Source organism: Scyliorhinus torazame, chromosome 1 (assembly GCF_047496885.1).
Source record: "Scyliorhinus torazame isolate Kashiwa2021f chromosome 1, sScyTor2.1, whole genome shotgun sequence".
NCBI lineage: Eukaryota > Metazoa > Chordata > Chondrichthyes > Carcharhiniformes > Scyliorhinidae > Scyliorhinus > Scyliorhinus torazame.
The window spans coordinates 392,430,823-392,575,001 of record NC_092707.1 but is presented as its reverse complement, the minus strand read 5'-3'; positions in this window follow the sequence as shown (position 1 = coordinate 392,575,001).

The following is a 144,179-nucleotide window of genomic DNA, read 5'->3' as shown; positions in this document are numbered from 1 at the left end:
CAGTGCGTGTACTCACTTTACTGTCGATACAGCGCGTGTACTCACTTTACTGGCGATACACTGAGTGTACTCACTTTACTGTCGATACAGTGCGTGTACTCAGTTTACGGTCGATACAGTGCGTGTACTCACTTTCCTGTCGATTCAGTGAGTTTACTCACTTTACTGTCGATACAGTGAGTGTACTCACTTTACTGTTGATACAGTGAGTGTGCTCACTTTACTATCGATACAATGCGTGTAGTCACTATACTGTCGATACAGTGCGTGTACTCACTTTACTGTCGATACAGCACGTGTACTCACTTTACTGTCGATACAGTGCGTGAACTCACTTTACTGTCGATACAGTGCGTGTACTCACTTTATTGTTGATACAGTGAGAGTACTCACTTTACTGTCGATACAGTGCGTGTACTAACATTACTGTCGATACACTGCATGCACTCACGTTACTGTCGATACAGTGCATGTACTCACTTTACTGTCGATACAGTACATGTACTCCCTTTACTGTCGATAAAGTGCGTGTACTCACTTTACTGTCGATACAGTGCGTGTACTCACTTTACTGTCGATACTGCGCGTGTATTCACTTTACTGTCGATACAGCGCGTGTACTCAGTTTACTGTCGATACAGTGCGTGTACTCACTTTTCTGTCGATACAGTGCGTGTACTCACTTTACTGTCGATGCAGTGAGTGTACACAGTTTCCTGTCGATACAGTGCGTGTACTCACTTTACTGTCCATACAGTGCGTGTACTCACATTACTGTCGATACAGTGCGTGTACTCACTTTACTGTTGACGCAGTGAGTGTACTCACTTTACTGTCGATACAGTGAGTGTACTCACTTTACTGTCGATACAGTGTGTGTACTCAGTTTTCTGTCGATACACTGCGTGTACTCATATTACTGTCGATACACTGCGTGTACTCACTTTACCGTCGATACAATGCGTGTACTCACTTTACTGTCGATACAGTGCGTGTACTCCCTTTACTGTCAATACAGTGCGTGTACTCACTTTACTGTCGATACAGTGCCTGTACTCACATTACTGTCGATACACTGGGTGTACTCATTTTACTGTCGATACCGTGTGTGTACTCACTTTACTGTCGATACAGTGCATGTATTCACTTTACTGTCGATACACTGCGTGTACTCATTTTACTGTAGATACACTGCGTGTACTCACTTTACTGTCGATACAGTGCGTGTACTCACTTTACTGTCGTTACAGTGCGTGTACTCACTTTACTGCCGATACAGTGAGTGTTCTCACTTTACTGTCGATACAGTGCGTGTACTCACTGTACTGCCGATACAGTGAGTGTACTCACTTTACTGTCGATACAGTGCGTGTACTCACTGTACTGACGATAGTGAGTGTACTCACTTTACTGTCGATACAGTGCGTGTACTCAGTGTACTGTCAATACAGTGAGTGTACTCACTTTACTGTCGATACATTGCGTGTACTCACTGTACTGCCGATACAGTGAGTGGACTCACTTTACTGTCGATAAAGTGCGTGTACTCACTGTACTGGCGATACAGTGAGTGTACTCACTTTACTGTCGATACAGTGCGGGTACTCACTGTACTGTTGATACAGTGAGTGTACTCACTTTACTGTCGATACAGTGCGTGTACTCACTGTACTGATGATACAGTGAGTGTACTCATTTACTGTCGATACAGTGCGTGTACTCAGTGTACTGTCGATACAGTGAGTGTACTCACTTTACTGTCGATACTGTGCGTGTACTCACCGTACTGTCGATATAGTGAGTGTACTCACTTTACTGTCGATACAGTGAGTGTACTCACTTTACTGTCGATACAGTGCGTTTAGTCACTTTACTGTCGATACAGCGCGTGTACTCACTTTACTGTCGATGCAGTGGGTGTACTCACTTTACTGTTGATACTGTGAGTTTACTCACTTTATTGTCGATAGAGTGCGTTTACTCACTTTACTGTCGATGCAGTGAGTGTACTCAGTTTCCTGTCGATACAGTGCGTGTACTCACTGTACTGTTGATGCAGTGAGTGTACTCACTCTACTGTCGATACAGTGAGTGTACTCACATTACTGTCGATACAGTGCGTGTACTCACTTTACTGTCGATACAGTGCGTGGACTCACATTACTGTCGATACACTGCGTGTACTCATTTTACTGTCGATACAGTGTGTTTACTCACTTTACTGTCGATACAGTGCGTGTACTCACTTTACTGTCCATACACTGCGTGTACTCATTTTAATGTCGATACACTGCGTGTACTCACTTTACTGTCGATACAGTGCGTGTACTCACTTTACTGTCGATACTCTGCGTGTACTCACTTTACTGTTGATACAATGCGTGTACTCACTTCACTGTTGATACAGTGCGTGTACTCACTTTACTGTCGATACAGTGCGTGTACTCACTTTACTGTCGATACAGTGCGTGTACTCACTTTACTGTCGATACAGTGAGTGTACTCACTTTACTGTCGTTACAGTGCGTGTACTCACTTTACTGCCGATACAGTGAGTGTTCTCACTTTACTGTCGATACAGTGCGTGTACTCACTGTACTGCCGATACAGTGAGTGTACTCACTTTACTGTCGATACAGTGCGTGTACTCACTGTACTGGCGATACAGTGAGTGTACTCACTTTACTGTCGATACAGTGCGTGTACTCACTGTACTGTCGATACAGTGAGTGTACTCACTTTACTGTCGATACAGTGCGTGTACTCACTGTACTGACGATACAGTGAGTGTACTCATTTACTGTCGATACAGTGCGTGTACTCAGTGTACTGTCGATACAGTGAGTGTTCTCACTTTACTGTCGATACAGTGCGTGTACTCACCGTACTGTCGATACAGTGAGTGTACTCACTTTACTGTCGATACAGTGAGTGTACTCACTTTACTGTCGATACAGTGAGTTTAGTCACTTTACTGTCGATACAGCGCGTGTACTCACTTTACTGTCGATGCATTGGGTGTACTCACTTTACTGTTGATACTGTGAGTTTACTCACTTTATTGTCGATACAGTGCGTTCACTCACTTTACTGTCGATGCAGTGAGTGTACTCAGTTTTCTGTCGATACAGTGCGTGTACTCACTTTACTGTTGATGCAGTGAGTGTACTCACTCTACTGTCGATACAGTGAGTGTACTCACATTACTGTCGATACAGTGCGTGTACTCACTTTACTGTCGATACAGTGCGTGGACTCACATTACTGTCGATACACTGCGTGTACTCATTTTACTGTTGATACAGTGTGTGTACTCACTTTACTGTCGATACAGTGCGTGTACTCACTTTACTGTCCATACACTGCGTGTACTCATTTTAATGTCGATACACTGCGTGTACTCACTTTACTGTCGATACAGTGCGTGTACTCACTTTACTGTCGATACACTGCGTGTACTCACTGTACTGTTGATACAATGCGTGTACTCACTTCACTGTTGATACAGTGCGTGTACTCACTTTACTGTCGATACAGTGCGTGTACTCACTTTACTGTCGATACAGTGCGTGTACTCACTTTACTGTCGATACACTGCGTGTACTCACTTTACTGTCAATACAGTGCGTGTACTCACTTTACTGTCGATACAATGCATGTATTGACTTTACTGTCGATACAGTGCGTGTACTCACTTTACTGTTGCAACAGTGCGGGTACTCACTTTAATGTCGATTCAGTGCATGTACTCACTTTACTGTTGATACAGTCCGTGTACTCACTTTACTGTCGATACAATGCGTGTACTCACTTTACTGTCGATACAGTGAGTGTACTCACTTTACTGTCAATACAGTGCGTGTACCGACATTACTGTCAATACAGTGCGTGTACTCACTTTACTGTCAATACAGCACGTGTACTCACTTTACTGTCGATACACTGCGTGTACTCACTTTACTGTCGATACAGTGCGTGTACTCACTTTACTGTCCATACACTGCGTGTACTCATTTTAATGTCGATACACTGCGTGTACTCACTTTACTGTCGATACAGTGCGTGTACTCACTTTACTGTCGATACTCTGCGTGTACTCACTTTACTGTTGATACAATGCGTGTACTCACTTCACTGTTGATACAGTGCGTGTACTCACTTTACTGTCGATACAGTGCGTGTACTCACTTTACTGTCGATACAGTGCGTGTACTCACTTTACTGTCGATACACTGCGTGTACTCACTTTACTGTCAATACAGTGCGTGTACTCACTTTACTGTCGATACAGTGCCTGTACTCACATTACTGTCGATACACTCGGTGTACTCATTTTACTGTCGATACCGTGTGTGTACTCACTTTACTGTCGATACAGTGCATGTATTCACTTTACTGTCGATACACTGCGTGTACTCATTTTACTGTCGATACACTGCGTGTACTCTCTTTACTGTCGATACAGTGCGTGTACTCACTTTACTGTCGTTACAGTGCGTGTACTCACTTTACTGCCGATACAGTGAGTGTTCTCACTTTACTGTCGATACAGTGCGTGTACTCACTGTACTGCCGATACAGTGAGTGTACTCACTTTACTGTCGATACAGTGCGTGTACTCACTGTACTGGCGATACAGTGAGTGTACTCACTGTACTGTCGATACAGTGCGTGTACTCACTGTACTGTCGATACAGTGAGTGTACTCACTTTACTGTCGATACAGTGCGTGTACTCACTGTACTGACGATACAGTGAGTGTACTCACTTTACTGTCGATACAGTGCGTGTACTCAGTGTACTGTCGATACAGTGAGTGTACTCACTTTACTGTCGATACAGTGCGTGTACTCACTGTACTGTCGATACAGTGAGTGTACTCACTTTACTGTCGATACAGTGAGTGTACTCACTTTACTGTCGTTACAGTGCGTGTACTCACTTTACTGCCGATACAGTGAGTGTTCTCACTTTACTGTCGATACAGTGCGTATACTCACTGTACTGCCGATACAGTGAGTGTACTGACTTTACTGTCGATACAGTGCGTGTACTCACTGTACTGTCGATACAGTGAGTGTACTCACTTTACTGTCGATACAGTGCGTGTACTCACTGTACTGACGATACAGTGCGTGTACTCATTTACTGTCGATACAGTGCGTGTACTCAGTGTACTGTCGATACAGTGAGTGTTCTCACTTTACTGTCGATACAGTGCGTGTACTCACCGTACTGTCGATACAGTGAGTGTACTCACTTTACTGTCGATACAGTGAGTTTAGTCACTTTACTGTCGATACAGCGCGTGTACTCACTTTACTGTCGATGCAGTGGGTGTACTCACTTTACTGTTGATACTGTGAGTTTACTCACTTTATTGTCGATACAGTGCGTTCACTCACTTTACTGTCGATGCAGTGAGTTTACTCAGTTTTCTGTCGATACAGTGCGTGTACTCACTTTACTGTTGATGCAGTGAGTGTACTCACTCTACTGTCGATACAGTGAGTGTACTCACATTACTGTCGATACAGTGCGTGTACTCACTTTACTGTCGATACAGTGCTTGGACTCACATTACTGTCGATACACTGCGTGTACTCATTTTACTGTCGATACAGTGAGTGTACTCACTTTACTGTCGATACAGTGCGTGTACTCACTGTACTGTCGATACAGTGAGTGTACTCACTTTACTGTCGATACAGTGAGTGTACTCACTTTACTGTCGTTACAGTGCGTGTACTCACTTTACTGCCGATACAGTGAGTGTTCTCACTTTACTGTCGATACAGTGCGTATACTCACTGTACTGCCGATACAGTGAGTGTACTCACTTTACTGTCGATACAGTGCGTGTACTCACTGTACTGGCGATACAGTGAGTGTACTCACTTTACTGTCGATACAGTGCGTGTACTCACTGTACTGTCGATACAGTGAGTGTACTCACTTTACTGTCGATACAGTGCGTGTACTCACTGTACTGACGATACAGTGAGTGTACTCATTTACTGTCGATACAGTGCGTGTACTCAGTGTACTGTCGATACAGTGAGTGTTCTCACTTTACTGTCGATACAGTGCGTGTACTCACCGTACTTTCGATACAGTGAGTGTACTCACTTTACTGTCGATACAGTGAGTTTAGTCACTTTACTGTCGATACAGCGCGTGTACTCACTTTACTGTCGATGCAGTGGGTGTACTCACTTTACTGTTGATACTGTGAGTTTACTCACTTTATTGTCGATACAGTGCGTTCACTCACTTTACTGTCGATGCAGTGAGTTTACTCAGTTTTCTGTCGATACAGTGCGTGTACTCACTTTACTGTTGATGCAGTGAGTGTACTCACTCTACTGTCGATACAGTGAGTGTACTCACATTACTGTCGATACAGTGCGTGTACTCACTTTACTGTCGATACAGTGCTTGGACTCACATTACTGTCGATACACTGCGTGTACTCATTTTACTGTCGATACAGTGTGTGTACTCACTTTACTGTCGATACAGTGCGTGTACTCACTTTACTGTCCATACACTGCGTGTACTCATTTTAATGTCGATACACTGCGTGTACTCACTTTACTGTCGATACAGTGCGTGTACTCACTTTACTGTCGATACACTGCGTGTACTCACTTTACTGTTGATACAATGCGTGTACTCACTTCACTGTTGATACAGTGCGTGTACTCACTTTACTGTCGATACAGTGCGTGTACTCACTTTACTGTCGATACAGTGCGTGTACTCACTTTACTGTCGATACACTGCGTGTACTCACTTTACTGTCCATACAGTGCGTGTACTCACTTTACTGTCGATACAGTGAGTGTACTCACTTTACTGTCGATACAGTGAGTGTACTCACTTTACTGTCAATACAGTGCGTGTACCGACATTACTGTCGATACAGTGCGTGTACTCACTTTACTGTTGCAACAGTGCGGGTACTCACTTTAATGTCGATTCAGTGCATGTACTCACTTTACTGTCGATACAGTGCGTGTACTCACTTTACTGTCGATACAATGCGTGTACTCACTTTACTGTCGATACAGTGAGTGTACTCACTTTACTGTCAATACAGTGCGTGTACCGACATTACTGTCAATACAGTGCGTGTACTCACTTTACTGTCAATACAGCGCGTGTACTCACTTTACTGTCAATACAGTGCGTGTACCGACATTACTGTCAATACAGTGCGTGTACTCACTTTACTGTCAATACAGTGCGTGTACTCACTTTACTGTAGATACAGTGCGTGTACTCACTTTACTGTCGTTACACTGCGTATACTCACTTTACTGTCGATACAGAGAGTGTACTCATTTTACTGTCGATGCAGTGCGTGTACTCACATTACTGTCGATACAGTGCGTGTACTCACTTTACTGTCGTTACACTGCGTATACTCACTTTACTGTCGATACAGAGAGTGTACTCATTTTACTGTCGATGCAGTGCGTGTACTCACATTACTGTCGATACAGCGAGTGTACTCACTTTACTGTTGATAAAGTGCGTGTACACACTTTACTGTCGATACAGTGAGTGTACTGACTTTACTGTCAATACAGTGCGTGTACTCACTTTACTGTCGTTACAGTGCGTGTACTGACTTTACTGTCGTTACAGTGCGTGTACTCACTTTACTGTCGATACAGTGCGTGTTCTCACTTTACTGTCGATGCAGTGCGTGTACTCACTTTACTGTCGATACAGCGAGTGTACTCACTTTACTGTCAATACAGTGAGTGTACTCACTTTACTGTCGATACAGTGTGTCTACCCACTTTACTGTCGACACAGTGCATGTACTCACTTTACTGTCGATACACCGTGTACTCACTGCACTGTCGATACAGCGCGTGTATTCCCTTTACTGTTAATACAGTGCTTGTACTCACTTTAGTGTCGATACAGTGCGTGTACTCATTTTACTGTTGATACAGCGCGTGTATTCAATTTACTGTCGATACAGCGCGTGTACTCACTTTACTGTCGATACACTGCGTGTACTCACTTTACTGTCAAAACAGTGCGTGTACTCACTTCACTGTCGAGACAGTGTGTGTACACCCTTTACTGTCGATACAGTGCGTGTACTCACTGTACTGTCGATATAGTGCGTGTACTCACTTTACTGTCGATACAGCCGTGTACTCAGTTTACTGTCGATACAGAACGTGTACTCAGTTTACTGTCGAGACAGTGCATGTACTCACTTTACTGTCGAGACAGTGAGTGTACTCACTTTACTGTTGATACAGTGAGTGTACTCACTTTACTGTCGATACAGTGCGTGTACTCACTTTACTGTCGATACAGTGCGTGTACTCACTTTACTGTCGATACAGTGCGTGTACTCACTTTACTGTCAATACAGCGCGTGTACTCACTTTACTGTCGTTACAGTGCGTGTACTGACTTTACTGTCGATACAGTGCGTGTACTCACTTTACTGTCAATACAGTGCGTGTACTCACTTTACTGTCGATACAGTGAGTTTACTCACTTTACTGTCGTTACAGTGCGTGTACTCACTTTACTGTCGATACAGTGCGAGTACTCACTTTACTGTCGATACAGTGCGTGTACTCACTTTACTGTCGTTACAGTGCGAGTACTCACTTTACTGTCGATACAGTGCGTGTTCTCACTTTACTGTCGATACAGTGCGTGTTCTCACTTTACTGTCGTTACAGTGCGTGTACTCACTTTACTGTCGATACAGTGCGTGTTCTCACTTTACTGTCGATACAGTGCGTGTTCTCACTTTACTGTCGTTACAGTGCGTGTACTCACTTTACTGTCGATACAGTGCGTGTACTCACTTTACTGTCGTTACAGTGCGTGTACTCACTTTACTGTCGATACAGTGCGTGTACTCACTTTACTGTCGTTACAGTGCGTGTACTCACTTTACTGTCGTTACAGTGCGTGTACTCACTTTACTGTCGTTACAGTGCGTGTACTCACTTTACTGTCGATACAGTGCGTGTACTCACTTTACTGTCGATACAGTGCGTGTTCTCACTTTACTGTCGATACAGTGCGTGTTCTCACTTTACTGTCGATACAGTGCGTGTTCTCACTTTACTGTTGATACAGTGCGTGTACTCACTTTACTGTTGATACAGTGCGTGTACTCACTTTACTGTCGATACAGTGCATTTACTCTCTTTACTGTTGATACAGTGCGTGTACTCACTTTACTGTCAATACAGTGCGTGTACTCACTTTACTGTCGTTACAGTGTGTGTACTCACTTTACTGTCGATACAGTGCGTGTACTCACTTTACTGTCAATACAGTGCGTGTACTCACTTTACTGTCAATACAGTGCGTGTACTCACTTTACTGTCGATACAGTGCGTGTACTCACTTTACTGTCAATACAGTGCGTGTACTCACTTTACTGTCGTTACAGTGCGTGTTCTCACTTTACTGTCGATACAGTGCGTGTACTCACTTTACTGTCGATACAGTGCGTGTACTCACTTTACTGTTGATACAGTGCGTGTACTCACTTTACTGTCAATACAGTGCGTGTACTCACTTTACTGTCAATACAGTGCATGTACTCACTTTACCGTCGATACAGTGAGTGTACTCACTGTACTGTCGATACAGTGCGTAGACACACCTTACCGTCGTTATTGTGCGTGTACTCACTTTACTGTTGATACAGTGTGTGTACTCACTTTCCTGTCGATACCCTGCTTGTACTCACTTTACTGTCAATACAGTGCGTGTACTCACTTTACTGTCGATACAGTGCGTGTACTCACTTTACTGTCGATACAGCGCGTGTACTCACTTTACTGTCGATACACTGAGTGTACTCACTTTACTGTCGATACAGTGCGTGTACTCAGTTTACTGTCGATACAGTGCGTGTACTCACTTTACTGTCGATACAGTGAGTTTACTCACTTTACTGTCGATACAGTGAGTGTACTCACTTTACTGTTGATACAGTGCGTGTACTCAGTGTACTGTCAATACAGTGCGTGTACTCACTTTACTGTTGATACAGTGAGTGTGCTCACTTTACTGTCGATACAATGCGTGTAGTCACTATACTGTCGATACAGTGCGTGTACTCACTTTACTGTCGATACAGCACGTGTACTCACTTTACTGTCGATACAGTGCGTGAACTCACTTTACTGTCGATACAGTGCGTGTACTCACTTTATTGTTGATACAGTGAGAATACTCACTTTACTATCGATACAGTGCGTGTACTCACTTTACTGTTGATACAGTGAGTGTACTCACTTTACTGTCGATACAGCGCGTGTACTAACATTACTGTCGATACAGTGCATGTACTCCCTTTACTGTCGATACAGTGCATGTACTCACTTTACTGTCGATACAGTACATGTACTCCCATTACTGTCGATACAGTGCATGTACTCCCTTTACTGTCGATACAGTGAGTGTACTCACTTTACTGTCGATACAGCGCGTGTACTAACATTACTGTCGATACAGTGCATGTACTCCCTTTACTGTCGATACAGTGCATGTACTAACATTACTGTCGATACAGTGCATGTACTCCCTTTTCTGTCGGTACAGTGCGTGTACTCACTTTACTGTCGATACAGTGCGTGTACTCACTTTACTGTCGATACAGTGCGTGTACTCACTTTACTGTCGATACAGTGCATGTACTCACTTTACTGTCGATACAGTACATGTACTCCCATTACTGTCGATACAGTGCGTGTACTCACTTTACTGTCGATACAGTGCGTGTACTCACTTTACTGTCGATACAATGTGTGTACTGACTTTACTGTCGTTACAGTGCGTTTACTCACTTTACTGTCGATACAGTGCGTGTACTGACTTTACTGTCGATACAGTGCGTTTACTCACTTTACTGTCGATACAGTGCGTGTACTGACTTTACTGTCGATACAGTACATGTACTCACTTTACTGTCGATACAATGTGTGTACTGACTTTACTGTCGTTACAGTGCGTTTACTCACTTTACTGTCGATACAGTGCGTGTACTGACTTTACTGTCGATACAGTGCATGTACTCACTTTACTGTCGATACAGTACATGTACTCCCATTACTGTCGATACAGTGCGTGTACTCACTTTACTGTCGATACAGTGCGTGTACTCACTTTACTGTCGATACAGTGCGTTTACTCACTTTACTGTCGATACAGTGCGTGTACTGACTTTACTGTCGATACAGTACATGTACTCACTTTACTGTCGATACAATGTGTGTACTGACTTTACTGTCGTTACAGTGCGTTTACTCACTTTACTGTCGATACAGTGCGTGTACTGACTTTACTGTCGATACAGTACATGTACTCACTTTACTGTCGATACAATGTGTGTACTGACTTTACTGTCGTTACAGTGCGTTTACTCACTTTACTGTCGATACAATGTGTGTACTCACTTTACTGTCGATACAATGTGTGTACTGACTTTACTGTCGATACAGTGCGTGTACTCACTTTACTGTCGATACAGTGCGTTTACTCACTTTACTGTCGTTACAGTGCGTGTACTCACTTTACTGTCGATACAATGTGTGTACTGACTTTACTGTCGATACAGTGCATGTACTCACTTTACTGTCGATACAGTACATGTACTCCCATTACTGTCGATACAGTGCGTGTACTCACTTTACTGTCGATACAGTGCGTGTACTCACTTTACTGTCGATACAGTGCGTTTACTCACTTTACTGTCGATACAGTGCGTGTACTGACTTTACTGTCGATACAATGTGTGTACTGACTTTACTGTCGTTACAGTGCGTTTACTCACTTTACTGTCGATACAGTGCGTGTACTGACTTTACTGTCGATACAGTACATGTACTCACTTTACTGTCGATACAGTGCGTGTACTGACTTTACTGTCAATACAGCGCGAGTACTCACTTTACTGTTGATACAGTGCGTGTTCTCACTTTACTGTCAATACAGTGCGTGTACTCACTTTACTGTCGTTACAGTGCGAGTACTCACTTTACTGTCGTTACAGTGCGAGTACTCACTTTACTGTCAATACAGTGCATGTACTCACTTTACTGTCGTTACAGTGCGTGTACTCACTTTACTGTCGATACAGTGCGTGTACTCACTTTACTGTTGATACAGTGCGTGTACTCACTTTACTGTCGATACAGTGCGTGTACTCACTTTACTGTCGATATAGTGCGTGTACTCGCTTTACTGTTGATACAGTGCGTGTACTGACTTTACTGTCAATACAGTGCGTGTACTCACTTTACTGTCGTTACAGTGCGAGTACTCACTTTACTGTCGTTACAGTGCGAGTACTCACTTTACTGTCAATACAGTGCGTGTACTCACTTTACTGTTGATACAGTGCGTGTACTCACTTTACTGTTGATACAGTGCATGTACTCACTTTACTGTCGATACAGTGCGTGTACTCACTTTACTGTCAATACAGTGCATGTACTCACTTTACTGTCGTTACAGTGCATGTACTCACTTTACTGTCGATACAGTGCGTGTTCTCACTTTACTGTTGATACAGTGCGTGTACTCACTTTACTGTTGATACAGTGCATGTACTCACTTTACTGTCGATACAGTGCGTGTTCTCACTTTACTGTCGATACAGTGCGTTTACTCACTTTACTGTTGATACAGTGCATGTACTCACTTTACTGTCAATACAGTGCGTGTACTCACTTTACTGTCGTTACAGTGCGTGTACTCACTTTACTGTCGTTACAGTGCGTGTACTCACTTTACTGTCGATACAGTGCGTGTACTCACTTTACTGTCGATACAGTGCGTCTACTCACTTGACTGTCGACACAGTGCATGTACTCACTTTACTGTCGATACACCGTGTACTCACTTTACTGTCGATACTGCGCGTGTATTCACTTTACTGTCGATACAGCGCGAGTACTCACTTTACTGTCGATACAGCGCGAGTACTCACTTTACTGTCGATACAGTGCGTGTACTCACTTTACTGTCGATACAGTGCGTGTAATCACTTTTCTGTCGATACAGTGCGTGTACTCACTTTACTGTCGATGCAGTGAGTGTACACAGTTTCCTGTCGATACAGTGCGTGTACTCACTTTACTGTCGATACAGTGCGTGGACTCACTTTACTGTCGATACAGTGCGTGTACTCACTTTACTGTTGACGCAGTGAGTGTACTCACTTTACTGTCGATACAGTGAGTGTACTCACTTTACTGTCGATACAGTGTGTGTACTCAGTTTTCTGTCGATACACTGCGTGTACTCATATTACTGTCGATACACTGCGTGTACTCACTTTACCGTCGATACAATGCGTGTACTCACTTTACTGTCAATACAGTGCGTGTACTCCCTTTACTGTCAATACAGTGCGTGTACTCACTTTACTGTCGATACAGTGCCTGTACTCACATTACTGTCGATACACTGAGTGTACTCATTTTACTGTCGATACCGTGTGTGTACTCACTTTACTGTCGATACAGTGCATGTATTCACTTTACTGTCGATACACTGCGTGTACTCATTTTACTGTTGATACACTGCGTGTACTCACTTTACTGTCGATACAGTGCGTGTACTCACTTTACTGTCGTTACAGTGCATGTACTCACTTTACTGCCGATACAGTGGGTGTTCTCACTTTACTCTCGATACAGTGCGTGTACTCACTGTACTGCCGATACAGTGAGTGTACTCACTTTACTGTGAATACAGTGCGTGTACTCACTGTACTGGCGATACAGTGAGTGTACTCACTTTACTGTCGATACAGTGCGTGTACTCACTGTACTGTCGATACAGTGAGTGTACTCACTTTACTGTCGATAAAGTGCGTGTACACACTGTACGTTCGATACAGTGAGTGTACTCACTTTACTGTCGATACAGTGCGTGTACTCACTGTACTGTCGATACAGTGAGTGTACTCACTTTACTGTCGATACAGTGCGTGTACTCACTGTACTGTCGATACAGTGAGTGTACACACTTTACTGTCGATACAGCGAGTGTACTCACTTTACTGTCGATACAGTGTGTCTACCGACTTTACTGTCGACACAGTGCATGTACTCACTTTACTGTCGATACACCGTGTACTCACTTTACTGTCGATACAGCGCGTGTATTCCCTTTACTGTTAATACAGTGCTTGTACTCACTTTAGTGTCGATACAGTGCGTGTACTCATTTTACTGTTGATACAGCGCGTGTATTCAATTTACTGTCGATACAGCGCGTGTACTCACTTTACTGTCTATACACTGCGTGTACTCACTTTACTGTCAAAACAGTGCGTGTACTCACTTTACTGTCGATACACTGCGTGTACTCACTTTCCTGTCGAGACAGTGCGTGTACACCCTTTACTGTCGATACAGTGCGTGTACTCTGTACTGTCGATATAGTGCGTGTCCTCACTTTACTGTCGATACAGCACGTGTACTCAGTTTACTGTCGATACAGAGCGTGTACTCAGTTTACTGTCGAGACAGTGCATGTACTCACTTTACTGTCGATACAGTGCATGTACTCACTTTACTGTCGATACAGGCATGTACTCACTTTACTGTCGTTACAGTGCATGTACTCACTTTACTGTCGATACAGTGCATGTACTCACTTTACTGTCGATACAGTGCATGTACTCACTTTACTGTCGATACAGTGCGTGTACTCAGTTTACTTTCGATACACTGCGTGTACTCACTTTACTGTCGATACTCTGCGTGTACTCACTTTACTGTCGATACAGTGCGTGTACACACTTTACTGTCGATACAGTGCGTGTACTCACTTTACTGTCGATACAGTGCGTGTACTCACTTTACTGTCGATGCAGTGCTTGCACTCACTTTACTGATGATAAAGTGCGTGTACTCACTTTACTGTCGATACAGCACGTGTACTCAGATTACTGTCGATACAGTGCATGTACTCCATTTACTGTCGATACAGTGCATGTACTCACTTTACTGTCGATAGAGTGCGTTTACTCACTTTACTGTCGATGCAGTGAGTGTACTCAGTTTCCTGTCGATACAGTGCGTGTACTCACTTTACTGTTGATGCAGTGAGCGTACTCACTCTACTGTCGATACAGTGAGTGTACTCACATTACTGTCGATACAGTGCGTGTACTCACTTTACTGTCGATACAGTGCGTGGACTCACATTACTGTCGATACACTGCGTGTACTCATTTTACTGTCGATACAGTGTGTGTACTCACTTTACTGTCGATACAGTGCGTGTACTCACTTTACTGTCCATACACTGCGTGTACTCATTTTAATGTCGATACACTGCGTGTACTCACTTTACTGTCGATACAGTGCGTGTACTCACTTTACTGTCGATACTCTGCGTGTACTCACTTTACTGTTGATACAATGCGTGTACTCACTTCACTGTTGATACAGTGCGTGTACTCACTTTACTGTCGATACAGTGCGTGTACTCACTTTACTGCCGATACAGTGAGTGTTCTCACTTTACTGTCGATACAGTGCGTGTACTCACTGTACTGCCGATACAGTGAGTGTACTCACTTTACTGTCGATACAGTGCGTGTACTCACTGTACTGGCGATACAGTGAGTGTACTCACTTTACTGTCGATACAGTGCGTGTACTCACTGTATTGTCGATACAGTGAGTGTACTCACTTTACTGTCGATACAGTGCGTGTACTCACTGTACTGACGATACAGTGAGTGTACTCATTTACTGTCGATACAGTGCGTGTACTCAGTGTACTGTCGATACAGTGAGTGTTCTCACTTTACTGTCGATACAGTGCGTGTACTCACCGTACTGTCGATACAGTGAGTGTACTCACTTTACTGTCGATACAGTGAGTGTACTCACTTTACTGTCGATACAGTGAGTTTAGTCACTTTACTGTCGATACAGCGCGTGTACTCACTTTACTGTCGATGCATTGGGTGTACTCACTTTACTGTTGATACTGTGAGTTTACTCACTTTATTGTCGATACAGTGCGTTCACTCACTTTACTGTCGATGCAGTGACTGTACTCAGTTTTCTGTCGATACAGTGCGTGTACTCACTTTACTGTTGATGCAGTGAGTGTACTCACTCTACTGTCGATACAGTGAGTGTACTCACATTACTGTCGATACAGTGCGTGTACTCACTTTACTGTCGATACAGTGCGTGGACTCACATTACTGTCGATACACTGCGTGTACTCATTTTACTGTTGATACAGTGTGTGTACTCACTTTACTGTCGATACAGTGCGTGTACTCACTTTACTGTCCATACACTGCGTGTACTCATTTTAATGTCGATACACTGCGTGTACTCACTTTACTGTCGATACAGTGCGTGTACTCACTTTACTGTCGATACACTGCGTGTACTCACTTTACTGTTGATACAATGCGTGTACTCACTTCACTGTTGATACAGTGCGTGTACTCACTTTACTGTCGATACAGTGCGTGTACTCACTTTACTGTCGATACAGTGCGTGTACTCACTTTACTGTCGATACACTGCGTGTACTCACTTTACTGTCAATACAGTGCGTGTACTCACTTTACTGTCGATACAATGCATGTATTCACTTTACTGTCGATACAGTGCGTGTACTCACTTTACTGTTGCAACAGTGCGGGTACTCACTTTAATGTCGATTCAGTGCATGTACTCACTTTACTGTTGATACAGTCCGTGTACTCACTTTACTGTCGATACAATGCGTGTACTCACTTTACTGTCGATACAGTGAGTGTACTCACTTTACTGTCAATACAGTGCGTGTACCGACATTACTGTCAATACAGTGCGTGTACTCACTTTACTGTCAATACAGCACGTGTACTCACTTTACTGTCGATACACTGCGTGTACTCACTTTACTGTCGATACAGTGCGTGTACTCACTTTACTGTCCATACACTGCGTGTACTCATTTTAATGTCGATACACTGCGTGTACTCACTTTACTGTCGATACAGTGCGTGTACTCACTTTACTGTCGATACTCTGCGTGTACTCACTTTACTGTTGATACAATGCGTGTACTCACTTCACTGTTGATACAGTGCGTGTACTCACTTTACTGTCGATACAGTGCGTGTACTCACTTTACTGTCGATACAGTGCGTGTACTCACTTTACTGTCGATACACTGCGTGTACTCACTTTACTGTCAATACAGTGCGTGTACTCACTTTACTGTCGATACAGTGCCTGTACTCACATTACTGTCGATACACTGGGTGTACTCATTTTACTGTCGATACCGTGTGTGTACTCACTTTACTGTCGATACAGTGCATGTATTCACTTTACTGTCGATACACTGCGTGTACTCATTTTACTGTCGATACACTGCGTGTACTCACTTTACTGTCGATACAGTGCGTGTACTCACTTTACTGTCGTTACAGTGCGTGTACTCACTTTACTGCCGATACAGTGAGTGTTCTCACTTTACTGTCGATACAGTGCGTGTACTCACTGTACTGCCGATACAGTGAGTGTACTCACTTTACTGTCGATACAGTGCGTGTACTCACTGTACTGGCGATACAGTGAGTGTACTCACTGTACTGTCGATACAGTGCGTGTACTCACTGTACTGTCGATACAGTGAGTGTACTCACTTTACTGTCGATACAGTGCGTGTACTCACTGTACTGACGATACAGTGAGTGTACTCACTTTACTGTCGATACAGTGCGTGTACTCAGTGTACTGTCGATACAGTGAGTGTACTCACTTTACTGTCGATACAGTGCGTGTACTCACTGTACTGTCGATACAGTGAGTGTACTCACTTTACTGTCGATACAGTGAGTGTACTCACTTTACTGTCGTTACAGTGCGTGTACTCACTTTACTGCCGATACAGTGAGTGTTCTCACTTTACTGTCGATACAGTGCGTATACTCACTGTACTGCCGATACAGTGAGTGTACTCACTTTACTGTCGATACAGTGCGTGTACTCACTGTACTGGCGATACAGTGAGTGTACTCACTTTACTGTCGATACAGTGCGTGTACTCACTGTACTGTCGATACAGTGAGTGTACTCATTTTACTGTCGATACAGTGCGTGTACTCACTGTACTGACGATACAGTGAGTGTACTCATTTACTGTCGATACAGTGCGTGTACTCAGTGTACTGTCGATACAGTGAGTGTTCTCACTTTACTGTCGATACAGTGCGTGTACTCACCGTACTGTCGATACAGTGAGTGTACTCACTTTACTGTCGATACAGTGAGTGTACTCACTTTACTGTCGATACAGTGAGTTTAGTCACTTTACTGTCGATACAGCGCGTGTACTCACTTTACTGTCGATGCAGTGGGTGTACTCACTTTACTGTTGATACTGTGAGTTTACTCACTTTATTGTCGATACAGTGCGTTCACTCACTTTACTGTCGATGCAGTGAGTTTACTCAGTTTTCTGTCGATACAGTGCGTGCACTCACTTTACTGTTGATGCAGTGAGTGTACTCACTCTACTGTCGATACAGTGAGTGTACTCACATTACTGTCGATACAGTGCGTGTACTCACTTTACTGTCGATACAGTGCTTGGACTCACATTACTGTCGATACACTGCGTGTACTCATTTTACTGTCGATACAGTGTGTGTACTCACTTTACTGTCGATACAGTGCGTGTACTCACTTTACTGTCCATACACTGCGTGTACTCATTTTAATGTCGATACACTGCGTGTACTCACTTTACTGTCGATACAGTGCGTGTACTCACTTTACTGTCGATACACTGCGTGTACTCACTTTACTGTTGATACAATGCGTGTACTCACTTCACTGTTGATACAGTGCGTGTACTCACTTTACTGTCGATACAGTGCGTGTACTCACTTTACTGTCGATACAGTGCGTGTACTCACTTTACTGTCAATACAGTGCATGTACTCACTTTACCGTCGATACAGTGAGTGTACTTACTGTACTGTCGATACAGTGCGTAGACACACCTTACCGTCGTTATTGTGCGTGTACTCACTTTACTGTTGATACAGTGTGTGTACTCACTTTCCTGTCGATACCCTGCGTGTACTCACTTTACTGTCAATACAGTGCGTGTACTCACTTTACTGTCGATACAGTGCGTGTACTCACTTTACTGTCGATACAGCGCGTGTACTCACTTTACTGTCGATACACTGAGTGTACTCACTTTACTGTCGATACAGTGCGTGTACTCAGTTTACTGTCGATACAGTGCGTGTACTCACTTTACTGTCGATACAGTGAGTTTACTCACTTTACTGTCGATACAGTGAGTGTACTCACTTTACTGTTGATACAGTGCGTGTACTCACTTTACTGTCGATACAGTGCATGTACTCACTTTACTGTCGATACAATGCGTGTAGTCACTATACTGTCGATACAGTGCGTGTACTCACTTTACTGTCGATACAATGCGTGTAGTCACTATACTGTCGATACAGTGCGTGTACTCACTTTACTGTCGATACAGCACGTGTACTCACTTTACTGTCGATACAGTGCGTGAAGTCACTTTACTGTCGATACAGTGCGTGTACTCACTTTATTGTTGATACAGTGAGAGTACTCACTTTACTGTCGATACAGTGCGTGTACTCACTTTACTGTTGATACAGTGAGTGTACTCACTTTACTGTTGATGCACTGCGTGTACTCACTTTACTGTCGATACAGCGCGTGTACTAACATTACTGTCGATACAGTGCATGTACTCACGTTACTGTCGATACAGTGCATGTACTCACTTTACTGTCGATACAGTACATGTACTCCCATTACTGTCGATACAGTGCGTGTACTCACTTTACTGTCGATACAGTGCGTGTACTCACTTTACTGTCGATATAGTGCGTGTACTCGCTTTACTGTTGATACAGTGCGTGTACTGACTTTACTGTCAATACAGTGCGTGTACTCACTTTACTGTCGTTACAGTGCGTGTACTGACTTTACTGTCGTTACAGTGCGTGTACTCACTTTACTGTCGATACAGTGAGTGTACTCACTTTACTGTCGATACAGTGCGTGTACTCACTTTACTGTCGATACAGTGCGTTTACTCACTTTACTGTTGATACAGTGCGTGTAGTCACTATACTGTCGTTACAGTGCGTGTTCTCACTTTACTGTTGATACAGTGCGTGTACTCACTTTACTGTTGATACAGTGCATGTACTCACTTTACTGTCGATACAGTGCGTTTACTCACTTTACTGTTGATACAGTGCATGTACTCACTTTACTGTCAATACAGTGCGTGTACTCACTTTACTGTCGTTACAGTGCGTGTACTCACTTTACTGTCGATACAGTGCGTGTACTCACTTTACTGTCGATACAGTGCGTCTACTCACTTGACTGTCGACACAGTGCATGTACTCACTTTACTGTCGATACACCGTGTACTCACTTTACTGTCGATACTGCGCGTGTATTCACTTTACTGTCGATACAGCGCGAGTACTCACTTTACTGTCGATACAGTGCGTGTAATCACTTTTCTGTCGATACAGTGCGTGTACTCACTTTACTGTCGATGCAGTGAGTGTACACAGTTTCCTGTCGATACAGTGCGTGTACTCACTTTACTGTCGATACAGTGAGTGTACTCACTTTACTGTCGATACAGTGCGTGTACTCACTTTACTGTTGACGCAGTGAGTGTACTCACTTTACTGTCGATACATTGAGTGTACTCACTTTACTGTCGATACACTGCGTGTACTCACTTTACCGTCGATACAATGCGTGTACTCACTTTACTGTCGATACAGTGCGTGTACTCCCTTTACTGTCAATACAGTGCGTGTACTCACTTTACTGTCGATACAGTGCCTGTACTCACATTACTGTCGATACACTGAGTGTACTCATTTTACTGTCGATACCGTGTGTGTACTCACTTTACTGTCGATACAGTGCATGTATTCACTTTACTGTCGATACACTGCGTGTACTCATTTTACTGTTGATACACTGCGTGTACTCACTTTACTGTCGATACAGTGCGTGTACTCACTTTACTGTCGTTACAGTGCATGTACTCACTTTACTGCCGATACAGTGGGTGTTCTCACTTTACTCTCGATACAGTGCGTGTACTCACTGTACTGCCGATACAGTGAGTGTACTCACTTTACTGTGAATACAGTGCGTGTACTCACTGTACTGGCGATACAGTGAGTGTACTCACTTTACTGTCGATACAGTGCGTGTACTCACTGTACTGTCGATACAGTGAGTGTACTCACTTTACTGTCGATAAAGTGCGTGTACACACTGTACGTTCGATACAGTGAGTGTACTCACTTTACTGTCGATACAGTGCGTGTACTCACTGTACTGTCGATACAGTGAGTGTACTCACTTTACTGTCGATACAGTGCGTGTACTCACTGTACTGTCGATACAGTGAGTGTACACACTTTACTGTCGATACAGCGAGTGTACTCACTTTACTGTCGATACAGTGTGTCTACCGACTTTACTGTCGACACAGTGCATGTACTCACTTTACTGTCGATACACCGTGTACTCACTTTACTGTCGATACAGCGCGTGTATTCCCTTTACTGTTAATACAGTGCTTGTACTCACTTTAGTGTCGATACAGTGCGTGTACTCATTTTACTGTTGATACAGCGCGTGTATTCAATTTACTGTCGATACAGCGCGTGTACTCACTTTACTGTCTATACACTGCGTGTACTCACTTTACTGTCAAAACAGTGCGTGTACTCACTTTACTGTCGATACACTGCGTGTACTCACTTTACTGTCGAGACAGTGCGTGTACACCCTTTACTGTCGATACAGTGCGTGGACTCTGTACTGTCGATATAGTGCGTGTACTCACTTTACTGTCGATACAGCACGTGTACTCAGTTTACTGTCGATACAGAGCGTGTACTCAGTTTACTGTCGAGACAATGCATGTACTCACTTTACTGTCGATACAGTGCATGTACTCACTTTACTGTCGATACAGGCATGTACTCACTTTACTGTCGTTACAGTGCATGTACTCACTTTACTGTCGATACAGTGCGTGTACTCAGTTTACTTTCGATACACTGCGTGTACTCACTTTACTGTTGATACAGTGCGTGTACTCACTTTACTGTCGATACAGTGCGTGTACTCACTTTACTGTCGATACAGTGCGTGTACTCACTTTACTGTCGATACAGTGCATGTACTCACTTTACTGTCGATACAGTGCGTGTACTCAGTTTACTTTCGATACACTGCGTGTACTCACTTTACTGTCGATACTCTGCGTGTACTCACTTTACTGTCGATACAGTGCGTGTACACACTTTACTGTCGATACAGTGCGTGTACTCACTTTACTGTCGATACAGTGCGTGTAATCACTTTACTGTCGATGCAGTGCTTGCACTCACTTTACTGATGATAAAGTGCGTGTACTCAGTTTACTTTCGATACACTGCGTGTACTCACTTTACTGTCGATACTCTGCGTGTACTCACTTTACTGTCGATACAGTGCGTGTACACACTTTACTGTCGATACAGTGCGTGTACTCACTTTACTGTCGATACAGTGCGTGTAATCACTTTACTGTCGATGCAGTGCTTGCACTCACTTTACTGATGATAAAGTGCGTGTACTCACTTTACTGTCGATACAGCACGTGTACTCAGATTACTGTCGATACAGTGCATGTACTCCATTTACTGTCGATACAGTGCATGTACTCACTTTACTGTCGATAGAGTGAGTGTACTCAGTTTCCTGTCGATACAGTGCGTGTACTCACTTTACTGTTGATGCAGTGAGCGTACTCACTCTACTGTCGATACAGTGAGTGTACTCACATTACTGTCGATACAGTGCGTGTACTCACTTTACTGTCGATACAGTGCGTGGACTCACATTACTGTCGATACACTGCGTGTACTCATTTTACTGTCGATACAGTGTGTGTACTCACTTTACTGTCGATACAGTGCGTGTACTCACTTTACTGTCCATACACTGCGTGTACTCATTTTAATGTCGATACACTGCGTGTACTCACTTTACTGTCGATACAGTGCGTGTACTCACTTTACTGTCGATACTCTGCGTGTACTCACTTTACTGTTGATACAATGCGTGTACTCACTTCACTGTTGATACAGTGCGTGTACTCACTTTACTGTCGATACAGTGCGTGTACTCACTTTACTGCCGATACAGTGAGTGTTCTCACTTTACTGTCGATACAGTGCGTGTACTCACTGTACTGCCGATACAGTGAGTGTACTCACTTTACTGTCGATACAGTGCGTGTACTCACTGTACTGGCGATACAGTGAGTGTACTCACTTTACTGTCGATACAGTGCGTGTACTCACTGTATTGTCGATACAGTGAGTGTACTCACTTTACTGTCGATACAGTGCGTGTACTCACTGTACTGACGATACAGTGAGTGTACTCATTTACTGTCGATACAGTGCGTGTACTCAGTGTACTGTCGATACAGTGAGTGTTCTCACTTTACTGTCGATACAGTGCGTGTACTCACCGTACTGTCGATACAGTGAGTGTACTCACTTTACTGTCGATACAGTGAGTGTACTCACTTTACTGTCGATACAGTGAGTTTAGTCACTTTACTGTCGATACAGCGCGTGTACTCACTTTACTGTCGATGCATTGGGTGTACTCACTTTACTGTTGATACTGTGAGTTTACTCACTTTATTGTCGATACAGTGCGTTCACTCACTTTACTGTCGATGCAGTGAGTGTACTCAGTTTTCTGTCGATACAGTGCGTGTACTCACTTTACTGTTGATGCAGTGAGTGTACTCACTCTACTGTCGATACAGTGAGTGTACTCACATTACTGTCGATACAGTGCGTGTACTCACTTTACTGTCGATACAGTGCGTGGACTCACATTACTGTCGATACACTGCGTGTACTCATTTTACTGTTGATACAGTGTGTGTACTCACTTTACTGTCGATACAGTGCGTGTACTCACTTTACTGTCCATACACTGCGTGTACTCATTTTAATGTCGATACACTGCGTGTACTCACTTTACTGTCGATACAGTGCGTGTACTCACTTTACTGTCGATACACTGCGTGTACTCACTTTACTGTTGATACAATGCGTGTACTCACTTCACTGTTGATACAGTGCGTGTACTCACTTTACTGTCGATACAGTGCGTGTACTCACTTTACTGTCGATACAGTGCGTGTACTCACTTTACTGTCGATACACTGCGTGTACTCACTTTACTGTCAATACAGTGCGTGTACTCACTTTACTGTCGATACAATGCATGTATTCACTTTACTGTCGATACAGTGCGTGTACTCACTTTACTGTTGCAACAGTGCGGGTACTCACTTTAATGTCGATTCAGTGCATGTACTCACTTTACTGTTGATACAGTCCGTGTACTCACTTTACTGTCGATACAATGCGTGTACTCACTTTACTGTCGATACAGTGAGTGTACTCACTTTACTGTCAATACAGTGCGTGTACCGACATTACTGTCAATACAGTGCGTGTACTCACTTTACTGTCAATACAGCACGTGTACTCACTTTACTGTCGATACACTGCGTGTACTCACTTTACTGTCGATACAGTGCGTGTACTCACTTTACTGTCCATACACTGCGTGTACTCATTTTAATGTCGATACACTGCGTGTACTCACTTTACTGTCGATACAGTGCGTGTACTCACTTTACTGTCGATACTCTGCGTGTACTCACTTTACTGTTGATACAATGCGTGTACTCACTTCACTGTTGATACAGTGCGTGTACTCACTTTACTGTCGATACAGTGCGTGTACTCACTTTACTGTCGATACAGTGCGTGTACTCACTTTACTGTCGATACACTGCGTGTACTCACTTTACTGTCAATACAGTGCGTGTACTCACTTTACTGTCGATACAGTGCCTGTACTCACATTACTGTCGATACACTGGGTGTACTCATTTTACTGTCGATACCGTGTGTGTACTCACTTTACTGTCGATACAGTGCATGTATTCACTTTACTGTCGATACACTGCGTGTACTCATTTTACTGTCGATACACTGCGTGTACTCACTTTACTGTCGATACAGTGCGTGTACTCACTTTACTGTCGTTACAGTGCGTGTACTCACTTTACTGCCGATACAGTGAGTGTTCTCACTTTACTGTCGATACAGTGCGTGTACTCACTGTACTGCCGATACAGTGAGTGTACTCACTTTACTGTCGATACAGTGCGTGTACTCACTGTACTGGCGATACAGTGAGTGTACTCACTGTACTGTCGATACAGTGCGTGTACTCACTGTACTGTCGATACAGTGAGTGTACTCACTTTACTGTCGATACAGTGAGTTTAGTCACTTTACTGTCGATACAGCGCGTGTACTCACTTTACTGTCGATGCAGTGGGTGTACTCACTTTACTGTTGATACTGTGAGTTTACTCACTTTATTGTCGATACAGTGCGTTCACTCACTTTACTGTCGATGCAGTGAGTTTACTCAGTTTTCTGTCGATACAGTGCGTGTACTCACTTTACTGTTGATGCAGTGAGTGTACTCACTCTACTGTCGATACAGTGAGTGTACTCACATTACTGTCGATACAGTGCGTGTACTCACTTTACTGTCGATACAGTGCTTGGACTCACATTACTGTCGATACACTGCGTGTACTCATTTTACTGTCGATACAGTGTGTGTACTCACTTTACTGTCGATACAGTGCGTGTACTCACTTTACTGTCCATACACTGCGTGTACTCATTTTAATGTCGATACACTGCGTGTACTCACTTTACTGTCGATACAGTGCGTGTACTCACTTTACTGTCGATACACTGCGTGTACTCACTTTACTGTTGATACAATGCGTGTACTCACTTCACTGTTGATACAGTGCGTGTACTCACTTTACTGTCGATACAGTGCGTGTACTCACTTTACTGTCGATACAGTGCGTGTACTCACTTTACTGTCGATACACTGCGTGTACTCACTTTACTGTCCATACAGTGCGTGTACTCACTTTACTGTCGATACAATGCATGTATTCACTTTACTGTCGATACAGTGCGTGTACTCACTTTACTGTTGCAACAGTGCGGGTACTCACTTTAATGTCGATTCAGTGCATGTACTCACTTTACTGTTGATACAGTCCGTGTACTCACTTTACAGTCGATACAATGCGTGTACTCACTTTACTGTCGATACAGTGAGTGTACTCACTTTACTGTCAATACAGTGCGTGTACCGACATTACTGTCAATACAGTGCGTGTACTCACTTTACTGTCAATACAGCACGTGTACTCACTTTACTGTAGATACACTGCGTGTACTCACTTTACTGTCGATACACTGCGTATACTCACTTTACTGTCGATACAGAGAGTGTACTCATTTTACTGTCGATGCAGTGCGTGTACTCACATTACTGTCGATACAGCGAGTGTACTCACTTTACTGTTGATAAAGTGCGTGTACACACTTTACTGTCGATACAGCGAGTGTACTCACTTTACTGTCAATACAGTGCGTGTACTCACTTTACTGTCGATACAGTGTGTCTACCCACTTTACTGTCGACACAGTGCATGTACTCACTTTACTGTCGATACACCGTGTACTCACTTTACTGTCGATACAGCGCGTGTATTCCCTTTACTGTTAATACAGTGCTTGTACTCACTTTAGTGTCGATACAGTGCGTGTACTCATTTTACTGTTGATACAGCGCGTGTATTCAATTTACTGTCGATACAGCGCGTGTACTCACTTTACTGTCGATACACTGCGTGTACTCACTTTACTGTCAAAACAGTGCGTGTACTCACTTCACTGTCGAGACAGTGCGTGTACACCCTTTACTGTCGATACAGTGCGTGTACTCACTGTACTGTCGATATAGTGCGTGTACTCACTTTACTGTCGATACAGCACGTGTACTCAGTTTACTGTCGATACAGAACGTGTACTCAGTTTACTGTCGAGACAGTGCGTGTACTCACTTTACTGTCGATACACCGTGTACTCACTTTACTGTCAATACAGCGCGTGTACTCACTTTACTGTCGTTACAGTGCGTGTACTGACTTTACTGTCGTTACAGTGCGTGTACTCACTTTACTGTCGATACAGTGCGTGTTCTCACTTTACTGTTGATACAGTGCGTGTACTCACTTTACTGTCGTTACAGTGCGTGTACTCACTTTACTGTCGATACAGTGCGAGTACTCACTTTACTGTCGATACAGTGCGTGTACTGACTTTACTGTCGTTACAGTGCGTGTACTCACTTTACTGTCGATACAGTGCGAGTACTCACTTTACTGTCGATACAGTGCGAGTACTCACTTTACTGTCGATACAGTGCGTGTACTCACTTTACTGTCGATACAGTGCGAGTACTCACTTTACTGTCGATACAGTGCGAGTACTCACTTTACTGTCGATACAGTGCGTGTACTCACTTTACTGTCGATACAGTGCGAGTACTCACTTTACTGTCGATACAGTGCGTGTACTCACTTTACTGTCGATACAGTGCGAGTACTCACTTTACTGTCGATACAGTGCGTGTACTCACTTTACTGTCGTTACAGTGCGTGTACTCACTTTAGTGTCGATACAGTGCGTGTACTCACTTTACTGTTGATACAGTGCGTGTACTCACTTTACTGTCGTTACAGTGCGTGTACTCACTTTACTGTCGATACAGTGCGTGTACTCACTTTACTGTTGATACAGTGCGTGTACTCACTTTACTGTCGTTACAGTGCGTGTACTCACTTTACTGTCGATACAGTGCGTGTACTCACTTTACTGTTGATACAGTGCGTGTACTCACTTTACTGTCGTTACTGTGCGTGTACTCACTTTAGTGTCGATACAGTGCGTGTACTCACTTTACTGTTGATACAGTGCGTGTACTCACTTTACTGTCGTTACAGTGCGTGTACTCACTTTACTGTCGATACAGTGCGTGTACTCACTTTACTGTTGATACAGTGCGTGTACTCACTTTACTGTCGTTACAGTGCGTGTACTCACTTTACTGTCGATACAGCGCGTGTACTCACTTTACTGTCGATACAGTGCGTGTTCTCACTTTACTGTCGATACAGTGAGAGTACTCACTTTACTGTCGATACAGTGCGTGTACTCACTTTACTGTCGATACAGTGCGTGTTCTCACTTTACTGTCGATACAGCGCGTGTACTCACTTTACTGTCGATACAGTGCGTGTACTCACTTTACTGTCGATACAGTGCGTGTTCTCACTTTACTGTTGATACAGTGAGTGTACTCACTTTACTGTTGATACAGTGCGTGTAGTCACTATACTGTCGTTACAGTGCGTGTACTGACTTTACTGTCGATACAGTGCGTGTTCTCACTTTACTGTCGATACAGTGCGTGTTCTCACTTTACTGTCGATACAGTGCGTGTTCTCACTTTACTGTTGATACAGTGCGTGTAGTCACTATACTGTCGTTACAGTGCGTGTACTGACTTTACTGTCGATACAGTGCGTGTTCTCACTTTACTGTCGATACAGTGCGTGTTCTCACTTTACTGTCGATACAGTGCGTGTACTCACTTTACTGTCGTTACAGTGCGTGTACTGACTTTACTGTCGATACAGTGCGTGTACTCACTTTACTGTCGATACAGTGCGTGTTCTCACTTTACTGTTGATACAGTGCGTGTACTGACTTTACTGTCAATACAGTGCGTGTACTCACTTTACTGTCGATACAGTGCGTGTTCTCACTTTACTGTCGATACAGTGAGTGTACTCACTTTACTGTCGATACAATGCGTGTACTCACTTTACTGTCGATACAGCGCGTGTACTCACTTTACTGTCGATACAGTGCGTGTACTCACTTTACTGTCGATACAGTGCGTGTACTCACTTTACTGTCGATACAGTGCGTGTACTCACTTTACTGTCGATACAGTGCGTGTACTCACTTTACTGTCGATACAGTGAGTGTACTCACTTTACTGTCGATACAATGCGTGTACTCACTTTACTGTCGATACAGTGCGTGTACTCACTTTACTGTCGATACAGTGCGTGTACTCACTTTACTGTCGATACAGTGCGTGTACTCACTTTACTGTCGATACAGTGCGTGTACTCACTTTACTGTCGATACAGTGCGTGTACTCACTTTACTGTCGATACAGTGAGTGTACTCACTTTACTGTCGATACAATGCGTGTACTCACTTTACTGTCGATACAATGCGTGTACTCACTTTACTGTCGATACAGCGCGTGTACTCACTTTACTGTCGATACAGTGCGTGTTCTCACTTTACTGTCGATACAGTGCGTGTTCTCACTTTACTGTTGATACAGTGCGTATACTCACTTTACTGTCGATACAGTGCGTGTACTCACTTTACTGTTGATACAGTGCGTGTTCTCACTTTACTGTCGATACAGTGCGTTTACTCTCTTTACTGTTGATACAGTGCGTGTACTCACTTTACTGTCAATACAGTGCGTGTACTCACTTTACTGTCGTCACAGTGCGTGTACTCACTTTACTGTCGTTACAGTGCGTGTACTCACTTTACTGTCGATACAGTGCGTGTACTCACTTTACTGTTGATACAGTGCGTGTACTCACTTTACTGTCAATACAGTGCGTGTACTCACTTTACTGTCAATACAGTGCATGTACTCACTTTACCGTCGATACAGTGAGTGTACTCACTGTACTGTCGATACAGTGCGTAGACACACTTTACCGTCGTTATAGTGCGTGTACTCACTTTACTGTTGATACAGTGTGTGTACTCACTTTCCTGTCGATACCCTGCGTGTACTCACTTTACTGTCAATACAGTGTGTGTACTCACTTTACTGTCGATACAGTGCGTGTACTCACTTTACTGTCGATACAGCGCGTGTACTCACTTTACTGTCGATACACTGAGTGTACTCACTTTACTGTCGATACAGTGCGTGTACTCAGTTTACTGTCGATACAGTGCGTGTACTCACTTTACTGTCGATACAGTGAGTTTACTCACTTTACTGTCGATACAGTGAGTGTACTCACTTTACTGTTGATACAGTGAGTGTGCTCACTTTACTGTCGATACAATGCGTGTAGTCACTATACTGTCGATACAGCACGTGTACTCACTTTACTGTCGATACAGTGCGTGAACTCACTTTACTGTCGATACAGTGCGTGTACTCCCTTTACTGTCGATACAGTGCGTGTACTCACTTTACTGTCGATACAGCACGTGTACTCACTTTACTGTCGATACAGTGCGTGAACTCACTTTACTGTCGATACAGTGCGTGTACTCACTTTATTGTTGATACAGTGAGAGTACTCACTTTACTGTCGATACAGTGCGTGTACTCACTTTACTGTCGATACAGTGCGTGTACTCACTTTACTGTCGATACAGTGCGTGTACTCACTTTACTGTCGATACAGTGCGTGTACTCACTTTACTGTCGATACAGTGCGTGTACTCACTTTACTGTCGATACAGTGAGTGTACTCACTTTACTGTCGATACAATGCGTGTACTCACTTTACTGTCGATACAATGCGTGTACTCACTTTACTGTCGATACAGCGCGTGTACTCACTTTACTGTCGATACAGTGCGTGTTCTCACTTTACTGTCGATACAGTGCGTGTTCTCACTTTACTGTTGATACAGTGCGTATACTCACTTTACTGTCGATACAGTGCGTGTACTCACTTTACTGTTGATACAGTGCGTGTTCTCACTTTACTGTCGATACAGTGCGTTTACTCTCTTTACTGTTGATACAGTGCGTGTACTCACTTTACTGTCAATACAGTGCGTGTACTCACTTTACTGTCGTCACAGTGCGTGTACTCACTTTACTGTCGTTACAGTGCGTGTACTCACTTTACTGTCGATACAGTGCGTGTACTCACTTTACTGTTGATACAGTGCGTGTACTCACTTTACTGTCAATACAGTGCGTGTACTCACTTTACTGTCAATACAGTGCATGTACTCACTTTACCGTCGATACAGTGAGTGTACTCACTGTACTGTCGATACAGTGCGTAGACACACTTTACCGTCGTTATAGTGCGTGTACTCACTTTACTGTTGATACAGTGTGTGTACTCACTTTCCTGTCGATACCCTGCGTGTACTCACTTTACTGTCAATACAGTGTGTGTACTCACTTTACTGTCGATACAGTGCGTGTACTCACTTTACTGTCGATACAGCGCGTGTACTCACTTTACTGTCGATACACTGAGTGTACTCACTTTACTGTCGATACAGTGCGTGTACTCAGTTTACTGTCGATACAGTGCGTGTACTCACTTTACTGTCGATACAGTGAGTTTACTCACTTTACTGTCGATACAGTGAGTGTACTCACTTTACTGTTGATACAGTGAGTGTGCTCACTTTACTGTCGATACAATGCGTGTAGTCACTATACTGTCGATACAGCACGTGTACTCACTTTACTGTCGATACAGTGCGTGAACTCACTTTACTGTCGATACAGTGCGTGTACTCCCTTTACTGTCGATACAGTGCGTGTACTCACTTTACTGTCGATACAGCACGTGTACTCACTTTACTGTCGATACAGTGCGTGAACTCACTTTACTGTCGATACAGTGCGTGTACTCACTTTATTGTTGATACAGTGAGAGTACTCACTTTACTGTCGATACAGTGCGTGTACTCACTTTACTGTTGATACAGTGAGTGTACTCACTTTACTGTCGATACAGCGCGTGTACTAATATTACTGTCGATACAGTGCATGTACTCACGTTACTGTCGATACAGTGCATGTACTCACTTTACTGTCGATACAGTACATGTACTCCCATTACTGTCGATACAGTGCGTGTACTCACTTTACTGTCGATACAGTGCGTGTACTCACTTTACTGTCGATACAGTGCGTGTACTCGCTTTACTGTTGATACAGTGCGTGTACTGACTTTACTGTCGTTACAGTGCGTGTACTCACTTTACTGTCGATACAGTGCGTGTTCTCACTTTACTGTTGATACAGTGCGTGTACTCACTTTACTGTTGATACAGTGCGTGTACTCACTTTACTGTCGATACAGTGCGTTTACTCACTTTACTGTTGATACAGTGCGTGTACTCACTTTACTGTCAATACAGTGCGTGTACTCACTTTACTGTCGTTACAGTGCGTGTACTCACTTTACTGTCGATACAGTGCGTGTACTCACTTTACTGTCGATACAGTGCGTCTACTCACTTTACTGTCGACACAGTGCATGTACTCACTTTACTGTCGATCCACCGTGTACTCACTTTACTGTCGATACTGCGCGTGTATTCACTTTACTGTCGATACAGCGCGAGTACTCACTTTACTGTCGATACAGTGCGTGTAATCACTTTTCTGTCGATACAGTGCGTGTACTCGCTTTACTGTCGATGCAGTGAGTGTACACAGTTTCCTGTCGATACAGTGCGTGTACTCACTTTACTGTCGATACAGTGCGTGTACTCACTTTACTGTCGATACAGTGCGTGTACTCACTTTACTGTTGACGCAGTGAGTGTACTCACTTTACTGTCGATACAGTGAGTGTACTCACTTTACTGTCGATACAGTGTGTGTACTCAGTTTTCTGTCGATACACTGCGTGTACTCATATTACTGTCGATACACTGCGTGTACTCACTTTACTGTCGATACAGTGCCTGTACTCACATTACTGTCGATACACTGAGTGTACTCATTTTACTGTCGATACCGTGTGTGTACTCACTTTACTGTCGATACAGTGCATGTATTCACTTTACTGTCGATACACTGCGTGTACTCATTTTACTGTTGATACACTGCGTGTACTCACTTTACTGTCGATACAGTGCGTGTACTCACTTTACTGTCGTTACAGTGCGTGTACTCACTTTACTGCCGATACAGTGAGTGTTCTCACTTTACTCTCGATACAGTGCGTGTACTCACTGTACTGCCGATACAGTGAGTGTACTCACTTTACTGTGAATACAGTGCGTGTACTCACTGTACTGGCGATACAGTGAGTGTACTCACTTTACTGTCGATACAGTGCGTGTACTCACTGTACTGTCGATACAGTGAGTGTACTCACTTTACTGTCGATAAAGTGCGTGTACACACTGTACGTTCGATACAGTGAGTGTACTCACTTTACTGTCGATACAGTGCGTGTACTCACTGTACTGTCGATACAGTGAGTGTACTCACTTTACTGTCGATACAGTGCGTGTACTCACTGTACTGTCGATACAGTGAGTGTACACACTTTACTGTCGATACAGCGAGTGTACTCACTTTACTGTCGATACAGTGTGTCTACTCACTTTACTGTCGACACAGTGCATGTACTCACTTTACTGTCGATAGACCGTGTACTCACTTTACTGTCGATACAGCGCGTGTATTCCCTTTACTGTTAATACAGTGCTTGTACTCACTTTAGTGTCGATACAGTGCGTGTACTCATTTTACTGTTCATACAGCGCGTGTATTCAATTTACTGTCGATACAGCGCGTGTACTCACTTTACTGTCTATACACTGCGTGTACTCACTTTACTGTCAAAACAGTGCGTGTACTCACTTTACTGTCGATACACTGCGTGTACTCACTTTACTGTCGAGACAGTGCGTGTACACCCTTTACTGTCGATACAGTGCGTGTACTCTGTACTGTCGATATAGTGCGTGTACTCACATTACTGTCGATACAGCACGTGTACTCAGTTTACTGTCGATACAGAGCGTGTACTCAGTTTACTGTCGAGACAGTGCATGTACTCACTTTACTGTCGATACAGTGCATGTACTCACTTTACTGTCGATACAGGCATGTACTCACTTTTCTGTCGTTACAGTGCATGTACTCACTTTACTGTCGATACAGTGCATGTACTCACTTTACTGTCGATACAGTGCGTGTACTCAGTTTACTTTCGATACACTGCGTGTACTCACTTTACTGTCGATACTCTGCGTGTACTCACTTTACTGTCGATACAGTGCGTGTACACACTTTACTGTCGATACAGTGCGTGTACTCACTTTACTGTCGATACAGTGCGTGTACTCACTTTACTGTCGATGCAGTGCTTGCACTCACTTTACTGATGATAAAGTGCGTGTACTCACTTTACTGTCGATACAGCACGTGTACTCACATTACTGTCGATACAGTGCATGTACTCCCTTTACTGTCGATACAGTGCATGTACTCACTTTACTGTCGATACAGTGCATTTACTCACTTTACTGTCGATAAAGTGCGTGTACTCAGTTTACTTTCGATACACTGCGTGTACTCACTTTACTGTCGATACACTGCGTGTATTCACTTTACTGTCGATACAGTGCGTGTACGCACTTTATTGTCGATACAGTGCGTGTACTCACATTACTGTCGATACAGTGCGTGTACTCACTTTACTGTCGATACAGTGCGTGTACTCACTTTACTGTCTATACAGTGCGTGTACTCACTTCACTGTCGATGCAGTGCGTGCACTCACTTTACTGTCGATAAAGTGCTTGTACCTACTTTACTGTCGATGCAGTGCGTGTACTCACTTTACTGTCGATGCAGTGCGTGTACTCACTTTACTGTTGATGCAGTGCGTGTACTCACTTTACTGTCGATGCAGTGCATGTACTCACTTTACTGTCGATACAGTGCGTGTACTCACTTTACTGTCGATGCAGTACGTGTACTCACTTTACTGTCGATACTGCGTGTGTACTCACTTTACTGTCGATGCAGTGCCTGTACTCACTTTACTGTCGATGCAGTGCATGCACTCACTTTACTGTTGATACAGTCCGTGTACTCACTTTACTGTCGATACAATGCGTGTACTCACTTTACTGTCGATACAGTGAGTGTACTCACTTTACTGTCAATACAGTGCGTGTACCGACATTACTGTCAATACAGTGCGTGTACTCACTTTACTGTCAATACAGCACGTGTACTCACTTTACTGTAGATACACTGCGTGTACTCACTTTACTGTCGATACACTGCGTATACTCACTTTACTGTCGATACAGAGAGTGTACTCATTTTACTGTCGATGCAGTGCGTGTACTCACATTACTGTCGATACAGCGAGTGTACTCACTTTACTGTTGATAAAGTGCGTGTACACACTTTACTGTCGATACAGCGAGTGTACTCACTTTACTGTCAATACAGTGCGTGTACTCACTTTACTGTCGATACAGTGTGTCTACCCACTTTACTGTCGACACAGTGCATGTACTCACTTTACTGTCGATACACCGTGTACTCACTTTACTGTCGATACAGCGCGTGTATTCCCTTTACTGTTAATACAGTGCTTGTACTCACTTTAGTGTCGATACAGTGCGTGTACTCATTTTACTGTTGATACAGCGCGTGTATTCAATTTACTGTCGATACAGCGCGTGTACTCACTTTACTGTCGATACACTGCGTGTACTCACTTTACTGTCAAAACAGTGCGTGTACTCACTTCACTGTCGAGACAGTGCGTGTACACCCTTTACTGTCGATACAGTGCGTGTACTCACTGTACTGTCGATATAGTGCGTGTACTCACTTTACTGTCGATACAGCACGTGTACTCAGTTTACTGTCGATACAGAACGTGTACTCAGTTTACTGTCGAGACAGTGCGTGTACTCACTTTACTGTCGATACACCGTGTACTCACTTTACTGTCAATACAGCGCGTGTACTCACTTTACTGTCGTTACAGTGCGTGTACTGACTTTACTGTCGTTACAGTGCGTGTACTCACTTTACTGTCGATACAGTGCGTGTTCTCACTTTACTGTTGATACAGTGCGTGTACTCACTTTACTGTCGATACAGTGCGAGTACTCACTTTACTGTCGATACAGTGCGTGTACTGACTTTACTGTCGTTACAGTGCGTGTACTCACTTTACTGTCGATACAGTGCGAGTACTCACTTTACTGTCGATACAGTGCGAGTACTCACTTTACTGTCGATACAGTGCGTGTACTCACTTTACTGTCGATACAGTGCGAGTACTCACTTTACTGTCGATACAGTGCGAGTACTCACTTTACTGTCGATACAGTGCGTGTACTCACTTTACTGTCGATACAGTGCGAGTACTCACTTTACTGTCGATACAGTGCGTGTACTCACTTTACTGTCGATACAGTGCGAGTACTCACTTTACTGTCGATACAGTGCGTGTACTCACTTTACTGTCGTTACAGTGCGTGTACTCACTTTACTGTTGATACAGTGCGTGTACTCACTTTACTGTCGTTACAGTGCGTGTACTCACTTTAGTGTCGATACAGTGCGTGTACTCACTTTACTGTTGATACAGTGCGTGTACTCACTTTACTGTTGATACAGTGCGTGTACTCACTTTACTGTCGATACAGTGCGTGTACTCACTTTACTGTTGATACAGTGCGTGTACTCACTTTACTGTCGTTACAGTGCGTGTACTCACTTTACTGTCGATACAGTGCGTGTACTCACTTTACTGTTGATACAGTGCGTGTACTCACTTTACTGTCGTTACAGTGCGTGTACTCACTTTAGTGTCGATACAGTGCGTGTACTCACTTTACTGTTGATACAGTGCGTGTACTCACTTTACTGTCGTTACAGTGCGTGTACTCACTTTACTGTCGATACAGTGCGTGTAGTCACTATACTGTCGTTACAGTGCGTGTACTGACTTTACTGTCGATACAGTGCGTGTACTCACTTTACTGTCGATACAGTGCGTGTTCTCACTTTACTGTCGATACAGTGCGTGTACTCACTTTACTGTCGATACAGTGCGTGTACTCACTTTACTGTCGTTACAGTGCGTGTACTGACTTTACTGTCGTTACAGTGCGTGTACTCACTTTACTGTCGATACAGTGCGTGTAGTCACTATACTGTCGTTACAGTGCGTGTACTGACTTTACTGTCGATACAGTGCGTGTACTCACTTTACTGTCGATACAGTGCGTGTTCTCACTTTACTGTCGATACAGTGCGTGTACTCACTTTACTGTCGATACAGTGCGTGTACTCACTTTACTGTCGTTACAGTGCGTGTACTGACTTTACTGTCGATACAGCGCGTGTTCTCACTTTACTGTCGATACAGTGCGTGTTCTCACTTTACTGTTGATACAGTGCGTGTACTCACTTTACTGTCGTTACAGTGCGTGTACTCACTTTACTGTTGATACAGTGCGTGTACTCACTTTACTGTTGATACAGTGCGTGTACTCACTTTACTGTTGATACAGTGCGTGTACTCACTTTACTGTCGATACAGTGCGTGTACTCACTTTACTGTCGATACAGTGCGTGTACTCACTTTACTGTCGATACAGTGCGTGTACTCACTTTACTGTCGATACAGTGCGTGTTCTCACTTTACTGTTGATACAGTGCGTGTACTCACTTTACTGTCGATACAGTGCGTGTTCTCACTTTACTGTCGATACAGTGCGTGTACTCACTTTACTGTCGTTACAGTGCGTGTTCTCACTTTACTGTCGATACAGTGCGTGTATTCACTTTACTGTTGATACAGTGCGTGTACTCACTTTACTGTCGATACAGTGCGTGTACTCACTTTACTGTCGTTACAGTGCGTGTACTGACTTTACTGTCGTTACAGTGCGTGTTCTCACTTTACTGTTGATACAGTGCGTGTACTCACTTTACTGTCGATACAGTGCGTGTACTCACTTTACTGTCGATACAGTGCGTGTACTGACTTTACTGTCGATACAGCGCGTGTTCTCACTTTACTGTCGATACAGTGCGTGTTCTCACTTTACTGTTGATACAGTGCGTGTTCTCACTTTACTGTTGATACAGTGCGTGTTCTCACTTTACTGTCGTTACAGTGCGTGTACTGACTTTACTGTCGATACAATGTGTGTCCTCACTTTACTGTCGATACAGTGCGTGTACTCACTTTACTGTCGATACAGTGCGTGTACTGACTTTACTGTCGATACAGCGCGTGTTCTCACTTTACTGTTGATACAGTGCGTGTTCTCACTTTACTGTTGATACAGTGCGTGTTCTCACTTTACTGTTGATACAGTGCGTTTTCTCACTTTACTGTCGATACAGTGCGTGTACTCACTTTACTGTCGATACAGTGCGTGTACTCACTTTACTGTCGATACAGTGCGTGTACTGACTTTACTGTCGATACAGCGCGTGTTCTCACTTTACTGTCGATACAGTGCGTTTTCTCACTTTACTGTCGATACAGTGCGTGTACTCACTTTACTGTCGATACAGTGCGTGTGCTCACTTTACTGTCGTTACAGTGCGTGTACTCACTTTACTGTCGATACAGTGCGTGTACTCACTTTACTGTTGATACAGAGCGTGTTCTCACTTTACTGTCGATACAGTGCGTGTACTCACTTTACTGTCGATACAGTGCGTGTGCTCACTTTACTGTCGATACAGTGAGTGTACTCACTCTACTGTCGATACAGTGCGTGTACTCACTTTACTGTTGATACAGAGCGTGTTCTCACTTTCCTGTCGATACAGTGCGTGTACTCACTTTACTGTCGTTACAGTGCGTGTGCTCACTTTACTGTCGATACAGTGCGTGTACTCACTTTACTGTCGATACAGTGCGTGTTCTCACTTTACTGTCGTTACAGTGCGTGTACTCACTTTACTGTCGTTACAGTGCGTGTGCTCACTTTACTGTCGATACAGTGCGTGTACTCACTTTACTGTCGTTACAGTGCGTGTTCTCACTTTACTGTCGTTACAGTGCGTGTACTCACTTTACTGTCGTTACAGTGCGTGTACTCACTTTACTGTCGTTACAGTGCGTGTGCTCACTTTACTGTCGATACAGTGCGTGTACTCACTTTACTGTCGTTACAGTGCGTGTTCTCACTTTACTGTCGTTACAGTGCGTGTACTCACTTTACTGTCGTTACAGTGCGTGTACTCACTTTACTGTCGATACAGTGCGTGTACTCACTTTACTGTCGATACAGTGCGTGTACTCACTTTACTGTCGTTACAGTGCGTGTACTGACTTTACTGTCGATACAGTGCGTGTACTCACTTTACTGTCGATACAGTGCGTGTACTCACTTTACTGTCGATACAGTGCGTGTTCTCACTTTACTGTCGATACAGTGCGTGTACTCACTTTACTGTCAATACAGTGCGTGTTCTCACTTTACTGTCGATACAGTGCGTGTTCTCACTTTACTGTTGATACAGTGCGTGTACTCACTTTACTGTCGATACAGTGCGTGTTCTCACTTTACTGTCGATACAGTGCGTGTTCTCACTTTACTGTTGATACAGTGCGTGTACTCACTTTACTGTTGATACAGTGGGTGTACTCACTTTACTGTCGATACAGTGCCTGTACTCACTTTACTGTCGTTACAGTGCGAGTACTCACTTTACTGTCGTTACAGTGCGTGTTCTCACTTTACTGTTGATACAGTGCGTGTACTCACTTTACTGTTGATACAGTGCGTGTACTCACTTTACTGTCGATACAGTGCCTGTACTCACTTTACTGTCGTTACAGTGCGAGTACTCACTTTACTGTTGATACAGTGCGTGTACTCACTTTACTGTCGATACAGTGCGTGTACTCACTTTACTGTCGTCACAGTGCGTGTACTCACTTTACTGTCGTTACAGTGCGTGTACTCACTTTACTGTCGATACAGTGCGTGTACTCACTTTACTGTCGATACAGTGAGTGTACTCACTTTACTGTCGTTACAGTGCGTGTACTCACTTTACTGTCGATACAGTGCGTGTACTCACTTTACTGTCGATACAGTGCGTGTACTCACTTTACTGTTGATACAGTGCGTGTACTCACTTTACTGTCGATACAGTGCGTTTACTCTCTTTACTGTTGATACAGTGCGTGTACTCACTTTACTGTCAATACAGTGCGTGTACTCACTTTACTGTCGTCACAGTGCGTGTACTCACTTTACTGTCGTTACAGTGCGTGTACTCACTTTACTGTCGATACAGTGCGTGTACTCACTTTACTGTCGATACAGTGCGTGTACTCACTTTACTGTTGATACAGTGCGTGTACTCACTTTACTGTCAATACAGTGCGTGTACTCACTTTACTGTCAATACAGTGCATGTACTCACTTTACCGTCGATACAGTGAGTGTACACACTTTACTGTTGATACAGTGCGTGTACTCACTGTACTGTCGATACAGTGCGTAGACACACTTTACCGTCGTTATAGTGCGTGTACTCACTTTACTGTTGATACAGTGTGTGTACTCACTTTCCTGTCGATACCCTGCGTGTACTCACTTTACTGTCAATACAGTGTGTGTACTCACTTTACTGTCGATACAGTGCGTGTACTCACTTTACTGTCGATACAGCGCGTGTACTCACTTTACTGTCGATACACTGAGTGTACTCACTTTACTGTCGATACAGTGCGTGTACTCAGTTTACTGTCGATACAGTGCGTGTACTCACTTTACTGTCGATACAGTGAGTTTACTCACTTTACTGTCGATACAGTGAGTGTACTCACTTTACTGTTGATACAGTGAGTGTGCTCACTTTACTGTCGATACAATGCGTGTAGTCACTATACTGTCGATACAGTGCGTGTACTCACTTTACTGTCGATACAGCACGTGTACTCACTTTACTGTCGATACAGTGCGTGAACTCACTTTACTGTCGATACAGTGCGTGTACTCACTTTATTGTTGATACAGTGAGAGTACTCACTTTACTGTCGATACAGTGCGTGTACTCACTTTACTGTTGATACAGTGAGTGTACTCACTTTACTGTCGATACAGCGCGTGTACTAATATTACTGTCGATACAGTGCATGTACTCACGTTACTGTCGATACAGTGCATGTACTCACTTTACTGTCGATACAGTACATGTACTCCCATTACTGTCGATACAGTGCGTGTACTCACTTTACTGTCGATACAGTGCGTGTACTCACTTTACTGTCGATACAGTGCGTGTACTCGCTTTACTGTTGATACAGTGCGTGTACTGACTTTACTGTCGTTACAGTGCGTGTACTCACTTTACTGTCGATACAGTGCGTGTTCTCACTTTACTGTTGATACAGTGCGTGTACTCACTTTACTGTTGATACAGTGCGTGTACTCACTTTACTGTCGATACAGTGCGTTTACTCACTTTACTGTTGATACAGTGCGTGTACTCACTTTACTGTCAATACAGTGCGTGTACTCACTTTACTGTCGTTACAGTGCGTGTACTCACTTTACTGTCGATACAGTGCGTGTACTCACTTTACTGTCGATACAGTGCGTCTACTCACTTTACTGTCGACACAGTGCATGTACTCACTTTACTGTCGATACACCGTGTACTCACTTTACTGTCGATACTGCGCTTGTATTCACTTTACTGTCGATACAGCGCGAGTACTCACTTTACTGTCGATACAGTGCGTGTAATCACTTTTCTGTCGATACAGTGCGTGTACTCGCTTTACTGTCGATGCAGTGAGTGTACACAGTTTCCTGTCGATACAGTGCGTGTACTCACTTTACTGTCGATACAGTGCGTGTACTCACTTTACTGTCGATACAGTGCGTGTACTCACTTTACTGTTGACGCAGTGAGTGTACTCACTTTACTGTCGATACAGTGAGTGTACTCACTTTACTGTCGATACAGTGTGTGTACTCAGTTTTCTGTCGATACACTGCGTGTACTCATATTACTGTCGATACACTGCGTGTACTCACTTTACTGTCGATACAGTGCCTGTACTCACATTACTGTCGATACACTGAGTGTACTCATTTTACTGTCGATACCGTGTGTGTACTCACTTTACTGTCGATACAGTGCATGTATTCACTTTACTGTCGATACACTGCGTGTACTCATTTTACTGTTGATACACTGCGTGTACTCACTTTACTGTCGATACAGTGCGTGTACTCACTTTACTGTCGTTACAGTGCGTGTACTCACTTTACTGCCGATACAGTGAGTGTTCTCACTTTACTCTCGATACAGTGCGTGTACTCACTGTACTGCCGATACAGTGAGTGTACTCACTTTACTGTGAATACAGTGCGTGTACTCACTGTACTGGCGATACAGTGAGTGTACTCACTTTACTGTCGATACAGTGCGTGTACTCACTGTACTGTCGATACAGTGAGTGTACTCACTTTACTGTCGATAAAGTGCGTGTACACACTGTACGTTCGATACAGTGAGTGTACTCACTTTACTGTCGATACAGTGCGTGTACTCACTGTACTGTCGATACAGTGAGTGTACTCACTTTACTGTCGATACAGTGCGTGTACTCACTGTACTGTCGATACAGTGAGTGTACACACTTTACTGTCGATACAGCGAGTGTACTCACTTTACTGTCGATACAGTGTGTCTACCCACTTTACTGTCGACACAGTGCATGTACTCACTTTACTGTCGATAGACCGTGTACTCACTTTACTGTCGATACAGCGCGTGTATTCCCTTTACTGTTAATACAGTGCTTGTACTCACTTTAGTGTCGATACAGTGCGTGTACTCATTTTACTGTTCATACAGCGCGTGTATTCAATTTACTGTCGATACAGCGCGTGTACTCACTTTACTGTCTATACACTGCGTGTACTCACTTTACTGTCAAAACAGTGCGTGTACTCACTTTACTGTCGATACACTGCGTGTACTCACTTTACTGTCGAGACAGTGCGTGTACACCCTTTACTGTCGATACAGTGCGTGTACTCTGTACTGTCGATATAGTGCGTGTACTCACATTACTGTCGATACAGCACGTGTACTCAGTTTACTGTCGATACAGAGCGTGTACTCAGTTTACTGTCGAGACAGTGCATGTACTCACTTTACTGTCGATACAGTGCATGTACTCACTTTACTGTCGATACAGGCATGTACTCACTTTACTGTCGTTACAGTGCATGTACTCACTTTACTGTCGATACAGTGCATGTACTCACTTTACTGTCGATACAGTGCGTGTACTCAGTTTACTTTCGATACACTGCGTGTACTCACTTTACTGTCGATACTCTGCGTGTACTCACTTTACTGTCGATACAGTGCGTGTACACACTTTACTGTCGATACAGTGCGTGTACTCACTTTACTGTCGATACAGTGCGTGTACTCACTTTACTGTCGATGCAGTGCTTGCACTCACTTTACTGATGATAAAGTGCGTGTACTCACTTTACTGTCGATACAGCACGTGTACTCACATTACTGTCGATACAGTGCATGTACTCCCTTTACTGTCGATACAGTGCATGTACTCACTTTACTGTCGATACAGTGCATTTACTCACTTTACTGTCGATAAAGTGCGTGTACTCAGTTTACTTTCGATACACTGCGTGTACTCACTTTACTGTCGATACACTGCGTGTATTCACTTTACTGTCGATACAGTGCGTGTACGCACTTTATTGTCGATACAGTGCGTGTACTCACATTACTGTCGATACAGTGCGTGTACTCACTTTACTGTCGATACAGTGCGTGTACTCACTTTACTGTCTATACAGTGCGTGTACTCACTTCACTGTCGATGCAGTGCGTGCACTCACTTTACTGTCGATAAAGTGCTTGTACCTACTTTACTGTCGATGCAGTGCGTGTACTCACTTTACTGTCGATGCAGTGCGTGTACTCACTTTACTGTCGATGCAGTGCGTGTACTCACTTTACTGTCGATGCAGTGCATGTACTCACTTTACTGTCGATACAGTGCGTGTACTCACTTTACTGTCGATGCAGTACGTGTACTCACTTTACTGTCGATACTGCGTGTGTACTCACTTTACTGTCGATGCAGTGCCTGTACTCACTTTACTGTCGATGCAGTGCATGCACTCACTTTACTGTTGATAAAGTGCATGTAATCACTTTACTGTCGATACAGCACGTGTGCTCACATTACTGTCGATACCGTGCATGTACTCACTTTACTGTCGATACAGTGCATGTACTCACTTTACTGTCGATACAGTGCATTTACTCACTTTTCTGTCGGTACAGTGCGTGTACTCAGTTTACTTTCGATACACTGCGTGTACTCACTTTACTGTCAATACACTGCGTGTACTCACTTTACTGTCGATACAGTGCGTGTACTCACTTTACTGTCGATACAGTGCGTGTACTCACTTTACTGTCGATGCAGTGCGTGCACTCACTCTACTGTCGATAAAGTGCGTGTACTCACTTTACTGTCGATACAGTGCGTGTACTCACTTTACTGTTGATGCAGCGCATGTACTCACTTTACTGTCGATACAGCGCATGTACTCATATTACTGTCGATACAGTGCATGTACTCACTTTACTGTCGATACAGTGCATGTACTCACTTTACTGTCGATACAGTGCGTGTACTCAGTTTACTTTCGATACACTGCGTGTACTCACTTTACTGTCGATACAGTGCGTGTGCTCACTTTACTGTCGATACAGTGCTTGTACTCACTTTACTGTCGATACACTGCATGTACTCACGTTACTGTCGATACAGTGCGTGTACTCCCTTTACTGCCGATACACTGCGTGTACTCACTTTACTGTTGACACAGCGCGTGTACTCACTTTACTGTCGATACAGCGCGTGTACTCACATTACTGTCGATACAGTGCATGTACTCACGTTACTGTCGATACAGTGCATGTACTCACTTTACAGTCGATACAGTGCGTGTACTCAGTTTACTTTCGATACACTGCGTGTACTCACTTTACTGTCGCTACAGTGCGTGTACACCCTTTACTGTCGATACAGTGCGTGTACTCTGTACTGTCGATATAGTGCGTGTACTCACATTACTGTCGATACAGCACGTGAACTCAGTTTACTGTCGATACAGAGCGTGTACTCAGTTTACTGTCGAGACAGTGCATGTACTCACTTTACTGTCGATACAGTGCATGTACTCACTTTACTGTCGATACAGGCATGTACTCACTTTACTGTCGTTACAGTGCATGTACTCACTTTACTGTCGATACAGTGCATGTACTCACTTTACTGTCGATACAGTGCGTGTACTCAGTTTACTTTCGATACACTGCGTGTACTCACTTTACTGTCGATACTCTGCGTGTACTCACTTTACTGTCGATACAGTGCGTGTACACACTTTACTGTCGATACAGTGCGTGTACTCACTTTACTGTCGATACAGTGCGTGTACTCACTTTACTGTCGATGCAGTGCTTGCACTCACTTTACTGATGATAAAGTGCGTGTACTCACTTTACTGTCGATACAGCACATGTACTCACATTACTGTCGATACAGTGCATGTACTCCCTTTACTGTCGATACAGTGCATGTACTCACTTTACTGTCGATACAGTGCATTTACTCACTTTACTGTCGATAAAGTGCGTGTACTCAGTTTACTTTCGATACACTGCGTGTACTCACTTTACTGTCGATACACTGCGTGTATTCACTTTACTGTCGATACAGTGCGTGTACGCACTTTATTGTCGATACAGTGCGTGTACTCACTTTACTGTCGATGCAGTGCGTGCACTCACTTTACTGTCGATATAGTGAGTGTACTCACTTCACTGTCGATGCAGTGCGTGTACTCACATTACTGTCGATACAGTGCGTGTACTCACTTTACTTTCGATACAGTGCGTGTACTCACTTTACTGTCTATACAGTGCGTGTACTCACTTCACTGTCGATGCAGTGCGTGCACTCACTTTACTGTCGATAAAGTGCTTGTACCTACTTTACTGTCGATGCAGTGCGTGTACTCACTTTACTGTCGATGCAGTGCGTGTACTCACTTTACTGTCGATGCAGTGCGTGTACTCACTTTACTGTCGATGCAGTGCATGTACTCACTTTACTGTCGATACAGTGCGTGTACTCACTTTACTGTCGATGCAGTACGTGTACTCACTTTACTGTCGATACTGCGTGTGTACTCACTTTACTGTCGATGCAGTGCCTGTACTCACTTTACTGTCGATGCAGTGCATGCACTCACTTTACTGTTGATAAAGTGCATGTAATCACTTTACTGTCGATACAGCACGTGTGCTCACATTACTGTCGATACCGTGCATGTACTCACTTTACTGTCGATACAGTGCATGTACTCACTTTACTGTCGATACAGTGCATTTACTCACTTTTCTGTCGGTACAGTGCGTGTACTCAGTTTACTTTCGATACACTGCGTGTACTCACTTTACTGTCAATACACTGCGTCTACTCACTTTACTGTCGATACAGTGCGTGTACTCACTTTACTGTCGATACAGTGCGTGTACTCACTTTACTGTCGATGCAGTGCGTGCACTCACTTTACTGTCGATACAGTGCGTGTACTCACTTTACTGTTGATGCAGCGCATGTACTCACTTTACTGTCGATACAGCGCATGTACTCATATTACTGTCGATACAGTGCATGTACTCACTTTACTGTCGATACAGTGCATGTACTCACTTTACTGTCGATACAGTGCGTGTACTCAGTTTACTTTCGATACACTGCGTGTACTCACTTTACTGTCGATACAGTGCGTGTGCTCACTTTACTGTCGATACAGTGCTTGTACTCACTTTACTGTCGATACACTGCATGTACTCACGTTACTGTCGATACAGTGCGTGTACTCCCTTTACTGCCGATACACTGCGTGTACTCACTTTACTGTTGACACAGCGCGTGTACTCACTTTACTGTCGATACAGCGCGTGTACTCACATTACTGTCGATACAGTGCATGTACTCACGTTACTGTCGATACAGTGCATGTACTCACTTTACAGTCGATACAGTGCGTGTACTCAATTTACTTTCGATACACTGCGTGTACTCACTTTACTGTCGCTACAGTGCGTGTACACCCTTTACTGTCGATACAGTGCGTGTACTCACTGTACTGTCGATATAGTGCGTGTACTCACTGTACTGTCGATACAGCACGTGTACTCAGTTTACTATCGATACAGAGCGTGTACTCAGTTTACTGTCGAGACAGTGCATGTACTCACTTTACTGTCGATACAGGCATGTACTCACTATACTGTTGATACAGTGCGTGTACTCACTTTACTGGCAAAACAGTGCGTGTACTCACTTTACTGTCGATACACTGCGTGTACTCACTTTACTGTTGACACAGCGCGTGTACTCACTTTACTGTCGATACAGCGCGTGTACTCACATTACTGTCGTTACAGTGCATGTACTCACGTTACTGTCGATACAGTGCATGTACTCACTTTACTGTCGATACAGTGCATGTACTCACTTTACTGTCGATACAGTGCGTGTACTCAGTTTACTTTCGATACACTGCGTGTACTCACTTTACTGTCGATACTCTGCATGTACTCACTTTTCTGTCGATACAGTGCGTGTACACACTTTACTGTCGATACAGTGCGTGTACTCACTTTACTATCGATACAGTGCGTGTACTCACTTTACTGTCGATGCAGTGCTTGCACTCACTTTACTGATGATAAAGTGCGTGTACTCACTTTACTGTCGATACAGCACGTGTACTCACATTACTGTCGATACAGTGCATGTACTCCCTTTACTGTCGATACAGTGCATGTACTCACTTTACTGTCGATACAGTACATTTACTCACTTTACTGTCGATACAGTGCGTGTACCCAGTTTACTTTCGATACACTGCATGTACTCACTTTACTGTCGATACTCTGCATGTACTCACTTTTCTGTCGATACAGTGCGTGTACACACTTTACTGTCGATACAGTGCGTGTACTCACTTTACTGTCGATACAGTGCGTGTACTCACTTTACTGTCGATACAGTGCGTGTACTCACTTTACTGTTGACGCAGTGAGTGTACTCACTTTACTGTCGATACAGTGAGTGTACTCACTTTACTGTCGATACAGTGTGTGTACTCAGTTTTCTGTCGATACACTGCGTGTACTCATATTACTGTCGATACACTGCGTGTACTCACTTTACCGTCGATACAATGCGTGTACTCACTTTACTGTCGATACAGTGCGTGTACTCCCTTTACTGTCAATACAGTGCGTGTACTCACTTTACTGTCGATACAGTGCCTGTACTCACATTACTGTCGATACACTGAGTGTACTCATTTTACTGTCGATACCGTGTGTGTACTCACTTTACTGTCGATACAGTGCATGTATTCACTTTACTGTCGATACACTGCGTGTACTCATTTTACTGTTGATACACTGCGTGTACTCACTTTACTGTCGATACAGTGCGTGTACTCACTTTACTGTCGTTACAGTGCGTGTACTCACTTTACTGCCGATACAGTGAGTGTTCTCACTTTACTCTCGATACAGTGCGTGTACTCACTGTACTGCCGATACAGTGAGTGTACTCACTTTACTGTGAATACAGTGCGTGTACTCACTGTACTGGCGATACAGTGAGTGTACTCACTTTACTGTCGATACAGTGCGTGTACTCACTGTACTGTCGATACAGTGAGTGTACTCACTTTACTGTCGATAAAGTGCGTGTACACACTGTACGTTCGATACAGTGAGTGTACTCACTTTACTGTCGATACAGTGCGTGTACTCACTGTACTGTCGATACAGTGAGTGTACTCACTTTACTGTCGATACAGTGCGTGTACTCACTGTACTGTCGATACAGTGAGTGTACACACTTTACTGTCGATACAGCGAGTGTACTCACTTTACTGTCGATACAGTGTGTCTACCCACTTTACTGTCGACACAGTGCATGTACTCACTTTACTGTCGATACACCGTGTACTCACTTTACTGTCGATACAGCGCGTGTATTCCCTTTACTGTTAATACAGTGCTTGTACTCACTTTAGTGTCGATACAGTGCGTGTACTCATTTTACTGTTGATACAGCGCGTGTATTCAATTTACTGTCGATACAGCGCGTGTACTCACTTTACTGTCTATACACTGCGTGTACTCACTTTACTGTCAAAACAGTGCGTGTACTCACTTTACTGTCGATACACTGCGTGTACTCACTTTACTGTCGAGACAGTGCGTGTACACCCTTTACTGTCGATACAGTGCGTGTACTCTGTACTGTCGATATAGTGCGTGTACTCACTTTACTGTCGATACAGCACGTGTACTCAGTTTACTGTCGATACAGAGCCTGTACTCAGTTTACTGTCGAGACAGTGCATGTACTCACTTTACTGTCGATACAGTGCATGTACTCACTTTACTGTCGATACAGGCATGTACTCACTTTACTGTCGTTACAGTGCATGTACTCACTTTACTGTCGATACAGTGCATGTACTCACTTTACTGTCGATACAGTGCGTGTACTCAGTTTACTTTCGATACACTGCGTGTACTCACTTTACTGTCGATACTCTGCGTGTACTCACTTTACTGTCGATACAGTGCGTGTACACACTTTACTGTCGATACAGTGCGTGTACTCACTTTACTGTCGATACAGTGCGTGTACTCACTTTACTGTCGATGCAGTGCTTGCACTCACTTTACTGATGATAAAGTGCGTGTACTCACTTTACTGTCGATACAGCACGTGTACTCACATTACTGTCGATACAGTGCATGTACTCCCTTTACTGTCGATACAGTGCATGTACTCACTTTACTGTCGATACAGTGCATTTACTCACTTTACTGTCGATAAAGTGCGTGTACTCAGTTTACTTTCGATACACTGCGTGTACTCACTTTACTGTCGATACACTGCGTGTATTCACTTTACTGTCGATACAGTGCGTGTACGCACTTTATTGTCGATACAGTGCGTGTACTCACTTTACTGTCGATGCAGTGCGTGCACTCACTTTACTGTCGATATAGTGAGTGTACTCACTTCACTGTCGATGCAGTGCGTGTACTCACATTACTGTCGATACAGTGCGTGTACTCACTTTACTGTCGATACAGTGCGTGTACTCACTTTACTGTCTATACAGTGCGTGTACTCACTTCACTGTCGATGCAGTGCGTGCACTCACTTTACTGTCGATAAAGTGCTTGTACCTACTTTACTGTCGATGCAGTGCGTGTACTCACTTTACTGTCGATGCAGTGCGTGTACTCACTTTACTGTCGATGCAGTGCGTGTACTCACTTTACTGTCGATGCAGTGCATGTACTCACTTTACTGTCGATACAGTGCGTGTACTCACTTTACTGTCGATGCAGTACGTGTACTCACTTTACTGTCGATACTGCGTGTGTACTCACTTTACTGTCGATGCAGTGCCTGTACTCACTTTACTGTCGATGCAGTGCATGCACTCACTTTACTGTTGATAAAGTGCATGTAATCACTTTACTGTCGATACAGCACGTGTGCTCACATTACTGTCGATACCGTGCATGTACTCACTTTACTGTCGATACAGTGCATGTACTCACTTTACTGTCGATACAGTGCATTTACTCACTTTTCTGTCGGTACAGTGCGTGTACTCAGTTTACTTTCGATACACTGCGTGTACTCACTTTACTGTCAATACACTGCGTGTACTCACTTTACTGTCGATACAGTGCGTGTACTCACTTTACTGTCGATACAGTGCGTGTACTCACTTTACTGTCGATGCAGTGCGTGCACTCACTTTACTGTCGATAAAGTGCGTGTACTCACTTTACTGTCGATACAGTGCGTGTACTCACTTTACTGTTGATGCAGCGCATGTACTCACTTTACTGTCGATACAGCGCATGTACTCATATTACTGTCGATACAGTGCATGTACTCACTTTACTGTCGATACAGTGCATGTACTCACTTTACTGTCGATACAGTGCGTGTACTCAGTTTACTTTCGATACACTGCGTGTACTCACTTTACTGTCGATACAGTGCGTGTGCTCACTTTACTGTCGATACTGTGCTTGTACTCACTTTACTGTCGATACACTGCGTGTACTCACGTTACTGTCGATACAGTGCGTGTACTCCCTTTACTGCCGATACACTGCGTGTACTCACTTTACTGTTGACACAGCGCGTGTACTCACTTTACTGTCGATACAGCGCGTGTACTCACATTACTGTCGATACAGTGCATGTACTCACGTTACTGTCGATACAGTGCATGTACTCACTTTACAGTCGATACAGTGCGTGTACTCAGTTTACTTTCGATACACTGCGTGTACTCACTTTACTGTCGCTACAGTGCGTGTACACCCTTTACTGTCGATACAGTGCGTGTACTCACTGTACTGTCGATATAGTGCGTGTACTCACTGTACTGTCGATACAGCACGTGTACTCAGTTTACTATCGATACAGAGCGTGTACTCAGTTTACTGTCGAGACAGTGCATGTACTCACTTTACTGTCGATACAGGCATGTACTCACTATACTGTTGATACAGTGCGTGTACTCACTTTACTGGCAAAACAGTGCGTGTACTCACTTTACTGTCGATACACTGCGTGTACTCACTTTACTGTTGACACAGCGCGTGTACTCACTTTACTGTCGATACAGCGCGTGTACTCACATTACTGTCGATAAAGTGCGTGTACTCACTTTACTGTCGATACAGTGCGTGTACTCACTTTACTGTTGATGCAGCGCATGTACTCACTTTACTGTCGATACAGCGCATGTACTCATATTACTGTCGATACAGTGCATGTACTCACTTTACTGTCGATACAGTGCATGTACTCACTTTACTGTCGATACAGTGCGTGTACTCAGTTTACTTTCGATACACTGCGTGTACTCACTTTACTGTCGATACAGTGCGTGTGCTCACTTTACTGTCGATACAGTGCTTGTACTCACTTTACTGTCGATACACTGCATGTACTCACGTTACTGTCGATACAGTGCGTGTACTCCCTTTACTGCCGATACACTGCGTGTACTCACTTTACTGTTGACACAGCGCGTGTACTCACTTTACTGTCGATACAGCGCGTGTACTCACATTACTGTCGATACAGTGCATGTACTCACGTTACTGTCGATACAGTGCATGTACTCACTTTACAGTCGATACAGTGCGTGTACTCAGTTTACTTTCGATACACTGCGTGTACTCACTTTACTGTCGCTACAGTGCGTGTACACCCTTTACTGTCGATACAGTGCGTGTACTCACTGTACTGTCGATATAGTGCGTGTACTCACTGTACTGTCGATACAGCACGTGTACTCAGTTTACTATCGATACAGAGCGTGTACTCAGTTTACTGTCGAGACAGTGCATGTACTCACTTTACTGTCGATACAGGCATGTACTCACTATACTGTTGATACAGTGCGTGTACTCACTTTACTGGCAAAACAGTGCGTGTACTCACTTTACTGTCGATACACTGCGTGTACTCACTTTACTGTTGACACAGCGCGTGTACTCACTTTACTGTCGATACAGCGCGTGTACTCACATTACTGTCGTTACAGTGCATGTACTCACGTTACTGTCGATACAGTGCATGTACTCACTTTACTGTCGATACAGTGCATGTACTCACTTTACTGTCGATACAGTGCGTGTACTCAGTTTACTTTCGATACACTGCGTGTACTCACTTTACTGTCGATACTCTGCATGTACTCACTTTTCTGTCGATACAGTGCGTGTACACACTTTACTGTCGATACAGTGCGTGTACTCACTTTACTGTCGATACAGTGCGTGTACTCACTTTACTGTCGATGCAGTGCTTGCACTCACTTTACTGATGATAAAGTGCGTGTACTCACTTTACTGTCGATACAGCACGTGTACTCACATTACTGTCGATACAGTGCATGTACTCCCTTTACTGTCGATACAGTGCATGTACTCACTTTACTGTCGATACAGTACATTTACTCACTTTACTGTCGATACAGTGCGTGTACCCAGTTTACTTTCGATACACTGCATGTACTCACTTTACTGTCGATACTCTGCATGTACTCACTTTTCTGTCGATACAGTGCGTGTACACACTTTACTGTCGATACAGTGCGTGTACTCACTTTACTGTCGATACAGTGCGTGTACTCACTTTACTGTCGATACAGTGCGTGTACTCACTTTACTGTTGACGCAGTGAGTGTACTCACTTTACTGTCGATACAGTGAGTGTACTCACTTTACTGTCGATACAGTGTGTGTACTCAGTTTTCTGTCGATACACTGCGTGTACTCATATTACTGTCGATACACTGCGTGTACTCACTTTACCGTCGATACAATGCGTGTACTCACTTTACTGTCGATACAGTGCGTGTACTCCCTTTACTGTCAATACAGTGCGTGTACTCACTTTACTGTCGATACAGTGCCTGTACTCACATTACTGTCGATACACTGAGTGTACTCATTTTACTGTCGATACCGTGTGTGTACTCACTTTACTGTCGATACAGTGCATGTATTCACTTTACTGTCGATACACTGCGTGTACTCATTTTACTGTTGATACACTGCGTGTACTCACTTTACTGTCGATACAGTGCGTGTACTCACTTTACTGTCGTTACAGTGCGTGTACTCACTTTACTGCCGATACAGTGAGTGTTCTCACTTTACTCTCGATACAGTGCGTGTACTCACTGTACTGCCGATACAGTGAGTGTACTCACTTTACTGTGAATACAGTGCGTGTACTCACTGTACTGGCGATACAGTGAGTGTACTCACTTTACTGTCGATACAGTGCGTGTACTCACTGTACTGTCGATACAGTGAGTGTACTCACTTTACTGTCGATAAAGTGCGTGTACACACTGTACGTTCGATACAGTGAGTGTACTCACTTTACTGTCGATACAGTGCGTGTACTCACTGTACTGTCGATACAGTGAGTGTACTCACTTTACTGTCGATACAGTGCGTGTACTCACTGTACTGTCGATACAGTGAGTGTACACACTTTACTGTCGATACAGCGAGTGTACTCACTTTACTGTCGATACAGTGTGTCTACCCACTTTACTGTCGACACAGTGCATGTACTCACTTTACTGTCGATACACCGTGTACTCACTTTACTGTCGATACAGCGCGTGTATTCCCTTTACTGTTAATACAGTGCTTGTACTCAATTTAGTGTCGATACAGTGCGTGTACTCATTTTACTGTTGATACAGCGCGTGTATTCAATTTACTGTCGATACAGCGCGTGTACTCACTTTACTGTCTATACACTGCGTGTACTCACTTTACTGTCAAAACAGTGCGTGTACTCACTTTACTGTCGATACACTGCGTGTACTCACTTTACTGTCGAGACAGTGCGTGTACACCCTTTACTGTCGATACAGTGCGTGTACTCTGTACTGTCGATATAGTGCGTGTACTCACTTTACTGTCGATACAGCACGTGTACTCAGTTTACTGTCGATACAGAGCCTGTACTCAGTTTACTGTCGAGACAGTGCATGTACTCACTTTACTGTCGATACAGTGCATGTACTCACTTTACTGTCGATACAGGCATGTACTCACTTTACTGTCGTTACAGTGCATGTACTCACTTTACTGTCGATACAGTGCATGTACTCACTTTACTGTCGATACAGTGCGTGTACTCAGTTTACTTTCGATACACTGCGTGTACTCACTTTACTGTCGATACTCTGCGTGTACTCACTTTACTGTCGATACAGTGCGTGTACACACTTTACTGTCGATACAGTGCGTGTACTCACTTTACTGTCGATACAGTGCGTGTACTCACTTTACTGTCGATGCAGTGCTTGCACTCACTTTACTGATGATAAAGTGCGTGTACTCACTTTACTGTCGATACAGCACGTGTACTCACATTACTGTCGATACAGTGCATGTACTCCCTTTACTGTCGATACAGTGCATGTACTCACTTTACTGTCGATACAGTGCATTTACTCACTTTACTGTCGATAAAGTGCGTGTACTCAGTTTACTTTCGATACACTGCGTGTACTCACTTTACTGTCGATACACTGCGTGTATTCACTTTACTGTCGATACAGTGCGTGTACGCACTTTATTGTCGATACAGTGCGTGTACTCACTTTACTGTCGATGCAGTGCGTGCACTCACTTTACTGTCGATATAGTGAGTGTACTCACTTCACTGTCGATGCAGTGCGTGTACTCACATTACTGTCGATACAGTGCGTGTACTCACTTTACTGTCGATACAGTGCGTGTACTCACTTTACTGTCTATACAGTGCGTGTACTCACTTCACTGTCGATGCAGTGCGTGCACTCACTTTACTGTCGATAAAGTGCTTGTACCTACTTTACTGTCGATGCAGTGCGTGTACTCACTTTACTGTCGATGCAGTGCGTGTACTCACTTTACTGTCGATGCAGTGCGTGTACTCACTTTACTGTCGATGCAGTGCATGTACTCACTTTACTGTCGATACAGTGCGTGTACTCACTTTACTGTCGATGCAGTACGTGTACTCACTTTACTGTCGATACTGCGTGTGTACTCACTTTACTGTCGATGCAGTGCCTGTACTCACTTTACTGTCGATGCAGTGCATGCACTCACTTTACTGTTGATAAAGTGCATGTAATCACTTTACTGTCGATACAGCACGTGTGCTCACATTACTGTCGATACCGTGCATGTACTCACTTTACTGTCGATACAGTGCATGTACTCACTTTACTGTCGATACAGTGCATTTACTCACTTTTCTGTCGGTACAGTGCTTGTACTCAGTTTACTTTCGATACACTGCGTGTACTCACTTTACTGTCAATACACTGCGTGTACTCACTTTACTGTCGATACAGTGCGTGTACTCACTTTACTGTCGATACAGTGCGTGTACTCACTTTACTGTCGATGCAGTGCGTGCACTCACTTTACTGTCGATAAAGTGCGTGTACTCACTTTACTGTCGATACAGTGCGTGTACTCACTTTACTGTTGATGCAGCGCATGTACTCACTTTACTGTCGATACAGCGCATGTACTCATATTACTGTCGATACAGTGCATGTACTCACTTTACTGTCGATACAGTGCATGTACTCACTTTACTGTCGATACAGTGCGTGTACTCAGTTTACTTTCGATACACTGCGTGTACTCACTTTACTGTCGATACAGTGCGTGTGCTCACTTTACTGTCGATACTGTGCTTGTACTCACTTTACTGTCGATACACTGCGTGTACTCACGTTACTGTCGATACAGTGCGTGTACTCCCTTTACTGCCGATACACTGCGTGTACTCACTTTACTGTTGACACAGCGCGTGTACTCACTTTACTGTCGATACAGCGCGTGTACTCACATTACTGTCGATACAGTGCATGTACTCACGTTACTGTCGATACAGTGCATGTACTCACTTTACAGTCGATACAGTGCGTGTACTCAGTTTACTTTCGATACACTGCGTGTACTCACTTTACTGTCGCTACAGTGCGTGTACACCCTTTACTGTCGATACAGTGCGTGTACTCACTGTACTGTCGATATAGTGCGTGTACTCACTGTACTGTCGATACAGCACGTGTACTCAGTTTACTATCGATACAGAGCGTGTACTCAGTTTACTGTCGAGACAGTGCATGTACTCACTTTACTGTCGATACAGGCATGTACTCACTATACTGTTGATACAGTGCGTGTACTCACTTTACTGGCAAAACAGTGCGTGTACTCACTTTACTGTCGATACACTGCGTGTACTCACTTTACTGTTGACACAGCGCGTGTACTCACTTTACTGTCGATACAGCGCGTGTACTCACATTACTGTCGTTACAGTGCATGTACTCACGTTACTGTCGATACAGTGCATGTACTCACTTTACTGTCGATACAGTGCATGTACTCACTTTACTGTCGATACAGTGCGTGTACTCAGTTTACTTTCGATACACTGCGTGTACTCACTTTACTGTCGATACTCTGCATGTACTCACTTTTCTGTCGATACAGTGCGTGTACACACTTTACTGTCGATACAGTGCGTGTACTCACTTTACTGTCGATACAGTGCGTGTACTCACTTTACTGTCGATGCAGTGCTTGCACTCACTTTACTGATGATAAAGTGCGTGTACTCACTTTACTGTCGATACAGCACGTGTACTCACATTACTGTCGATACAGTGCATGTACTCCCTTTACTGTCGATACAGTGCATGTACTCACTTTACTGTCGATACAGTACATTTACTCACTTTACTGTCGATGCATTGCGTGCACTCACTTTACTGTCGATACAGTGAGTGTACTCACTTCACTGTCGATGCAGTGCGTGTACTCACATTACTGTCGATCCAGTGCATGTACTCACTTTACTGTCGATACAGTGCGTGTACTCACTTTACTGTCTATACAGTGCGTGTACTCACTTTACTGTCGATGCAGTGCTTGCACTCACTTTACTGATGATAAAGTGCGTGTACTCACTTTACTGTCGATACAGCACGTGTACTCACATTACTGTCGATACAGTGCATATACTCACTTTACTGTCGATACAGTGCGTGTACTCACTTTACTGTCTATACAGTGCGTGTACTCACTTTACTGTCGATACAGTGCGTGTACTCAGTTTACTTTCGATACACTGCGTGTACTCACTTTACTGTCGATACACTGCGTGTATTCACTTTACTGTCGATACAGTGCGTGTACGCACTTTATTGTCGATACAGTGCGTGTACTCACTTTACTGTCGATGCAGTGCGTGCACTCACTTTACTGTCGATACAGTGAGTGTACTCACTTCACTGTCGATGCAGTGCGTGTATTCATATTACTGTCGATACAGTGCGTGTACTCACTTTACTGTCGATGCAGTGCGTGCACTCACTTTACTGTCGATAAAGTGCTTGTACCTACTTTACTGTCGATGCAGTGTGTGTACTCACTTTACTGTCGATGCAGTGCGTGTACTCACTTTACTGTCGATGCAGTGCGTGTACTCACTTTACTGTCGATGCAGTGCATGTACTCACTTTACTGTCGATACACTGCGTGTACTCACTTTACTGTCGATACCGTGCGTGTACTCACTTTACTGTCGATACAGTGCGTGTACTCACTGTACTGTCGATATAGTGCGTGTACTCACTTTACTGTTGACACAGCGCGTGTACTCACTTTACTGTCGATACAGCGCGTGTACTCACATTACTGTCGATACAGTGCATGTACTCACTTTACTGTCGATACAGTGCATGTACTCACTTTACAGTCGATACAGTGCGTGTACTCAGTTTACTTTCGATACACTGCGTGTACTCACTTTACTGTCGATACAGTGCGTGCACACCCTTTACTGTCGATACAGTGCGTGTACTCACTGTACTGTCGATATAGTGCGTGTACTCACTTTACTGTCGATACAGCACGTGTACTCAGTTTACTGTCGATACAGAGCGTGTACTCAGTTTACTGTCGAGACAGTGCATGTACTCACTTTACTGTCGATACTCTGCGTGTACTCACTTTACTGTCGATACAGTGCATGTACTCACTTTACTGTCGATACAGTGCGTGTACTCAGTTTACTTTCGATACACTGCGTGTACTCACTTTACTGTCGATACACTGCGTGTACTCACTTTACTGTCGATACAGTGCGTGTACGCACTTTATTGTCGATACAGTGCGTGTACTCACTTTACTGTCGATGCATTGCGTGCACTCACTTTACTGTCGATACAGTGAGTGTACTCACTTCACTGTCGATGCAGTGCGTGTACTCACATTACTGTCGATCCAGTGCATGTACTCACTTTACTGTCGATACAGTGCGTGTACTCACTTTACTGTCTATACAGTGCGTGTACTCACTTTACTGTCGATGCAGTGCTTGCACTCACTTTACTGATGATAAAGTGCGTGTACTCACTTTACTGTCGATACAGCACGTGTACTCACATTACTGTCGATACAGTGCATGTACTCACTTTACTGTCGATACAGTGCGTGTACTCACTTTACTGTCTATACAGTGCGTGTACTCACTTTACTGTCGATACAGTGCGTGTACTCAGTTTACTTTCGATACACTGCGTGTACTCACTTTACTGTCGATACACTGCGTGTATTCACTTTACTGTCGATACAGTGCGTGTACGCACTTTATTGTCGATACAGTGCGTGTACTCACTTTACTGTCGATGCAGTGCGTGCACTCACTTTACTGTCGATACAGTGAGTGTACTCACTTCACTGTCGATGCAGTGCGTGTATTCATATTACTGTCGATACAGTGCGTGTACTCACTTTACTGTCGATACAGTGCGTGTACTCACTTTACTGTCTATACAGTGCGTGTACTCACTTTACTGTCGATGCAGTGCGTGCACTCACTTTACTGTCGATAAAGTGCTTGTACCTACTTTACTGTCGATGCAGTGCGTGTACTCACTTTACTGTCGATGCAGTGCGTGTACTCACTTTACTGTCGATGCAGTGCGTGTACTCACTTTACTGTCGATGCAGTGCATGTACTCACTTTACTGTCGATACACTGCGTGTACTCACTTTACTGTCGATACAGTGCGTGTACTCACTTTACTGTCGATACAGTGCGTGTACTCACTGTACTGTCGATATAGTGCGTGTACTCACTTTACTGTTGACACAGCGCGTGTACTCACTTTACTGTCGATACAGCGCGTGTACTCACATTACTGTCGATACAGTGCATGTACTCACTTTACTGTCGATACAGTGCATGTACTCACTTTACAGTCGATACAGTGCGTGTACTCAGTTTACTTTCGATACACTGCGTGTACTCACTTTACTGTCGATACAGTGCGTGCACACCCTTTACTGTCGATACAGTGCGTGTACTCACTGTACTGTCGATATAGTGCGTGTACTCACTTTACTGTCGATACAGCACGTGTACTCAGTTTACTGTCGATACAGAGCGTGTACTCAGTTTACTGTCGAGACACTGCATGTACTCACTTTACTGTCGATACTCTGCGTGTACTCACTTTACTGTCGATACAGTGCATGTACTCACTTTACTGTCGATACAGTGCGTGTACTCAGTTTACTTTCGATACACTGCGTGTACTCACTTTACTGTCGATACTCTGCGTGTACTCACTTTACTGTCGATACAGTGCGTGTACACACTTTACTGTTGATACAGTGCGTGTACTCACTTTACTGTCGATACAGTGCGTGTACTCACTTTACTGTCGATGCAGTGCTTGCACTCACTTTACTGATGATAAAGTGCGTGTACTCACTTTACTGTCGATACAGCACGTGTACTCACATTACTGTCGATACAGTGCATATACTCCCTTTACTGTCGATACAGTGCATGTACTCACTTTACTGTCGATACAGTGCATTTACTCACTTTACTGTCGATAAAGTGCGTGTACTCAGTTTACTTTCGATACACTGGGTGTACTCACTTTACTGTCGATACACTGCGTGTATTCACTTTACTGTCGATACTGTGCGTGTACGCACTTTATTGTCGATACAGTGCGTGTACTCACTTTACTGTCGATGCAGTGCGTGCACTCACTTTACTGTCGATATAGTGAGTGTACTCACTTCACTGTCGATGCAGTGCGTGTACTCACATTACTGTCGATACAGTGCGTGTACTCACTTTACTGTCGATACAGTGCGTGTACTCACTTTACTGTCTATACAGTGCGTGTACTCACTTCACTGTCGATGCAGTGCGTGCACTCACTTTACTGTCGATAAAGTGCTTGTACCTACTTTACTGTCGATGCAGTGCGTGTACTCACTTTACTGTCGATGCAGTGCGTGTACTCACTTTACTGTCGATGCAGTGCGTGTACTCACTTTACTGTCGATGCAGTGCATGTACTCACTTTACTGTCGATACAGTGCGTGTACTCACTTTACTGTCGATGCAGTACGTGTACTCACTTTACTGTCGATACTGCGTGTGTACTCACTTTACTGTCGATGCAGTGCCTGTACTCACTTTACTGTCGATGCAGTGCATGCACTCACTTTACTGTTGATAAAGTGCATGTAATCACTTTACTGTCGATACAGCACGTGTGCTCACATTACTGTCGATACCGTGCATGTACTCACTTTACTGTCGATACAGTGCATGTACTCACTTTACTGTCGATACAGTGCATTTACTCACTTTTCTGTCGGTACAGTGCGTGTACTCAGTTTACTTTCGATACACTGCGTGTACTCACTTTACTGTCAATACACTGCGTGTACTCACTTTACTGTCGATACAGTGCGTGTACTCACTTTACTGTCGATACAGTGCGTGTACTCACTTTACTGTCGATGCAGTGCGTGCACTCACTTTACTGTCGATAAAGTGCGTGTACTCACTTTACTGTCGATACAGTGCGTGTACTCACTTTACTATTGATGCAGCGCATGTACTCACTTTACTGTCGATACAGCGCATGTACTCATATTACTGTCGATACCGTGCATGTACTCACTTTACTGTCGATACAGTGCATGTACTCACTTTACTGTCGATACAGTGCGTGTACTCAGTTTACTTTCGATACACTGCGTGTACTCACTTTACTGTCGATAAAGTGCGTGTGCTCACTTTACTGTCGATACAGTGCTTGTACTCACTTTACTGTCGATACAATGCGTGTACTCACGTTACTGTCGATACAGTGCGTGTACTCCCTTTACTGCCGATACACTGCGTGTACTCACTTTACTGTTGACACAGCGCGTGTACTCACTTTACTGTCGATACAGCGCGTGTACTCACATTACTGTCGATACAGTGCATGTACTCACGTTACTGTCGATACAGTGCATGTACTCACTTTACAGTCGATACAGTGCGTGTACTCAGTTTACTTTCGATACACTGCGTGTACTCACTTTACTGTCGCTACAGTGCGTGTACACCCTTTACTGTCGATACAGTGCGTGTACTCACTGTACTGTCGATATAGTGCGTGTACTCACTGTACTGTCGATACAGCACGTGTACTCAGTTTACTATCGATACAGAGCGTGTACTCAGTTTACTGTCGAGACAGTGCATGTACTCACTTTACTGTCGATACAGGCATGTACTCACTATACTGTTGATACAGTGCGTGTACTCACTTTACTGGCAAAACAGTGCGTGTAATCACTTTACTGTCGATACACTGCGTGTACTCACTTTACTGTTGACACAGCGCGTGTACTCACTTTACTGTCGATACAGCGCGTGTACTCACATTACTGTCGTTACAGTGCATGTACTCACGTTACTGTCGATACAGTGCATGTACTCACTTTACTGTCGATACAGTGCATGTACTCACTTTACTGTCGATACAGTGCGTGTACTCAGTTTACTTTCGATACACTGCGTGTACTCACTTTACTGTCGATACTCTGCATGTACTCACTTTTCTGTCGATACAGTGCGTGTACACACTTTACTGTCGATACAGTGCGTGTACTCACTTTACTGTCGATACAGTGCGTGTACTCACTTTACTGTCGATGCAGTGCTTGCACTCACTTTACTGATGATAAAGTGCGTGTACTCACTTTACTGTCGATACAGCACGTGTACTCACATTACTGTCGATACAGTGCATGTACTCCCTTTACTGTCGATACAGTGCATGTACTCACTTTACTGTCGATACAGTACATTTACTCACTTTACTGTCGATACAGTGCGTGTACCCAGTTTACTTTCGATACACTGCATGTACTCACTTTACTGTCGATACACTGCGTGTACTCACTTTACTGTCGATACAGTGCGTGTACGCACTTTATTGTCGATACAGTGCGTGTACTCACTTTACTGTCGATGCATTGCGTGCACTCACTTTACTGTCGATACAGTGAGTGTACTCACTTCACTGTCGATGCAGTGCGTGTACTCACATTACTGTTGATCCAGTGCATGTACTCACTTTACTGTCGATACAGTGCGTGTACTCACTTTACTGTCTATACAGTGCGTGTACTCACTTTACTGTCGATGCAGTGCTTGCACTCACTTTACTGATGATAAAGTGCGTGTACTCACTTTACTGTCGATACAGCACGTGTACTCACATTACTGTCGATACAGTGCATGTACTCACTTTACTGTCGATACAGTGCGTGTACTCAGTTTACTTTCGATACACTGCGTGTACTCACTTTACTGTCGATACACTGCGAGTATTCACTTTACTGTCGATACAGTGCGTGTACGCACTTTATTGTCGATACAGTGCGTGTACTCACTTTACTGTCGATGCAGTGCGTGCACTCACTTTACTGTCGATACAGTGAGTGTACTCACTTCACTGTCGATGCAGTGCGTGTATTCATATTACTGTCGATACAGTGCGTGTACTCACTTTACTGTCGATACAGTGCGTGTACTCACTTTACTGTCTATACAGTGCGTGTACTCACTTTACTGTCGATGCAGTGCGTGCACTCACTTTACTGTCGATAAAGTGCTTGTACCTACTTTACTGTCGATGCAGTGCGTGTACTCACTTTACTGTCGATGCAGTGCGTGTACTCACTTTACTGTCGATGCAGTGCGTGTACTCACTTTACTGTCGATGCAGTGCATGTACTCACTTTACTGTCGATACACTGCGTGTACTCACTTTACTGTCGATACAGTGCGTGTACTCACTTTACTGTCGATACAGTGCGTGTACTCACTTTACTGTCGATGCAGTGCGTGCACTCACTTTACTGTTGATGCAGCGCATGTACTCACTTTACTGTCGATACAGCGCATGTACTCATATTACTGTCGATACAGTGCATGTACTCACTTTACTGTCGATACTGTGCATGTACTCACTTTACTGTCGATACAGTGCGTGTACTCAGTTTACTTTCGATACACTGCGTGTACTCACTTTACTGTCGATACAGTGCGTGTGCTCACTTTACTGTCGATACAGTGCTTGTACTCACTTTACTGTCGATACACTGCGTGTACTCACGTTACTGCCGATACAGTGCGTGTACTCCCTTTACTGTCGATACACTGCGTGTACTCACTTTACTGTTGACACAGCGCGTGTACTCACTTTACTGTCGATACAGCGCATGTACTCACATTACTGTCGATACAGTGCATGTACTCACGTTACTGTCGATACAGTGCATGTACTCACTTTACAGTCGATACAGTGCGTGTACTCAGTTTACTTTCGATACATTGCGTGTACTCACTTTACTGTCGATACAGTGCGTGTACACCCTTTACTGTCGATACAGTGCGTGTACTCACTGTACTGTCGATATAGTGCGTGTACTCACTTTACTGTCGATACAGCACGTGTACTCAGTTTACTATCGATACAGAGCGTGTACTCAGTTTACTGTCGAGACAGTGCATGTACTCACTTTACTGTCGATGCAGGCATGTACTCACTATACTGTTGATACAGTGCGTGTACTCACTTTACTGTCAAAACAGTGCGTGTACTCACTTTACTGTCGGTACACTGCGTGTACTCACTTTACTGTCGGTACACTGCGTGTACTCACTTTACTGTTGACACAGCGCGTGTACTCACTTTACTGTCGATACAGCGCGTGTACTCACATTACTGTCGTTACAGTGCATGTACTCACGTTACTGTCGATACAGTGCATATACTCACTTTACTGTCGATACAGTGCATGTACTCACTTTACTGTCGATACAGTGCGTGTACTCAGTTTACTTTCGATACACTGCGTGTACTCACTTTACTGTCGATACAGTGCGTGTGCTCACTTTACTGTCGATACAGTGCTTGTACTCACTTTACTGTCGATACACTGCGTGTACTCACGTTACTGTCGATACAGTGCGTGTACTCCCTTTACTGCCGATACACTGCGTGTACTCACTTTACTGTTGACACAGCGCGTGTACTCACTTTACTGTCGATACAGCGCGTGTACTCACATTACTGTCGATACAGTGCATGTACTCACGTTACTGTCGATACAGTGCAGGTACTCACTTTACAGTCGATACAGTGCGTGTACTCAGTTTACTTTCGATACACTGCGTGTACTCACTTTACTGTCGCTACAGTGCGTGTACACCCTTTACTGTCGATACAGTGCGTGTACTCACTGTACTGTCGATATAGTGCGTGTACTCACTGTACTGTCGATACAGCACGTGTACTCAGTTTACTATCGATACAGAGCGTGTACTCAGTTTACTGTCGAGACAGTGCATGTACTCACTTTACTGTCGATACAGGCATGTACTCACTATACTGTTGATACAGTGCGTGTACTCACTTTACTGGCAAAACAGTGCGTGTACTCACTTTACTGTCGATACACTGCGTGTACTCACTTTACTGTTGACACAGCGCGTGTACTCACTTTACTGTCGATACAGCGCGTGTACTCACATTACTGTCGTTACAGTGCATGTACTCACGTTACTGTCGATACAGTGCATGTACTCACTTTACTGTCGATACAGTGCATGTACTCACTTTACTGTCGATACAGTGCGTGTACTCAGTTTACTTTCGATACACTGCGTGTACTCACTTTACTGTCGATACTCTGCATGTACTCACTTTTCTGTCGATACAGTGCGTGTACACACTTTACTGTCGATACAGTGCGTGTACTCACTTTACTGTCGATACAGTGCGTGTACTCACTTTACTGTCGATGCAGTGCTTGCACTCACTTTACTGATGATAAAGTGCGTGTACTCACTTTACTGTCGATACAGCACGTGTACTCACATTACTGTCGATACAGTGCATGTACTCCCTTTACTGTCGATACAGTGCATGTACTCACTTTACTGTCGATACAGTACATTTACTCACTTTACTGTCGGTACAGTGCGTGTACCCAGTTTACTTTCGATACACTGCATGTACTCACTTTACTGTCGATACACTGCGTGTACTCACTTTACTGTCGATACAGTGCGTGTACGCACTTTATTGTCGATACAGTGCGTGTACTCACTTTACTGTCGATGCATTGCGTGCACTCACTTTACTGTCGATACAGTGAGTGTACTCACTTCACTGTCGATGCAGTGCGTGTACTCACATTACTGTCGATCCAGTGCGTGTACTCACTTTACTGTCGATACAGTGCGTGTACTCACTTTACTGTCTATACAGTGCGTGTACTCACTTTACTGTCGATGCAGTGCTTGCACTCACTTTACTGATGATAAAGTGCGTGTACTCACTTTACTGTCGATACAGCACGTGTACTCACATTACTGTCGATACAGTGCAGGTACTCACTTTACTGTCGATACAGTGCGTGTACTCACTTTACTGTCTATACAGTGCGTGTACTCACTTTACTGTCGATACAGTGCGTGTACTCAGTTTACTTTCGATACACTGCGTGTACTCACTTTACTGTCGATACACTGCGTGTATTCACTTTACTGTCGATACAGTGCGTGTACGCACTTTATTGTCGATACAGTGCGTGTACTCACTTTACTGTCGATGCAGTGCGTGCACTCACTTTACTGTCGATACAGTGAGTGTACTCACTTCACTGTCGATGCAGTGCGTGTATTCATATTACTGTCGATACAGTGCGTGTACTCACTTTACTGTCGATACAGTGAGTGTACTCACTTTACTGTCTATACAGTGCGTGTACTCACTTTACTGTCGATGCAGTGCGTGCACTCACTTTACTGTCGATAAAGTGCTTGTACCTACTTTACTGTCGATGCAGTGCGTGTACTCACTTTACTGTCGATGCAGTGCGTGTACTCACTTTACTATCGATGCAGTGCGTGTACTCACTTTACTGTCCATGCAGTGCATGTACTCACTTTACTGTCGATACACTGCGTGTACTCACTTTACTGTCGATACAGTGCGTGTACTCACTTTACTGTCGATACAGTGCGTGTAATCACTTTACTGTCGATGCAGTGCGTGCACTCACTTTACTGTTGATGCAGCGCATGTACTCACTTTACTGTCGATACAGCGCATGTACTCATATTACTGTCGATACAGTGCATGTACTCACTTTACTGTCGATACTGTGCATGTACTCACTTTACTGTCGATACAGTGCGTGTACTCACTTTACTGTCGGTACACTGCGTGTACACCCTTTACTGTCGATACAGTGCGTGTACTCACTGTACTGTCGATATAGTGCGTGTACTCACTTTACTGTCGATACAGCACGTGTACTCAGTTTACTATCGATACAGAGCGTGTACTCAGTTTACTGTCGAGACAGTGCATGTACTCACTTTACTGTCGATGCAGGCATGTACTCACTATACTGTTGATACAGTGCGTGTACTCACTTTACTGTCAAAACAGTGCGTGTACTCACTTTACTGTCGGTACACTGCGTGTACTCACTTTACTGTTGACACAGCGCGTGTCCTCACTTTACTGTCGATACAGCGCGTGTACTCACATTACTGTCGTTACAGTGCATGTACTCACGTTACTGTCGATACAGTGCATATACTCACTTTACTGTCGATACAGTGCATGTACTCACTTTACTGTCGATACAGTGCGTGTACTCAGTTTACTTTCGATACACTGCGTGTACTCACTTTACTGTCGATACTCTGCATGTACTCACTTTTCTGTCGATACTGTGCGTGTACACACTTTACTGTCGATACAGTGCGTGTACTCACTTTACTGTCGATACAGTGCGTGTACTCACTTTACTGTCGATGCAGTGCTTGCACTCACTTTACTGATGATAAAGTGCGTGTACTCACTTTACTGTCGATACAGCACGTGTACTCACATTACTGTCGATACAGTGCATGTACTCCCTTTACTGTCGATACAGTGCATGTACTCACTTTACTGTCGATACAGTGCGTGTACACCCTTTACTGTCGATACAGTGCGTGTACTCACTGTACTGTCGATATAGTGCGTGTACTCACTTTACTGTCGATACAGCACGTGTACTCAGTTTACTATCGATACAGAGCGTGTACTCAGTTTACTGTCGAGACAGTGCATGTACTCACTTTACTGTCGATGCAGGCATGTACTCACTATACTGTTGATACAGTGCGTGTACTCACTTTACTGTCAAAACAGTGCGTGTACTCACTTTACTGTCGGTACACTGCGTGTACTCACTTTACTGTCGGTACACTGCGTGTACTCACTTTACTGTTGACACAGCGCGTGTACTCACTTTACTGTCGATACAGCGCGTGTACTCACATTACTGTCGTTACAGTGCATGTACTCACGTTACTGTCGATACAGTGCATATACTCACTTTACTGTCGATACAGTGCATGTACTCACTTTACTGTCGATACAGTGCGTGTACTCAGTTTACTTTCGATACACTGCGTGTACTCACTTTACTGTCGATACAGTGCGTGTGCTCACTTTACTGTCGATACAGTGCTTGTACTCACTTTACTGTCGATACACTGCGTGTACTCACGTTACTGTCGATACAGTGCGTGTACTCCCTTTACTGCCGATACACTGCGTGTACTCACTTTACTGTTGACACAGCGCGTGTACTCACTTTACTGTCGATACAGCGCGTGTACTCACATTACTGTCGATACAGTGCATGTACTCACGTTACTGTCGATACAGTGCAGGTACTCACTTTACAGTCGATACAGTGCGTGTACTCAGTTTACTTTCGATACACTGCGTGTACTCACTTTACTGTCGCTACAGTGCGTGTACACCCTTTACTGTCGATACAGTGCGTGTACTCACTGTACTGTCGATATAGTGCGTGTACTCACTGTACTGTCGATACAGCACGTGTACTCAGTTTACTATCGATACAGAGCGTGTACTCAGTTTACTGTCGAGACAGTGCATGTACTCACTTTACTGTCGATACAGGCATGTACTCACTATACTGTTGATACAGTGCGTGTACTCACTTTACTGGCAAAACAGTGCGTGTACTCACTTTACTGTCGATACACTGCGTGTACTCACTTTACTGTTGACACAGCGCGTGTACTCACTTTACTGTCGATACAGCGCGTGTACTCACATTACTGTCGTTACAGTGCATGTACTCACGTTACTGTCGATACAGTGCATGTACTCACTTTACTGTCGATACAGTGCATGTACTCACTTTACTGTCGATACAGTGCGTGTACTCAGTTTACTTTCGATACACTGCGTGTACTCACTTTACTGTCAATACTCTGCATGTACTCACTTTTCTGTCGATACAGTGCGTGTACACACTTTACTGTCGATACAGTGCGTGTACTCACTTTACTGTCGATACAGTGCGTGTACTCACTTTACTGTCGATGCAGTGCTTGCACTCACTTTACTGATGATAAAGTGCGTGTACTCACTTTACTGTCGATACAGCACGTGTACTCACATTACTGTCGATACAGTGCATGTACTCCCTTTACTGTCGATACAGTGCATGTACTCACTTTACTGTCGATACAGTACATTTACTCACTTTACTGTCGGTACAGTGCGTGTACCCAGTTTACTTTCGATACACTGCATGTACTCACTTTACTGTCGATACACTGCGTGTACTCACTTTACTGTCGATACAGTGCGTGTACGCACTTTATTGTCGATACAGTGCGTGTACTCACTTTACTGTCGATGCATTGCGTGCACTCACTTTACTGTCGATACAGTGAGTGTACTCACTTCACTGTCGATGCAGTGCGTGTACTCACATTACTGTCGATCCAGTGCGTGTACTCACTTTACTGTCGATACAGTGCGTGTACTCACTTTACTGTCTATACAGTGCGTGTACTCACTTTACTGTCGATGCAGTGCTTGCACTCACTTTACTGATGATAAAGTGCGTGTACTCACTTTACTGTCGATACAGCACGTGTACTCACATTACTGTCGATACAGTGCAGGTACTCACTTTACTGTCGATACAGTGCGTGTACTCACTTTACTGTCTATACAGTGCGTGTACTCACTTTACTGTCGATACAGTGCGTGTACTCAGTTTACTTTCGATACACTGCGTGTACTCACTTTACTGTCGATACACTGCGTGTATTCACTTTACTGTCGATACAGTGCATGTACGCACTTTATTGTCGATACAGTGCGTGTACTCACTTTACTGTCGATGCAGTGCGTGCACTCACTTTACTGTCGATACAGTGAGTGTACTCACTTCACTGTCGATGCAGTGCATGTATTCATATTACTGTCGATACAGTGCGTGTACTCACTTTACTGTCGATACAGTGCGTGTACTCACTTTACTGTCTATACAGTGCGTGTACTCACTTTACTGTCGATGCAGTGCGTGCACTCACTTTACTGTCGATAAAGTGCTTGTACCTACTTTACTGTCGATGCAGTGCGTGTACTCACTTTACTGTCGATGCAGTGCGTGTACTCACTTTACTATCGATGCAGTGCGTGTACTCACTTTACTGTCCATGCAGTGCATGTACTCACTTTACTGTCGATACACTGCGTGTACTCACTTTACTGTCGATACAGTGCGTGTACTCACTTTACTGTCGATACAGTGCGTGTAATCACTTTACTGTCGATGCAGTGCGTGCACTCACTTTACTGTTGATGCAGCGCATGTACTCACTTTACTGTCGATACAGCGCATGTACTCATATTACTGTCGATACAGTGCATGTACTCACTTTACTGTCGATACTGTGCATGTACTCACTTTACTGTCGATACAGTGCGTGTACTCAGTTTACTTTCGATACACTGCGTGTACTCACTTTACTGTCGATACAGTGCGTGTGCTCACTTTACTGTCGATACAGTGCTTGTACTCACTTTACTGTCGATACACTGCGTGTACTCACGTTACTGTCGATACAGTGCGTGTACTCCCTTTACTGTCGATACACTGCGTGTACTCACTTTACTGTTGACAAAGCGCGTGTACTCACTTTACTGTCGATACAGCGCATGTACTCACATTACTGTCGATACAGTGCATGTACTCACGTTACTGTCGATACAGTGCATGAACTCACTTTACAGTCGATACAGTGCGTGTACTCAGTTTACTTTCGATACATTGCGTGTACTCACTTTACTGTCGATACAGTGCGTGTACACCCTTTACTGTCGATACAGTGCGTGTACTCACTGTACTGTCGATATAGTGCGTGTACTCACTTTACTGTCGATACAGCACGTGTACTCAGTTTACTATCGATACAGAGCGTGTACTCAGTTTACTGTCGAGACAGTGCATGTACTCACTTTACTGTCGATGCAGGCATGTACTCACTATACTGTTGATACAGTGCGTGTACTCACTTTACTGTCAAAACAGTGCGTGTACTCACTTTACTGTCGGTACACTGCGTGTACTCACTTTACTGTTGACACAGCGCGTGTCCTCACTTTACTGTCGATACAGCGCGTGTACTCACATTACTGTCGTTACAGTGCATGTACTCACGTTACTGTCGATACAGTGCATATACTCACTTTACTGTCGATACAGTGCATGTACTCACTTTACTGTCGATACAGTGCGTGTACTCAGTTTACTTTCGATACACTGCGTGTACTCACTTTACTGTCGATACTCTGCATGTACTCACTTTTCTGTCGATACTGTGCGTGTACACACTTTACTGTCGATACAGTGCGTGTACTCACTTTACTGTCGATACAGTGCGTGTACTCACTTTACTGTCGATGCAGTGCTTGCACTCACTTTACTGATGATAAAGTGCGTGTACTCACTTTACTGTCGATACAGCACGTGTACTCACATTACTGTCGATACAGTGCATGTACTCCCTTTACTGTCGATACAGTGCATGTACTCACTTTACTGTCGATACAGTACATTTACTCACTTTACTGTCGATACAGTGCGTGTACCCAGTTTACTTTCGATACACTGCATGTACTCACTTTACTGTCGATACACTGCGTGTACTCACTTTACTGTCGATACAGTGCATTTACTCACTTTACTGTCGATACAGTGCGTGTACCCAGTTTACTTTCGATACACTGCGTGTACTCACTTTACTGTCGATACACTGCGTGTACTCACTTTACTGTCGATACAGTGCATGTACGCACTTTATTGTCGATACAGTGCGTGTACTCACTTTACTGTCGATGCAGTGCGTGCACTCACTTTACTGTCGATACAGTGAGTGTACTCACTTTACTGTCAATACAGTGCGTGTACTCACATTACTGTCGATACAGTGCGTGTACTCACTTTACTGTCGATACAGTGCGTGTACTCACTTTACTGTCTATACAGTGCGTGTACTCACTTTACTGTCGATGCATTGCGTGCACTCACTTTACTGTCGATAAAGTGCTTGTACTCACTTTACTGTCGATGCAGTGCTTGTACTCACTTTACTGTCGATGCAGTGCGTGTACTCAGTTTACTGTCGATGCAGTGCATGTACTCACTTTACTGTCGATACAGTGTGTGTACTCACTTTACTGTCGATGCAGTACGTGTACTCACTTTACTGTCGATACAGCGCGTGTACTCACTTTACTGTCGATGCAGTGCCTGTACTCACTTTACTGTCGATGCAGTGCGTGCACTCACTTTACTGTCAATACAGTGCGTGTACTCACATTACTGTCGATACAGTGCGTGTACTCACTTTACTGTCGATACAGTGCGTGTACTCACTTTACTGTCTATACAGTGCGTGTACTCACTTTACTGTCGATGCATTGCGTGCACTCACTTTACTGTCGATAAAGTGCTTGTACTCACTTTACTGTCGATGCAGTGCTTGTACTCACTTTACTGTCGATGCAGTGCGTGTACTCAGTTTACTGTCGATGCAGTGCATGTACTCACTTTACTGTCGATACAGTGTGTGTACTCACTTTACTGTCGATGCAGTACGTGTACTCACTTTACTGTCGATACAGCGCGTGTACTCACTTTACTGTCGATGCAGTGCCTGTACTCACTTTACTGTCGATGCAGTGCGTGCACTCACTTTACTGTTGATAAAGTGCATGTACTCACTTTACTGTCGATACAGCACGTGTACTCACATTACTGTCGATACGGTGCATGTACTCACTTTACTGTCGATACAGTGCGTGTACTCAGTTTACTTTCGATACACTGCTTGTACTCACTTTACTGTCAATACACTGCGTGTACTCACTTTACTGTCGATACAGTGCGTGTACTCACTTTACTGTCGATACAGTGCATGTACTCACTTTACTGTCGATGCAGTGCGTGTACTCACTTTACTGTTGATGCAGTGCATGTACTCACTTTACTGTCGAAACAGTGCGTGTACTCACTTTACTGTCGATGCAGTACGTTTACTCACTTTCCTGTCGATACAGCGTGTGTACTCACTTTACTGTCGATACAGTGCGTGTACTCACTTTACTGTCTATACAGTGCGTGTACTCACTTTACTGTCGATGCAGTGCTTGCACTCACTTTACTGATGATAAAGTGCGTGTACTCACTTTACTGTCGATACAGCACGTGTACTCACATTACTGTCGATACAGTGCAGGTACTCACTTTACTGTCGATACAGTGCGTGTACTCACTTTACTGTCTATACAGTGCGTGTACTCACTTTACTGTCGATACAGTGCGTGTACTCAGTTTACTTTCGATACACTGCGTGTACTCACTTTACTGTCGATACACTGCGTGTATTCACTTTACTGTCGATACAGTGCGTGTACGCACTTTATTGTCGATACAGTGCGTGTACTCACTTTACTGTCGATGCAGTGCGTGCACTCACTTTACTGTCGATACAGTGAGTGTACTCACTTCACTGTCGATGCAGTGCGTGTATTCATATTACTGTCGATACAGTGCGTGTACTCACTTTACTGTCGATACAGTGCGTGTACTCACTTTACTGTCTATACAGTGCGTGTACTCACTTTACTGTCGATGCAGTGCGTGCACTCACTTTACTGTCGATAAAGTGCTTGTACCTACTTTACTGTCGATGCAGTGCGTGTACTCACTTTACTGTCGATGCAGTGCGTGTACTCACTTTACTATCGATGCAGTGCGTGTACTCACTTTACTGTCCATGCAGTGCATGTACTCACTTTACTGTCGATACACTGCGTGTACTCACTTTACTGTCGATACAGTGCGTGTACTCACTTTACTGTCGATACAGTGCGTGTAATCACTTTACTGTCGATGCAGTGCGTGCACTCACTTTACTGTTGATGCAGCGCATGTACTCACTTTACTGTCGATACAGCGCATGTACTCATATTACTGTCGATACAGTGCATGTACTCACTTTACTGTCGATACTGTGCATGTACTCACTTTACTGTCGATACAGTGCGTGTACTCAGTTTACTTTCGATACACTGCGTGTACTCACTTTACTGTCGATACAGTGCGTGTGCTCACTTTACTGTCGATACAGTGCTTGTACTCACTTTACTGTCGATACACTGCGTGTACTCACGGTACTGTCGATACAGTGCGTGTACTCCCTTTACTGTCGATACACTGCGTGTACTCACTTTACTGTTGACAAAGCGCGTGTACTCACTTTACTGTCGATACAGCGCATGTACTCACATTACTGTCGATACAGTGCATGTACTCACGTTACTGTCGATACAGTGCATGTACTCACTTTACAGTCGATACAGTGCGTGTACTCAGTTTACTTTCGATACATTGCGTGTACTCACTTTACTGTCGATACAGTGCGTGTACACCCTTTACTGTCGATACAGTGCGTGTACTCACTGTACTGTCGATATAGTGCGTGTACTCACTTTACTGTCGATACAGCACGTGTACTCAGTTTACTATCGATACAGAGCGTGTACTCAGTTTACTGTCGAGACAGTGCATGTACTCACTTTACTGTCGATGCAGGCATGTACTCACTATACTGTTGATACAGTGCGTGTACTCACTTTACTGTCAAAACAGTGCGTGTACTCACTTTACTGTCGGTACACTGCGTGTACTCACTTTACTGTTGACACAGCGCGTGTCCTCACTTTACTGTCGATACAGCGCGTGTACTCACATTACTGTCGTTACAGTGCATGTACTCACGTTACTGTCGATACAGTGCATATACTCACTTTACTGTCGATACAGTGCATGTACTCACTTTACTGTCGATACAGTGCGTGTACTCAGTTTACTTTCGATACACTGCGTGTACTCACTTTACTGTCGATACTCTGCATGTACTCACTTTTCTGTCGATACTGTGCGTGTACACACTTTACTGTCGATACAGTGCGTGTACTCACTTTACTGTCGATACAGTGCGTGTACTCACTTTACTGTCGATGCAGTGCTTGCACTCACTTTACTGATGATAAAGTGCGTGTACTCACTTTACTGTCGATACAGCACGTGTACTCACATTACTGTCGATACAGTGCATGTACTCCCTTTACTGTCGATACAGTGCATGTACTCACTTTACTGTCGATACAGTACATTTACTCACTTTACTGTCGATACAGTGCGTGTACCCAGTTTACTTTCGATACACTGCATGTACTCACTTTACTGTCGATACACTGCGTGTACTCACTTTACTGTCGATACAGTGCATTTACTCACTTTACTGTCGATACAGTGCGTGTACCCAGTTTACTTTCGATACACTGCGTGTACTCACTTTACTGTCGATACACTGCGTGTACTCACTTTACTGTCGATACAGTGCATGTACGCACTTTATTGTCGATACAGTGCGTGTACTCACTTTACTGTCGATGCAGTGCGTGCACTCACTTTACTGTCGTTACAGTGAGTGTACTCACTTTACTGTCAATACAGTGCGTGTACTCACATTACTGTCGATACAGTGCGTGTACTCACTTTACTGTCGATACAGTGCGTGTACTCACTTTACTGTCTATACAGTGCGTGTACTCACTTTACTGTCGATGCAGTGCTTGTACTCACTTTACTGTCGATGCAGTGCGTGTACTCAGTTTACTGTCGATGCAGTGCATGTACTCACTTTACTGTCGATACAGTGTGTGTACTCACTTTACTGTCGATGCAGTACGTGTACTCACTTTACTGTCGATACAGCGCGTGTACTCACTTTACTGTCGATGCAGTGCCTGTACTCACTTTACTGTCGATGCAGTGCGTGCACTCACTTTACTGTTGATAAAGTGCATGTACTCACTTTACTGTCGATACAGCACGTGTACTCACATTACTGTCGATACGGTGCATGTACTCACTTTACTGTCGATACAGTGCGTGTACTCAGTTTACTTTCGATACACTGCTTGTACTCACTTTACTGTCAATACACTGCGTGTACTCACTTTACTGTCGATACAGTGCGTGTACTCACTTTACTGTCGATACAGTGCATGTACTCACTTTACTGTCGATGCAGTGCGTGTACTCACTTTACTGTTGATGCAGTGCATGTACTCACTTTACTGTCGAAACAGTGCGTGTACTCACTTTACTGTCGATGCAGTACGTTTACTCACTTTACTGTCGATACAGCGTGTGTACTCACTTTACTGTCGATGCAGTGCCTGTACTCACTTTACTGTCGATGCAGTGCATGCACTCACTTTACTGTTGATAAAGTGCATGTACTCACTTTACTGTCGATACAGCACGTGTACTCACATTACTGTCGATACCGTGCATATACTCACTTTACTGTCGATACAGTGCATGTACTCACTTTACTGTCGATACAGTGCATTTACTCACTTTACTGTCGTTACAGTGCGTGTACTCAGTTTACTTTCGATACACTGCGTGTACTCACTTTACTGTCAATACACTGCGTGTACTCACTTTACTGTCGATACAGTGCGTGTACTCACTTTACTGTCGATACAGTGCGTGTACACCCTTTACTGTCGATGCAGTGCGTGCACTCACTTTACTGTTGATGCAGCGCATGTACTCACTTTACTGTCGATACAGCGCATGTACTCATATTACTGTCGATACAGTGCATGTACTCACTTTACTGTCGATACTGTGCATGTACTCACTTTACTGTCGATACAGTGCGTGTGCTCACTTTACTGTCGATACAGTGCTTGTACTCACTTTACTGTCGATACACTGCGTGTACTCACGTTACTGTCGATACAGTGCGTGTACTCCCTTTACTGTCGATACACTGCGTGTACTCACTTTACTGTTGACACAGCGCGTGTACTCACTTTACTGTCGATACAGCGCGTGTACTCACATTACTGTCGATACAGTGCGTGTACTCACTTTACTGTCGATGCAGTGCATGTACTCACTTTACAGTCGATACAGTGCGTGTACTCAGTTTACTTTCGATACACTGCGTGTACTCACTTTACTGTCGATACAGTGCGTGTACACCCTTTACTGTCGATACAGTGCGTGTACTCACTGTACTGTCGATATAGTGCGTGTACTCACTTTACTGTCGATACAGCACGTGTACTCAGTTTACTATCGATACAGAGCGTGTACTCACTTTACTGTCGATGCAGGCATGTACTCACTATACTGTTGATACAGTGCGTGTACTCACTTTACTGTCAAAACAGTGCGTGTACTCACTTTACTGTCGTTACAGTGAGTGTACTCACTTTACTGTCAATACAGTGCGTGTACTCACTTTACTGTCGATGCAGTGCATGTACTCACTTTACTGTCGATACAGCGAGTGTGCTCACTTGACTTTTGATACAGTGAGTTTACTCACTTTACTGTTGATACAATGCGTGTGCTCACTTTACTGTTGATACAGTGCGTGTACTCACTTTACTGTCGATACAGAGCGTGTACTCACTTTACTGTCGATACAGTGCGTGTACTCACTTTACTGTCGATACAGAGCGTGTACACACTTTACTGTCGATATATTGGGTGCAATCACTTTACTGTCGATGCAGTGCGTGTACTCACTTTACGGGCGATGCAGTGCATGTACTCACTTTACTGTTGATATATTGGGTGTAATCACTTTACTGTCGATGCAGTGCGTGTACTCACTTTACGGGCGATGCAGTGCATGTACTCACTTTACTGTCGATACAGTGCGTGTACTCACTTTACTGTTGATGCAGTGCTTGTACTCGCTTTACTGTCGATACAGTGCGTGTACTCCCTTTACTGTCGATACAGTGAGTGTACTCACTTTACTGTCGATACAGCGAGTGTACTCACTTTACTGTCGATACAGCGAGTGTACTCACTTTACTGTCGATACAGCGAGTGTACTCACTTTCCTGTCGATACAGTGCATGTACTCACTTTACTGTCGATACAGCGCTTGTACTCACTTTACTGTCGATGCAGTGCGTGTACTCACTTTACTGTCGATGCTGTGCGTGTACTCACTTTACTGTCGATACAGTGAGCGTACTCACTTTACTGTCGATACAGTGCGTGTACTCACTTTACTGTCGATACAGTGCGTGTACTCACTTTACTGTCGATGCAGTGCGTGTACTCACTTTACTGTCAAAACAGTGCGTGTACTCCCTTTACTGTAGATACAGTGAATGTACTCACTTGACTGTCGATACAGTGCGTGTACTCACTGTACTGCTGATGCAGTGCGTGTACTCACTTTACTGTTGATACACTGCGTGTACTCACTTTACTGTCGATACTGTGCGTGTACTCACTTTACTGTCGATGCAGTGCGTGTACTCACTTTACTGTCGATACAGTGCGTGTACACACTTTACTGTCGAAACTGTGCATGTACTCACTTTACTGTCGATGCAGTGCGTGTAGTCTCTCTGCTGTCAATACAGTGTGTGTACTCACTTTACTGTCGATACTGTGCGTGTACTCACTTTACAGTTGATGCAGTGCGTGTACTCACTTTACTGTCGAAACAGCGCTTGTACTCACTTTACTGTCGATACAGTGAGTGTACTCACATTACTGTCGATACAGTGAAGCGAGTACAAGCACTGCATCAACAGTAAAGTGAGTACACGCACTGTATCGACAGTAAAGTGAGTACAAGCACTGTATCGACAGTAAAGTGAGTACACTCACTGTATCGACAGTAAAGTGAGTACACTCGCTGTATCGACAGTAAACTTAGTACACCCACTGTATCGACAGTAAAGTGAGTACATGCACTGTATCGACAGTAAGGTGAGTACAAGCACTGCATCAACAGTAAAGTGAGTACATGCAGTGCATCAACAGTACAGTGAGTACACGCACTGTTTCGCCAGTAAAGTGAGTACATGCACTGTCTCGACAGTAAAGTGAGTACACGCACTGTATCGACAGTTAAGTGAGTACATGCACTGTATCGACAGTAAAGTAATTACTCTCACTGTATCGACAGTAAAGTGAGTACACGCACTGTATCGACAGTAAATTGAGTACACTCGCTGTCTCGACAGTAAAGTGAGTAAACGCACTGTATTGACAGTAAAGTGAGTACACTCGCTGTATCGACAGTAAAGTGAGTACACGCAGTGCATCAACAGTAAAGTGAGTACACGCACTGTATCGACATTAAAGTGAATACACGCGCTGTATCGACAGTACAGTGAGTACATGCAGTGTATCGACAGTAAAGTGAGTACACGCACTGCATCGACAGTAAAGTGAGTACACTCACTGTATCAACAGTAAAGTGAGTACACTCACTGTATCAACAGTAAAGTGAGTACACGCGCTGTATCGACAGTACAGTGAGTACATGCAGTGTATCGACAGTAAAGTGAGTACACGCACTGCATCGACAGTAAAGTGAGTACACTCACTGTATCAACAGTAAAGTGAGTACACTCATGTGTCGACTGTAAAGTGAGTACACACTCCCACACAAGAATCCACAAACCGACTCCTGGTCCGAACTCCAAACCCGTCTATGTAGGCCTGGGGAAATTTAGGCCCCAGTTTTGCACCCAAGGTTCTAAAGAGGGCCTTCCACCCACTGCCTTTTGACTCAGAGGGCAAGAGGGTTACCCGCTGAGGCCAAGAGCTGCCCTTGGCATCCTCCCTCAGGAGTGCCACTCACTCCTAATGCCCCCTGGTGCTCGCCAGACTGCCTGACGGGACTGACGCAGTTTACGTTCAGCCTCACCAGGCCCCCCTCCCTCTCGCCACCCCCACCCCCCACAACCCTCCCCACCCCCGACCACCCTTCCGCCAACCCCCCCACAACCCTCCTCACCCCCAACCACACTTCCGCCAACCCCCCCCCCCCTCGCCCTCAACCCTCCCCACCCCCCAACCACCCTTCTGCGAACCCCCCCCCTAACAACCCTCCCCACCCCCAACAACACTTCTGGCAAACCCCTCTCGCCCACGTGCAACCACTCTTCTGGCAAACCAGGGCGAGGGGGGGTCACAGATTGTCTATCCCCAGACAATTTGTGACAAGAAAACAGTATGATGTTGAGGGTATAAATCACATTGAGGGATTTCGAGCTTTGATCGGAGTACCAATTATATCATTTGTGCAGGTTTTAAAAGGAAAACTGTGGCTAGATGCCAACGCTAGGACTGAAATAGAGTCAAAGTGAACAATTCTTTTGATTAATCAACCATCAAAGCTATAATGCAGCAAAAACAACCAGTTACAATCCACTTCTGGGCTATTAATAGAACTGCTTGCCCTGTCCATTGTAATTATCCGCCATCAGCGTTACTCAGTGTCCCATTTACTGTTCATCTGGCATTTATTACTGCGAAACACTGCGTCAGACACAAACAGCTATGGTTTTCAACAGAAGTTTGAGCGGTTTGTTTTTCCCTTTCCAAAGCCCTGGAAGTAAGCAACGTAGCAGAGGAGACTTGAAAGGAAGTTGCCCAGGCCCAGGGCTGAAGGAGAAGTGCGCCCGGTGGATTTTCTTCACTTCTTGTCTGAGTGGCGGGTCTCGGCAGGAGCCCACGGCCCTGCTCCCCGCTGTGTGCAGAGCTGTCCGCAAACAGACAGCAGCTCCTCGCTTGCAACTTTTCAGCCTTTGTCCTGCCGATGGCTGCTGACGGTCTCTGTTTGGTTAGCTCCCCGATCTCGAGCCCAGATAAGGAAAAGCTGCTGTGCGCTCAGGACAATGAGGATATTACTGCGAGGGAGGGTGGTGGGACAGCGGAGGGGGGGAGCGGGGGGGGGCTGTAACTTTAATCAACACACAAAAGGTCACGGGAATTAGTATTCAAAGACCATTGTTCCCCCATTCGATGTGACAAGAGCTCCTTCCCTCCGGTACCAGTGAGGTATTCGCATTGTGAGGGCCTTGGGGTTTTCCATGTCGCATGTTTCTTTTTTTTTCGTTTTGCTTTGTGAGACCTGGGAGCCCACACGCTAAACGAAAGTACTTGGGATCCACGCCGGCCACAGCTTTCCAATGCCCCAAAGTGCTTTCCAGCAAAATGAACTACTTTTGTTTGGAGCTGATGCACTGTCAATTACCACAAAGGCGAGATGTGGAGATGCCGGCGTTGGACTGGGGTGAGCACAGTACGAAGTCTTACAACACCAGATTAAAGTCCAACAGGTTTGTTTCAAATCACTAGCTTTCGGAGCGCTGCTCCTTCCTCAGGTGAATGAAGAGGTTTGTTCCAGAAACGTATATATAGACAGATTCAACGTTGCAAGACAATGCTTGGAATGCGAGCATTAGCAGGTGATTAAATCTTTACAGATCCAGAGATGGGGTAACCCCAGGTTAACGAGGTGTGAATTGTGTCAAGCCAGGACAGTTGGTAGGATTTCGCAGGCCAGATGGTGGGGGATGAATGTAATGCGACATGAATCCCAGGTCCCGGTTGAGGCGAATCGCCGAGCAGAAACCTATAGCCAAGTTCCGCACACATGAGTGCGGCCTCAACCGGGACCTGGGATTCATGTCGCATTACATTCATCCCCCACCATCTGGCCTGCAAAATCCTACCAACTGTCCTGGCTTGACACAATTCACACCTCTTTAACCTGGGGTTACCCCATCTCTGGATCTGTAAAGATTTAATCACCTGCTAATGCTCGCATTCCAAGCATTGTCTGGCATCTTTGAATTTGTCTCTGTAGATGTTTCTGGAACATACCTCTTCATTCACCTGAGGAAGGAGCAGCGCTCCGAAAGCTAGTGATTCAAAACAAACCTGTTGGACTTTAACCTGGTGTTGTAAGACTTCTTACTGTGCTCACGAAGACGAGAGTAGTGGAATAATCGAGGCTTTATTGAGCCTCCTGTAGCTGCCACTAGAATGGCTGCAGCACCGGTGAGCACACACATTTATACGCCACCTACTGGGCGGAGCCAGCAGGCAGGGATTTACCCATGTACCGATATTAGACATGTCTTACCGTAATACATATAATACTGCTAGTGGTGACTACCACAGGAGCGCAGTTTTACTGATTTAATGCAAGAAGGATCTAGCCAATTTGCTCATGGTGGGTTCCCAGAAACTTCAGTGCAATAATGGCGAGATAAATCGGATTCCTTTTCAGCGATGCTGGTTGAGGGATGAAGGTTTTCTCAGGGCATTGGGAACAATACACCTGCTTGAGATACTCCCATTATTTCCATCTGGGAGGTCAGGCCGACCTTAATGTCTCACCCCAGGGGCGGTGTCTCCCACAGCAAAGCACGGCCTCATGCACAATCCATCAGCACCTGGGGGGTTATTTCAGGAAAAGGAAGAGGCAGTCCCACTGGCCCCTGGGGCTGTATTTAATGGCGGGAGGCAATGGGGGTCTCGCCTGTCAGCTGAAGAGTCGGCCGGAGCCCCGGGTACCCCCTTTTAGGGAATGTCCGCCAAATTCAGTGCCACCCAATCGGAAGCCAACAGCTCAATTGGTCGGCAGCGCCACTGGGGAGGCAGTGGCTGCTGCCGGTATAACACCCACCCCAGATGGACTCCGGGCTGGAAATGTGTGGTGGTCAGAGAAGAGTCACAAGCTGGGATGTGAAATGGGCTGGCAGCAAGTGCAGTGGGGGCGATACTCAGTGGTCCCCACTTCCCAATGCGGAGTCCCTTGGCCGGGCACAAATTGATCCGCCATCCGGAACCTGCACCCAACCTCGCATGGGGTTGGGTTGCTTGTCATGCTCGCCAGAGGTTGAGCTCCCCCCCCCCCCCCCCCCCACCCCCCCCCCCCCCCCCCCACCACCCCACCACCACCGACCCTGGCCCGCACCCACCACTGTGTTAATACCAACAACAGCAGGATAAGGTCTTAAGTGGGCATTGATTGATTGATCACTAAGGGCCTCAATTGGGGGCGGGGCAGAAGGCTATCCCCGGGTCTTCACCCCCCCCCCCCCAAACATCATGGACATAATCAGGACTCCTGCCACCCTGATACCCAATTTAATGCCCCCCGCCAACAAACCCACCTTAGGCGAAGTTTGTACATTCTGCCCTTTGTATTTAACTGGTATAACGAGAGAGAGAGAGAGAGAGAGAGCTGAGGGTGGGGGAAAGAGAGAGTGGGAGAAGAAGACTGAGCTTGCAACACTCATACTGTTTCAAACTGGTACAGACTGGGAAAACTGAAGGTGAAAAAATCAGAATACAGTGGGAAAGATACAAGCAAAGATAAATTGTACAAGAGGTACTAAGACCGCCTATTTCCACCTCTGTAACAATATCCAACTTCCTCCCTCTACCTCAGCTAACCTTCTGTTGAAATCTTCATTCTTGTCCTTGTTAGACTTGGCCACTCCAATGCACTCCCAGTTACCTTCCCTGAACCTGAGGTCATCCAGAATTTTCCTTATGCCAAATCCTGTCTCCCAATCTCTTCAAATGCTCGCTGGCCTACACTGGCTCCTGGTCAAGTTCTTGTTATCAAAGCCCTCCATAGCCTCACCCCTCCCTATCTGTGTAAGCTCCTCCAACCCCTGCACTTTTTCACACAGCGAGTGGTTGGGGTCTGGAACGCTCTGCCTGGGTGTGTGATGGAGGCATAGAACATTGCAGCGCAGTACAGGTCCTTCGGCCCTCGATGTTGCGCCGACCTGTGAAACCACTCTAAAGCCCATCTACACTATTCCCTTATCGTCCATATGTCTATCCAATTACCATTTGAATGCCCATAGTGTTGGTGAGTCCACTACTGTTGCAGGCAGAGCAGTCCACACCCTTACTACTCTCTGAGTAAAGAACCTACCTCTGACATCTGTCTTATATCTATCTCCCCTCAATTTAAAGCTATGTCCCCTCGTACTAGACATCACCATCCGAGGAAGAAGTCTCTCACTGTCCACCCTATCCAATCCTCTGATCATCTTGTATGCCTCAATTAAGTCACCTCTTAACCTTCTTCTCTCTAACGAAAACAGCCTCAAGTCCCTCAGCCTTTCCTCATAAGATCTTCCTTTCATACCAGGCAACATTCTGGTAAATCTCCTCTGCACTCTTTCCCATGCTTCCACATCCTTCCTATAATGCGGCGACCAGAATTGCACGCAATACTCCAAATGCGGCTGCACCAGAGTTTTGTACAGCTGCAACATGACCTCATGGCTCCGAAACTCAATCCCTCTACCAATAAAAGCTAACACACCGTACGCCTTCTTAACAACCCTCTCACCTTGGGTGGCAACTTTCAGGGATCTATGTACATGGACACCGAGATCTCTCTGCTCATCCACACTGCCAAGAATCTTACCATTAGCCCAGTACTCTGTCTTCCTGTTATTCCTTCCAAAATGAATCACCTCACACTTTTCTGCATTAAACTCCATTTGCCACCTCTCAGCCCAGCACTGCAGCTTTTCTATGTCCCTCTGTAACTTGGAACATCCGTCCGCACTGTTCACAACTCCACCGACTTTAGTGTCATCTGCAAATTTACTCACCCATCCTTCTACCCCCTCCTCCAGGTCATTTATAAAAATGACAAACAGCAGTGGCCCCAAAACAGATCCTTGTGGTACACCACTAGTAACTGGACTCCAGTTTGAACATTTCCCATGAACCACCACCCTTTGTCTTCTTCCAGCTAGCCAATTTCTGATCTAAACTGCTAAATCACCCTGAATCCCATGCCTCCGTATTTTCTGCAGTAGCCTACCGTGGGGAACCTTATCAAACGCTTTACTGAAATCTATATACACCACATCAACTGCTTTACCCTCATCCACCTGTTTGGTCACCTTCTCAAAGAACTCAACAAGGTTTGTGAGGCATGACCTACCCTTCACAAAACCGTGTTGACTATCTCTAATCAAATTATTCCTTTCCAGATGATTATACATCCTATCGCTTATAAACCTTTCCAAGATTTTGCCCACAACAGAAGTGAGGCTCACTGGTCTATAGTTATCGGGGTTGTCTCTACTCCCCTTCTTGAACAAGGGGACAACATTTCCTATCCTCCAGTCTTCTGGCACTATTCCTGTAGACAAAGATGACTTAAAGATCAAAGCCAAAGGCTCAGCAATCTCCTCCCTAGCTTCCCAGAGAATCCTAGGATAAATCCCATCCGGCCCAGGGGACTTATCTATTTTCACACTTTCCAGAATTGCAAACACCTCCTCCTTATGAACCTCAAGCCCTTCTAGTCTAGTAGCCTGAATCTCAGTATTCTCCTCGACAACATTGTCTTTTTCCTGTGTGAATACTGATGAAAAATATTCATTTAGCACCTCTCCTATCTCCTCGGACTCCAAGCACAACTTCCCACTACTGTCCTTGACTGGCCCTACTCTTACCCTAGTCATTCGTTTATTCCTGACATATCTATAGAAAGCTTTAGGGTTATCCTTGATCCTACCTGGCAAAGACTTCTCATGTCCCCTCATGGCTCTTCTTAGTTCTCTCTTTAGGTCCTTCCTAGCTAACTTGTAACTCTCGAGCGCCCTAACTGAACCTTCATGTCTCATCTTTACATAAGCCTCCTTCTTCCTCTTGACAAGTGTTTCGACTGCTTTAGTAAACCACGGTTCCCTTGCTCGACCACTTCCTCCCTGCCTGACAGGTACATACTTATCAAGGAGACGCAGTAGCTGTTCCTTGAACAAGCTCCACATTTCCATTGTGCCCATCCCCTGCAGTTTTCCTCTCCATCCAATGCATCCTAAGTCTTGCCTCATCACATCACAATTGCCTTTCCCCCAGATTTCACACTTGCCCTGCGGTATACACCTATCCCTTTCCATCACTAAAGTAAACGTAATCGAATTGTGGTCACTATCACCAAAGTGCTCACCTACCTCCAAATCTAACACCTGTCCTGGTTCATTACCCTGTACCAAATCCAATATGGCCTTGCCTCCCATTGGCCTATCTACATACTGTGTCAGGAAACCCTCCTGCACACATTGGACAAAAACGGACCCATCTAGAGTACTCGAACTATAGCGTTTCCAGTCAATATTTGGAAAGTTAAAGTCCCCCATAACAACTACCGTGTTGCTTTCGCTCCTATCCAGAATCATCTTTGCAATCCTTTCCTCTACATCTCTGGAACTTTTTTGGAGGCCTATAGAAACCCCCTAACAGGATGACCTCTCCTTTCCTGTTTCTAACCTCAGCCCATACTACCTCAGTAGACGAGTCCTCATCAAACATCCTTTCTGCCACCGTAATACTGTCCTTGACTAACAATGTCACCCCTCCCCCTCTTTTACCACCTTCCCTGCGCTTACTGAAATATCTAAACCCCGGCACCTTCAACAACCATTCCTGTCCCTGCTCTATCCATGTCTGAAAATGGCCACAACATCGAAGTCTCAGGTACCAACCCATGCTGCAAGTTCACCCACCTTATTCCGGATGCTCCTGGCATTGAAGAAGACGCACTTTAAACCACCTTCCTGCCTGCCGGTACACTCCTGCAACTTTGAAACCTTACTCATGACCTCATTACTCTCAACCTCCTGTATACTGGAGCTACTATTCAGGTTCCCAAGCCCCTGCTGAACTAGTTTAAACCCTCCCGAAGAGCATTAGCAAATTCCCCCCCCCCCCCCAGGATATTGGTACCCCTCTGGTCCAGGTGTAGACCATCCCGTTTGTAGAGGTCCCACCGACCCCAGAATGAGCCCCAATTATCCAGAAATCAGAAACCCTCCCTCGAGCACCATCCCTGTAGCCACGTGTTCAACTCCTCTCTCTCCCTATTCCTCGTCTCGCTGTCACGTGGCACGGGTAACAACCCAGAGATAATAACTCTGTTTGTCCTCGATCTAAGTTTCCACCTTAGCTCCCTGAATTCCTGCCTTACATCCCTATCCCTTTTCATACCTATGTCGTTGGTACCTATATGGACCACGACATGGGGCTGCTCCCCCTCCCTCTTAAGGATCCCGAAAACACGGTCCAAGACATCACGCACCCTGGCACCTGGGAGGCAACATACCAACCACGAGTCTCTCTCGTTCCCACAGAATCTCCTATCTATCCCCCTAACTGTGGAGTCTCCAATGACTAATGCTCTACTCCTCTCCCCCCTTCCCTTCTGAGCAACAGGGACAGACTCTGTGCCGGAGACCTGTACCCCATCGCTTACCCCTGGTAAGTCCCCCCCCCAACAGTATCCAAAGCGGTATACTTGTTACTAAGGGGAACGACCACGGGGATCCCTGTGCTGACTGCTTCCGCCCAGCCCCTCTCACCGTCACCCATCTATCTTTATTCTTCGGAGTAACTACATCCCTGAAGCTTCAATCTATGACCACCTCTGCCTCCCGAATGATCCGAAGTTCATCCAGCTCCAGCTCCAGTTCCCCAAGAGCCGGTGCAGACTCAATGGGCCGAATGGCCTCCTTCTGCACTGTAAATTCTATGTAAATTCTAACGCAGTTTCTGAGGAGCTGGAGATGGGTGCACTTCCCACAGGTGAAATCAGCAGGGACACTGACAGCGTCCCTCACCTCAAACATTCTGCAGGAGGAACATTGCACTGCCTTCCCTGCCATCCCCTCTAGATAAATAAAGAAAAAGAAAGAGCTTACCTGTTATTCACTCCCCTTCTCAGCAAATACTCACTCAGCAACCTCTGCGCCCCGCACAATAACACCTGAGGGAAAAGAAAAGAAAAACTACTTACCAGTCACCAGCCAATCCCTAACCTGCAGGCCATGACGTCACGGTTCAACTTCTTTCTACTTCTACCTGCCCTCGAGCCTTCCTCTTGATCTTTACAGCGGTTGTTTGTTTTTTTGGTCAGGTACATCTTCAAGTTAGGGTGAGCACAATGGCGTATGCAAGTTCCCCGCGCAACATCCAATCAGCAGCTCTGCTCTACTGCCCTCTGTTGGATGCTTGACTTCACTTGAACAGCTAAGGTATCTTGCTCAAGTACACCTTCAAGTTAGGGTGAGCACAACGACGTCTGCAAATTTCCCTCGCAACAGCCAATCAGCAGCTCTGCTCTACTGCCCTCTGCTGGATCGATCGAGGCATTCCAGAGGGTATTAGATGGTTACTTGAATAGAAACAATGTGCAGGGGTACAGGGAAAAGGCAGGGGAATGGCACTAAGTCATGATGCTCGTTTGGAGAGCTGGTGCAGAAATGATGGGCCGAATGGCCTCCTTCTACACTGTAATGATTCTGTGATTCTGTGATTCATTCATATAATTCTAATTCTCCTAAGTCTTGTGCGTCCTGAATGTAACCACGCTACTATTGGTGGCCGTGCCTTCAACAGCCTGGGGCCTAAGGATCTGGAATTCACCCCTGAAACCTCTCCCACTCTTTACCTGTCTCCTCCTGGAAGGCCGCTCCTTAAAACCCCTTGGGGCAAGCTTTGGTCGTCTGTCTAAGCTGGTTCAGCCTCACATTTTGTTTTACAATGCCCTTTAAAGCACCTTGGAATGTTTTGTTAAACTGAAAGTTGTTGTTGTACAGGCAGAGCGAGAGAGAGAGAGAGAGATAGCGAGAGAGAGCGTGAGAGAGAGCTGGGGGTGGAGAGAGAGAGCTGCTGTCCAATTGCAGAAAGGCCACCATCAATGGCCCAGAATCCTCGGCTGCCGTTTATCGAGTTCGTTATTCACTCATAATAGTGGACGTTTGCAATTTAAATCTATTTTCACAGCTCGGTTGGATAAACTCAATTGTTATTCAATACGGCAAACAAATAATCCGGAAAGTCATTGAAAGCTGATGATTCTGGTGCAGACCAGCAAGAAACTACTTGATGAGCAAACAACAGCTGTTTGATGAGAGCTGCTTCTGACAAGAGCCACACAAGCAACTCAGCTCCAGGTTTGTTCCCAGCCATTCCTTCATTCTTTCCCAATGTGGGCTTGGCTGGGCAAGGCCAGCATTTCTTGCCCTCGTCTAATTACCCTTGAGAAGGGGATGGTGAGTTGTCTTCTTGAACCGCTGCGGTCCTTGAGGTATTGGTGCACCCACAATGCCGTCCGGAAGCAAATTCCAGGATTTTCACCCAGTGACTGGGAAGGAACGGCGATATATTTCCAAGTCGGGATGGTGAGTGACTTGGAGGAGAACTTTCAGGTGGTGGGGTTCCCAGGTATCCGCTGCTCTTGTCCTTCTAGATGGCAGTGGCCGTGGGCTTGGAAGGTGCTGCCGAAGGAGACTTGGTGAGTTCCTGCGGTTGGTACACACGGCTGCCACTGTTCATTGGTGGTGGAGGGATTGAATGTTTGTGGCAGGCGGAGCAATCAAGCGGACTGCTTTCCTGGATAGTATCGAGATTCTTGAGTGTTGTTGGAGCTGCACTCATCCAGGCAAGTGGAGGGTATCCCATCACACTCCTGGCTTATAGATGGTGGACCGACGTTTGGGGAGTCTGGAGGCGAGTTAGTCTCGGCAGGATTCCCAGCCTCGACCTGCTCTTGTGGAGGGCACCTGATGATTTAGTTAGGGTTCCACATTTCACTCTTCCCATTGCTCTCTGGCACGTAGAGCTCAGCTGGAAAGTCTACTTGTGATAAACACCAAGTGAGGAAAGGCATCAAGTTTGACCGTGAGGCACCCTAAAGTCAACCAGCTGGCCGACATTTAGTACCTCGACTCAGAAAAGACTAAGGACTCCTTGGTCAGAGTATAAGGTTGGTGGAATTGCAGATAGAGATGAGGACTATCAGAGAATACAGCAGGATTTAGATCATTTGGAGACTTGGGCGTCGAGATGGCAGATGGAGTTTAATCAGGGCAAATTTTGGAAGGTCTAATACAGGTAGGGAATATACAGTGAATGGCCGAACCCTCAAGAGCATTGACAGTCAGAGAGATCTAGGTGTACAGGTCCACAGGTCACTGAAAGGGGCAACACAGGTGGAGAAGGTAGTCAAGAAGGCATACGGCATGCTTGCCTTCATTAGCCGGGGTATTGAGTATAAAAATTGGCAAGTCATGTTGCAGCTGTATAGAACCTTAGTTAGGCCACACTTGGAGTATAGTGTTCAATTCTGGTCGCCACACTACCAGAAGGATGTGGAGGCTTTAGAGAGGGTGCAGAAGAGATTTACCAGGATGTTGCCTGGTGTGGAGGGCATTAGGTATGAGGAAAGGTTGAATAAACTTGGTTTGTTCTCACTGGAACGAAGGAGGTTGAGTGGCAACCTGATAGAGGTCTACAAAATTATGAGGGGCATAGACAGAGTGGATAGTCAGAGACTTTTTTCCCAGGATAGAGGGTTCAATTACTAGGGGGCATAGGTTTAAGGTGTGAGGGGCAAGGTTTAGAGATGTATGAGGTAAGTTTTTTACACAGAGGGTAGTGGGTGCCTGGAACTCACTGCCGGAGGAGGTGGTGGAAGCAGGGACGAGAGTGACGTTTAAGGGGCATCTTGACAAATGCATGAATAGGATGGGAATAGAGAGATACAGACCCAGGAAGTGTAAAAGATTGTAGTTTTGTCGGGCAGCATGGTCGGTGTAGGCTTGGAGGGCCGAAGGGCCTGTTCCTCTGCTGTACTTTTCTTTGTTCTCTGTTCGTTGTTTATTCTACAGGAAGAGAGCAGTCAGTGGGGTGTGAACATAGGCAGGAGAAGAGGAGAGGGAGGAATTTAAGATTTCAGGTCATTGTCAAATGAACCAGAGGTGAGATTGGGAGTTACACAGTGAGTGGACCGGATCTGGAATGCACCACCTAAGTGTTGGAAGCAGGTTCAATACTAACTTTCAAAAGGGAATGGAAAAAACCCATGAATGGGAAATAATATTCAGGGGGCCTGGAGAAAGAGCTAACACAAGTGCAGTGGGCCAAATGGCCTCTATGTTTGTTTTCTCTTTCATGAGTTATGGACGCCCTTGGCAATGTCAGCACTTGTTGGCCATTCGTAACCGAGCGGTTTGCTTGGGCGTTTCCGAGGACATTAAGAGTCCACCACATTGCTGTGGATCTGGACTTATTTCTAGGCCAGACCAGGTAAGGACGGCAGATTTCCTTCCCTGACAGACATTAGTGAACCAGATGGGTTTTAATGAAAATCGATGCTAGTTTCGTGGTCACTGAGACTGCTTTTCAATTCCAGAATAATATTTTTTTTGTTCATTCATTGAATTTAAAATTCTACCAGTTGCCGAAGTGGGATTTGAACCCATGTCCCCGGAAGCATTGGGCCTCCATGTTTGCTGCAAGATCCTGCGCTTCTATAAAGGACAAACGTGGCAAGTAAAAGTAAGAGTGGCAAAACAAAAGAAACAAGATGTCCGGCCCACGCACTGTACAGGCACTGCTGTTCTATCCCGCTATCTCATTCTTATTTTCACGGCGATGTCTCTGCGAGAATTCCTCCAGCCATTTGAAGCTCTAAGTGCCATGGCCGGCGCTTTCATTTTCTTGCAGGGGATTATTGATGAGCTTTTAATCCCCCTCAGCCATGCTGATTGTGGTCACCTCCATAAATCTCCCAGGGCCTTGACAGGCAAATGACAGGGCCTTGTGCTTTCCAAAGGGAACTTTGAGTGATATTCCTTCTGTTGCACTTTCCTTGTTCAAAGGTACAAACTCCCTTATTATTGTGCATGAGCCTGGTACGGCCAGACAGCTACATGCTTGGTAATGTGATCTTCCCTCAGGTTTTACTGGCGTCAACCTCCCTTGTCCTGTGGCAAACCCTCATAATTTGAGGAGGCCTAATCCATTTGGCAAGTGTTGAGCTGGACACAATTCCGGGCAGCCCAGATTATAGCAGCTCACTGCACCCTATTAAAGGCCAGAGCTGGTCTGCGAAAGTCATACAACCTTACAGCGTAGGAGAAGGCCATTCAGCCAATCATCCCTGTGCCAGCCCTGTGAGGCTCTTCAAGTGATCATGCAATTCCCTTTCGGGACCTTCTATTGAATTTCGATTCCAGAGAGTTGGGAATTATAACCCCACCTTATTTTCATCACAACAAGCTTTCATTCCTTTCAGATAGTCCTTCACACGCGTTGAACTTCCCGAAGGAACAGCAACTGTTCTCCAGTAAGCAAAATGGCCGTCAATCGTCACAAGGCAAGATTGCACGGAATGAGGCCCCAAATCCCGAGGGACGAGCACTTATTGGAATGTCAATCGCATCAGGTTTTGCTTTACCAGCCCACAGATAATTACGGCACAAAGGCTTTACTAATCCCAGTGATACCCGGCGCATTTGGGGCAGCACGGTAGCATTGTGGATAGCACAATTGCTTCACAGCTCCAGGGTCCCAGGTTCGATTCCGGCTTGGGTCACTGTCTGTGCGGAGTCTGCACATCCTCCCCGTGTGTGCGTGGGTTTCCTCCGGGTGCTCCGGTTTCCTCCCACAGTCCAAAGATGTGCAGGTTAGTTGAATTGGCCATGATAAATTGCCCTTAGTGTCCAAAGTTGCCCTGAGTGTTGGGTGGGGTTACTGGGTTGTGGGAATGGGGTGGAGGTGTTGACCTTGGGTAGGGTGCTCTTTCCAAGAGCCGGTGCAGACTCGATGGGCCGAATGGCCTCCTTCTGCACTGTAAATTCTAAAATTCTATGAATTCTTCTGGACTATAATTTGGGTCTTGTTTGACAGTGGCAGTAACCCTCAGGAAGGTGGTGGGGAGTGCCCCCTGTCAGACCCACTGGTTGGGTGCAGAACCTGGAAAAACTAAACAAGACGCCAGCCTAGTACATAATTTTAATAATCTTTATTGTCACAAGTAGGCTTACATTAACACTGCAATGAAGTTACTGTGAAAAGCCCCTAGTTGCCACATTCCGGCGCCTGTTCGGGTATACAGAGGGAGAATTCAGAATGTGCAATTCATAGATTCATAGAATTTACAGTGCAGAAGGAGGCCATTCGGCCCATCGAGTCTGCACTGGCTCTCTGAAAGAGCACCCTACCCAACCGCACACCTCCACACTATCCCCGTAACCCAGTAACCCCACCCACCACTAAGGGCAATTTTGGACACTGAGGGCAATTTAGCCTGGCCAATCCACCTAACCTGCACATCTTGGGGAGAATGTGCAGACTCTGCACAGACAGTGACCCAAGCCGGGAATCGAACCTGGACCCTGGCGCTGTGAGGCCACAGTGCTAACCACTGTGCTACCATGCTGCCCCCAGAATCAGTCAGTTCCTTTTTTTAAAAAATACATTTTATTGAAGCCATTTTTAGGATATATTCACAAAAATACAAAAACCAACTGTGGCAAAAGGTAGCAAAACCCCTCCCACTCTGAATCCACCCCCCCAAACACAGCCCCCACTCACCCCCATGCCACCCTGATACCCACCTCCCTTTTCCACCCTACAAGAAAACAGTAAGCCCCCCACCGCCCATGCTGATGACTCAATGCTCCTTAGAAAAGTCGATAAGCGACTTCCACCTCAACATGAACGCCTCCTCCACCCCTCAAATGGCGAATTCAATTTTTTACAGATGCGGGAACTCTGCCAAATTGCTCACCCATATCCCCGCCTTTGGTGGCTCCGAATCCCGCCAACCAAACAAAATCCGTCTCCGGGCTTTCCGGGAGGCAAAGACCAAGATGTCGGCCTCTCTCCCTATCTGTTCTCCCGGATCCCCCGACACTCCAAATATCGGCACCTCCGGATTCAGAGCTACCTCTATCCCCAAAATCTTTGCCATTATGACCAAAAATCCCTTCCAAAACTCCCCCAGCCTCGGACATGCCCAAAACATATGGACATGGTGCACCGCCCCCCCCCTCCCCTGCACACACCAATCCTCCAGCATGAAAAGAACCGACTCATCCTGGACACTGTCATGTGGGCTCTATGCACCACCTTAAATGGGATAAGACTTAGTCAAGCACACGACAAGGATGCATTCGCCCTCCTCAAAGCTTCCCTCCACACCCCGGCCCCAACACCCCCCAACCTCTCCCTCTTGTGCCTGACCTCCTTAACGGGAGCACACTGCCTCTTCATCAGCTCCCCATACATGTCCGCAACCCTGTCCTCCCCAATGTCATCCTCAGATAGATGCTTATCCTGCAGCACCAGGAGCGCCAGCGTTGGAAAGGACGGCACCTCCTTCCGAACAAAGTTCCTAAGCTGCAGGTACCTGAACCTATCCCCCTTCGGTAATTGGTACATCTCCTCGAGCTCTTCCAGGTCTGCAAATAGTTCTCCCACAAACAAATGCCTGAAGTACTCTATCCCCACCTGCCGCCACCCCTGAACCTCTCATCCCACCCCGCCGGCACAAGCTTATGACTGTTGGAAATTGGCGCCCACGGCAACATGCCTTCCAATCCAAAGTGCTGTTGACACTGGTTCCAAACCCTCAGTGCTAATACCACCAGCAGACCCGCGGACTACCGAACAGACGGGAGCGGAAAGGGTGGCAACTACAGCACCCATAAGCTGGTTCCCTTCAGAATCACACAGTCACTGAATACTGCAGAAAAGGCCCTTCAGCCCATCAGGTCTGCACTGGGGCATGATAGGCCCTGACCTATTCACCGAATCCCATTTGCCAGCACTTGGCCCATAGCTTGAATGTTGTGACGTGCCAAGTACTCATCCAGGTACTTTTTTTAAAAATGTGACGCATCCCGTCTCTCCCACCCTCCCAGGCAGTGCATTCCAGACCGTCACCACCGTCTGGGTAAACGTGATTTCCCTCAAATCCCCCCTAAACCTCAAACTTCTCACTTTGAACTTGTATCCCCTCATAACTGACCCTTCAACTAAGGGGAACAGCTCCCTATCCACCCTGTCCATGTCCCTCATAATTTTGTACACCTCGATCAGGTCGCCCCTCAGTCTTCACTGCTCCAGGGAAAACAACCCAAGCCTATCCAGCCTCTCTTCATAACTTCAATGTTCCATCCCAGGCAGCATTCTGGTGAATCTTCTCTGCACCCCCTCCAGTGCAATCACATCCTTCCAGTTACATCCTTCTAATCTAACTCTCACCAACTTTTACAGATGCACCATAGAAAGCATCCTATCGGGTTGCATCACAGCCTGGTATGGCAACTGTTCGGCCCAGGACCGCAAGAAACTTCAGAGAGTCGTGAACACCGCCCAGTCCATCACACGAACCTGCCTCCCATCCATTGACTCCGTCTGCACCTCCCGCTGCCTGGGGAAAGCGGGCAGCATAATCAAACACCCCTCCCACCCGGTTTACTCACTCTTCCAACTTCTGCCATCGGGCAGGAGATACAAAAGTCTGAGAACACGCACGAACAGACTCAAAAACAGCTTCTTCCCACTGTTACCAGACTCCTAAACAACCCTCTTTTTCTTTTTTTAAACATTTTTTTTAGAGTACCCAATTATTTTTTATTCCAATTAAGGGACAATTTATCTTGTCCAATCTACCTAACCTGCACACGTTTGGGTTGTGGGTGTGAAACCCACGCAGACATGGGGAGAATGTGCAAACTCCACACGGACAGTGACCCAGGGCCGGGATTCGAACCCGGGTCCTCAGCGCCGCAGTCCCAGTGCTAACCACTGCACCACAAGCCGCTCCCCTAAACGACCCTCTTATGGACTGACCTCGTTAACACTACACCCTGTATGCTTCATCCGATGCCAGTGTTTATGTAGTTACCTTGTGTTGCCCTATTATGTATTTTCTTTTATTTCCTTTTCATGTACTTAAGGATCTGTTGAGCTGCTCGCAGAAAAATACTTTTCACTGTACCTCGGTACACGTGACAATATACAAAATCCAATCCAATCCAATTCTATAATGTGGCGACCAGAATTGCACACAGTACTCCAGCTGTGGCCCCACCAAAGTTCTATACAGCTCCATCATGACCTCCCTGCTTTTGTAATCTGTACCTTGATTGATAAAAGCGAGCGTCCCATTTGCCTTTTTCACCACCCTATTAACCCTTCTGCCTTCAGACATCTAGGGACAAACCCTCCAAGGTCCCTTTGTTCTTCTTTATATAAACGACAAACAATAGGGCGTCCAGCACGGATCCCTGTGATATGCCACTGGTCATTGGCTTCCTATCACTAAAGCAGCTGTCTATCGTCACCCTCTTTCAAGAGGCGGCTGGATATAGCACTTGGGGAGATTGGGATCAAAGGCTATGGGGAGAAAGCAGGATTAGGCTATTGAGTTGGATGATCAGCCATGATGGTGATGAATGGCGGAGCAGGCTCGAAGGGCCAGAAGGCCTCCTCCTGCTCCTATCTTCTGTGTATCTATGTTTCCTACCGCTAAACCAATTACGAATCCACCTTACCAAATCACCCTGTATCCCACGTGCATTTGCCTTCTGTATAAGTACCCCATGTGGGACCTGGTCAAAGGCTTTGCTGAAACCCATGTCAACTATATCAACTGCACTCCCCTCATCTATACGCTTGGTTACATGCGCAAAAAAAATTCAATCAAATTTGTTAGGCATGACCTCCCCCTGACAAAGCCATGCTGACTATCCCCGATCAATCCTTGCCTCTCCAAGTGGAGATAGATTCTCTCCTTCAGAATCTTCTCCAGTAGTTTCCCAACCACTGACGTGAGACTCACTGGTCTGTAGTTCCCTGGCTTGCCTCTACAACCTTTCTTAAATACCGGGGTCACATTCGCTGTTCTCCAGTCCTCTGGCACCACCCCCATGGCCAGAGAGGAATTAAAAATTTGTGTCAGATCCCTGGCCATCTCCTCCCTCGCCTCCCACAGCAGTCTGGGACACAATTCATCCGGACCTGGAGATTTTTCCACTTTTAAGCCTGCCAATACCTCCAATAATTGTCACTCCCTATGACAATTTGCTCAAGAACCTCAGAATCCCTCTCTCCAAGTTCCATAACTACATCCTCATTCTCTTGGGTGAACACAGCTGTGAAATATTCGTTCAACACCTTACCAATGTCCTCTGGCTCCACCCACAGATTTCCCCCTTGGTCCTTAATGGACCCCACTCCTTACCTGGTAATCCTCTTCCCATTGATATACGTATAGAATATCTTGGGATTTTCCCTACTTTTATCAGCCAGAGTTTTCTCATCTCCCCTCTTTGCTCTCCTAATTGATTTCTTAAGTTCCATCCTGCACTTTCTGTACTCCACTAATGCCTCTGCAGATTTGCTCCCCTTATACTTTTTAAAAGCCTCTCTTTTCCTTCTCCTCGTATCCTGAATGCCTCTGGTCATCCATGGTTCTCTGGGTATGTTACACCTTCCTGTCACCCTAGAGGGAACAGCACGGTACCTTCCCCATTGCATCTTTGAACGCCTCCCACTGCTCTTCTGGAGGTTTCCCCACAAATAACTCTTCCCAGTCTACCTTGGTCAGATCCTGCCTTATTTTATTAAAATCTACTCTCCCCCAATCCAAAACCTTTTTACATGAGACCGCCTCCATCCACCCCCAAACCGACAGCTCCTCCACCGCCTATTTCCTAGCCATTGCAATGTTTGCTGCCCAATAGTAATTCAACAGGGTTGGCAATGCTAGGGCAGTACGGTGGCACAGTGGTTAGCACCGCTGCCTCACGGCGCCGAGATCCCAGGTTCGATCCCGGCCCTGGGTCACTGTCCGAGTGGAGTTTGCACACTCTCCTTGTGTTTGCGTGGGTTTCGACCCCACAACCCAACCCAAAGATGTGCAGGGTAGATGGATTGGCCAGCACGGTAGCATAGTGGTTAGCATAATTGTTTCACAGCTCCAGGGTCCCAGGTTCGATTCCTGGCATGGGTCACTGTCTGTGCGGAGTCTGCACATCCTCCCCGTGTGTGCGTGGGTTTCCTCCGGGTGCTCCGGTTTCCTCCCACTGTCCAAAGATGTGCAGGTTAGGTGGGTTGGCCATGATAAATTGCCCTTCATGTCCAAAATTGCCTTTAGTGTTGGGTGGGGTTGCTGGGTTATGGGGATAGGGTGGAGATGTGGGCGTGGGTAGGGTGGTCTTTCCAAGAACCAGCCGAATGGCCTCCTTCTGCACTGTAAATTCTATGGCTACACTAAATTGCCCCTTAATTGGAAAAAATGAATTGGGTACTCTAAATGTATTTAAATAAAGGTTTGGCAATGCCAACACCCTCCCCCTCCCTTGTTGATCCCGCTCCAAGAAGACCCTCCTCAACCGCGGAGCCTTCCCTGCCCACACAAACCTCAAAATCATCCCATTCAGCTGCCTAAAAATGGACATAGGAACAAAAATGGGAAGGTTCTGAAATACAAACAAAAACTGTGGCTGCACCATCATTTTCACCATCTGCAGCCCCCCCCACCCCAACCCAAGGCAATGGCAGCATTATCTCTTGAAGTCCACCTTCATTCCCTCCACCAGCCGTGCCAGGTTCAGCTTGTACATCTGGGCCCAACTCCATGCCACCTATATCCCAAGATAGCGAAAGCTCGCACCCACCACCCGAAACAACAATTCCCCCAGCCTCCTCTCCTGTCCCCGTGCATTAATAGGGACACACCTCACTCCGCACCCATTCATTAAATACAAAAATCTGCCCGTTGTGTAAATGCACATTCCCCACTTTAGCATGTCTAAAGCTCAGTGTCCTCACACAACCCAGTCCATGGTCGCTCATAAATTCACTCGCCTCCTTCCTCCGGCGTGTCGAAATAAAACTTCCGATTCTGGTGTGTGACCCACAGACGAGCAGGATACAACACCCCAAACTTTACCCCTTCCGTGTGGAGGGCGGCCTTGATCTGATTCTAACCGGCCTGCCGCTAGGCCGGCTCCGCACCCCGGTCTGGTAGATCCTCAGCACGTTCCATTCCCAGCTGCAGTTTTCCGTTTGCTTCGCCCACTTCAATATCTTCCCCTTATCGAGGAAACAATGCAGCCGCGCCACCATCGCCCTCGGAGGCTCATCCACCTTCAGCCTCCTCCTCACCACAGACTGCACCCCTGCTCCGCTCTCTCGATAGCCGTCCTAAGCGCCTCCACCAGGTCTTCCAAGGCCTCCTGCCTCGGCTGCTGGAGTTCCGCATTCAAAAAGTCCACAAGCTGTTCAATAGGCCAGTGGGCGTGCAACGACGGCCCAGCATCCTCCGCCATCCTTTCCTGTGCCGCACCTCGAATAACCTTTTGCTCAAGCTGCTGCCTCTTTCTTGTTACTCTCCTTGTCTGGTAAGCCATAAACCGGCCCCACTGACGGAGTGCTGCAATTCCTCAGTGCTGATGCACCTCACATCAGCAAACACCTCTTGATTCAGATGGAAAAGGACCAAAAGGTGCCACCTCGAGCGGGAGCCACCGAGTATATGCCGCCACTCACTCCATCGCCACCAACGGAAGTTGAATCATTCAGTTTCTGACCAATTCTGGAAAGGGATCCTTAAATAGGTTTCAACCCTCATTAGCAAGAAACCTAGTACTTGTTTAAGGTGATCAACAAAGCCAGCTGAATACACACAAATTGACAAGGTGCCATCATGGCACAGGGAATAGCTCCACATTATGGGACGTTCTCATCCCCATCTCATGCCTAAGGAACTGTTGAACTTGGATCCAATTCCCTTCCACATTTCCTAACCCCTGCTATGTTTACTCCAAGGGATTTAAAATTCTGAATTCTATACCCGGGGTCAAGCCAACTTCACTCTGCTTTATTGCCTTATTGGCTCAGGTGGGGTTATGCCATTGGCTGCGGCTCTTCTGAGGCCCCTGATTGGCTGTTGACATTACAGAGGGGCTTTCAAATTATTTCTCCAGGGAATCTCGGAGTAAGTTCGCAAGAGGAGGCGGAATGCAATGGACGTCTCACCAAACACAAGGCCCGTGTCTCAGACAATGCTCAGCACCCCCTATATTCAGAATGACAGAATGGATGCAGCACAGAAGGGGGGCATTCAGCCCTTCGAGCCCATACTAGCTCTCTGTAGGAGCAATTCAGCAGCCACATGCCCCCCACCCTCGCCCCATCGACCTGCAAAACGTTATTCCTCAATTATCCAATTCCCGGTTAAATCTGCACTCGCCCCCACCCCCCTCCCCTCGCGCCTCACAGACACACACACACACACACACACACTCTCTCAGATAAATACCAGCCACTCGCTGTGTAAAAAATATTATCCGTGTATTAGTTCTGGTTCTTTCACCAATCATTTTAAATTGGTGCCTTTTAGTTGCTAACCCTTCTGCCAGGACGGGATTCTCCGATCGGCGATGCCGAAATCGCGTTAGGCAATCGGCTAGAGGATCCACGTTTGCGTCGTAATCGGGGGCAGCACCGCTTTTGCGATGCTCCACCCCCACAAAAGCCCCCTTGAGGAGTACGGCATCAGGATGGCCTCAGGACGTCACCTGAGGCCCTCCCCCGATGCTCTGCCCGATGGCCCGAGTTCCTGACAGTGTGGAACACTTATGGTATTTTTTTTCCTGGACCCCGCGTGGTGGCGGTGGACTATGTCCAGCGCCGCCACAGTTGGGGGAGGGAGCCGTGTCGCTGGCCGTGGGGGTGCTTCGACGAGGGCTGGGGGGACTGGTGGGGGGAGGCGAGGGGGGTTACTGGGGGGTCATTATTTGGCAGGCCGGGTAAGCGAGCGGCCGGCGCCATGTCGTACGGCGCGGCTACCTCAGACCGCCGCCGTTCGCATGCGTGCCCACGGACCCGGCCATTCTCCCGCCGTTTCTGACGTGGGAGCCAGGAGCTTTACCTGGCGCGGCTGCAAGCCTCCAACGGTCCCGGAATTGTGCAGCTGTTGTCCGTTTTGTCTGGTGTAAAACGGCACTGTTCCCATGTCAACACTTAGTCTGGAAATCGGAGAATCCAGCGCACGGTGTTTGGACCCCACCCGATTTTGAACAACTCCATCGAATCTCTCCCAACCATCTCTTTACTCCAGGAAGCACAAATCCCAGCTTCTCTAAACTATCCACGTAATTAAAGCCCCTCAGCCCGGGTCTATTCTTGTTCTGCACCCTCTCTATAACCCTTCATAATCTTCCAAAGACCGTGGAGCCCAGAATTCGACACAGTACTCCCACTTCCTCCTTCACTCTCGCTCTTTCAGGCACTTATGGAATGTCAACACTTGTACACGCGGTAAAGCACGCAGGGGCTAAAACGGGCCTGGGCCCAGGCATACTTCCAGAATGCTAATGATTTAATTGAGGGATGAGATAATGAGAGGGGACTGGGTAAACCATTTCACCTCGTCACACGTCTCGGCGAGGACTGGCACTTGCTGCTTTTCTCAGGCTGGGGCTTTTGTGGCAGCAGTCAGTGCGCACTAGTAGTTGTGGAGGCCTGACAGTGGGCCCCAGTGGCTGAGGGGGAAGCAGGGCGACCTTTCCCTGTGAAGTTGATCGAAGATAGTTTAATGAACTGGCCTGAGAGAGAATGGAGAGGGCAGTCCCTCGCTGCACAGATGGCTTCTTTGTCATCGGTGACACCTGCCGTCTGCTTGTTTGTCTAAACGATGTTTGAGGGGGCAGTCCGGGGACCCAATCTGTTAAGCTGGCTGCAACCGGCCCCAGGTGACCCCCTGACCTCTGTGTCAGACAGGTCCAGGCAGTTTGTTCTCCCGGCTCAGCGTGCTCCTTTTTATGTTTACAGCCTCTCCCTTGGCCTCCGAGTTGCGGCACAGCTGTCGGTGCTCTCACAGATTGGACTTTTGTCAGTATTCTGCGTGAGGAACCTTCTGTCACTTATAAAAAAAAAAAAAATTGTAACCCCACAAAGATCTGAAAATGTCTGGGAGGGACTTTTAAAATGTTTAACAACGCACGGGAGTGAAACAGGTGACAGACATTGTTTAAACATGGAGTCATGTTTATGTGTTTTTATAAAAAAAAGATAAGAGCATGGGATGCATTCAAATTGGCCGCGTGTTCTTTGTCAGAGCAGATTACAGTGAATCTGGCTGAGATTGATGTTTTGATCCAAAGTGATTCAAAGCAAATGTGATGTCAGAAAAAAAAAACCTCACGGTTGCGGTCTGGAATGCGCTGCCTGGAAGTGTGGTGGAGGCAGGTTCAATCGAGGCATTCGAGAGGGCATTAGGTGGTTACTTTAATAGAAACAATGTGCTGGGACACGGGGGAAAGGCAGATGCACATTTTGAGAGCCGGGTGCAGACACAATGGGCCCAACGACCTCCTTCGGGGCCGTAACAATTCGGCGATTCTGCGGAATCTCCTTTACCGTTGATTGTGATCCATGGAAATACGTCTAAGGTGTGGCATAGTGTTAACCAAGAAATAATGAGGGCTGGTGAAGAGGGCGCAATGGTAATCGTGGATGATTTTAATGTGCATATTGACGGGATTAATCAAATTGACAAGGGTAGCCTCGAAGGAGATTTCACAGAGTGTACAAGGGATTGTTTCTTAGAGCAATATGTTATAGACCAACCAGGGAGCAGGCTATTTTACATTTAGTATTATGTAACGAAGAAGAATTGATAAAAAGTCTTCTCTTCAAGGATCCTCTTGGAAGGAGTGATCACAGCATGCTAGAATTTCAAATTCAGATTGAGGGAGAGGGGACAGAGTGCCGTATTAGAGTTTTAGAGTTCGGCAGAGGTAATTATACAGGCCTGAGGAAAGGGTTGGCCCAAGTAGACTGGGCACAGATAATTGAGATAGGACAGTTGAGGAACAACGACAGATGTGCAGGGAGATATTAAATACCTCTAAATTAAAGTACATTCCTGAGAGGAAGAGGAAGAGGAATTGTAAACGGGAGAAAAATGTTCCATGGTTAAACAAGGAAGTCAAAGAGGACATAAAGGCAAAATCTAGGGCAAAAGCTAGTGGTAAGCTGGAGGATTGGGAGAACTTTAAGGTTCAGCCAAAGGTTACTGAAGATAAAATCAAAAGAGCTAAGATGGACTACAAAAGGAAACTAGCAGAAAACATAAACACTGATACCAAGAACTTCTATAAGTGTATAAAGAGGAAGAGAGTAGCTAAACTAAATGTTACCCTTTAGGGTATTATGCTGGTGAGGTAATAATGGGAAATACAAAAATGGCGGAGGCACTGAACCAATATTTTGCCTCTGCCTTCACATTAGGGAATAATTGTAATTTTCCAAAAACTACAGTTAATGTCGAGGAACTTGGTGCAATAACCATCACTAGGGAGAAGATATTGAATAAACTAATGGGATTAAAGGCAGATGAGTCTCCGAGTCCTGATAGCTTGCACCCTTGGGTATTAAAGTAGGGTCAGCAGAGATAGTGGATGCATTGGTTATGATATTTCAGAATTCCCTGGATTCTGAAAGGGTCCCGGTGGATTGGAAACATGCTAATGTGATGCCCCTATTCAAAAAGGGAGGGAGGCAAAAAGATAGGAAACTATAGACCGGTTAGCTTGACCTCTGTGGTGGGGAAGTTGCTGGAATCAATCATTATCGAGGCGATGACTGAACATTTGGAAAGACAAAACTTAATCCACCATTGTCAGCATGGTTTTATGAAGAGTAAGTCATGCTTGACAAGCTTGCGTGAGTTCTTTGAGGATGTAACCAGCAAGGTAGATAATGGGGAACCTGTGGATGTGGTATATCTAGACTTCCAGAAGGTGTTTGACAAGGTGTCGCATAAAAGACTGATCCAGAAGGTGAGGTCGCAGGGGGGATTGAGGGTCGAGTACTAGATTGGATTGAAGATTGGCTGACTGACAGAAAGCATCTGAATGATGAACTGTAACTAGCGAGGTGCATTACGGGTCAGTCCTTGGACCTCAACTGTTCCCAATCTATTTAAATGATCTGCAAGCAGGAACAGAGTGTAACAGAGTAAAATTTGCAGATGATGCTAAAATAGGTGGAAAAGCAGACAGTGAAGAGGAGATATAGAGTTTACAAACGAATATGGATAGGCTTGGGCAATGGGCTAAAGTTTGGCAGATGGAGTTTAATTATAGGGGCTGGTTTAGCACGGTGGACTAAATAGCTGGCTTCATAGATCATAGAATTTACAGTGCAGACGGAGGCCATTCAGCCTATCGAGGTCTGCACCGGCCCTTGGAAAGAGCACCCTATCTAAGGCCCTACCTCCACCCTATCCGCATACCTCCACCCTATCCCCGTAGCCCCATATAACCTTTTTGGACACTGGGGGCAATTTAGCATGGCCAATCCACCTAACCTGCACATCTTTGGACTGTGGGAAGAAACCGGAGCACCCGGAGGAAACCCACGCACACACGGGGAGAACGTGCAGACTCCGTACAGACAGTGACCCAAGCCGGGAATCGAACCTGGGACCCTGGAGCTGTGAAGCAACTGTGCTAACCACTATGCTACCGTGCTGCCCACAAATGCAGAACAAGGCAGCAGCGCGGGTTCAATCCCCGTTCCAGCCTCCCCGAACAGGCACTGGAATGTGGTGACGAGGGGCTTTTCACAGTAACTTCATTGAAGCCTACATGTGACAATAAGCGATTATTATTATTATTATTAGATAAGTGAGAGGTTGTCCATTTTGGCCAAAAAAATAGAAAGGCAAATTATGATCTAAATGGAAAGCAGAATCAAGATGTACCTGAGCAGCGGGATCTGGGAGTCTTTGTTCGTGAATCACAGAAAGTCAGTGTGCAGGTACAGCATGTAATTAAAAAGACAAATGTACGTATTGCAACACTCAAGAAGCTCAACACCATCCAGGACAAATCAGTCAGCTTGATTGGCACCCCATTTGCCACCATTAACATTCATTGCATCCACCAGCGATGCACAGTGGCAGCCATGTGTACCATCTACATGTACTCCAGCAACTCACCAAACCTCCTTTGACAGCACTTCAACACCCTCAACTTCTACCATCAAGAAGGACAAAGGCAGCAAAATACATGGGAACCCCACCACCTTCAAATTACACTCCAGGTCATACACCTTCCTGACTTGGAAATATATTGCCGTTCCTTCGCTGGGTCAAAATCCTGGAACTCCCAACTAACAGCACTGTGGATGGACCTACACCACGGATTGCAGTGGTTAAACAAGACAGCTGACCAGCACCTTGTCAAGGGAAATTAGGGATGGGCGACAGCGAATGATGGCCTAGCCAGCAACACCCACATCCATGACAGTAATATAAAAAAAACCTTATGGCTGAGGAGCCCGATTGATTTCACCACCCCTCGGGTGGTAGGGTGCCACTCTGAGATTCCAACTGCTCCATTAGATGGGCATTGCTGTAGTGCCATTGTTGCTAGACGCACCCTTTCACTCTCACCCCTCAACCACACATCTGCCCCAGGTATTAGGACAGGGGTAAGTTCTAACTAATATGAATATCGATGACCAATTCTGTCAGCGTGGAGTGTGACTTGGTGGTCAGTATAGCAGAGTGAGTGAGTGAGTAGTGCTCTCGCCTCTGACTCAGAGGGTTATGGGTTCAGACACTACACCCGTGACCTGAGCATATAATCGAGGCTGGCGCTTCAGTGCTGGGCAGAGGGAGCGTGGCGCCATTGGGGGCCACTTCTTTCAGTTGAACTGTTAAACTGTGTCTGGTGTTTGATTGATCTCAAAGATGTGGCAGCATTTGAAGAAAATCATTCCATTATCCATGTGAAGATTCCTCTTTCAATCAACACCACCCAATTTAACCAAGCATTTCACTCGCTGCTTGTGGAATCTTGCTGTGCATAAGTTGACTGCCACAGTTGCTGAACAAGTGGAGCTAAAATATGTCTAGTCCATTGGCTGTGTTAGGTTTAAGGCATGAAAATAATTTTAAGGATTGCAAGTACAAGCTCAAAGGGCTGAATGGTTTACTCCTGTTCGTGTGTGACATTCTCTACAGAGTTAGGTAGCTTGCACTTGTACAGGTCAGTATCTGCACTTGGACAGGAGGTCAGTATCTGCACTTGGACAGGAGGTCAGTATCTGCACTTGGTCAGGAGGCCAGTATCTGCACTTGGACAGGAGGTCAGTATCTGCACTTGGACAGGAGGTCAGTATCTGCACTTGGACAGGAGGTCAGTATCTGCACTTGGACAGAAGGTCAGTATCTGCACTTGGGCAGGAGGTCAGTATCTGCACTTGGACAGGAGGTCAGTATCTGCACTTGGACAGCAGATCAGTATCTGCACTTGGACAGGAGGTCAGTATCTGGACTTGGACAGGAGGTCAGTATCTGCACTTGTACAGGAGGTCAGTATCTACACTTGGACAGGAGGTCAGTATCTGCACTTGGACAGGAGGTCAGTATTTGCACTTGGACAGGTCAGTATATGCACTTGGACAGGTCAGTATTTGCACTTCGACAGGAGGTCAGTATCTGCACTTGGACAGGAGGTCAGTATCTGCATTTGGACAGGAGGTCAGTATCTGCACTTGGACAGGTCAGTATCTGTACTTGCACAGGTCAGTATCTGGACTTGGACAGGCGGTCAGTATCTGCACTTGGACAGGAGGACAGTATCTGCACTTGGAAAGGAGGTCAGTATTGGCACTTGGACAGGTAAGTATCTGCACTTGGACAGGAGGTCAGTATCTGCACTCGGACAGGAGGTCAGAATCTACACTTGGACAGGAGGTCAGTATCTGCACATGGACAGGTCAGTATCTGCACTTGGACAGGTCAGTATCTGCACTTGGATAGGAGGTCAGTATTTGCACTTGGACAGGAGGTCAGTATCTGCATTTGGACAGGAGGTCAGTATATGCACATGGACAGGTCAGTATCTGCATTTGGACAGGTCAGTATCTGCACTTGGACAGGAGGGCAGTATCTGCCGCTGGACAGGAGGTCAGTATCGACACTTGGACAGGAGGTCAGTATCTACACTTGGTCAGGAGGTCAGTATCTGCACTTGGACAGGAGGCCAGTATCAGCACTTGGGCAGGAGGTCAGTATCTGCACTTGGACAGAAGGTCAGTATCTACACTTGGACAGGTCAGTATCTGCACTTGGACGGGTCAGTATCTGCACTTGGACAGGATGTCAGTATCTGCACTTGGACAGGAGAGCAGTATCTGCACTTGGACAGGAGGCCAGTATCGGCACTTGGGCAGGAGGTCAGTATCTGCACTTGGACAGGAGGTCAGTATCTGCACATGGACAGGAGGTTAGTATCTGCACTTGGACAGGTCGCTATCTGCAGTTGGACAGGTCAGTATCTGCACTTGGAGAGGTCAGTATCTGCACTTGGACAGGAGGGCGGGACCAGCACTTGGACAGGTCGGTATCTGCACTTGGACAGGTCTGTATCAGCACTTGGACAGGAGTTCAGTATCTGCACTTGGACAGTTCAGTATCTGCAAATGGACCGGTCGGTATCTGCACTTGGACAGGTCGGTATCTGCACTTGGACAGGTCAGTATCAGCACATGGACAGGTCAGTATCGGTACTTGGACAGGAGGTCAGTATCTGCACTTCGACAGGAGGTCAGTATCTGCACTTGGACAGGAGGGCGGTATCTGCAGTTGGACAGGAGGTCAGTACCTGCACTTGGACAGGAAGTCAGTATCGGCACTTGGACAGGAGGTCAGTATCTGCACTTGGACAGGTCAGTATCTGCACTTGGACACGTCGGTATCTGCACTTGGACAGGAGGTCAGTATCTGCACTTGGACAGGAGGTCAGTATTTTCACTTGGACAGGAGGTCAGGATCTGCACTTGGACAGGTCAGTATATGCACTTGGACGGGAGTTCAGTATCTGCACTTGGACAGGTCAATATCTGCCCTTGGTAAGGTCAGTATCTGCACTTGGCAAGGAGGTCAGTATCTGCACTTGAACAGGTCAGTATTGGCACTTGGTCAGGAGGTCAGTATTGGCACTTGGTCATGAGGTCAGTATCGGCACTTGGAAAGGAGGTCAGTATCTGCAATTGGACAGGTCGGTATCTCCACTTGGACAGGTCGGTATCTGCACTTGGACCCGTCAGTATCTGCACTTGGACAGGTGGTCTGTATCTGCACTTGGACAGGAGGTCAGTATCGGCACTTGGACAGAAGGTAAGTATCTGCACTTGGACAGGACGTCAGTATCTGCACTTGGACAGGTCAGTACCAGCACTTGGACAGGAGGTCAGTATTTGCAATTGGACAGGATGTCAGTATCGGCACTTCGACAGGAGGTCATTATCGGCACTTGGACAGGTAAGTATCTGCACTTGGACAGGTCAGTATCGGCACTTGGACAAGCGGTCAGTATCAGCACTTGGACAGGGTATCAGTATCTGCACTTGGACAGGTCAGTATCTGCACTTGGGCAGGAGGTACACATCTGCACTTGGTCAGGCGGTCAGTATCTGCATTGGACAGTTGGTCGGTATCTGCATTTGGACAGGAGGTCGGTATCTGCACTTGGACAGGTTGGTAACTGCACGGGGACTGGTCAGTATCTGCACTTGGACAGGAGGTCAGTATCTGCACTTGGACAGGTCAGGATCTGCACTTGGACAAGTCCGTATCTGCACTTGGACATGTCGGTACCTGCACTTGGACAGGTCAGTGTCTGGACTTGGACAGGTCAGTATCTGCACTTGGACAGGAGGTCAGCATCTGTACTTGGACAGGAGGTCAGTATCGTCACTTGGACAGGAGGTCAGTATCTGCACTTGAACAGGAGATCTATATCGTCACTTGGACAGGAGGTCAGTATAGGCACTTCGACAGGAGGTCAGTATCTGCACTTGGACAGGAGGTCAGTATCGGCACTTGGACAGGAGGTCAGTATCTGCACTTGGACAGGTGGTCAGTATCTGCACTTGGACTGGAGGTCAGTATCTGCACTTGGACAGGAGGTCAGTATCTGCACTTGGACAGGAGGTTAGTATCTGCAATTTGACAGGAGACCAGTGTCTGCACTCGGACAGGAGGTCAGAATCTGAAATTGGACAGGAGGTCATTATCTCCACTTGGACAGGAGGTCAGTATCCGCACTTAGACAGGAGTTCAGTATCCGCACTTGGACAGGTGGTCAGTATCTGCTCTTGGACAGGAAGACAGTCTCTGCAATTGGACAGAAGGTCAGTATCTGCACTTGGACAGGGGATCAGCATCTGCAATTGGACAGGAGTTCAGTATCTGCACGTCGACAGGAGGTCAGTGTCTGCATTTGGACAGGAGGTCAGTATCTGCAGTTGGACAGGTCGGTATCTGCCCTTGGACAGGTCCGAATCTGCACTTGGACGCGTCGGTACCAGCACTTGTACAGGTCAGTATCTGCACTTGGACAAGAGGTCTGTATCTGCAGTTGGATAGGAGGTATGTATCTGCACTTATACAGGAGGTCAGTATCTGCATTTGGACAGGTCATTATCTGCACTTGGACAGGTCGGTATCTGAACTCGTACAGGTCAGTATCCGCACTTGGACAGGCGGTCTGTATCTGCACTTGGATAGGAGGTCAGTATCTGCACTTGGACAGGAGATCAGTATCGGCACTTGGACAGGAGGTCAGTATCGGCACTTGGACAGGAGGTCAGGATCGGCAATTGGACAGGAGTTCAGTATCTGCATGTCGACAAGAGGTCGGTACCTGCATTTGGATAGTTCAGTATCTGCAAATGGACCGGTCGGTATCTGCACTTGGACAGGTCGGTATCTGCACTTGGACAGGTCAGTATCAGCACATGGACAGGTCAGTATCGGTACTTGGACAGGAGGTCAGTATCTGCACTTCGACAGGAGGTCAGTATCTGCACTTGGACAGGAGGGCGGTATCTGCAGTTGGACAGGAGGTCAGTACCTGCACTTGGACAGGAAGTCAGTATCGGCACTTGGACAGGAGGTCAGTATCTGCACTTGGACAGGTCAGTATCTGCACTTGGACACGTCGGTATCTGCACTTGGACAGGAGGTCAGTATCAGCACTTGGACAGGAGGTCAGTATTTTCACTTGGACAGGAGGTCAGGATCTGCACTTGGACAGGTCAGTATCTGCACTTGGACAGGTCAGTATCTGCCCTTGGTAAGGTCAGTATCTGCACTTGGAAAGGAGGTCAGTATCTGCACTTGAACAGGTCAGTATTGGCACTTGGTCAGGAGGTCAGTATTGGCACTTGGTCAGGAGGTCAGTATCGGCACTTGGAAAGGAGGTCAGTATCTGCAATTGGACAGGTCGGTATCTCCACTTGGACAGGTCGGTATCTGCACTTGGATACGTCAGTATCTGCACTTGGACAGGTGGTCTGTATCTGCACTTGGACAGGAGGTCAGTATCGGCACTTGGACAGAAGGTAAGTATCTGCACTTGGACAGGACGTCAGTATTTGCACTTGGACAGGTCAGTGTCTGCAAATGGACAGGTCGGTATCTGCACTTGACCAGGTCGTTATCTGCATTGTGAGAGGAGGTCAATAGCTACACTTGGACAGGAGGTTTTTATCGGCACTTGGACAGGAGGTCAGTATCGGCACTTGGACAGGAGGTCACTATCTGCACTTGGACAGGATGTCAGTATCTGCACTTGGACAGGAGGTCAGTATCTGCACATGGACAGGAGGACAGTATCTGCACTTGGACAGGAGGTCAGTATCTGTACTTGGACAGGTGGTCAGTATCTGCACTTGGACTTGAGGTCAGTATCTGCACTTGGACAGGAGGTCAGTATCTGCAATTGGACAGGAGGTCAGGATCTGTAATTGGACAGGAGGCCTGTATCTGCACTTGGACAGGAGGTCAGTATCCGCACTTAGACAGGAGTTCAGTGTCCGCACTTGGACTGGAGGTCAGTATCTGCACTTGGACAGGAAGTCAGTATCTGCAATTGGATAGGAGGTCAGTATCTGCACTTGGACAGGAGGTCAGTATCTGCAATTGGACAGGAGTTCAGTATCTGCATGTCGACAAGAGGTCGGTATCTGCATTTGGCCAGTTCAGTATCTGCACTTGGACAGGAGGTCAGTATCTGCACTTGGACAGGAGGTCAGTATCTCCACATGGACAGGTGGACAGTATCTGCACTTGGACAGGAGGTCAGTATCTGCACTTGGACAGGAAGTCAGTATCGCACTTGGACAGGAGGTCAGTATCTGCACTTGGACCAGAGGTCAGTATCTGCACTTGGACTGCAGGCCAGTATCGGCACTTGGACAGGAAGTCAATATCTGCACATGCACAGGTCAGTATCTGCAATTGAACAGGAGATCAGTATCTGCACTTGGACCGGAGTTCAGTCTCTGCACTTGGACAGGGGGCCAATATCGGCACTTGGACAGGAGGTTAGCATCTGCAATTGGACAGGAGGCCAGTATCTGCACTCGGAAAGGAGGTCAGAATCTGCAAATGGGCAGGAGGTCATTACGTGCACTTGGACAGGAGGTCAGTATCCGCACTTAGACAGGAGTTCAGTATCCGCACTTGGACAGGAGGTCAGTATCTGCACTTGGACAGGAAGTCAGTCTCTGCAATTGGACAGGAGGTCAGTATCTGCACTTGGACAGGGGATCAGTATCTGCAATTGGACAGGAGTTCAGTATCTGCACTTCGACAGGGGGTCAGTGTCTGCATTTGGACAGGAGGTCAGTATCTGCACTTGGACAAGTCCGAATCTGCACTTGGACAGGTCGGTACCTGCACTTGTACAGGTCAGTATCTGCACTTGGACAGGAGGTCTGTATCTGCAGTTGGATAGGAGGTATGTATCTGCAGTTATACAGGAGGTCAGTATCTGCATTTGGACAGGTCAGTATCTGCACTTGGACAGGTCGGTATCTGAGCTCGTACAGGTCAGTATCCGCACTTGGACAGGCGGTCTGTATCTGCACTTGGATAGGAGGTCAGTATCTGCACTTGGACAGGAGATCAGTATCGGCACTAGGACAGGAGGTCAGTATCGGGACTTGGACAGGAGGTCAGTATCGGGACTTGGACAGGAGGTCAGTATCGGCACTTGGACAGGAGGTCAGTATCTGCACTTGGACAGGAGGTCAGTATCTGCACTTGGATTTGAGGTCATTATCTGCACTTGGACAGGAGGTCAGTATCCGCACTTAGACAGGAGTTCAGTGTCCGCACTTGGACTGGAGGTCAGTATCTGCACTTGGTCAGGAAGTCAGTATCTGCAATTGGACAGGAGGTTAGTATCTGCACTTGGACAGGTCAGTATCTGCAATTGGACAGGAGTTCAGTATCTGCATGTCGACAAGAGGTCGGTATCTGTATTTGGACTGTTCAGTATCTACACTTGGACAGGTCAGTATCTGAACGTGGACAGGAGGTCAGTATCTGCAGTTGGACAGGTCAGTATCTGCAAATGGACAGGTCGGTATCTGCACTTGGCGAGGTCGGTATCTGCATTGGGACAGGAGGTCAGTATCTGCACTTGGACAGGAGTTCTGTATCGGCACTTGGACAGGAGGTCAGTATAGGGGCTTGGACAGGAGGTCAGTATCTGCACTTGTACAGGAGTTCAGTATCTGCACTTCGACAGGGGGGTCAGTGTCTGCATTTGGACAGGAGGTCAGTATCTGCACTTGGACAGGTCAGTATCTGCACTTGGACAAGTCCGAATCTGCACTTGGACAGGTCGGTACCTGCACTTGTACAGGTCAGTATCTGCACTTGGACAGGAGGTGTGTATCTGCAGTTGGATAGGAGGTATTTATCTGCACTTATACAGGAGGTCAGTATCTGCATTTGGACAGGTCAGTATCTGCACTTGGACAGGTCGGTATCTGAACTCGTACAGGTCAGTATCCGCACTTGGACAGGCCGTCTGTATCTGCACGTGGACAGGAGGTCAGTATCTGCACTTGGACAGGTCAGTATCTGCAAATGGACAGGTCGGTATCTGCACTTGGCCAGGTCGGTATCTGCATTGGGACAGGAGGTCAGTATCTGCACTTGGACAGGAGGTCTGTATCGGCACTTGGACAGGAGGTCAGTATAGGGGCTTGGACAGGAGGTCAGTATCTGCACTTGTACAGGAGTTCAGTATCTGCACTTCGACAGGGGGTCAGTGTCTGGAATTGGACAGGAGTTCAGTATCTGCACTTCGACAGGGGGTCAGTGTCTGCATTTGGACAGGAGGTCAGTATCTGCACTTGAACAGGTCAGTATCTGCACTTGGACAAGTCCGAATCTGCACTTGGACAGGTCGGTACCTGCACTTGTACAGGTCAGTATCTGCACTTGGACAGGAGGTCTGTATCTGCAGTTGGATAGGAGGTATGTATCTGCACTCATACAGGAGGTCAGTATCTGCATTTGGACAGGTCAGTATCTGCACTTGGACAGGTCGGTATCTGAACTCGTACAGGTCAGTATCCGCACTTGGACAGGCCGTCTGTATCTGCACTTGAATAGGAGGTCAGTATCTGCACTTGGACAGGAAGTCAGTCTCTGCAATTGGACAGGAGGTCAGTATCTGCACTTGGACAGGGGATCAGTATCTGCAATTGGACAGGAGTTCAGTATCTGCACTTCGACAGGGGGTCAGTGTCTGCATTTGGACAGGAGGTCAGTATTTGCACTTGGACAGGTCAATATCTGCACTTGGACAAGTCCGAATCTGCACTTGGACAGGTCGGTACCTGCACTTGTACAGGTCAGTATCTGCACTTGGACAGGAGGTCTGTATCTGCAGTTGGATAGGAGGTATGTATCAGCACTTATACAGGAGGTCAGTATCTGCATTTGGACGGGTCAGTATCTGCACTTGGACAGGTCGGTATCTGAGCTCGTACAGGTTAGTATCCGCACTTGGACAGGCGGTCTGTATCTGCACTTGGATAGGAGGTCAGTATCTGCACTTGGACAGTAGATCAGTATCGGCACTAGGACAGGAGGTCAGTATCGGGACTTGGACAGGAGGTCAGTATCGGGACTTGGACAGGAGGTCAGTATCGGCACTTGGACAGGAGGTCAGTATCTGCACTTGGACAGGAGGTCAGTATCTGCACTTGGACTTGAGGTCATTATCTGCACTTGGACAGGAGGTCAGTATCCGCACTTAGACAGGAGTTCAGTGTCCGCACTTGGACTGGAGGTCAGTATCTGCACTTGGTCAGGAAGTCAGTATCTGCAATTGGACAGGAGGTTAGTATCTGCACTTGGACAGGTCAGTATCTGCAATTGGACAGGAGTTCAGTATCTGCATGTCGACAAGAGGTCGGTATCTGTATTTGGACTGTTCAGTATCTACACTTGGACAGGTCAGTATCTGCACGTGGACAGGAGGTCAGTATCTGCACTTGGACAGGTCAGTATCTGCAAATGGACAGGTCGGTATCTGCACTTGGCCAGGTCGGTATCTGCATTGGGACAGGAGGTCAGTATCTGCACTTGGACAGGAGGTCTGTATCGGCACTTGGACAGGAAGTCAGTATAGGGGCTTGGACAGGAGGTCAGTGTCTGCACTTGTACAGGAGTTCAGTATCTGCACTTCGACAGGGGGGTCAGTGTCTGCATTTGGACAGGAGGTCAGTATCTGCACTTGGACAGGTCAGTATCTGCACTTGGACAAGTCCGAATCTGCACTTGGACAGGTCGGTACCTGCACTTGTACAGGTCAGTATCTGCACTTGGACAGGAGGTCTGTATCTGCAGTTGGATAGGAGGTATGTATCTGCACTTATACAGGAGGTCAGTATCTGCATTTGGACAGGTCAGTATCTGCACTTGGACAGGTCGGTATCTGAACTCGTACAGGTCAGTATCCGCACTTGGACAGGCCGTCTGTATCTGCACGTGGACAGGAGGTCAGTATCTGCACTTGGACAGGTCAGTATCTGCAAATGGACAGGTCGGTATCTGCACTTGGCCAGGTCGGTATTTGCATTGGGACAGGAGGTCAGTATCTGCAATTGAACAGGAGATCAGTATCTGCACTTGGACCGGAGTTCAGTCTCTGCACTTGGACAGGGGGCCAATATCGGCACTTGGACAGGAGGTTAGCATCTGCAATTGGACAGGAGGCCAGTATCTGCACTCGGAAAGGAGGTCAGAATCTGCAAATGGGCAGGAGGTCATTACGTGCACTTGGACAGGAGGTCAGTATCCGCACTTAGACAGGAGTTCAGTATCCGCACTTGGACAGGAGGTCAGTATCTGCACTTGGACAGGAAGTCAGTCTCTGCAATTGGACAGGAGGTCAGGATCTGCACTTGGACAGGGGATCAGTATCTGGAATTGGACAGGAGTTCAGTATCTGCACTTCGACAGGGGATCAGTGTCTGCATTTGGACAGGAGGTCAGTATCTGCACTTGGACAGGTCAATATCTGCACTTGGACAAGTCCGAATCTGCACTTGGACAGGTCGGTACCTGCACTTGTACAGGTCAGTATCTGCACTTGGATTGGAGGTCTGTATCTGCAGTTGGATAGGAGGTATGTATCTGCAGTTATACAGGAGGTCAGTATCTGCATTTGGACAGGTCAGTATCTGCACTTGGACAGGTCGGTATCTGAGCTCGTACAGGTCAGTATCCGCACTTGGACAGGCGGTCTGTATCTGCACTTGGATAGGAGGTCAGTATCTGCACTTGGACAGGAGATCAGTATCGGCACTTGGACAGGAGGTCGGTATCGGGACTTGGACAGGAGGTCAGTATCGGGACTTGGACAGGAGGTCAGTATCGGCACTTGGACAGGAGGTCAGTATCTGCACTTGGACAGGAGGTCAGTATCTGCACTTGGATTTGAGGTCATTATCTGCACTTGGACAGGAGGTCAGTATCCGCACTTAGACAGGAGTTCAGTGTCCGCACTTGGACTGGAGGTCAGTATCTGCACTTGGTCAGGAAGTCAGTATCTGCAATTGGACAGGAGGTTAGTATCTGCACTTGGACAGGTCAGTATCTGCAATTGGACAGGAGTTCAGTATCTGCATGTCGACAAGAGGTCGGTATCTGTATTTGGACTGTTCAGTATCTACACTTGGACAGGTCAGTATCTGAACGTGGACAGGAGGTCAGTATCTGCAGTTGGACAGGTAAGTATCTGCAAATGGACAGGTCGGTATCTGCACTTGGCGAGGTCGGTATCTGCATTGGGACAGGAGGTCAGTATCTGCACTTGGACAGGAGTTCTGTATCGGCACTTGGACAGGAGGTCAGTATAGGGGCTTGGACAGGAGGTCAGTATCTGCACTTGTACAGGAGTTCAGTATCTGCACTTCGACAGGGGGGTCAGTGTCTGCATTTGGACAGGAGGTCAGTATCTGCACTTGGACAGGTCAGTATCTGCACTTGGACAAGTCCGAATCTGCACTTGGACAGGTCGGTACCTGCACTTGTACAGGTCAGTATCTGCACTTGGACAGGAGGTCTGTATCTGCAGTTGGATAGGAGGTATGTATCTGCACTTATACAGGAGGTCAGTATCTGCATTTGGACAGGTCAGTATCTGCACTTGGACAGGTCGGTATCTGAACTCGTACAGGTCAGTATCCGCACTTGGACAGGCCGTCTGTATCTGCACGTGGACAGGAGGTCAGTATCTGCACTTGGACAGGTCAGTATCTGCAAATGGACAGGTCGGTATCTGCACTTGGCCAGGTCGGTATCTGCATTGGGACAGGAGGTCAGTATCTGCACTTGGACAGGAGGTCTGTATCGGCACTTGGACAGGAGGTCAGTATAGGGGCTTGGACAGGAGGTCAGTATCTGCACTTGTACAGGAGTTCAGTATCTGCACTTCGACAGGGGGTCTGTATCTGCAGTTGGATAGGAGGTATGTATCAGCACTTATACAGGAGGTCAGTATCTGCATTTGGACGGGTCAGTATCTGCACTTGGACAGGTCGGTATGTGAGCTCGTACAGGTTAGTATCCGCACTTGGACAGGCGGTCTGTATCTGCACTTGGATAGGAGGTCAGTATCTGCACTTGGACAGGAGATCAGTATCGGCACTAGGACAGGAGGTCAGTATCGGGACTTGGACAGGAGGTCAGTATCGGGACTTGGACAGGAGGTCAGTATCGGCACTTGGACAGGAGGTCAGTATCTGCACTTGGACAGGAGGTCAGTATCTGCACTTGGACTTGAGGTCATTATCTGCACTTGGACAGGAGGTCAGTATCCGCACTTAGACAGGAGTTCAGTGTCCGCACTTGGACTGGAGGTCAGTATCTGCACTTGGTCAGGAAGTCAGTATCTGCAATTGGACAGGAGGTTAGTATCTGCACTTGGACAGGTCAGTATCTGCAATTGGACAGGAGTTCAGTATCTGCATGTCGACAAGAGGTCGGTATCTGTATTTGGACTGTTCAGTATCTACACTTGGACAGGTCAGTATCTGCACGTGGACAGGAGGTCAGTATCTGCACTTGGACAGGTCAGTTTCTGCAAATGGACAGGTCGGTATCTGCACTTGGCCAGGTCGGTATCTGCATTGGGACAGGAGGTCAGTATCTGCACTTGGACAGGAGGTCTGTATCGGCACTTGGACAGGAGGTCAGTATAGGGGCTTGGACAGGAGGTCAGTGTCTGCACTTGTACAGGAGTTCAGTATCTGCACTTCGACAGGGGGGTCAGTGTCTGCGTTTGGACAGGAGGTCAGTATCTGCACTTGGACAGGTCAGTATCTGCACTTGGACAAGTCCGAATCTGCACTTGGACAGGTCGGTACCTGCACTTGTACAGGTCAGTATCTGCACTTGGACAGGAGGTCTGTATCTGCAGTTGGATGGGAGGTATGTATCTGCACTTATACAGGAGGTCAGTATCTGCATTTGGACAGGTCAGTATCTGCACTTGGACAGGTCGGTATCTGAACTCGTACAGGTCAGTATCCGCACTTGGACAGGCCGTCTGTATCTGCACGTGGACAGGAGGTCAGTATCTGCACTTGGACAGGTCAGTATCTGCAAATGGACAGGTCGGTATCTGCACTTGGCCAGGTCGGTATCTGCATTGGGACAGGAGGTCAGTATCTGCACTTGGACAGGAGGTCTGTATCGGCACTTGGACAGGAGGTCAGTATAGGGGCTTGGACAGGAGGTCAGTATCTGCACTTGTACAGGAGTTCAGTATCTGCACTTCGACAGGGGGTCAGTGTCTGCATTTCGACAGGAGGTCAGTATCTGCACTTGGACAGGTCAGTATCTGCACTTGGACAAGTCCGAATCTACACTTGGACAGGTCGGTACCTGCACTTGTACAGGTCAGTATCTGCACTTGGACAGGAGGTCTGTATCTGCAGTTGGATAGGAGGTATGTATCTGCACTTATACAGGAGGTCAGTATCTGCATTTGGACAGGTCAGTATCTGCACTTGGACAGGTCGGTATCTGAACTCGTACAGGTCAGTATCCGCACTTGGACAGGCCGTCTGTATCTGCACTTGAATAGGAGGTCAGTATCTGCACTTGGACAGGAGATCAGTATCGGCACTTGGACAGGAGGTCAGTATCGGCACTTGGACAGGAGGTCAGTATCGGGACTTGGACAGGAGGTCAGTATCGGCACTTGGACAGGAGGTCAGTATCTGCTCTTGGACAGGAGGTCAGTATCTGCACTTGGTCAGGAAGTCAGTATCTGCAATTGGACAGGAGGTTAGTATCTGCACTTTGACAGGTCAGTATCTGCAATTGGACATGAGTTCAGTATCTGCATGTCGACAAGAAGTCGGTATCTGCATTTGGACTGTTCAGTATCTACACTTGGACAAGTCAGTATCTGCACGTGGACAGGAGGTCAGTATCTGCACTTGGACAGGTCAGTATCTGCAAATGGACAGGTCGGTATCTGCACTTGGCCAGGTCGGTATCTGCATTGGGACAGGAGGTCGTTATCTGCACTTGGACAGGAGGTCTGTATCGGCACTTGGACAGGAGGTCAGTATAGGCGCTTGGACAGGAGGTCAGTATCTGCACTTGGACAGGTTGTCAGTATCTGAGCTTGGACAGGAGGTCAGTATGTGCATTTGGACAGGAGGTCAGTATCTTCACTTGGACAGGTCAGTATCTGCACTTGGACAAGTCCGAATCTGCACTTGGACAGGTCGGTACCTGCACTTGTACAGGTCAGTATCTGCACTTGGACAGGAGGTCTGTATCTGCAGTTGGATAGGAGGTATGTATCTGCACTTATACAGGAGGTCAGTATCTGCATTTGGACAGGTCAGTATCTGCACTTGGACAGGTCGGTATCTGAACTCGTACAGGTCAGTATCCGCACTTGGACAGGCCGTCTGTATCTGCACGTGGACAGGAGGTCAGTATCTGCACTTGGACAGGTCAGTATCTGCAAATGGACAGGTCGGTATCTGCACTTGGCCAGGTCGGTATCTGCATTGGGACAGGAGGTCAGTATCTGCACTTGGACAGGAGGTCTGTATCGGCACTTGGACAGGAGGTCAGTATAGGGGCTTGGACAGGAGGTCAGTATCTGCACTTGTACAGGAGTTCAGTATCTGCACTTCGACAGGGGGTCAGTGTCTGCATTTCGACAGGAGGTCAGTATCTGCACTTGGACAGGTCAGTATCTGCACTTGGACAAGTCCGAATCTACACTTGGACAGGTCGGTACCTGCACTTGTACAGGTCAGTATCTGCACTTGGACAGGAGGTCTGTATCTGCAGTTGGATAGGAGATATGTATCTGCACTTATACAGGAGGTCAGTATCTGCATTTGGACAGGTCAGTATCTGCACTTGGACAGGTCGATATCTGAACTCGTACAGGTCAGTATCCGCACTTGGACAGGCCGTCTGTATCTGCACTTGAATAGGAGGTCAGTATCTGCACTTGGACAGGAGATCAGTATCGGCACTTGGACAGGAGGTCAGTATCGGCACTTGGACAGGAGGTCAGTATCGGGACTTGGACAGGAGGTCAGTATCGGCACTTGGACAGGAGGTCAGTATCTGCTCTTGGACAGGAGGTCAGTATCTGCACTTGGTCAGGAAGTCAGTATCTGCAATTGGACAGGAGGTTAGTATCTGCACTTTGACAGGTCAGTATCTGCAATTGGACATGAGTTCAGTATCTGCATGTCGACAAGAAGTCGGTATCTGCATTTGGACTGTTCAGTATCTACACTTGGACAAGTCAGTATCTGCACGTGGACAGGAGGTCAGTATCTGCACTTGGACAGGTCAGTATCTGCAAATGGACAGGTCGGTATCTGCACTTGGCCAGGTCGGTATCTGCATTGGGACAGGAGGTCGTTATCTGCACTTGGACAGGAGGTCTGTATCGGCACTTGGACAGGAGGTCAGTATAGGCGCTTGGACAGGAGGTCAGTATCTGCACTTGGACAGGTTGTCAGTATCTGAGCTTGGACAGGAGGTCAGTATGTGCATTTGGACAGGAGGTCAGTATCTTCACTTGGACAGGTCAGTATCTGCACTTGGACAAGTCCGAATCTGCACTTGGACAGGTCGGTACCTGCACTTGTACAGGTCAGTATCTGCACTTGGACAGGAGGTCTGTATCTGCAGTTGGATAGGAGGTATGTATCTGCACTTATACAGGAGGTCAGTATCTGCATTTGGACAGATCAGTATCTGCACTTGGACAGGTCGGTATCGGAACTCGTACAGGTCAGTATCCGCACTTGGACAGGCGGTCTGTATCCGCACATGGATAGGAGGTCAGTATCTGCACTTCGACAGGAGATCAGTATCGGCACTTGGACAGAAGGTCAGTACCGGCACTTGGACAGGAGGTCAGTATCGGCACTTGGACAGGAGGTCTGTATCTGCAGTTGGATAGGAGGTATGTATCTGCACTTATACAGGAGGTCAGTATCTGCATTTGGACAGATCAGTATCTGCACTTGGACAGGTCGGTATCGGAACTCATACAGGTCAGTATCCGCACTTGGACAGGAGGTCAGTATCTGCACTTCGACAGGAGATCAGTATCGGCACTTGGACAGGAGGTCAGTATCGGCACTTGGACAGGAGGTCAGTATCGGCACTTGGACAGGAGGTCAGTATCGGCACTTGGACAGGAGGTCATAATCGGCACTTGGACCGGAGGTCAGTATCTGCACTTGGACAGGAGGTCAGTATCTGCACTTGGACTTGAGGTCAGTATCTGCACGTGGACAGGTGGTCAGTATCTGCAAATGGACAGGAGGTCAGGATCTGCAATTGGACAGGAGGCCTGTATCTGCTCTTGGACAGGAGGTCAGTATCTGTAATTGGACAGGAGTTCAGTATCTGCATGTCGACAAGAGGTCGGTAACTGCATTTGGACAGTTCAGTATCTACACTTGGACAGGTCAGTATCTGCACTTGGACAGGGGGTCAGTATCTGCACTTGAACAGGTCAGTATCTGCAAATGGTCAGGTCGGTATCTGCACTTTGCCAGGTCGGTATCTGGATTGGGACAGGAGGCCAGTATCAGCATTTGGACAGGAGGTCTGTATTGGCACTTGGACAGGAGGTCAGTATCAGGACTTGGACAGGAGGTCAGTATCTGCACTTGGACAGGATGTCAGTATCTGCACTTGGACAGGAGGTCAGTATCTGCACATGGACAGGAGGACAGTATCTGCCCTTGGACAGGAGGCTAGTATCGGCACTAGGACAGGAAGTCAGTATCTGCACATGGACAGGTCAGTATCTGCACTTGGACAGGTCGACATCTACACTTGGACAGGTCAGTATCTGCACTTGGACAGGAGGTCAGTATCTGCACTTGGACAGGAGGTCAGTATCTACACTTGGACAGGAGGTCAATATCTGCACTCTGACAGGTTAATATCTGCACTTTGACGGGTCAGTATCTGCACTTGGACAGGAGGTCAGTATCTGCAATTGGTCAGGTCAGAATCGGCACTTTGACAGGAGCTCAATATCGGCACTTGGACAGGAGGTCAGTGTCTGCCCTTGGACAGGATGTCAGTATCTGCACTTGGACAGGAGGTCAGTATCTGCACTTGGAATGGAGGTCCATATCTGCTCTTGGACAGGAGGTCAGTATCTGCAACTGGACAGGAGGACACGGTCTGCACTTTGACAGGAGGTCAGTATCTGCAATTGGACAGGAGGTCATGATCTGCGGTTGGACAGCAGGTACTTATCTGCACTTAGACAGGAGTTCAGTATCTGCGCTTGGACAGGAGATCAGTATCTGCACTTGGACAGGACATCAGTATCTGCAATTGGTCAGGAGGGCAGTATCTGCACTTAGACAGGAGGTCAGTATCTGCAATTGGACAGGAGTTCAGTATCTGCACTTCGACAGGAGATAAGTATCTGCACTTGGACAGAAGGTCAGTATCTGAACTTGGACAGGTCAGTATCTGCACTTGGACAGGTCAGTATCTGCACTGGGCCAGGAGATCAGTACCTGCACTTGGACAGGAACTCAGTAGCTGCACTTGGTCAGGAAGTCAGTATCGGCACATGGACAGGAAGTCAGTATCTGCAATTGGACAGGATGTCAGTATCTGCACTTGGACAGGAGGTCAGTATCTGCAATTGGACAGGAGTTCAGTATCTGCACTTCGACAGGAGATCATTATCTGCACTTGGACAGAAGGTCAGTATCTGCACTTGGACAGGTCAGTATCTGCACTTGGACAGGTCGGTATCTGAACTCGTACAGGTCAGTATCTGCATTGGTACAGGAGGTCAGTATCTGCACTTGGACAGGTCAGTATCTGCAAATGGACAGATCAGTATCTGCACTTGGCCAGGTAGGTATCTGCATTGGTCCAGGAGGTCAGTATCTGCACTTGGACAGGAGGTCTGTATCGGCACTTGGACAGGAGGTCAGTATCTGCACTTGGTCAGGAGTCCAGTATCTGCACTTGGACAGGTCGACATCTACACTTGGACAGGTCAGTATCTGCACATGGACAGGAGGACAGTATCTGCACTTGGACGGGAGTTCAGTATCTGCACTTGGACAGGAGGCTAGTATCGGCACTAGGACAGGAAGTCAGTATCTGCACATGGACAGGTCAGTATCCGCACTTGAACAGGAGGTCAGTATCTGCACTTGGACAGGTCGACATCTACACTTGGACAGGTCAGTACCTGCACTTGGACAGGAGGTCAGTATCTGCACTTGGACAGGAGGTCAGTATCTGCAATTGGTCAGGTCAGAATCGACACTTTGACAGGAGCTCAATATCGGCACTTGGACAGGAGGTCAGAGTCTGCCCTTGGACAGGATGACAGTATCTGCACTTGGACAGGAGGTCAGTATCTGCACTTGGACAGGAGGTCAGTATCTATACTTGGAATGGAGGTCCATATCTGCTCTTGGGCAGGAGGTCAGTATCTGCAATTGGACAGGAGCACACGGTCTGCACTTTGACAGGAGGTCAGTATCTGCAATTGGACAGGAGGTCATTATCTGCACTTGGACAGGAGGTCAATATCTGCACTTAGACAGGTGATCAGTATCTGCGCTTGGACAGGAGGTCAGTATCTGCACTTGGACAGGACGTCAGTATCTGCAATTGGACAGGAGGGCAGTATCTGCACTTGGACAGGAGGTCAGTATCTGCAATTGGACAGGAGTTCAGTATCTGCACTTCGACAGGAAATCAGTATCTGCACTTGGACAGAAGGTCAGTATCTGCAATTGGACAGGTCAGTATCTGCACTGGGCCAGGAGATCAGTCCCTGCACTTGGACAGGAACTCAGTAGCTGCACTTGGTCAGGAAGTCAGTATCGGCACTTGGACAGGAAGTCAGTATCTGCAATTGGACCGGATGTCAGTATCTGCACTTGGACAGGAGGTCAGTATCTGCAATTGGACAGGAGTTCAGTATCTGCACTTCGATAGGAGATCATTATCTGCACTTGGACAGAAGGTCAGTATCTGCACTTGGACAGGTCAGTATCTGCACTTGGATAGGTCGGTATCTGAACTCGTACAGGTCAGTATGTGCATTGGTACAGGAGGTCAGTATCTGCACTTGGACAGGTCAGTATCTGCAAATGGACAGGTCGGTATCTGCACTTGGCCAGGTCGGTATCTGCATTGGTACAGGAGATCAATATCTGCACTTGGACAGGAGGTCTGTATCGGCACTAGGACAGGTCGGTATCTGAACTCGTACAGGTCAGTATCTGCATTGGTACAGGAGGTCAGTATCTGCACTTGGACAGGTCAGTATCTGCAAATGGACAGGTCGGTATCTGCACTTGGCCAGGTCGGTATCTGCATTGGTACAGGAGGTCAGTATCTGCACTTGGACAGGAGGTCTGTATCGGCACTAGGACAGGAGGTCAGTATCGGCACTTGGACAGGAGGTCAGTATCTGCACTTGCACAGGAAGTCAGTATCGGCACTTGGACAGGAGGTCAGTATCTGCACTTGGACCGGAGGTCAGTATCTGCACTTGGACAGGAGGTCAGTATCTGCACATGGACAGGAGGACTGTATCTGCACTTGGACAGGAGGTCAGTATCTGCACTTGGACAGGAAGTCAGTATCGGCACTTAGACAGGAGGTCAGTATCTGCACTTGGACCGGAGGTCAGTATCTGCACTTGGTCTGGAGGTCAGTATCTGTAATTGGACAGGAGTTCAGTATCTGCATGTCGACAACTGGTCGGTATCTGCATTTGGACAGTTCAGTATCTACACTTGGACAGGTCAGTATCTGCACTTGGACAGGAGGCCAGTGTCTGCACTTGGACAGGTCAGTATCTGCAAATGGACAGGTCGGTATCTGCAATTTGCCAGGTCGGTATCTGCATTGGGACAGGAGGTCAGTATCTGCACTTGGACAGGAGGTCAGTATCTGCACATGGACAGGAGGACAGTATCTACACTTGGACAGGAGGTCAGTATCTGCACTTGGACAGGAGGCTAGTATCGGCACTAGGACAGGAAGTCTGTATCTGCACATGGACAGGTCAGTATCCACACTTGAACAGGAGGTCAGTATCTGCACTTGGTCAGGAGTCCAGTATCTGCACTTGGACAGGTCGACATCTACACTTGGACAGGTCAGTATCTGCACTTGGACAGGAGGTCAGTATCTGCACTTGGACAGGACGTCAGTATCTGCAATTGGTCAGGTCAGAATCGGCACTTTGACAGGAGCTCAATATCGGCACTTGGACAGGAGGTCAGAGTCTGCCCTTGGACAGGATGTCAGTATCTGCACTTGGACAGGAGGTCAGTATCTGCACTTGGACAGGAGGTCAGTATCTGTACTTGGAATGGAGGTCCATATCTGCTCTTGGACAGGAGGCTAGTATCCGCACTAGGACAGGAAGTCAGTATCTGCACATGGACAGGTCTGTATCCACACTTGAACAGGAGGTCAGTATCTGCACTTGGTCAGGAGTCCAGTATCTTCACTTGGACAGGTCGACATCTACACTTGGACAGGTCAGTATCTGCACTTGGACAGGAGGTCAGTATCTGCACTTGGACAGGAGGTCAGAATCTGCACTTGGACAGGAGGTCAATATCTGCAGTTGGATAGGAGGTATGTATCTGCACTTATACAGGAGGTCAGTATCTGCATTTGGACAGATCAGTATCTGCACTTGGACAGGTCGGTATCGGAACTCGTACAGGTCAGTATCCGCACTTGGACAGGCGGTCTGTATCCGCACATGGATAGGAGGTCAGTATCTGCAATTCGACAGGAGATCAGTATCGGCACTTGGACAGAAGGTCAGTACCGGCACTTGGACAGGAGGTCAGTATCGGCACTTGGACAGGAGGTCTGTATCTGCAGTTGGATAGGAGGTATGTATCTGCACTTATACAGGAGGTCAGTATCTGCATTTGTTCAGATCAGTATCTGCACTTGGACAGGTCGGTATCGGAACTCATACAGGTCAGTATCCGCACTTGGACAGGAGGTCAGTATCTGCACTTCGACAGGAGATCAGTATCGGCACTTGGACAGGAGGTCAGTATCGGCACTTGGACAGGAGGTCAGTATCGGCACTTGGACAGGAGGTCAGTATCGGCACTTGGACAGGAGGTCATAATCGGCACTTGGACCGGAGGTCAGTATCTGCACTTGGACAGGAGGTCAGTATCTGCACTTGGACTTGAGGTCAGTATCTGCACGTGGACAGGTGGTCAGTATCTGCAAATGGACAGGAGGTCAGGATCTGCAATTGGACAGGAGTTCAGTATCTGCATGTCGACAAGAGGTCGGTAACTGCATTTGGACAGTTCAGTATCTACACTTGGACAGGTCAGTATCTGCACTTGGACAGGGGGTCAGTATCTGCACTTGAACAGGTCAGTATCTGCAAATGGTCAGGTCGGTATCTGCACTTTGCCAGGTCGGTATCTGGATTGGGACAGGAGGCCAGTATCAGCACTTGGACAGGAGGTCTGTATTGGCACTTGGACAGGAGGTCAGTATCAGGACTTGGACAGGAGGTCAGTATCTGCACTTGGACAGGATGTCAGTATCTGCACTTGGACAGGAGGTCAGTATCTGCACATGGACAGGAGGACAGTATCTGCCCTTGGACAGGAGGCTAGTATCGGCACTAGGACAGGAAGTCAGTATCTGCACATGGACAGGTCAGTATCTGCACTTGGACAGGTCGACATCTACACTTGGACAGGTCAGTATCTGCACTTGGACAGGAGGTCAGTATCTGCACTTGGACAGGAGGTCAGTATCTACACTTGGACAGGAGGTCAATATCTGCACTCTGACAGGTTAATATCTGCACTTTGACGGGTCAGTATCTGCACTTGGACAGGAGGTCAGTATCTGCAATTGGTCAGGTCAGAATCGGCACTTTGACAGGAGCTCAATATCGGCACTTGGACAGGAGGTCAGTGTCTGCCCTTGGACAGGATGTCAGTATCTGCACTTGGACAGGAGGTCAGTATCTGCACTTGGACAGGAGGTCAGTATCTGTACTTGGAATGGAGGTCCATATCTGCTCTTGGACAGGAGGTCAGTATCTGCAACTGGACAGGAGGACACGGTCTGCACTTTGACAGGAGGTCAGTATCTGCAATTGGACAGGAGGTCATGATCTGCGGTTGGACAGCAGGTACTTATCTGCACTTAGACAGGAGTTCAGTATCTGCGCTTGGACAGGAGATCAGTATCTGCACTTGGACAGGACATCAGTATCTGCAATTGGACAGGAGGGCAGTATCTGCACTTAGACAGGAGGTCAGTATCTGCAATTGGACAGGAGTTCAGTATCTGCACTTCGACAGGAGATAAGTATCTGCACTTGGACAGAAGGTCAGTATCTGAACTTGGACAGGTCAGTATCTGCACTTGGACAGGTCAGTATCTGCACTGGGCCAGGAGATCAGTACCTGCACTTGGACAGGAACTCAGTAGCTGCACTTGGTCAGGAAGTCAGTATCGGCACATGGACAGGAAGTCAGTATCTGCAATTGGACAGGATGTCAGTATCTGCACTTGGACAGGAGGTCAGTATCTGCAATTGGACAGGAGTTCAGTATCTGCACTTCGACAGGAGATCATTATCTGCACTTGGACAGAAGGTCAGTATCTGCACTTGGACAGGTCAGTATCTGCACTTGGACAGGTCGGTATCTGAACTCGTACAGGTCAGTATCTGCATTGGTACAGGAGGTCAGTATCTGCACTTGGACAGGTCAGTATCTGCAAATGGACAGATCAGTATCTGCACTTGGCCAGGTAGGTATCTGCATTGGTACAGGAGGTCAGTATCTGCACTTGGACAGGAGGTCTGTATCGGCACTTGGACAGGAGGTCAGTATCTGCACTTGGTCAGGAGTCCAGTATCTGCACTTGGACAGGTCGACATCTACACTTGGACAGGTCAGTATCTGCACATGGACAGGAGGACAGTATCTGCACTTGGACGGGAGTTCAGTATCTGCACTTGGACAGGAGGCTAGTATCGGCACTAGGACAGGAAGTCAGTATCTGCACATGGACAGGTCAGTATCCGCACTTGAACAGGAGGTCAGTATCTGCACTTGGACAGGTCGACATCTACACTTGGACAGGTCAGTACCTGCACTTGGACAGGAGGTCAGTATCTGCACTTGGACAGGAGGTCAGTATCTGCAATTGGTCAGGTCAGAATCGACACTTTGACAGGAGCTCAATATCGGCACTTGGACAGGAGGTCAGAGTCTGCCCTTGGACAGGATGACAGTATCTGCACTTGGACAGGAGGTCAGTATCTGCACTTGGACAGGAGGTCAGTATCTATACTTGGAATGGAGGTCCATATCTGCTCTTGGGCAGGAGGTCAGTATCTGCAATTGGACAGGAGCACACGGTCTGCACTTTGACAGGAGGTCAGTATCTGCAATTGGACAGGAGGTCATTATCTGCACTTGGACAGGAGGTCAATATCTGCACTTAGACAGGTGATCAGTATCTGCGCTTGGACAGGAGGTCAGTATCTGCACTTGGACAGGACGTCAGTATCTGCAATTGGACAGGAGGGCAGTATCTGCACTTGGACAGGAGGTCAGTATCTGCAATTGGACAGGAGTTCAGTATCTGCACTTCGACAGGAAATCAGTATCTGCACTTGGACAGAAGGTCAGTATCTGCAATTGGACAGGTCAGTATCTGCACTGGGCCAGGAGATCAGTCCCTGCACTTGGACAGGAACTCAGTAGCTGCACTTGGTCAGGAAGTCAGTATCGGCACTTGGACAGGAAGTCAGTATCTGCAATTGGACCGGATGTCAGTATCTGCACTTGGACAGGAGGTCAGTATCTGCAATTGGACAGGAGTTCAGTATCTGCACTTCGATAGGAGATCATTATCTGCACTTGGACAGAAGGTCAGTATCTGCACTTGGACAGGTCAGTATCTGCACTTGGATAGGTCGGTATCTGAACTCGTACAGGTCAGTATGTGCATTGGTACAGGAGGTCAGTATCTGCACTTGGACAGGTCAGTATCTGCAAATGGACAGGTCGGTATCTGCACTTGGCCAGGTCGGTATCTGCATTGGTACAGGAGATCAATATCTGCACTTGGACAGGAGGTCTGTATCGGCACTAGGACAGGTCGGTATCTGAACTCGTACAGGTCAGTATCTGCATTGGTACAGGAGGTCAGTATCTGCACTTGGACAGGTCAGTATCTGCAAATGGACAGGTCGGTATCTGCACTTGGCCAGGTCGGTATCTGCATTGGTACAGGAGGTCAGTATCTGCACTTGGACAGGAGGTCTGTATCGGCACTAGGACAGGAGGTCAGTATCGGCACTTGGACAGGAGGTCTGTATCGGCACTAGGACAGGAGGTCAGTATCGGCACTTGGACAGGAGGTCAGTATCTGCACTTGCACAGGAAGTCAGTATCGGCACTTGGACAGGAGGTCAGTATCTGCACTTGGACCGGAGGTCAGTATCTGCACTTGGACAGGAGGTCAGTATCTGCACATGGACAGGAGGACTGTATCTGCACTTGGACAGGAGGTCAGTATCTGCACTTGGACAGGAAGTCAGTATCGGCACTTAGACAGGAGGTCAGTATCTGCACTTGGACCGGAGGTCAGTATCTGCACTTGGTCTGGAGGTCAGTATCTGCACTTGAACAGGAGGTCAGTATCTGCACTTGGACTGGAGTTCAGTATCCGCACTTGGACAGGAGGTCAGTATCTGCACTTGGACACGAATTCAGTCTCTGCAATTGGACAGGAGGTCAGTATCTGCACTTGGACAGGGGATCAGGATCTGCAATTGGACAGGAGTTCAGTATCTGTACTTCGACAGGAGGTCAGTGTCTGCATTTGGACAGGAGGTCAGTATCTGCACTTGGACAGGTCAGTATCTGCACTTGGACAAATCCGAACCTGCACTTGGACAGGTCGGTACCTGCACTTGTACAGGTCAGTATCTGCACTTGGACAGGTCGGTATCCGAACTCGTACAGGTCAGTATCCGCACTTGGACAGGCGGTCTGTATCCGCACATGGATAGGAGGTCAGTATCTGCACTTCGACAGGAGATCAGTATCGGCACTTGGACAGGAGGTCAGTATCGTCACTTTCACAGGAGGTCAGTATCGGCACTTGGACAGGAGGTCAGTATTGGCACTTGGACAGGAGGTCATAATCGGCACTTGGACCGGAGGTCAGTATCTGCACTTGGACAGGAGGTCAGTATCTGCACTTGGACATGAGGTCAGTATCTGCACGTGGACAGGTGGTCAGTATCTGCAAATGGACAGGAGGTCAGGATGTGCAATTGGGCAGGAGGCCTGTATCTGCTCTTGGACAGGAGGTCAGTATCTGTAATTGGACAGGAGTTCAGTATCTGCATGTCGACAACTGGTCGGTATCTGCATTTGGACAGTTCAGTATCTACACTTGGACAGGTCAGTATCTGCACTTGGACAGGAGGCCAGTGTCTGCACTTGGACAGGTCAGTATCTGCAAATGGACAGGTCGGTATCTGCAATTTGCCAGGTCGGTATCTGCATTGGGACAGGAGGTCAGTATCTGCACTTGGACAGGAGGTCAGTATCTGCACATGGACAGGAGGACAGTATCTGCACTTGGACAGGAGGTCAGTATCTGCACTTGGACAGGAGGCTAGTATCGGCACTAGGACAGGAAGTCTGTATCTGCACATGGACAGGTCAGTATCCACACTTGAACAGGAGGTCAGTATCTGCACTTGGTCAGGAGTCCAGTATCTGCACTTGGACAGGTCGACATCTACACTTGGACAGGTCAGTATCTGCACTTGGACAGGAGGTCAGTATCTGCACTTGGACAGGACGTCAGTATCTGCAATTGGTCAGGTCAGAATCGGCACTTTGACAGGAGCTCAATATCGGCACTTGGACAGGAGGTCAGAGTCTGCCCTTGGACAGGATGTCAGTATCTGCACTTGGACAGGAGGTCAGTATCTGCACTTGGACAGGAGGTCAGTATCTGTACTTGGAATGGAGATCCATATCTGCTCTTGGACAGGAGGCTAGTATCCGCACTAGGACAGGAAGTCAGTATCTGCACATGGACAGGTCTGTATCCACACTTGAACAGGAGGTCAGTATCTGCACTTGGTCAGGAGTCCAGTATCTTCACTTGGACAGGTCGACATCTACACTTGGACAGGTCAGTATCTGCACTTGGACAGGAGGTCAGTATCTGCACTTGGACAGGAGGTCAGAATCTGCACTTGGACAGGAGGTCAATATCTGCACTCTGATAGGTTAGTATCTTCACTTTGACGGGTCAGTATCTGCACTTGGACCGGAGGTCAGTATCTGCACTTGGTCTGGAGGTCAGTATCTGCACTTGAACAGGAGGTCAGTATCTGCACTTGGTTTGGAGTTCAGTATCCGCACTTGGACAGGAGGTCAGTATCTGCACTTGGACACGAATTCAGTCTCTGCAATTGGACAGGAGGTCAGTATCTGCACTTGGACAGGGGATCAGGATCTGCAATTGGACAGGAGTTCAGTATCTGCACTTCGACCGGTGGTCAGTGTCTGCATTTGGACAGGAGGTCAGTTTCTGCACTTGGACAGGTCAGTATCTGCACTAGGACAAATCCGAATCTGCACTTGGACAGGTCGGTACCTGCACTTGTACAGGTCAGTATCTGCACTTGGACAGGAGGTCTGTATTTGCAGTTGGATAGGAGGTATGTATCTGCACTTATACAGGAGGTCAGTATCTGCATTTGCACAGATCAGTATCTGCACTTGGACAGGTCGGTATCCGAACTCGTACAGGTCAGTATCCGCACTTGGACAGGCGGTCTGTCTCTGCACATGGATAGGAGGTCAGTATCTGCACTTCGACAGGAGATCAGTATCGGCACTTGGACAGGAGGTCAGTATCGTCACTTGGACAGGAGGTCAGTATCGGCACTTGGACAGGAGGTCAGTATTGGTACTTGGACAGGAGGTCATAATCGCACTTGGACCGGAGGTCAGTATCTGCACTTGGACAGGAGGTCAGTATCTGCACTTGGACTTGAGGTCAGTATCTGCACGTGGACATGTGGTCAGTATCTGCAAATGGACAGGAGGTCAGGATGTGCAATTGGACAGGAGGCCTGTATCTGCTCTTGGACAGGAGGTCAGTATCTGTAATTGGACAGGAGTTCAGTATCTGCATGTCGACAAGAGGTCGGTATCTTCATTTGGACAGTTCAGTATCTACACTTGGACAGGTCAGTATCTGCACTTGGACAGGAGGCCAGTATCTGCACTTGGACAGGTCAGTATCTGCAAATGGACAGGTCGGTATCTGCACTTTTGCCAGGTCGGTATCTGCATTGGGACAGGAGGTCAGTATCTGCAATTGGTCATCAGAATCGGCACTTTGACAGGAGCTCAATATCGGCACTTGGACAGCAGGTCAGAGTCTGCCCTTGGACAGGATGTCAGTATCTGCACTTGGACAGGAGGTCAGTATCTGTAATTGGACAGGAGTTCAGTATCTGCATGTCGACAAGAGGTCGGTATCTGCATTTGGACAGTTCAGTATCTACACTTGGACAGGTCAGTATTTGCACTTGGACAGGAGGCCAGTATCTGCACTTGGACAGGTCAGTATCTGCAAATGGACAGGTCGGTATCTGCACTTTGCCAGGTCGGTATCTGCATTGGGACTGGAGGTCAGTATCTGCACTTGGACAGGAGATCGGTATCTGCACATGGACAGGAGGACAGTATCTGAAATTGGACAGGAGGTCAGTACCTGCACTTGGACAGGAGGCTAGTATCGGCACTAGGACAGGAAGTCTGTATCTGCACATGGACAGGTCAGTATCCACACTTGAACAGGAGGTCAGTATCTGCACTTGGTCAGGAGTCCAGTATCTGCACTTGGACAGGTCGACATCTACACTTGGACAGGTCAGTATCTGCACTTGGACAGGAGGTCAGTATCTGCACTTGGACAGGAGGTCAGTATCTACACTTGGACAGGAGGTCAATATCTGCACTCTGATAGGTTAGTATCTTCACTTTGACGGGTCAGTATCTGCACTTGGACAGGACGTCAGTATCTGCAATTGGCCAGGTCAGAATCGGCACTTTGACAGGAGCTCAATATCGGCACTTGGACAGGAGGTCAGAGTCTGCCCTTGGACAGGATGTCAGTATCTGCACTTGGACAGGAGGTCAGTATCTGCACTTCGACAGGAGGTCAGTATCTGTACTTGAAATGGAGGTCCATATCTGCTCTTGGACAGGAGGCTAGTATCGGCACTAGGACAGGAAGTCAGTATCTGCACATGGACATGTCAGTATCCACACTTGAACAGGAGGTCAGTATCTGCACTTGGTCAGGAGTCCAGTATCTGCACTTGGACAGGTCGACATCTACACTTGGACAGGTCAGTATCTGCACTTGGACAGGAGGTCAGTATCTGCACTTGGACAGGAGGTCAGAATCTACACTTGGACAGGAGGTCAATATCTGCACTCTGATAGGTTAGTATCTTCACTTTGATTGGTCAGTATCTGCACTTGGACCGGAGGTCAGTATTTGCACTTGGTCTGGAGGTCAGTATCTGCACTTGGACTGGAGTTCAGTATCCACACTTGGACAGGAGGTCAGTATCTGCACTTGGACACGAATTCAGTCTCTGCAATTGGACAGGAGGTCAGTATCTGCACTTGGACACGAATTCAGTCTCTGCAATTGGACAGGAGGTCAGTATCTGCACTTGGACAGGGGATCAGGATCTGCAATTGGACAGGAGTTCAGTATCTGCACTTCGACAGGTGGTCAGTGTCTGCACTTGGACAGGAGGTCAGTATCTGCACTTGGACAGGAGGCTAGTATCGGCACTAGGACAGGAAGTCAGTATCTGCACATGGACAGGTCAGTATCCACACTTGAACAGGAGGTCAGTATCTGCACTTGGTCAGGAGTCCAGTATCTGCACTTGGACAGGTCGACATCTACACTTGGACAGGTCAGTAGCTGCACTTGGACAGGAGGTCAGTATCTGCACTTGGACAGGAGGTCCGTATCTACACTTGGACAGGAGGTCAATATCTGCACTCTGACAGGTTAGTATCTTCACTTTGACGGGTCAGTATCTGCACTTGGACAGGACGTCAGTATCTGCAATTGGTCATCAGAATCGGCACTTTGACAGGAGCTCAATATCGGCACTTGGTCAGGAGGTCAGAGTCTGCCCTTGGACAGGATGTCAGTATCTGCACTTGGACAGGAGTTCAGTATCTGCACTTGGACAGGAGGTCAGTATCTGTACTTGGAATGGACGTCCATATCTGCTCATGGACACGAGGCTAGTATCGGCACTAGGACAGGAAGTCAGTATCTGCACATGGACAGGTCAGTATCCACACTTGAACAGGAGGTCAGTATCTGCACTTGGCCAGGAGTCCAGTATCTGCACTTGGACAGGTCGACATCTACACTTGGACAGGTCAGTATATGCACTTGGAGAGGAGGTCAGTATCTGCACTTGGACAGGAGGTCAGTATCTACACTTGGACAGGAGGTCAATATCTGCACTCTGATAGGTTAGTATCTTCACTTTGACGGGTCAGTATCTGCACTTGGACAGGAGGTCAGTATCGGCAATTGGTAAGTTCAGAATCGGCACTTTGACAGGAGCTCAATATCGGCACTTGGACAGGAGGTCAGAGTCTGCTCTTGGACAGGATGTCAGTATCTGCACTTGGACAGGAGGTCAGTATCTGCACTTGGACAGGAGGTCAGTATCTGTACTTGGAATGGAGGTCCATATCTGCTCTTGGGCAGGAGGTCAGTGTCTGCAATTGGACAGCAGCACACGGTCTGCACTTTGACAGGAGGTCAGTATCTGCAATTGGACAGGACGTCAGCATCTGCAATTGGACAGGAGGGCAGTATCTGCACTTGGACAGGAGGTCAGCATCTGCAATTGGACAGGAGTTCAGTATCTGCACTTCGACAGGAGATCAGTATCTGCACTTGGACAGAAGGTCAGTATCTGCACTTGGACAGGTCAGTATCTGCACTGGGCCAGGAGATCAGTCCCTGCACTTGGACAGGAACTCAATAGCTGCACTTGGTCAGGAAGTCAGTATCGGCACTTGGACAGGAAGTCAGTATCTGCAATTGGACCGGATGTCAGTATCTGCACTTGGACAGGAGGTCAGTATCTGCAATTGGACAGGAGTTCAGTATCTGCACTTCAATAGGAGATCATTATCTGCACTTGGACAGAAGGTCAGTATCTGCACTTGGACAGGTCGGTATCTGAGCTCGTACAGCTCAGTATCTGCATTGGTACAGGAGGTCAGTATCTGCACTTGGACAGGTCAGTATCTGCAAATGGACAGGTCAGTATCTGAACTTGGCCAGGTCTATATCTGCATTGGTACAGGAGGTCAGTATCTGCACTTGGACAGGAGGTCTGTATCGGCACTAGGACAGGAGGTCAGTATCGGCACTTGGACAGGAGGTCAGTATCTGCACTTGCATTGGAAGTCAGTATCGGCACTTGGACAGGAGGTCAGTATCTGCACTTGGACCGGAGGTCAGTATCTGCACTTGGACAGGAGGTCAGTATCTGCACATGGACAGGAGGACTGTATCTGCACTTGGACAGGTCGACATCTACACTTGGACAGGTCAGTAGCTGCACTTGGACAGGAGGTCAGTATCTGCACTTGGACAGGAGGTCCGTATCTACACTTTGACAGGAGGTCAATATCTGCACTCTGACAGGTTAGTATCTTCACTTTGACGGGTCAGTATCTGCACTTGGACAGGACGTCAGTATCTGCAATTGGTCATCAGAATCGGCACTTTGACAGGAGCTCAATATCGGCACTTGGACAGGAGGTCAGAGTCTGCCCTTGGACAGGATGTCAGTATCTGCACTTGGACAGGAGTTCAGTATCTGCACTTGGACAGGAGGTCAGTATCTGTACTTGGAATGGACGTCCATATCTGCTCATGGACACGAGGCTAGTATCGGCACTAGGACAGGAAGTCAGTATCTGCACATGGACAGGTCAGTATCCACACTTGAACAGGAGGTCAGTATCTGCACTTGGCCAGGAGTCCAGTATCTGCACTTGGACAGGTCGACATCTACACTTGGACAGGTCAGTATATGCACTTGGAGAGGAGGTCATTATCTGCACTTGGACAGGAGGTCAGTATCTACACTTGGACAGGAGGTCAATATCTGCACTCTGATAGGTTAGTATCTTCACTTTGACGGGTCAGTATCTGCACTTGGACAGGAGGTCAGTATCGGCAATTGGTAAGGTCAGAATCGGCACTTTGACAGGAGCTCAATATCGGCACTTGGACAGGAGGTCAGAGTCTGCTCTTGGACAGGATGTCAGTATCTGCACTTGGACAGGAGGTCAGTATCTGCACTTGGACAGGAGGTCAGTATCTGTACTTGGAATGGAGGTCCATATCTGCTCTTGGGCAGGAGGTCAGTGTCTGCAATTGGACAGCAGCACACGGTCTGCACTTTGACAGGAGATCAGTATTGGCACTTGGACAGGAGGTCATAATCGGCACTTGGACCGGAGGTCAGTATCTGCACTTGGACAGGAGGTCAGTATCTGCACTTGGACTTGAGGTCAGTATCTGCACGTGGACATGTGGTCAGTATCTGCAAATGGACAGGAGGTCAGGATGTGCTATTGGACAGGAGGCCTGTATCTGCTGTTGGACAGGAGGTCAGTATCTGTAATTGGACAGGAGTTCAGTATCTGCATGTCGACAAGAGGTCGGTATCTTCATTTGGACAGTTCAGTATCTACACTTGGACAGGTCAGTATCTGCACTTGGACAGGAGGCCAGTATCTGCACTTGGACAGGTCAGTATCTGCAAATGGACAGGTCGGTATCTGCACTTTTGCCAGGTCGGTATCTGCATTGGGACAGGAGGTCAGTATCTGCACTTGGACAGGAGGTCAGTATCTGCACATGGACAGGAGGACAGTATCTGCACTTGGACAGGAGGTCAGTATCTGCACTTGGACAGGTCAGTATCCACACTTGAACAGGAGGTCAGTATCTGCACTTGGTCAGGAGTCCAGTATCTGCACTTGGACAGGTCGACATCTACACTTGGACAGGTCAGCATCTGCACTTGGACAGGAGGTCAGTATCTGCACTTGGACAGGAAGTCAGTATCTACACTTGGACAGGAGGTCAATATCTGCACTCTGATAGGTTAGTATCTTCACTTTGACGGTTCAGTATCTGCACTTGGACAGGAGGTCAGTATGGGCAATTGGTAAGGTCAGAATCGGCACTTTGACAGGAGCTCAATATCAGCACTTGGACAGGAGGTCAGAGTCTGCCCTTGGACAGGAGGTCAGTATTGGCACTTGGACAGGAGGTCATAATCGGCACTTGGACCGGAGGTCCGTATCTGCACTTGGACAGGAGGCCAGTTTCGGCACTTGGACATGAAGTCAGTATCTGCACATGGACAGGTCAGAATCCGCACTTGAACAGGAGGTCAGTATCAGCACTTGGTCAGGAGGTCTGTACCTGCACTTGGACAGGTCAACATCTGCACTTGGACAGGTCAGTATCTGCACTTGGACAGGATGTCAGTATCTGCAATTGGACAGGAGGTCATTATCTGCATTTGGACAGGAGTTCAGTATCCGCACTTAGACAGGAGTTCAGTATCCGCACTTGGACAGGAGGTCAGTATCTGCACTTGGACAGAAGTCAGTATCTGTAATTGGACAGGAGGTCAGTATCTGCACTTGGACAGGAGGTCAGTATATGCAATTGGACAGGAGTTCAGTATCTGCACGTCGACAAGAGGTCGGTATCAGCACTTGGACAGGAGTTCACTATCTGCACTTGGACAGGTCAGTATCTGCACTTGGACAGGTCAGTATCTGCACTTGGACAGGTCAGTATCTGCACTTGGACAGGAGGTCAGTACCTGCACTTAGACAGGAATTCAGTATCTGCACTTGGACAGGAAGAGAGTATCGGCACTTGGGCAGGAGGTCAGTACCTGCACTTGGACAGGTCAATATCTGCACTTGGACAGGAGGTCAGTACCTGCACTTGGACAGGATGTCAGTACCTGCACTTGGGCAGGAGGTTATTATCTGCACTTCGACAGGAGGTCGGTATCTGCATTTGGACATGAGGTCTGTATCTGCACTTGGACAGTTCAGTATCTGCACTTGGACAGGTCGGTATCTGCACTTGGACAGGTCAGTATCTGCACTTGGACAGGAGGTCAGTATCTGCACTTGGACAGGTCAGTATCTGCAAATGGACAGGTTGGTATCTGCACGTGGCCAGGTCGGTATCTGCATTGGGACAGGATGTCTGTATCTGCACTTGGACAGGACGTAAGTATCTGCACTTGGACAGGAGGTCAGTATCTGCACCTGGACAGGAGGTCTGTATCGGCACTTGGACGGGAGGTCAGTATCTGCACTTGGACAGGAGGTCAGTATCTGCACATGGACAGGAGGTCAGTATCTGCACTTGGACAGGAGATCAGTATCTGCACTTGGACATGAGGTCAGTATCTGCACTTGGACAGGTCGGTATCTGAACTCGTACAGGTCAGTATCTGCACTTGGACAGGCGCTCTGTATCTGCACTTGGATAGGAGGTCAGTATCTGCACTTGGACAGGAGATCAGTATCGGCACTTGGACAGGTAGTCAGTATTGGCACTTGGCACAGGAGGTCAGTATCAGCACTTGGACAGGAGGTCAGTATCGGCACATGGACAGGAGGTCAGTATCTGCACTTGGACAGGTGGTCAATATCTGCACTTGGATTTGAGGTCAGTATCTGCACTTGGACAGGAGGTCAGGATCAGCAATTGGACAGGAGGCCAGTATCTGCACCTGGACAGGAGGCCAGTATCTGCACTTGGACAGGAGTTCAGTATCTGCACTTGAACAGGAAGTCAGTATCTGTAATTGTACAGGAGGTCAGTATCTGCACTTGGACAGGAGGTCGGTATATGCACTTGGACGGGAGTTCAGTATCTGCACTTGGACAGGTCAATATCTGCACTTGGACTTGAGGTCAGTATCTGCACTTGGACAGGAAGACAGTATCGGCACTTGGACAGGAGGTCAGTACCTGCACTTGGACAGGAGGTCAGTATCTGCACTTGGACAGGTCAGTATCTGCACTTAGACAGGAGGTCAGTATCTGCACTTGTGCAGGTCAGTATCGGCACTTGGACAGGAAGTCAGTATCTGCAAATGGACAGAAGGTGTAGCCACGTAAAATGGCTGCTTCCCGATTAATTTGGCCAAAACCCGATTTAAAATGGCTAACTGGAAAGGCTGATGGGAAAAGCAGGTAACACGACACAAACGGACAGCTGCAGGCAGAATATCATATTCGGCTCTGGGGAAGTTGGCCCAGATCGATACTCAGGACTCTTAACAGCCCATCAACCCAGACATCCGCAGTTTAATCGGCTATCCCCGGGAACAATTGCAACATATTAGCAATTGCATACTGGGCCAGACCTGTCGGCGCCTGCAGTGGCCGAAACAAAGACAGGTGAGCAACCAACCCCCCCGATCGAGGAATCGCCTCGCAATTGGACGTATCGAACCCAGTGATTGGGAACCAATCACTTGGGACTCAGGGTCAAGGGCCGCCCCGGGAGGCGGGAATCCCCTGGGCCCTAAACAATTAGGGGCCAAGTTCAGATCTTTCGCTCTCTCCCTTCTTCGCCTGCTCGAGACCTTCGCAAAAACATCAACCGGCAACTGTAAGTTTGAATCCAGCAATCGCTATCCGATAAAGACTCCTAGCCATCGACCTCTATCAGCCTTTTGAATCCCGCGGGCCAGGTCCGATTGGATAAGCCATTCGTTTCCCTGACCTGGTGGGCTCTTCCTGAAGTTAAGTATTGGCCAGTAGTGATTGGTTTATTATATAGATAGTAGGATTATTGTGTAAACATTACTTGTTGTATATAATAAATGACCGTTGATTTCAATCTTACTAAGCGGTGTGCTGACTTATTAATCATAACTTGAACTTGAACCACGTGGCGGTATCAGAAAGATACCTGGCGACTCGTGAGCAAAGGTGACGTAATCAGAGCTAATAAACTAAGGCTAAAAAGAGCAACATAATTGGCGACTCCGCCGGGACCCGACATAGAAGTGGAAAACCACTCCGGGAGAACCCCAACAATTTGAATGAGAATCCAATCGGAAACAAAAACAAAAACAAAAACCCACAAGTGTTCAAGCGGTTCTGGTTAATAATTCACAATTCAGAAGTGTGTGTATGCATGCGTAACTAACAGGGTTATAAGGAAAACTGATAGGTTTTGTTGCGTCAAAACTGTCGGAAGTCTGTATTTTCGGAAATTAACGCAAGCCGTGCCCGCATCTACGACTCCACCTTAGCCCCCTGTTCCAAATTTGAACGTAACGAGCAGATAAGAGAGATAGCCATGCAGGCAATGCAGCGCCTCATGAACCCCGAAGAATTTGCCGTCGCATCGATCAGCAGCGTTAGGGTGGGACAGTGTCCCATTTGGGAAGTGGAAATTCGCAAATTTCTGCAGGGCAAAGGATGGCCCGTGTGGAGCGGTTTCTGTAATAACGACGACTCAGGTCCTGGAAGTATAGGGCATACTTGGTGGGAGAACCTGAGTGAGATCCACAAAAAGAGCTTAGCAAAAGCGCGCAAGCCAATGGCAATCGTGTCCTGCGTGGCACAATTGCGAGGCACAGAGGAGGTCGTCAGGATGCTCCGAAAGGAAATAGAGGGCATACATTGTATGAGTAAAATCGATGTATGCGAGATGGAAAAGGAAAACCTGGAATTGAAAAGGCAGTTAGAAGCCAAGGACAAAGAGGTGGCTGACGCCTAACGGGGTCACCAGTCTGGTCTGGCGCATTTAAGCAGTTTTCAATCCCAGTATGAGAAGGCTTATCAGGACACGCAGCGTGCAGTCCTGGTTAAGAAAGAGATGGAGAAGCAGGTGGAGACACTACAGAAGCAATGTAGTGATCTCAAGGCAGCCTTGGGAGCGCTCCACGCTGCAACCACGGAACAAAGGCAGAGTACCTTAGACCATGCGAAGTGCAGAAAGCAAATTGCAGAGCTGCAAGCAATGCTTTCTGTCCAAAAGGGATTCCAGGACACCTTTGGGGAAGGTTTAGACCAGGAAGACGGCCCTGATTGGGAAGAATTGCAAGAGACAGCGCAGAGATATGATCAGGGAGCATGTGCGCAGGGAAAACCTCAAAAGAGGAAAGCACCCCCACCCCCCACACAGCAGATAATACAGGCTCCCATGAACCCTGTAACAACCCACCGCACCGCCACAGCAGACGAGGCGGAAGTCTTATTTTCCACCCCCCTCACAGTGACCCAATTACAGGATGCGTGTGCTAAAATTGCACCGTTCCTCCCCGCTTCAGACCCACACCATTTCTTTGCCACTGTCAAATACCAGGCGACCATGTACGGCCTGGATGAAAAAGAGCAGGTAAAGCTCACGGTCCTCAGCTTAGACCCATCGGTCGCAGCAGCCCTTCCCGACCCACAGAATGTAGGAGGAGGCCCCCTTGCAGAAATGCATGCCGCCATTCTGGATGCGATTGGGTATAACCGGGGTGACCCCGTAGACGGTCTAAATAAATGCAGACAGAAAAAGTCTGAACACCCCACAGCGTTCGCAGGACGCTTGTGGATTCACTTTGAAGCCATTTTCGGCAACGTAGACCGTGCCCATTTGTCCGCAGACAATATGGCCAAATGGACCCGCACCCTTATCTCCCATGCCACGGAAGCAGGACAGAATGCCTGTAGTAATTACGACCCCCTCGGAGGAGGCTCATAATGAGAAGTGGGTGGTCAAAAGATTGTCCCGCGTTTGGGAACAAGCGGCTCACGGTAAATCCGCAGCTAGAACCCCGAGGAAAACCAAGCCGCCGCAGCCGTGCAGGCAGTAAGAACCACTCTTCACAACCCCGCCTGGGTAAACGAGGGAAAGAGCAGCCCCCCAGCAAAACCGCAAGAATGCTACAATTGCGGACAGTTGGGACATTTTGCCAAAGAATGCAATGCCCCTAAAAAAACCACAGAGAGCCCAACAGACAGGCACTATCAATAAGAAAAAGCAGAGCCCATACATAGCGTTAGCGCCCAGTCCGATCAGACAGACTTGACCGGAACGGACTGACGGTGTACAGGCTCCCCCAGCTGGGTCTGCGATACCCTTTGGGATAGGTCAGGACGACCCGTAGTCGCAGCAAAGGTTAGGGGACAGCCGATCGAGCTTCTCTGCGACACAGGAGGGTCCCGCACAACCTTAAATTCCTCCACCCTTGGTAAGGACACGTGGCCCACTACAGCCACTGTCACCCTCAGCGGCTTCACAGGCCACTCACAGCAGGGACATATCACAGCCCCTGTACCCATCCAGATCGGAACTATTAATACGAAACACCCCATAGTGTTAGTCGACCTGCCCCCTGCAGAGCACATTTTAGGGATCGACTTCATGAATTCTCATCACCTCTCTTTCGATCCAGTCAACCAGTGTGTCTGGAAGATGGCAAAATCCGCTAGAGCCCCCGCAACACTCAATATAGGGGATTATATGAACAAAATTAGTGCAGTAGGCGAGTTTTGGTTCAACCCCACCACACTCAGCACGGACCGACAGGTTAGGGCAGTCCTGCAAAAGAACAGGGCAGCATTCGCGACCCATAAACACGACTGTGGACGGATGACCGGCTCCGTACAGATAACCGGACCGGACCCAAGACCCCCAAAACAGTACGGATTTCCCCTTGAAGCAGAGGGAGAAATCCTAAAGGTCATAGAAAGCTTATTAGAGCAGGGCGTCCTAAGATCGGTAGCCTCAATTAATAATGCCCCGATTTGGCCAGTGAGAAAGCCCGATGGATCATGGCGCTTGACCATTGATTATCGGGAACTCAATAAAGTCACCCCTGCAGCAGCCCCCACCGTTGCAACAAGTCCCGAGACCATGCTCAAACAGGGACTCCATGCCCGATATTTCACGGTTTTGGATGTCAGTAATGGGTTCTGGTCCATTCCATTGGTCCAAACTGGAGGCCTGTGACCAGTGGTGTGCCTCAGGGATCGGTGCTGGGTCCACTGTTATTTGTGATTTATATTAATGATTTGGATGAGAATTTAGGAGGCATGGTCAGTAAGTTTGCAGATGACACCAAGATTGGTGGCACAGTGGATAGTGAAGAAGGTTATCTAGGATTGCAACGGGATCTTGATCAATTAGGCCAGTGGGCCGACGAATGGCAGATGGAGTTTAATTTAGATAAATGTGAGGTGATGCATTTTGGCAGATCGAATCAGGCCAGGACCTACTCAGTTAATGGTATGGCGTTGGGGAGAGTTATAGAACAAAGAGATCTAGGAGTTCAGGTTCATAGCTCCTTGAAGGTGGAGTCGCAGGTGGACAGGGTGGTGAAGAAGGCATTCGGCATGCTTGGTTTCATTGGTCAGAACATTGAATATAGGAGTTGGGACGTCTTGTTGAAGTTGTACAAGACATTGGTACGGCCACACTTGGAATACTGTGTGCAGTTCTGGTCACCCTATTATAGGAAGGATATTATTAAACTGGAAAGAGTGCAGAAAAGATTTACTAGGATGTTGCCGGGACTTGATGGTTTGAGTTATAAGGAGAGGCTGGATAGACTGGGACTTTTTTCCCTGGAGCGTAGGAGGCTTAGGGGTGATCTTATAGAGGTCTATAAAATAATGAGGGGCATAGATAAGGTAGATAGTCAACATCTTTTCCCAAAGGTAGGGGAGTCTAAAACTAGAGGGCATAGGTTTAAGGTGAGAGGGGAGAGATTCAGAAGGGCCCAGAGGGGCAATTTCTTCACTCAGAGGGTAGTGAGTGTCTGGAATGGGCTGCCAGAGGTAGTAGTAGAGGCGGGTACAATTGTGTCTTTCAAAAAGCATTTAGATGGTTACTTGGGTAAGATGGGTATAGAGGGTTATGGGCCAAGTGCGGGCAACTGG